This window comes from Equus caballus, chromosome 15, assembly GCF_041296265.1.
Source record: "Equus caballus isolate H_3958 breed thoroughbred chromosome 15, TB-T2T, whole genome shotgun sequence".
Lineage (NCBI taxonomy): Eukaryota > Metazoa > Chordata > Mammalia > Perissodactyla > Equidae > Equus > Equus caballus.
This window is the reverse complement of record NC_091698.1, coordinates 31,568,915-31,712,189: the sequence shown is the minus strand read 5'-3', so window position 1 is coordinate 31,712,189 and position 143,275 is coordinate 31,568,915. Positions and strand designations below refer to the sequence as shown.

General features: G+C 49.3%; 1 protein-coding gene across 11 annotated transcripts; it reads left to right on the top strand.

Moving 5' to 3' along the window:
* The first annotated feature begins 77,780 nt into the window (after window positions 1-77,780).
* Window positions 77,781-136,863, top strand: PAX8 (paired box 8). Of its 11 annotated transcripts, none has more exons than XM_023618752.2 (12): window positions 77,796-77,914; window positions 78,266-78,373; window positions 110,411-110,576; window positions 112,564-112,761; window positions 114,365-114,453; window positions 114,767-114,892; window positions 115,160-115,335; window positions 119,770-119,890; window positions 120,418-120,545; window positions 127,406-127,507; window positions 134,170-134,256; window positions 135,680-136,863. In XM_023618752.2, exons 2-11 carry the CDS (start codon window positions 78,349-78,351, stop codon window positions 134,254-134,256), a joined length of 1,218 nt encoding a protein of 405 aa, XP_023474520.1. In that variant the 5' UTR covers window positions 77,796-77,914; window positions 78,266-78,348; the 3' UTR covers window positions 135,680-136,863. The 11 variants fall into 11 exon arrangements, with proteins under 11 accessions (XP_023474522.1, XP_023474520.1, XP_023474518.1 ...); XM_023618750.2 differs by having other exon boundaries at window positions 120,339-120,545; XM_023618751.2 differs by having other exon boundaries at window positions 112,561-112,761.
* Window positions 136,864-143,275: the final 6,412 nt, after the last annotated feature.

Sequence of the window (143,275 nt, the reverse complement as noted above, 5' to 3'; positions counted from 1 at the left end):
CTGACACTGAGTGGCCAGGCCTGTGCTGGGTGGGAGGTTGAACAAGAGGGCTACCAAGTGTGAGAATCCATAGGATGAAAAGGAAAATGACGTTTACTGAGGACTTGCTCTAGGTCAGTCTCTGTGCTCCAAGGCTGAGATTTAGAGTGCAAATAACTCACGTAATGACCTAAAGTTCATGAGAGTTGGAGCTGGGGTCTGAATTCAGGGCTTTCTGCCACTTAAGCCCATGTTTGGAAGACCCTTCTTCTTCTGCAGGAGCCAGGCCTGCTCCAGTCACCTATGTATATGTCCAGCCCACATCCCTTCTTAGGATCAGGAAACAGGTAGGAAATCCTACAATTTGCTGCAGAGACTTTTCTCCTACAGATTTGTGAAGGCTTAAGGTAGAAATCTCTCTAAGATAGCAGTTGCTTAGGGAGTGGCTGGAACACAGCAGTATTCTCAGATTCTAGGGTCCCCCTATCACCAAGCATCTTGGGGCCTCTTATTATGTGGATCAAAACTCTGGCTGATGGGCTCCCTTTTGAAGCCTGTAGAACAGATTCCTTTTCTATGCGTGAAGCATGAAGTTCCCCCTCAGAGGCAAATCAATGCCCAAGTATGAAATGTCCTATTTTCTCCTCTCACTTTTGCTGCCTTACTCATCTGCAGCCATTTGGCTGAGGTGTCAAAGCCCAGTTCCTTTTCAAAGAGAGTAATTCTGAGCCTGCCAAGGAGGCCGAGAGGCCCAGGGTGAACTGGAGCACCACCGAGAGTTCCAGACACCAAGCTGGCACAGCAATAGGTCTCTGTCTCCCACCAAGACTTTGGACTTCTAGAGGGTTACTTGAGTGAATGCGCTCTTATTTTCCTGAGGGACTTTCAGTGGTTCCCAGAAAAACAACAAGCCACAAATGTAACAGTCCTCAGAACTTTCTGACCATTGGTGCATTGCTGAGTTCTCAGCTGCTGCTCCCTTCCCTCTCCCTGCACACCGGCACACACACACAAACAGGCACACACACATGCACATGCACGCACGCACCTTCTCCACAAGGGCTTTGCGTCAACTAATTTGAGCAGTTCCTGGCTCTAGCTAACAGAGCACAGACAGCAGGGCTTCTTTTCACGAAAGTCTTTCTCAAATGCAAGAAGTAAATATTAGGGGACAGGCGCCACCAGGAGCACCTTGTGGACCTAAGAGAGGTAGATAGACATACAACCTCTATTTGCAGACACCGGTCTATCAAGAGACTCAGCTCCAAGGGTCAATGTCACTTGCATAGTCTGTCAAGAAAGAAAATGATCTACCATCTCAGAACTGGAGCAGGAGGGTAGAGGGAGCAATGTATTTCTTGTCTTCTGATTTCTGGGAGTTTGAAAGCAAGATTTAGTTTTCTCAAAATAAACTATATTTCCAAATCCTTCCACATCTGAAACACTTTCTAAGAAGAGGCCGCCTTTGACTATCAACACATATTCGTGAGAGTCAGAAATGGCAAGTTGGATCATTTCATCCAGCAGGAAGACACTTCATTGCCAACCTCCATAACGTCATCTCCAGAGGATCTAAATAGTTCCCCTAGAGCAACCAAAGAACCCGAATAGCCGACTGTGGGTCTCCAGCTGTATGGTCTTGGAAAGCTCATCTGAAATCTCTGAATGTCACCCTCCTGCTTTATAAAATGAAGGTGTGATCACCAAGATGCTTCCACTTTTAAATTATATGATTCATCTCGACTATGAATTGATCTAGACCAAGGGTTGGCAAACTAGTTTGCTGGTCAAATTCAGCTTGCTGCCTATGTTTGTAAATAAAGTTTTATTAGAACACAGCCTTGTCCATTTGTACATATTATCTATGGCTCTTTTTCCGCTACCATGGTGAAGTTGAGTACTTGCAACTGAGTTGTCTGTAAAGCCAAAAATATTTGCTATCTGCTCTTTTACAGAAGAAGTTTGCCAACTCCTGGTCTAGACCATTAGGAACCAAGGTAACTTGAGTTAGATAATGAGAAACCTGGTATTCTGTAGGGAGCGCACAGCAATGCATTCATAGGCCAAGAATCTATTTATATTTTCAGCCTGTGCCACCTCTTGGGATCACACAGCAGGCAGCAAACTTATGGAACGTGTTAAGTAGAACTTTTTTGTCATTGTACTAAAACTGCTGCTTCTAAGCTTCAGTGAGTGCCTCGTTGGCAGGCACACCTGTCTCTTCCCTCTCCGTTCCCTCAACTGTCCTGCAAACCTCCATCGCATCCCTGCTTACTCTTCCTCTTTCCAGACTTTGTTGTTTTTTTTAAGGCTGTCCTCAAACAGGAGCCTCTCCCTCCCCTTGAGTGTTTTAATCGCTCTTCTCTGGACCATGTCCAGGTTCATTATGTCTCACAAGAGCCTGTGGCCAGAACTGCGCATTTTCAGGAGCAAACTGTGTTTTCAAGCAAGGAAGGAGGTTTTGGCTATGGGGCTCAGGGGTTGAGGGCCAAGCTTTGTGGTCAGACCTGGGTTGGGATCCTAACTCTCATACCTTCTAGTTACGTGGCCTTTGTCAGCAACAGTCAGGCCACCTCCGTAACCTCTAAGGTGACTGTGTGTAGTGGTGAGCATGTGAGACATGAGGTTCGGCACAGAAGCTGCAGGAAGACACCCTGAAGTTGTATAGTTGACTGATGATGCCCTGTGTGTGAATTCCTGTCTTCAGAGAACTCACCTGTGATTTGAACTTGTGTGTGTGTGTGTGTGTGTGTGTGTGTGTGTGTGTAGAGAGAGAGACACAGCTGAAATCACAGACTGACTTCTCTGAAGATGTCTCTCTCTCTTTCTATGTTTATTAATATAGTTGTATTAGGTGTGTATAAACACACACAGATTTATATAATGTATGTATATAATATATTACCTTATATAAACACATATTTATTTCTATAATATATTTTAAAACAAAATTTATCTTGTTTCCCAACTGAGCAGTAGGCTCTTTCTGGGGACTCAGTCTTGCCCATCTTTCTGCACACCCGGGGGCTAGCATGGCATGTGACATAGACTGCCTCGGTGAAGGGACCCTAAAGGCCCCACCATGCCGCCTAGAAAAACAAATTCTAGTCGAATTTAAAGCTACAAATGAGGAGCTGAAATTGCTTGTAATTATAAATACTTGTGAATTCATGTTTTGAATGGTTCTCAGAACGCTTGTTTAAGAAGTTATTTAGCAAACCTTTATTGAACACCCAATATGAGCCAATCCCTTTAAATACGACATGTCCTTTGCACTCCTAAGTGTTGGTTTACAACTCATTGGCCATTTGACAGGGCAGCTGGGAGGGCAGGGGGTGAAGAGAAATGTAATCCTGGAGGACCCCAAGCCATTGTCACCTGGAGACAATGCATCTCTGCGATGGTAAGGAAAGCCCGTGAGAACATATTTCCATTCACACACACCTAATGTATACCCCAACGTTTAGGAAATACAGAATATGCCAGCTCTCTCTGGGCTCCGATCTTGGTGCCGAGCATCCTGTGAGTACAGTTGGACTGATTTTCCCTGGACTGGTTACCTGAGGCAGCCTTGCAAGTAGCTCCTCTGCCCCTTTGCTGCTAGGGCCACAGCAACAGATGTCCGACATGAGAGACTCTTGTCGCTAATCTCAGAATTGGCTGTCTCAAACACAGACAGCCCCAGGAACGTCAGCTGAGAGCTGAGAGGGGCCCAAAGGAGCCCGAAGTGTCTCCCCACCTCAACCTGGATTTGCCCTGGGTAACTTGGAGTGTTTTAAAAAGCAGAAAGGTTTCCAAAGGCCTCTGCTTGTGGCTCCCATTACCCCTCAGCAGACCTCTATCTCTAATAGGGATCACACATTAATGACAGAGACAAGTCCTCAGGAAGATTAAAGGCCTTGTATAATTAAAAAGATAAGAGAGGGCCTGGGAGAAGGAAATTGGGATTCAATTAACACAAGCACTCTCCCCCCCGCGCTCCCCCGCTATCGAATGTTCCACTCAGAAGTGCCCTCTCTACTTGCCGAGAGTGAAAGGCTGAAGGGCTCTTATTTATGGCCTGGTTGGAGTTGGGCCTGGGGCCTTCCTTGGCTGGGGAGTTTGTTTACTTAGAGCTCCAGAGGGGAGGGGAAAAGCAACACAAATCCTGCAGGAGGAGGCAACAAGGTGCTTTTGACTCCTTTTCTTTCCTCGTCTCAGCTCCTCTGATCTTCTTGACAGGGGAAGAAAAATACTCAATAGAAGGTCTATTTCCTTCCTCCTTCAGCCTGAGGCTGACACAACAGGCTAAGGGTCACTGCTGAGAAAGCTCTGTGGGGTTATTTGTGTTGGGAAACCAGGCCACTTCCCCCTTTCCGTCTTTCTCAGGTTTCCGTGGAGGCAGAGGGAAGATAAGGTTGGAGAAGCAGCTGCTCAACGGGTCTGTGGGACTGGACACATGGGGTGCCCCAGCCCCAGGGAACCCCACTTCTGGTTATCTTCTGAGGAGTTCTAAAGTGGAGGGTGAGCAGAGTTCACTGGGGTCTGGGTCCCTGATATAAGCCAAAGGCGATAAAGTAGAAACAGCTTGGTGGGCTCCAGCAAAGGACAGAAGCTGGCGGCAGGTCTGTGGAAGTTGGTCCCAAGGTGCCCTAATTTGCAAACATTTTACTTCGCAGCTAACTGGCTAACTGGTGGTAAAGCAGATCTATGCCCCAGGACCTTGCGGAAATAGAATATGGAAGTCCATCGGGATGGATGGGCTGTGTTTTGAGAGACTCTGCCCCTGCTGGAGGATGGTGAAGCCCATGCTGTTGCACTTTCTCCCAGCCTCTCTTTTCACAAGGGCTCATGGGACCCTCAGTCAGAGTCTCCCCACCATGAAGCAGCTCCTGGTTAGTTTGTGGGGTCCTCAAGTTTGTGCCACCAAGCCAGTGGGGTCCATGAGTCTTAAGGAGGATGGCCTTTAGGGAACCAACCCAGGATATCTGGAACAAAGAAGACAGAAAACAGTACAACAGCTGGAAGGAGTGGAGAAGTTTGCAGATAATGCATAATAATCAGGATATTAGATCTTGTTCCATGCCCAGTTGATCATGCGGAAGCTCTATTCAAGGCTGTACATTAACCTCACTTAATATGCCACAGACACTTCAAGCTCAAGATGTCTAAAGCCAAACTCCACATTTTAACCACTCAATATCTTTTCCTCCTATGTCCCGTATTCTAGCAAAGGCCTCAGCTAGGACTTTCTGAGCCTTAGCTGTTTAATGAACAAAATGGAAGAAACAATGACAGCTCTGTCTCCCTCAGAGTTGGCAGGATTAAATGGAAAGCCCAGGAACAAATACATTTTGGAAAATATAAAATGCGAAGCAGATCGCCAAAGCTAGAGGCCTTGACTCTCTTCTCTCTCACTATCCACATCAGTCACCTCCTTACTGACTCTAAGAGTAGGGGCTCCATCTCACATGAGGAGAGGATGCAATAGCACACGAAAACTGCGAAAACTGCAATGGGCTGCACCTGCGAGAGGATGCCTAACCAACGCAGCCCAGCAGGGAAAGAGCGCCAGACGCCTCCCCAGGTGCAATCCACAGCTATTTCCACAGAACCCCAGTAGAAATTGAAACTGAATTTTTAGTTTGGAACAAGAGGTTGACAATGATAGCAGGAATTTTCAGCTAGATGGAAGAGAGAGCAGCTGCATAGCAGGCTTGAGGGAGAGCTATTCGGAGCAAGCAGCGATGTGGTTACAGAGTGATGATCTTGGAGATAATCAGCTATATCCCTCATTTCCTCAGTACTGAGAATCATTTAAACTGAGAAAGGGTGTGGATGTCAGCCTCCAAGATGATCTCCTGGAATTCATGCCCTTGTGGAGCCCCCTCCCAGCTGATTAGGGCTGACCTATGTAATCAATAGGATATTGAGGAAATCACAATTTGTTACTTCTGAACCTAGATCGTAAAGCACATTGTGACTTCTGCCTTGGATCACTCACTCTGCAGGAAGCCAGCTGACATGTTACGAGGACATTCAAACAGTCCTACGGAGAAGCCCACATGGCAAGGAATTGCAGGCTCCTGCCAACAGCCAGCAAGGAACTGATGCCTCCTGCCAAGAGCCACATGAGTGAACCAACGTGGGAGCAGATTCTCCAGCCCCAGTCCAGCCTTCAGATGACTGCAACCCCAGGTAATGTCTTGAGAGACTGAACCAGAACCTACCAGTTTTACCTCTCCCAAATTTCTGACCCATGAAAACGGTGGGATAATAAATATTTGTTACCTGAATTTACTAAGTTTTGGAGTTATTTGCTAGACAGTAATAGATAACTAAAACAGAGGGTATATATCACCAAATTATGTTCTGTATTTTCACAATGTATCCACAGTCGTTATCTCATTTTATTTTTATACTTACTTGTTCTCTCTGGCTCAAAGGTAGAGAAGCTGTGGCTTGGAGAGGTTAAGTAACCTTTCCAAGTTCACATTATGTGTGGTGGCAGAAACAAGTGAAGAAGCCAAGCATTCTACCTTCTAGTTTCTTCTCTCTATACAATCCATTTGCTGAAATCACATTATGTGGGCATCTCCATCCTTAGCTGTTGTCTGGGGCGTGTTCTGTTCTGCAAGAATTCCTTGCTAGATGATCTAGGACACTGATGTAGGGGCAGCATCACAGGTGGATTAAGCAGTTACCTCAACTTTAGCACAACCTGAGTATTCCCAGCTGTCATTTGACAAGCCTCAATTGAGTGCCTGCTGTATGACAAGTGTCAAAGAAGCCACGTCTACAGGATGCATTTCCTAGAGGCACAGTTCAATAGGGAGCCAGGGGGTGAAAAAAAAGAGAAAAGAAGAAATAAGAAAGCTATAACATTTGAGCTTGAAATGTCACAGGGAACCAAGGAAGTCATCTGATGGATTACCCTGTCATCTCCAAGCCAAAAGAAAAAAATTTTAGATCCATCAATTTGTTCCTGCCCTTTTAATCCAAACAATATTTTACAGCATCAGAACACAAAGAAATTATTTTCTTAGACATTCAACAATGTGTGTGGTTTGCTGAGCACTTCACCAGAAAGCAGCAAGTGAGAACTGCAGGTTGTTCTAAGGTCTGCACATCTTATTGATCCAAGTTATATGTAAAAATATTCTGTAACATATATGAGAGCCTACGTGGTGCCATATGTTCATTTATTCATTCACTCACTTACTCATTCATGGGGAGCCGACTGTCTACATGGCTCTGCCCTAGACAGTGAACATGAACAGACACCTGTGTACACATATTCTCATTGCCCGGGTTGAGGACAACTCATGCCTGTTCTGGACCTGCTCCTCCCTCTGACTGGCTTCCTGGTTGGTAAACATGTTCTCTAGCATCCTCCTCAGGCCACACTCTAGCCTTACACCATCTGCCTCTTGGATCAAATATTTGGCTCTTGGGCTCAGATCCTGTTGAGATAGAGCCTTATCTGCAAAGTAGTCTGAAAAACTCCCTCCCTGATATGAAAAGATGATTGGCAGCATTAGATATACACTGCAGAAGTTTTGAGAAGGCAAGTACTTTAGGTGGGCTTCACCGCAACAGCTTCCAAGTGAGTGCATGATGGGGTATTTACCAGTTCACAAACAAGTCCTCCTTTTCTCATTCCCAGGTCTTTACTCACACTACTCTGCCTCCTTCCAGCAGCGCTTCCTGACCTCCTCAGTGTGATCTCTCCCTTTCCCATCATATTTGGTTCCTCTCTTTCAGTGATCTGCTTTGTGTTTGCATTACTATGTGAGCATCTACCTCTCCCATTAGATTGTGAGTCATTATTAGGCATGATTGTATCTGTAACCCTATATAATATCTAGCACAAGGAATAATGAATCTTTATTAGAATGACTATCATTATGCACCCTCATTTTACAGATGATGAAATGAAGGCACAGAGAAATGGAATAGCTTGCTCAGAGTCACACAGCTAAGAAGTGGCAGAACTGAGATTTGAACCCATATCATGTGACTGCAGAGCCAGTGCTCTTAACATCTTCATGAGACTGGAAGGTATTGCTTGCTAGTGATTCCATATCTGTCTGTTTGTAATTTCTGTCTAATTCTATTTTTTGTAGGGGGTCCAAGTCAATAGATGCAAACTCTTTTCTACATCCTTTCAAATGTTTTACGACAGCAAAGAGTGTGTTTCCTCTGAATTTTCTCTTCTATAAGTTAAATATATCTATTCTCTCAAGTGTTCCATAAGATGAGCTGTTTCTAACTTCCTCATCATCTTGGTCACCCTCTGTTGAATGTCCTTGAGTTTGTAGTAATTCTCATGGAAGGTAAAACCTAGAATTAAACGAAATACTTCAGGTGTGGTTCAACCAGCATGGAGTAAAATGAGATAATGGTTCCCTGTTTTATGTAGAGCAGATGGCAAACAATTAGGCTTAGGGAAAAGTCACTTATAAGGGGACAGGGGTAGTACTGAGTCAGAAAAGACAGGAAACAATGACTCAGTAAAGCGTTAGGGAGGCTACAACAAGGGTACACACTAGTAAAAGTTTGAAGTTCCATGAAAACCAAGAGAAGAGGGAATTTAAAGAAGCAAGAGGGTGGCTCACAACGTGAGGTTTTGCAGAAGGATTAAGGAGATAAGAACTGAGAAGATGGACAAATCAGACGGCTTGGAGAGAGTAATTGGGAAGAAATACAGGAGTTATGGAAAGAGCAGGCAATGAAACAGCAGGGTGACTTCTTGTCCCTTCCTTGCTACAAAAGGAAAAGGAGGAGGACAGTCGCTGGTGGGAGTGGGGCAGGCAGCAGGATCAAGTAAATGTTGTTTGTATGCTAGAGAGGTGAGAACAAGGGTGTTTTTCAATGAAGAGGAAAGAGTGAATGAAGTAGGAAAGACTGAAGTTGCTGGAACCAATGTAAGATGGAGGGAGCAGGAAAGATAGAAGGTAAAGGAAGCAGTTTGCAGATAGAGATAGAAATATCTGAAAGTCTGAAGGTGCAGAGTAGGGAGGCTGATAATAACCCTTACTAAATGCTTTATGGTATGCAAAACTTTTTCCTGTTCATTATCTCACTGGATTGCATACCAATCCTGAGAGGAAGGTAATACTTTTCCAGTTTACATGTAAGACAACAGAGATTCATATAAATAAGTGACTCTCCCAAGACCCAAGATTTTCTGACTTCTAGTCCTTTTTTCCTGACCCAATAACTGCAGCCCATTGCCCTGTACACCAGAGAGTTCAGTAAGGTGTGAATCAAGGCCGTGTCCTAAAATGGAAGCAAGAGAAGTGGGTTGTTGAGAGGGGTTAGAGGCTAAGGACAGCTGAGAAGATTGAGCACACAACTGTAGAAAAAAGGTCAATGAGAAATGAATAGAAAGTTTGTTTGGTAGCATCAAGAGCAGCAAGGGAGAGAGCCTAAGTTTGCACTGGTTCAAAGGAGCCCAACTCCAATCTTCTCTTGTATCCTGAAAAACAATAATCTATCCATTAATTCAACTAAGCTTAGTGAGTCCCACTGTGTCAAAGAACCAATAAGGTGGCTCAGGGCAGGAGTTTTGCATGGCCGGAGACAGGGTAGAAGGTACAAGATGTACATAAATAAGGACAGTGGCAGGATTTGACCAAAGAGTGAAGTGCCTATGCAGAGACCCATAGGAAATGCTGGGGACTCCATGGAAGTGGGTAGTCTGAGAAGGTCCCTGTGGAGTGTTGAGCCCAGAATTCTACATATGTACAAGTGTGGTAAAAGTAGTTAGAGAAACTGAGAAACTTTGATGCTAATGAATGTGTTTGGATAAAGTTAAGTCCTGTTACTAGAAGGTCTGGAAAAACCTTACAGAAGGGCTGGAAGAGGAAGCCTTCTGACTTGGAGAAGGGGCATGATAAGTCAACAGAACAATGAAATTGTCCATGAGAAGTCAAGCCAGGAGGCAACCAGAACATCATTCTAGAAGCCTAAACCAGAATCCTGGCAATAAAACTGGAAAAAGATGTTATGAAAGGAAGAATGGATAGAATTTGATTACTGAGTGAGACAAAATGAATGAAGGAGAAGAAGAGATCCAATATGATTGTTGATCATCAACAAAATGGTGGCAACATTGATAGATAAAGAAAAATGGAAAGGGTCACAATTTATGAGAAGTGAGTTTGAGAGAGTACAGGGGCATCACAGTGAACCTGTGTATAGACAGCTGGAGATGTAGACTAAAGTTCTTGACAATGGTTGAGCCTAAGTGATGAAGATTCAGAGATCATCTACATGGAGAATGCATGTGACTCTTTGAGTGTGGGTTACAAGGGAGAGGAGCAGAAGGTCATGATCTGAGTTTTGGGTCACACCAGGGAGAAGATAATGAGCCACAAAACTATCTACTAGAGTGGTAAGCAGAAGCATTTCAATTAAAAGGGGGACAATAATGAGAGATTCTGAAGAAAGGGGCAGAAGGCATCAAAACTTAGAAATGGTATGGAGGTCCTTGGTCTTCTTGGTGCAAGTGCCTGGGATTGCGGGCAGACAGAGTCATATTTGTGTGTGTGAAGGGTGTTCTAGGGCAAGCAGGTCCAGACTTGGAGTGGAGGTCTGGAAGAGGAAGGACTCTGAATTATTCCAGTGGGGAATACTTTTCAAGAAGGAGAATTATAAAGTATCAGAAAGTCCTTAAAGTTGATACTAAAGATTCACTAACAGCCACTAAGGAGAGCCTCAGAAATATGGAATTCTTTCAGACAACTGCCAAATACCCTTTGCTCCCAGAATGCTGTTCTCAAGGTACGGCCAAGGTAGGACCAAGTACCAGGAGACAAAGGCCACATCTTTGAGGTTACTAAAACCTGGCCTGGATCTCCAGATGCCACCTTGGCATGTGAGCAGATATCTAACCAGTCTCACCATTGTCCCCAAATCAATATACCTTTGGAGGACCTTGACACTAGCCAGAACTTTACAGCAGATGCATGAGGGGAAACCATTAGAAAATATCTCTGTCTATGTGCAAATAACACTTAAAAGCTGCTTGCATTTTTAAGAGTTGAGAGAGTTTGGCAGTTGCCTGGAAGAATGCCCAATCCCAGTTCAGCTAGAAATCTAGGCTCAGTTAGTGACAATGTTTTCTGAACCCCAAATCGAACTGTGTAACCTACCTACATGTGTGCATATGAGGATGATGGGACAACATATTTGAAACTGGCCCAGCACATACTGGTAGAGTCCCATTTGTGTAGTAATAAGGGAGTTTGAGTGAGTCCTGGAAACCTCCCTTACTTGAGCATGACTCAGACTCCCAGAGCCAACTTCCAATGTCAGACCACCTCACCAACTAGTGGTGTTACGAGAATAAAATGGGCCAATCTACTAAAATGGACCAAATGATATAGAAGCACTTTATAAACTCTCAAGTGCCATATTTTATTATTATATTGCCAACAAATGGTAAGAAAGCCTTTCTTTAAGTTAGACCCCAGAGCCTGGAGTTTAAGTGTTGGACGATGACTTTCCCTGCATGACGTTTCTCCTCATCTGCCATTCCCGACTCAGTAATACACAGCAAGTCTCCCTCTGCCAGTTACCCTCAATCATTTCTAACAGAGAAACTTCACAGCCCCATGCCCTCTGAAATGAGTTTGGAACGAAGTCAGTAGGTTTGGGGAAGAGAGTTTGGTGAACTGAAACTAATAATTCATTTCAGGGCCTACCTTTCATTTTTTTGTGGGATAATTCCAAGACTTGACTTGCTTTGGACTGGAGCTATTAGAAAATACCCACATGGCCTTAGTTTGGGAGCACCAAACAGCCTCTGGGCCCATCGTAATGCCAAGCACTTTCACATCCCTTAAAAGGCAAAATTTAATCTTAACTTTAACCCGGCTTCTGAGGTTGAAATTACCATTCCCATTTAACAGATGAGGAGACTGGGGCTCAGAAAAAAGCTTAAATGCGCCCAAAGTCACACAAATGTCAGAGCTGGGAATTTAGACCTTTTCTTCAAGTCCAGCGTTCTTTTCACTATAGCACCCTGTAAAGAAAGGTCTCTGTGAGTCAGATGGATTATTTTGGGCTCCTTCTCACAGTGTTTTGACTCAAGAGCTTTGCTGAATCCTGTAATCCATCATCAGGGCTGAGATAGACAAATTATCCAGTGGAACAGACTACGGAACCCAGAGACAGATCCACGTGTGTATGGACGCAGCCGGCATTGGAGATAAAAGAGGAAAGAATAGACTATTCAGCAAATCTTGCTGGGACAATTTAAAAGTCTGATAATACCAGCTTTCGGGAAAGAAGTAGAACAAGCAACCTCTCCTTGCTGGTGGGAGTATAAATTGATACAGCCACATTGGAAAACAATTCAGCATCATCTAATACATTTAAAGATATGCATACCCTGTGACCCAGAAGTTACACTCCTGGGTATGCACCACAAAAAATACTTGGCCCATGCAGCAAGAGATGTTGGCAAGGATGTCCACAGAAACATTGCTGCTGTAGAAAAATATACTGGAAGCAAATGAGCAAAACAAATGTTCATTAACAGGAAAATGGATAAATGGTTTGTGATATAGTCCTACAGTGGAATAGCATACAGCCATGAAAAGAAAGTACAAATGCAAATATCAACACGCCAGAATGTCACAAACATGACTGAACAAAATGAGAAAAGACTCAGCTGCAAAAGAACATATATACATATTGCATGACACCACTTATATAAAAGTCCAAAGTATGAAATAACAAGCAACCAATTATTTTGAATACATATATTTGAGGCCAACTAGGAAAAAAAGGTGAAAGGAATAATGAACCTGGAATTCAGGGTAGTGGTCATCCCTGCTGGAAAGAAGGAGCCCGGGGCCTTCAATGGTTCTACAGGTGATACTCTAACTCTCAAGTTGTGTAGTGTCTATATTGGTGTTCGTTATGTCCGTCTTCACACCTTATATCTGCTATATGGGCTGTTTTTCAAGTATGAGATTGGTAGAGGACCCAGACAAGGAAAATTAATATTTATAATTCAGAGTGAGCTGTCACCTAGCACTCTGGGCACACCTCAATCCATTACTAGCACTCTAAGCTCCTCTAATTGAAGTCTGTATGGCCAACGTCTCGCACAGAACCTAGAAAGATGTATAATAATAACTTGATGAGAGAAAATGGTGGAGGATTTTTTGAATGGATGGGTGAGTAGGCAGATGGATGACCAAAAGAGGTGGCCAACTCAAAGCCTAAATAATATGAAAGTATTTAATAGAAGCCCTAGGGCAAATGAGGGAAGGAAATAGAAGGCTAAGACTCGAGATCTCTCTCTCTCCTCTCTCCTAAATGCACTGGATCAGATAAAATTAGAATCATCTAATTTAACATAAGCCTAATTGAATCCTTCTTTATTAAATGGAAAGAAGACTATATGTGTATGTTAATTTTGCACAACCCTCCCACCACCACTCCTCCCTCACCAGTCAGCTTGGAGGATCGCCTCTTCTTTCTCGACCCCCTGGGTCTTGCCCTGACCACTGTTCCCCAATCCATACTGATTCAATCTTTTGAATGCGCTTTGATTACATACACTGTTTACTGATTTGCAAGCTTGATGCCCTTCTAGGCCCCTCTAGGCTGTAAGCTTGATGAAGGGAAATGTGTCTTATTCATTTGTTAATCCTGCACCTATTATAGTACATGGCAGATCACAGGTGCTACACATATACTTCTTTTGAAACTAACAGCCACTGAGATGCAGACAATTAAAAGCAGTGAATCTAAAGTCAATGACTCAAAAACTCAAGTATTAATGAGTAGCAGAGTAGGGATCTCAAAATCAGAAGAAAGGGCAAAAATACAAAGTAGACTCTAGGCTGATTATAGCTAAGACATAAAAAAGCAATTTAAACCAAGCCCTGAGGTCTTGCTGAGTCCCCTGCTAAGCCAAGCAAGTCTGATGCACATAAGACACCTGGCAGGCCACACACAGCCCAGGGGACAAAGTGGATCCATAAAGTTTGGGCTGGGATATCTTTGGAAGATTGAATAAAAGTCAGCTTTGTGAAAATAGGGCATTCCAGATGAAAATTCCTTTTGCTATTTATCCTTGGAAAATGCATCAGTGGGCCCTGGAAAGGACACGGCCAGAAGAGGTACAGAATGCAGGGAGGTAAGTGAGGAGGGTGGAGAAGTCACCCACAGAAAAGTGTGAACCCTGGATGGAATTAACCACACCTCTAATCATTCAGGCCACTGTCTGCGTTGATTCTATACTAATTCTGGTGCAGTGGCCAAAACTCAGTTGAAATTATTCTAGCAGATGCTACTGGAAACTCCTCTTCCAGAAATCTACCAAGTTGCTTTATTTTATTTATACATTAAATGCTTTGATGCATACAACTGTAGAAGCATAACTCGAAGAAGAGACCATGTTAGAACTCATACTTAATTCTGATGATTTCTTTCCTTCTTCCTTTTTGGAATATGCTCAAATCATGGCTAGTTTAGCCTGACTGGTGAAAGCTATTATTGTTCAGCTACTGTATGAAACGCCTCACAACAGGAACAGCAATGAAGCAGTTACAACTTGTTGGCCACTCACTATGTGCTGGCACTATCTTAATCCGTGGATGTGCACTATCCTTGTAATAGTCATAATAGTGCCCTCAGGTCGGGATTACTACCCATTGTCTATATGCAAAAACTGAGCCTTGAGAGTAAAATAGCCTGTACTAAATAATTGAGGAGAAGTTGGTCTCCAGGACCATTTGATTTAATCTCCTAGTTGATATTCATAAAGAGACGTCTCTAAGGAACACCGGGTTCTCTATAAGTATAGTCAGATATTTCTATCCACTTCGAGGACAAAGAACAGCCACCGTTAAACCATGGGAAACTTGTGGGCAGGAATTAGCACAGAGCTGGGCATAATGCAACTCAATATTTCTGCTGAGCGAATTCTGTTTGGAGACCACAGAGAGCATCAGGGCTTTGAGACTGTCAGCCAATGAAGACTTCCCACTGCCAGTGGTTTTTCTTCTTTTCTTTTCTTCTTCTTTCTCTTCTTCCTCTTTCTCTTCCTTTCTCACCTGCCCGCCTGCCTTCCACTAAATAAGCATTTACAAGCGCCTAGTATGTACAAGCTTTGTGCTAGAAGCCGGAATACAGAGATAAAGTAGACATGGACTCACACTCAGGGACCTTGGCAAATAGACGTGGGAACACAGGACAGCACAGTGCTCGAGAGAGGCTGCTCAAACTCCAGGGAAGAGTCGACAGACAGAGGCAAATCCATCGCCTTCTCTCTGTGTTCACCAGTAGACTACAGGGCCGTGTTTCCCAACGGGAGAGGACTTGGGCGAAACTGGCCAGCACGTGAGGGCAAGTCTGCAAATGAAGCAAACCACAGGCCATGTAGAGGAAGGACAGTGCAACCACATGAAGGAAGAGCCATGGAGCCAGGGGTGGAGGGGAAGAGAGGGGCCAGGGGAGAGGCAGACAGTCTCTCAGGCCCCAGGAAGAGAGCAAATCAGCAAAACTCCTTCCTGACCCGTCGCACCCCCACTCCTACACTCAGCCCCACTGTCATCTCCCAAGGACTTTGACTTTTCTCCGTCCTTAATCTTGTAAATAAGAATGGAAAATGTAAATCGTGTCAGCACTGGAGAGCAGGACAGAGCTGGAGCCTGCCTGTCGCGTGGAGAGGAAGACCCATTCCAATATTTATTTATTATTATTATTTCGAGGAGAGGAAAAAAAAAAGTCAGAAATATTTCCAAAATGTCAACACTATTAAGGAAATCTGAACACCTTAATCCATTTAAATGTCAGCTAGAACCAGGCGCAGGTTTTCAGGAGGGGAGAATGAGGAAGTAAGGAGGGGCAGAGGGAATTCATGCCAGATTCCACATAATCTATCAAAGTTTCTTTCTTTTCTTAATATATTAAATATTAAATGCTTCTTTGCATCTGAGTGAGAGAGGAGAGAGAAAGGGACCAGGGTGGAACTCATAAATGCCTAGATAATTGGTTTTGAGGGGGTTTTTTTCTTCTTTCTTTCTTTCTTCTTGGCGGATTCTCAATTTCCCTATAAAAGAGAAAATTCATTTCCAGCCGCTAATGTAATGTCAGCGTGCTGTTTACTAAGCATGGATGATGTATAGGGGGACACTACTTTCAGAGGACTACTTAATGATGCATAGAATTAAATCCTGAGCTCCTCAGCTGAGCCTCCTCCCTCCCTCCTGGTTCCCAGGCTCCCAGTGCATCCTGGGAGAAGCAGGGTTGGCATAACCTGTCTCCCTGGTTGCTAGAATTCTGGGGTCTCTGCCGAGGAAGCTTGAAAATAACCCCTTAGCCTCAGCAGACACATTTGCCCAGGGTGTAGCCTGAGAGGAACTCCTGGGCAGTCAGAGGCTGATGGACAAGAGGAGATATGGCTACTCAGTGCTGAGGAGGACAGGAGGAGGGCATTAACGGACACCCGTGTGGGGATTGCGGGGTGGGAAGGGGGCAGGGCGAAGTAGGAGAGCCTTGGTAGGAAAAGGGCTGACTGGGAAGAGCTGGAGGTGGGGCTTCTCTGAGCTAGCCCTCTGCCCTCTGGAAACCACAGCATTCAGATGTCAAGGAAAATAGATGTGGGCAGTTGAGCTGCGTCCCGGGGGCCTGAGAGACTGTTAATGCCAAAGCAGCACCTTAGTCCTTCTCCTGCACCAGCCCGGCATTTGTGTGGGCTCCTGCAGCTCTCACAAGGGGGCTGGGCAGCCTGAGGTGACCTGGCCTCCCCTGAGGGGCAGCACCCCACAATTGAGACTGCCCAGCTTCCTGCCCTGGGGAAGTGACTTAGCCATGCCACCTGAGAAGATCACTAACTCTGGGTTGGCTGGCTTGGCCACCGGGAAATTTGGAGAGAAGGTGGGAAGGTAGACAGTGGGACCAGTGGTGGGCTGAGGGGAGTAGGGGTGTGTGGAGGGGGTCACCAGACACTCAGTCCCTTCCGAATCTCCTCTAGGGTTGCTTTGACCCCCACCATCCTACTGAAGCTGATCCCCCCTCCACCTAAGAAAGTCGACTGGCCTCATTTTCTTTGTCTTCCTGAGCATTTAATATCATCAACCACTCCCTCTTTCTGGAAGCCCTCAACTCCTTTGGCGTCCTCGACACTGATCTACTTCTGAGCTCACTGCCCTCTACCCCTTGTGGGTGTCTTTTGTTCCTCCAGTCTGCACAGTGTAGACTTTCTACGAGTGTCTTTCTTGATGGCTCACTCCTTCTCTGTAGATTTTCACTCCCTGTATAGGTTTCTCTCTTTCTTGACTCCAAGCTGCTATCTCTAATCTAACCACTCTCATGGGCTCCCAGGGCATATACATTCACAACCATCTCTAGGGCACCCCAGTGTAGGTGCCCTGCTCTTGTGGCACATTCAGTATCATTCCCTACAGTCAACGCCCTTCCCCACCATCCCATTTCTGCGTGCCACTGCCATTTTCCCAGGCTCTCAGATTAGAAAAGTTAGAGTCATTGTTTTCTCTTTTCTCATTTATCAAAGTTTTGACATGTCCCCTGGCTTCACTCTTTCCTACGCATCCCCTAACCCAGCATCACCCCGATCCCGCTCTTCTGCCTGGACTCCTGCTAAGGTTGCCCAGCTTTCCCTGCCCCTAGTCTAACCATCCCAATCCATCCTGAATTCTGAGGCCTAACTCATGTTTACAAAACACCGTTTCCACTAAGTCATTTTACAGAGGTTGGTCACCACCTCGTCAACTGTGTCCAGACCACACAGGACTGAGCAGACCCCACTTCAAAGGAGAATCAAGGCCTGAGAGGGCACCATCAAATGCCAGCCAAAATCGGGAGGAGACCCCAGACCACAGCCTCCTTGGGGAGGAACAGTTGAAGAAATTGAAAGTTTCCAAACCAGAAGAAGGGAGGCTAAAAATTTGAGCTTAATTTGAAAATCTAAAGAGTTACTCTGCAGCTGATTCACACAGAGGGATATGTCTGGAATCAATAGACACAAGAAATAATGAGCTAGATCTTAGAAGAAGTTTCCAACAGTCAGAGACATCTAAAGATGAAATTATCTGCTCCTGTCTCCATCTATGTTCCAACAAAGGCTGATGATTACATGTAAAGATATTATAGAAGAGAACCACTTGTGGGATTGGTGAGGCAGGAAGAGTTTTCCTAGAGGGGCTTTAAGACACCCCTGCCAGAGTTTCCATGCTGTTCTACCTGACTTCAAGGCCCTCCTTCATCTGACCTCACCTCTGTATCACCTCTGTATCTTTCCCAGCATCCCCAGTGTGTGTTCAGGCAGGCCAGATTCTTCATTGTCCATACGTGCTCGGTGCAAGTTTTTGCCAATCTGGCTTCCCTATGAAGAGTGGCTCTCGCTGATCCTTCAGATCCACCTCCTGTAGGAAGCCTGCTCAGGTTTCTCTGCTCTCTCCCATCTTTGCTCATAGCCACTCAACCACATGATCTTGTGCTGTACTCCCTCTCCCCAGCCTCAAATTTTTCTAAGTGTGAATCACTCTGACTTCCTATACTATACAAATGGTGAGGCTTCTTTTGCACTTTCACAGTATCTAACACAGACCCTGGACACACTGGCCATTAACAAATATTTGATCCGTTGATTGATTAAACACTATTACATACATGCTTTCATTGCCCACCTTAAGTCTTGTTCTGTTAGCCTCACCAGACAAAAAAACGTCATGCAAAGAAAGGTTTTGTGTATGGCTCTCCATCACATGCTGAATAAAATGCCAACTCCTAAGCATGATACTCAGAGCCCGTCACATCCTGATCATAAGCTACCTTTTCAAAATGCTCCCGTATCACTCACAACCAGCCCGCACTCCTTGCTCCACCAAATCAGAATCCCTCTGTTTCCTAGCCTGGAATATGCCCTTCTCATCTTTGTTCATCTGGAAAATTCCTATTCACTCTTCAAAAGGCAGCTCAGAAATCACCTTCTCGGTGAAGCTTTTTCTGATGACCTCTAAGGCAGCTCCTTTGCTCCTTCCTCTGTGCTCCCATGACACTTTGGGCAGATCTCCATTATATCGCTCACCATATTTTATTGTAGCTAATTGTGTACACATCTGCCTTCCCCACTATGATGTGCTCACCCTTCAAGGGCAAGGACAATGTCTTACCCATCTCTCATCCCTCTAGTACCCAGCAGAGTGTGAGGCATATAGTAAGTATTTAATTAAAAGGGAAGGGACAGAAGGAAAGAGAAGGATGGAGAAAGGGATAGAGGAAAAGGCAGAAAGAAAAGAGGAAAAATCATGGGCAGTGGCATGTTAGGAAAGGGATCTGATGAGATATATTTGCCAGGCACACAGGTAATAAACAACCAAGAAGAAGGCACCCATGAGACTTCATGGGTCTGAAAAAAGAGATCTTTGCCTTCTCTCAGGAACATCCACTCTGGTATATGGATACAACTTCCTTATATTATAGTCCATGCTAATCAAAGCAAATCTCTCTCTCCCTTCTGGGACCCTGATGTCCGTTGTGCATAAGAGAGAGGAGAGTACGGAGATCTTGAGTGACAAGACCACTTGATGCAGGCATACAGGAGGATGTGTTGCCCGGGAGCTGTGGTTTATTCAGCCTGTGGAGTGGGAAGGCGGTCCTGGGCCTCACAGTGGTATCAGGATAAGTTGGAGTAACTCTCTTTGGTGCCAGTTCTCAGCAGTCAGTCCTCTGGAAAGCTCTGGCCCTGGGCTCCCTGCCTAGTCAGTGCTGCTAACTGGAAAAACAGGGTGTCCTAGCTGGGCCAGAGCCATATTTGAGTACAATCTGGTAGATGGATCTGAAAAATACCTCTCTCCCAAGAATCTATCTGGATCCATACTTGTAGCAGAGCTGAGATAGTTCCCAGAAAAATCTTGAACTGAATCTGTAGAAGTTTGTACATAAACAGATATATCTGGTAAGCTGTCTGGCGGAGGCTTCTTTACAGGAAGGAGTGATGGGGTCCTTGTGAAATAATTCACCATTAGGAAGAAGGTCTTTCAAGGTGGGCGAGACTCAGCAGCAAAGCCAAGTGTTAGAGGATTCATGGTGGTATTGTGTGTGGCATTTGAGTTACTTAGGGACTTGTATCCTGAAGACACAAGGAGAAGAAAAGACTGTGTGTTTGTAAATTGCAAGAGCTGTTTTAGTAAATTCTCATTCTTTGGGGTACAGTAACCCTGCTTTGAGATCGCCCCCAATTGAGCACAGAGGGTACAATGTTCTCACTTCATAAAAGCATCAGTGGTTGAGCTGGTGAGCAGTGGCTTCGGATGACAAAGCCCCCAGTCATGGCATTTCTTGGAAGAGCAAAGACTCTTGCTCACCAGTGGAGGTGACAGCTCAAAATAACAGAAGCCAGCACCATAGTAGCCCTAAAATGCCTGCAAAAACTACCCCTTGGATAGTCCAAAACGTTTGAGAGGAGGGAAAGACTGCATGAGCAAGTTGAAACTCAAAGACAGCAAGGTTCAAAATTATTATTAAGGTGTCATCACCCAAACTCACAGACTGACAAGACTCAAGCCATTGAGAATACACTGTTTAATTGTTGCTCTTGTCATTGTTGGTTTACCTTTTTTGTTTGTTTGAATACAGAAGGTCATTGTTCAAGCCAGGAGACAAGAAAATAAAATAACCCTGGGAGATTCAAGCCATGACACCTACATCAGGCTCTGCGTGTGGGGCAAAGATGAGAGGTTCCACCCAGGAGCCCTGGCTTTAGCCCTGAGGGTCAAGTGCACTGAGGTGAGATGGTAAGAGTGGAAGGCAGAGCTCCAAGCCTTCCTCAACAGTGTCAGAAGAGTTCTTCCTCCTTTAGAGGCCCCTTGGCATCAATAGAAAGAGATTTCAAAGAATCTGTAAGAAGGCAGATACCTGGTCATCCGTTGGTCCAGCCAAGAGATCTGGTTAGCACCAATTTTGTATGTCTGAGCACCTCTTCCTGTAGTTTAGGCACAGCTGGTATTTCTTTGTCTTTGGACTATTTTCTGAAGCCCTTGACTTTTCCCCATCAAATATGAATCGCTTCAGATTATATCTTCTAGATTTTACCTTTTAACATACTGCTCTTTATGTCATATCCTGATTTCTCTCCCTTCTCATCTCCTCCACAATCCAACCCACCTCCATTTCCAGACGGCTTGTCTTGAAAAAATTGGACTGGCCCAAGGAGAAAGTGAAGACCATGTAAAATCTGCCCTTCCAGTTGTGTTTCCCTCTATTCAGCGTTCCTCTCTCCAGTGCCTTCAAACCCGGCCCACACTCAGGCCCAACTCTTCCCTCAGCCCCACTACTTCCTGCCTGTCTCAGAATCCAATTCCTGGGTCCAGTAAACTCTTCTGGGTCTAAATGTTAATGGTTAATGTGAGTAAATGGGTTACATTTCCCTGGGGCCTTTTGAAGTCACAATGGCAGATTTCCACTCAAATCCTTCATGTTAGAAGCTTCCTGAGACACCCACACCTCAGTTCTGTGGAAAGTACCATGATTAAACTGCTAGGAGATATGTGCCCTGAGTGACACAACCCCACCTACCCCACACCTGTCACAATTCTGTCCTGGTCAGTCTCAGGTTCCCATCAACCTCTCAGACTCATGCTCCTGGGGGTTCTCCACATTGAGACCAGTCGCCAGCCCCATAGGAGACTGTCTCAAACCTGTAGTGTCCGATTGTTCCAGTTACGTCAACACCAAAGAAACTTACTAATCTCTCTCTCTCTTTCTAATATTTACTTATTCATGCTTATCTGCCTCTAAAACAATTCCATGGATTTTCTTTCACAGTTAAAGATAAAAAGACTTTAAAAGACCTATCTTGGGCCTGTGAAGAAATAAGGGAAATTTCGTCCCTGTAGATGAATTTGGAGACAATTATAAATGACTGCAATTAGATATTTGGGGTGAAAAGTGTTTCCCAGCTGTTACTCTCATAGGCAAGAGTGAAAACAGGCCCTTCACAAAGGGAGAGGGCAGGGGGAATGGCGGGGGCAAACTGAGAAAAGTGAGGAGTTGAATAAACCTTGTCAGACTAGGAAATGAGACCTAGGGATGGGAAACACTACTCCAACCCTCCTTTGGCCATAAAGACTCGCTCACACGCCCTCCCACAATGGCACTTCCCACACAACATGTGTAAACAACAGACGGGGCTAGGGAGCTCAGTGATGAGCAGAGGAGGAAGGGGAGAGATCAGTCTGAACTCCAAGGATCTCAGTCCAGAGGCGTCCTGCTGAGGTGTCCTTCTCCCAGGTTGAGATCTGGGGAAAGTGTGCCTCAGTTTCCCCACCTAAAAACAATAACAACCAAACTAACAGCCACTGAGCCTTCTCTATATGACGGACACTGCAAAATTGTTTACACGCATTCACTTCCTTACTCCTCACAACAACCCTATGAGGTGAGTCATTTTGTAGATTTCACTATGCAGATGGAAAAACTAAGGAGAGATTGCATATCCAGCCAGAGGTTATACAAGGCATCTGTGATCCAAACCCAAGTCTGCCTATTTATCTATACCGCTTGTCTGGAGGCTTCTATAGAGGCCCTTTCATCTTGCTGTTCCCTTGGAATGCAGGCATCATCCTGGGCTTTCTCTCCTCCATGGTTCACTGTCCTGATCAGCAGGCTGAGGGCAGAAGGAGGGTGAGTGAGTTTCCCTGGGTACTAGTTTGGTCAACTGGAAAGTTAGCCAATGATAGCCACAGGGACAGCGCCTCCCAGTTTGTAAGTTTTCCTTATATATTCTCTCTTTTGGCTTTCACAGCCGACTTAATATATAAACAGAGCAAGTTTTCCTCATCTGAAAAATGGGCATGAATTTGTCTGCCTTTCAGGGTTGGTATGAAGATTAAACGATGACAGGAGAGCCCCCTGGAACAACACCAGGCACAGAATTTACTCTTTCAACCAATGTAAGTTCCCTTCCCAACTCTCTCTCCAAAGTGATAGCACGAATAAACAGCGAGGAGTGTAGTCTTACAACTGTAATTCCACCCGGCCAGGCTTCCTTTCTGGAAGCAAGACTGTCTTGGCATCCTCTGCCTCTTCTCTGGCCTACTTTTCTCCTTCCCGTTTCTTCTCCTCCTTCCCTACCTCAAATGCTCCAAAGCAGGAAGTCCTAAATGGATTTACAGTATGGTATGGTGTTTTCAGGCTGGAATCTAAAAGAAGACCCATGTTTTGAACAGGTAAGGATGCTTTGGGGTGACAGGATGGATGCAGAGGTCTTTAGGGAGGGAAGGGTTCGGCTCACGGAGAGGAGTTATGGTACATGGCAGTGAGAGACAGATAGGTGAGTGCACACAAGTCAGTCACACATGAGCAGTGTGCACACATGCATGCGTATGCACATACCAGCCAGGGGCCTGGGTGGAGCACACATCTCAGCCAATGATCCTCTGCTCACTCTAGGAAAGAACTGTTCAGACAACCTGCTCCCCAAGAAACATTCATTCTTTTTCAGGGGATGGGTAAAATATGTATAAGCATATATAATTGTTTATGTGGCCAAGTGTGCCTGAGGACCAGCCCCCTTGGCCCGCTCTGCAGCCCCCTCAGCTGTCCTGAGGCACATACACAGTTCCTTAGGACTTGACAGAATACGCTTTGGAAAACATAGCCTTAAACCAGAGAAGGAAGAAATGCAGGGTTTTGAGATTGGAAGACAGAGGGAGCCTGGTTGACCCCGGATCACACAATGTGGGTAGTTGCCAATGCAGCTCTAAGGGGCAGGTTGCCAGCGTTTCTAGTGACTTGGTGGAGTCCCTGTACCAGTGCTGGGCTATCACATCCACATTCCTCACTTTGTGAAAGACTAATAAATCCCTGCTTTATTTAAGCCACTGCTGTTTGGATTTCCTGTTACATGCAGGTCAGCTCGGGCCCTAACTGATCCATCATGTTATCCATTCCTCTCCTGGCCTCCTGCATCCCAGGCTGACCTCTCACTCTGATGCTTGCTCTTGTTGCTGGTCCAAATCATAACTTGACATCTCTTCTTCTCTTCCTCCACATAAATCATTCAAGATGCCTTCTCTGCCGGATTCATTGCAGTAAGTATCCCCAGGTCTCAGATCCACACTTGGCACACTGTAGGCACTCAATGAATGTTTCTTAAGCAGACAAATGAATTATCTCACCAGCCCTGCCTTGCTCCCATTATCCTATGGCTGTCCAACCTCCATCTCAAAGCCTGACCCCTTGGCCCTCCCCTCTCTCATATTTCTTATTGTCCAAAGAAGATCTCTATTTGGTTGACCTTCCAACCCCTACAACAAAATTTGTCTAAAGCAGAACTTGTTATCTTTCCTTCCAAACCAGAGCCCCTTCCCGCCTTCCCCATTATTGCTAGCAGCACAATTACCCTTAGGACCGCACAGTCATCGCTCTTCATTTTTGTCTTTTCTTGGCATTTACTCCCTCTTTGGATCCTGCCTGTTCCTTCTCAGCAAGGTCTCCCAGACCCCGAGTTCTCCGTTCTCACAGCCCACTCCTGATCCAGGCGCACACGCTGTGCCGGGAGCCCCGGAGGTCTCCCTCATGCTTTACACCAGTCAAGCAGAGCTATTGCCAGTTCCCTGGCACAGATGTGCTCCAAAGTGAGTGTTGGTGAGTGCACAGTCACAAAGAGCATTCAGCGAGTGTGTGATGAGGCAATGAATGAATGATTCCCACTCTGGCTTCTCCTTGAAGAGAATGGTCAACTGTGTCCTGTCTCAAGGTTAACGCAGCAACTCTGAGGACTGACTAGAGACTCTTCTGAATTCTTCAAGTTTGTTTCATCCTCAAAACCAATCCGGAAGCTTTTTCCCTCTCCCCTAACTTCACACCCTCCACTCTCTCCCTTTCTCCTGATTCTGGACCACTGCCCTTCACTGAGTGGCATCCACATGACAGGTGGGGCAGGGTCCCTGACTGTAAACACTGGTGATCTCAACAGCCTGCCTGTGGGAGCAGGTGGTTCGATCCATCCACCCACCAGCAGGCTTCTTCTGCCTCCATGGTCCCCAGCTTCTTTCTTCACTTCTGTCTAGAAAACACTTCGCAGCTTCCTCTTCCTTCAATGCTTACCCTATGGTGCTATCTTCCAAATAAATAGATAAATAACAAAAAGAAAGAAAGAAAAAATAATTTCTTCACATAAGCAAGGCCAGGTCATTTTCCTCATCACCCAACCCCATTGCAAACTCCATCCCCAAACCTACCGAAAAGTGCTCTTCACATGAAGAATGGGAGAGAGGATTTTTGCCCACCTTAGCATGTTCACTGGGTATAACTGGATGCCTAGGACGAGTCTCCGGGCTCCCTGCACCCACTACTGCTCAGAGTCTACCTGTGTTGACTGATTTATGCAGGGCTAGGAAGCTTTCTGAGAAAACAGTCTGGGATTTGGACATACACAGGCATGTCTGGTAACACTAATGGGGTCTTCATGGAAGTCAGATTGCAGTGAGGAACTTCAGGACACAGATCCCAGGGGAAAAGTGAGCCACCATTCTGAATCAGTCTGGACACAGGACCTGAGCAGCAGATGGGAATAGCTTTGCACAGAATGAGGCCAACCCTACTTGGGCCCCCTCGGCCCGGCCATGCTAGTGGCCTAGATGCTCTTCTGCAGACAAAGGGCTGAGTGTGTGCACAGTTAAGAGAGCTGTAACATCTTGGGGTGCAAGCAACTCTGCTTCAGCACCCTGTAAAGGAGTCGCAGAGAAAGAAAGGAACCTTTCCCTCTCCCATTTTGCAGATGCTCAGCTAATGGCCATCCAGAGAAAGTGGTGGTGGCCACCTTTCAAGAGGCAGAGTGACGATGGGGACATGGCCAAGAAGCAAGAACTGAGTGACATCAGCAGATAAGGAGAGCAGAGATACCTGAGAGCATCGTGACACCCCAGGCACTGTGGGAGATGGATGGGAGAAGCCATGGGGGAGTCAGGGGCAGGGAAGGGGGAATGACAGACTCAAGTCTCAGGAGGGACCTCTCCAGTACTAGGAGCCAGGCACACAGATCACTATGACCTCGCTGTACCCACAGGCGGTGAGGTGAAGGAGCATTCAGATTACATAAGGAATCCTTCAGGTCAAGGTACATCAAACAAGTCCAAAGAATGAAGTAGAGAAAAAAGAAAAACAAGACGATGGGCTCTCAAAGCACGGAGCACATTTGAGAAGGCTGAGTACAGACAGTGCCCGGACAGAGGCTCAGTTTGGTCAAGGTTGGATGGGAGAGGGAGGGCGCAGGGGGAAGCCAGGCCCTGGTGTCCACTCAGCCCTCCCCGAGTCAGTGCTGTCCTTGGAGTGGTGGGGAGTTCCAAAACAGTGGAAGCCTTAGAGGTCAGCAACTCTCATTCCTCTTTTTCATGGATAGGAAACTGGGTTTTTCACAAAAGAAAGTAATTAAAAGTAGCATTTGGATAGCTCATCACACAAGGCTCACATACACACTAACCCGCATAATTCCCACAACATCCTCATGAGATGTGGCTCTCCTTGCTGTAAAAGCAAATAAATAAAGGTTCAGCGACATTAAATAATACCCCAGGTGTCTCAGCTCCCCCTGCACACCTCACTCTGCTAAAGGGGAAGAGGATTGGGGTTGCGGGAGTTGAGTGACAGCTTGGTGAAACACTGTGAGCCAGCCATTCAGTAAATACAATGCATAAGAAAACATGTGTGATATTAAAAAATATCATCAAATACAAGTTGGGCAAGTTTTTGAGAACTGGGAAGTCCCAGAAAATAGTGGGAAAATGTAAGACTCAGGAAATATGTGAGCTAGTGTTTGGTGTACATCAGAGTTCATTAAAAATACAGTTGTGTGGACCTCATCCATAAAACACTGAATTGGAGTTTCTATAACCAGCAAGCTGCCCAAGTGATTCTGCTGTATGTGAAAGCTTGAGAACTAATGATCTGGGTTGTAGTTTACCTTAATTTACAATTATCAGGACAAATTATTAACTAGTTTGTAAAAACCCACATTTACTGATTGCCATCATGTTTCTTTGGTAATAATAGTGAGACTTCATGAGCACTAACTCTCTGCCACATCTGTATTTTCTGATCTAATTTTCATAAGAACTCTGCAGGGTCAGTATTATTGTCCTCGCTTTGTGAAAGTAGGACCTAAAGCTCAGAGAGAGATTGACAGGTTGAAGCAGCCTTGCAAACATGTAGCGAAGCTGGGCTCTGACCCAGACCTGCCGGTCTCCCAGCCTGTGTTCCCTCTGTTGTACCCACAACATCCCTCCTCCTTTGTATGAAGCTGGACCCAGGGCTGGGCTGCGGGGATCAGGAAGGTCCTCCTGGTGCAACTACAAAAATGATGAGCACATTCTCAGCACAGGTGCGGACACTTCTCATCGCAGCGGCAAATAGAGACTTTTGAAAAGAAGCTGCTGAGCAAAGATGAGGAGTGTCTACGGCCTCAATAAATGGTAGAAGAAACAGGAAGCTTGTCTATGAAAGAATTATGAGAGATTAGAGAGGGAGTTCGAGGTGAAGAAGATAAGAGCGGATGGCGAAAGGGAGGCCAGCTTGAGGAATGTTAGTTTGGATCTGGAATCTGTGGAGAGTGAGGGAGTGAGGTGCTGTGGTTGAAGGTGCTGTGAAAGGGAAGTTGGGTAGAAGGGAGAGGAAGGAAACTTCCAGATGGAGCAGAGGGGTTCAAGGATGAGGCTGCTGTGAAAGGGAGGGGGTAGTATGAGAGCAAGAGAGAGGAGAGAGAGAGAGGAAGAAAAGGTGTGAGGGGAAGAGGGAGAGAGAGGAGAAAGGTGGGAGGCAAGGAGTGAGCCCATTATTTCTAAGACAAACAATCGAACTTATAACTAACAAACCTTTAGAGACACACTCTGATCCCACAGTTCTCAAAATTTTGACCTCAGAACCTTTTTAGACTCTAAAGAATTATCAAGCAGCCCAAGAGCATTTGTTTGTGTGTGTTCTAGGTATCTATATTTATTGTATTATAAATCAAAACTGAGACATTTTTAAAACATGCATTTATTAATCCATTTTAAAGTAAATTAATAAACTCATATTAATGTAGATAATATATTTTTATGGAAAATAATTATATTTCAAAAACTGGTGAGCTGAGTATAGTTATTATACATGTTTGCACATCTCTTTAATGTCTGGCTTAATCAAAGACAGCTGGATTCTCATACCTGCTTTTGCATTCAAAGTGTTGTAACATATTGTTTGGGTTGAGGCGTATCAAACAAACGCTAGCTTTACACAAATATGTAGGCAGAAAAAGGAGGAGTGTATCAATCACCTTTTCAGATAATTGTGGACATTCTTCTTTGATACTACCTCAAAATTCAACAGATGGTAGGTTCTTAAAGATTAGCGGCAATGTGGAATCTGAAACCACATCAGTGAAGTTTTTGTACCCTCTCACTTTCAAGTGTGTTACTCTACCTTGCACCTTGCGTGGCTATTGCACCCCTGTATGATTTGTCACATCTTGTACTGGTCATTTGGAAAATGTTGGCTCTCTGAGGTATGCAGTCTTCCAAATATACAATAGAAACCCCACTGTACACTTATGAGTAAATGAGAAAGGCGAAGGCAAAGGATTTTGAAATAGTGCTGACCTCATGGACCCCCTGAAAGGGTCTCAGGGAGTCCAGGGGTCCCAGACCACCCTTTGAGAATTACTGCTGTTGTGTAATAAAAAATATCCTGAACTGGGAATCAGACATCCCAGGTACTAGGTCAGACTCTGCTTTTCATTAGTTTGGGCACATCCCTGGGTTTCTCTGAGCCTCTTCAGCCAAGCTGGATGACTCACCATTTCTTTAAAATTCCCCATGAATCTCTCCCTCCTCCCATGCCTGTCTTTGTTTTGTCTGAACTGTACTCTTCTCTGCGCAGGTCTCCAATTGCCAACGGTCAGTTGCACCCCTTCTTGGAGGCCCAGCCACTGAGCCACGCCCTCCGTGATATATTCCTGATTTCCCCTCAGTCAACGGCACCTCCCCTCCTTAGGCCCTCTGTTACCTTTATTTGGACCTCTCTTGGGGATCTTATCTCACTCCACTCTGAGTGAAAATGACCAGAGTGCTTGTCTCGCACCCCCACCACCTCTACTCCCACCACCCCCTCCCAACAGCACTGTGAGTCCTTGGGGAGCAGAGACCACCCCATCTTATTCATGTTTGCATCTCCTTCAGCTACTAGCCTGGTGCCTGACATGGCGTAGGCGTCCTGTGGAAGTGAAATTAATTGGTGAGCATGTTTCACAAAGATCTATCTGTAAGGCTGAATGGATATTTATGGGAGAAGAGGCTGGGAAGAGGTGACTGGGAGGTGAAGGGAGAAGAATGACGATAAATGGAAATAATGAGAAAACTGATAGAAGGAGACGGGGAGGAGAGGTCAAAGTATGTGCCTATAGGTCACAGAGCAAGATGAAGAGATAGGATGTGATCAGGGTGTGGTAAGAAGGATTTTTTAGGATGGATTTAGAGGATGGGGGCAGGGAGATGCTTGAGAAATGGCATTCCATTGGATTAAGAAACTAAAGGACACTTCGGATGAAAATCCTGAGATGCTAGTGAGCAGAGAAGGTTGAGTCCTGGGTCGACACTGGGGTGGTTGCTTGAGTGAGTGAGGGCTGTGAACAGGGGTGACAGGGAGCTGGTCCATGTGGCCATGTTTCCCATTCTCCCCTAACAATGCCTAGGATGCTACCGACACCCAGGCGCCCAGAATCCCCTGTCAGCTCCCACCATCTGGTGAGAAGTGAGCCCACATGAGGCAGAAGTGGAAAAGAGCAAGACACTGAAAACCTCTATTTTTTCTCTTCAAATATTTGCAGAGAGGGAGTGCAGCACGGGCTTAGGGAATGCGGTGCTTATTGCTCACACTACATTAAAATTCAGATTGGCTCGTGCAATATCCCCGGCATAACCGCTCTGTGCTGATATTTTTATAACTCTTAATATCAAACAAATTGCCTCTTCACTGAGACAGTTTAATGTGACGGGGGCAGTGCCCGCCAGCTTCCTCATGCCGGCCCCATAAAGATCACCGTTCTGTTACTGGGGACAGAGGAGCCATGAATTTCTTATCAAAAATATGGCTGGATTATGCAGAGTAAATCTTGGACCACATTAAAGGGATCATGGTGTTTTAATTTCTTTTCTCTCCCCCCACACTCCCCACCGCGCCTTTTCTTCCTAATAAAATGAAGTGGGGCGCCTCCAGATTCAATCAGCTATGAATCATCTTTTTTGGCGGAGGTCCCTGTTTTTGGCATATCCATGCCTCGCCCCCAGGCATCAATGGATACCTTCCACCCCTCCTCACCCTCAGTAGATGTTGCCTTTCTCTTCATGATATGAGAGAAAAAGAGATTTGGATGGATTTTCCTAGCAAGTCCCCGCCATACTGTCAACTTCAGGGTCAACAAAGTCCTCTTGTTTGGGCAGATTTAGCCTCAGTGGCAGCTGGACAGTAGAGAAAAAACTACGGATGACATTACACTCTGCTTCCCAAGGTTTTTTCCATCAAAGACCTCCTTTACTACCCAGCCACGAACTCCTACGTGATTAGAAAAAACAAAACTGTGTTTATTAAACAGTTGGCTCTCCCTTTCATTTATAAATCAAAGACCTAGAAAAATGTCAGTCGGAGCAATCCATTTCAGATAATAAGTATTCCCAAATTGAGTCGTTATAAATTAACCCAAAGCAAAGAAATTTGACATTTATTAGCCTGAGACACGTTATTGTAGGTAATCCAAATATTTTCCAAATCTTGAAAATAGTTCACGGACTCCTCCCTCCTCCCAATATGGCCTCAGAGAGCGGCTCAAGACATGAAGTTTATAACAAGTGATGTAAGGTGTCCTCAAAGGTCCCAACAAGTAGATTGACTGGAAGGGTCACATCTCACACTGGTAGAGATCTCAGGACATGCGTGGACGTTTTCATTTGTTTACAATGAAAATGCTGATGGCAGCCTGAATCCAAAGAACAAATGACCAAATTGTCTTGCCATTGTCTTCTGGCTTTCCTGAGACCCACACGCTCCAGAGTGACAGAGAGACATACGGGTGGGCACCCCTCACAAAGCCTTGTCTCCCAAGGACAGAAGCCAACCTCCACCTTAAAAGTGCCTTGTCACTTGGGTTACCTGTGTGGGGTCACCGAATTTTGAAGTTTTTTCTCCAACATCCTTATATCTAAAACTCCCCTTTTTTTTTTTCTCTGCTCATATGCAAGTAGACACTTTTCATACTGGGCTCTTAGGAGGACCCCGCCACTTTCAAGTTTTATATTTTAGCACGCTTTGAAATTAGTATCATCCTATAACATACTTAACATCAATCAGAGGTAAACTTGGCCCTTTATTATAATTTGGTTCACATTTTATTTGCAAATGTCTTACAAACATTTAAGCTGAATAATCCTTTTTCTTCAAATACCCTATCTTTTTGTTCTTATAGCAGCTGAAGCCTTATCTACCTCTCTTGCTTTCAGAACATTCTCAGATTACCCTGGTTTGCAGATTCAGGTGGTCTCTGGAAACCCATAAAGTTCTAGAAGGGCTGATCCAGTCTAGGCTCTCAGGTCAGGCCCGCTGTAGTTCTCAACTTTTAAAATATTCACATCTTATTCTTTAAAGCTAGGAAAGAGCGGAAATCACTGCTTTCCTCACCAACTATGATAAAAATAGGATGATTTGGATAATACTAAAGTTAGCATGTCTTTATAATAGCAAAAACTTGGAATAATTAAAATGAAGAAAGCTACGTGCATTGTTAAAAAACAATCATACATAGAACACACAAACATACAATAAAACACTGTTTCCATTCAAAATTATCTTAGAAGAATATTTAATATCATAAAAGGATATGCACAATATAATGTTGAGTAGATAAAACAAGTCAAAAAATGTGTACAATATGACTGTCTTATTGAATATATGTATTTTTAAACTAGGATAAATGCAAACTATAGAATAACAGGTGATTTTTATTTTCTTGTTTGTGCTTATCTCTATTTTCTTAATGTTTGACAGAAAAATAAATGTATTGTTTTTAAAATAAGGCAAAAAATATTCTGAAAAACTGGTTCCAATGCACATCCCGTTGGAGTCGAAAATGGATCCTTGAGCTTGCAAGATATTGTTGTATTCATGCAATCCCGTCCTCCACAAGTAAGACTTCGGGCTTGCGGTAAGCCAGCCCTAAAGTGTTGCAGGAAGACCAACAGACCTACCACCTGCCTTCAGGGAGCTTAGAGTCTGCTACCCAGACAACCAGAGGAGTTGAACCGCAGCCTTAGAGGTGAGGCCTGGGGGCTGGCCTCTGCCAAGGGCTTCCACTGCCTCCAGTCCCCTGAGTGGTGCCTGTGACCAGGACACGGACCCTGTTGAGGTCCCATGGGATCAGGTACCGGCTGAAGTAGCCTGGGCCTCAGAAGGGGTCTGGGGCTGCTCCCCTACCTGCACCCACATATCCACCCACAGCAGGCAGCCCGTCCCACCGCCCTTCAGACATCCACCTGCTCTCTCGCTCTTCCGTCCCCTCCCCTGCCCATCCCACTCCGTCCTGTCCGGTTTCTTCCCGGCCACCTCCAGAGGGACCTGCTGCTCCGCCCCAAATCTGTTGCTTGTGCTTCGCTAGAGTTTCTGTCCTTTTCAGCGCCACATCCTGGGGAAGAAAGAAAGGCGCCCCAGGGCTGGAAGTTCTTCTCGGAGGGAGGGAGTTCCCTGGAGTCTGCAGCAGATGGGGGAGGCCCCAGTGGGGCGCACGTGGATGAATTTCTGGGAGGAAACCAAGTACCATCCGCTCTCACTCGCTGCCATCCAGTGTTTTCTTCCCCCAGTGAGTCTCTTAATTTTGCTCATTTATCTTAAAGAGCTCCGTAAGCGCCGTGGGCTCTGGTGGGGGGGCCGCACGGGGGCTCCGACACCCGACCCCCACGCCTGCCTCCCAGAGGAGCCATCCAGCGCGGACCAAATCTCATTTTCCTACAAATAGTTTGTCAGAAGCAGCAGGGCAAGTAATAAATCACGGAGAGCGAGAGCGGAGAGCGAAGGAGGGAGAGGCTGGGCGAGGGGAGGGCGGGGCGAGGGGGCGGAGGGAGGGCTGGAGGCGCAGATGGAGGGAGCCTGGCAGGGAGGGTGGGACAGGGAGGGGTGGGGAGAGGGGCATGGGGGAAGAAAAACAAACAGAAAAGGAGGGAAGGAGATAAAGAGACAAAGAAAAGAAAGCGAGGGAGGATGAGAAAGGGAGAAGGAGTAAGGGAAGTCAGGAGAATCCAGGGGAGAGGAGGACGGAGGACACAGAGAGAGAAGGAAGAGGGAGAGAGAGAGTGAACAGAGGAAAGGAAAACGCTGAAAGAGATGGCAAGGGATGAATCAGGAAGCAGAGAGAGATGAAGAAAATGAATCAAAAGGGGGAGTGAGATGTCTGGTTAAGAGGCAGACCAGAAAAAGCGTGGTGGGTAGAGACGCATCCTGCCTTCCTTGGCCACATTCTGTTCCCTGGCTGTTGGGGAGCCTGCAGTCTGACTCCTGGTGCACCGCCTCCCCACGGCTGTCCCCTCTGCCTACTCCAGGTGGACAGATGCAGGATGGAGGTCAAGTGGGGTCATCCTGGTCCAGCATGTTAGCCAGCATGGGGAGAAAGTCTCTAGTCACTGCATTTCCTGTGTATGTGTGTTACAGAGACAGAGGAGGGAACCTGCATCCCAGCTATTAGGATGAAGCTGTGTCGCCTTAAGCAAGCCACTTCACTAGTCGGTACCTAGGTTTCCTAATCTAGAAAATGGGAACCACAATCGCTATTTCCAGGCCTGGGAGGACTGAAAAAAGTAACCTATATGGAAAAGCATCTAGCACACAGTGCAGCCTGTTGATTAGAAAAAGGGGCTCCCTTGAGTGTCTGTGGGCAGTGAACTTGGCCTAGGGGCCCAGGGCAGGGCCTTCAGAATCTGTGCACTGCCTCGCCACCCCCACAGCCTGTGATCCCCAGCCAGGCACTCTGATCCTTCAGCTGTCAACGCAAGCACACTCCAGTGCTTTCTGCTTTGCCTTTGGCCTCCCCCAGGAAGCTTTGAACGCCAGTGAGATCATCATTGTCAAGCTCTGTGGACTTCTGGTGCAAGGGCAGCCCGATAAGGAAGATCACGGAGGTGCCCACCCTCCACTACCCCCCAGCCTCCTGCTCCACCCTCATGACCTCTGTTTCCTGCTTGGCTCAGGAACTGTGGGCTCAGGGCAAGGTTGAGTTTCTGCTTCTCCTCCCGTTCACCCCCTCTTCCTCCCTGGGTGCTGGGATGGAGCCCACACTTTATGGGAGAACTCGGGTACCTTACAGGTGGGAGGAGGGACTTGGTACCTGTGGGGGCCCAAGTTGTGAAAGCTGGGCTCTTGTCTGTGTGGGTCACAGAACTACCCCCAACACCTAGCACAACACTGGCACACAGTGTGCTGGTAAAACGAACGAAATCATTTAATATCATGAATATGTATTCACTCATTCATGCTTTACACCAGTAAAGAAGCTGTTATTGCATTTTATGGAAAAGGCAACTAAGACACAAAATCACCAAGCCTGGAAGTGGCAAGGCTGGATGTGAACCCAGAGCAGTCTGTCTCCAAAGCACATGTCCCTGCCCCTGCAGCCCAGGGCTGGGCATCCCGCCCATCAGCATTACTCTTCACACAGTCTGTGTTGATCTAAGGCCTCCTGATACCCGAGTCTTAGAGCTGGCAGAGAGACCAGCCTGCGCTGCCCGTCCTGCCTTCTCCTTACCCTCTGGATTCTGACTGGGAACCTCACAGGGTACTCCATCTGAGGTGAATCATTCACTTCTGGGCTCTGTCCCATGGCTTTGTCCTCTGGCTCTGGGCATCAGACTATGCTGCTCTCAGACAGACCCTCAGCCCCCAGGCCTCTGCCCTGCTTGGGGCTTAGAGGATGAGGTGGCATACCTCAGAACCTTTCTCACCTCAGCTCTTAGGACCCCGGCCACACCTGCTCTGCTCCCCTGCCCTCTGACCCTCCAGCAAGGTGGGTATCCTCTGGGGACCCCGTGTCCAACCCTGAAAACGAGCAGAGCCCGGGGGAAAGACGACCAGCTTCTGCTCTCCTGCCACTTACCAGCTCGATGACCTTGGACAATTCCTTTCACCTCTCCAGGCCTCAGGTTCTTCAACTGGAAAAGAGGGGTTGAAAAAAGATCCATGCCTAACTCCCAGGGCTGTCATGAGAATCAGTTAAGGCAGAAGGGGGAAAGCACTTTACAAGTGAGAAGCCCTCTTATTCTCTACCTGCTCTGATGGCAGATCTGGGCACTCCTTCCCGATGTCCCTGCTCTCCCAGCCCGATTACACATGATCTCTGATTCCGGGGTCTGAGCCCTGGGGACCGCAGATGCCTGCCAGCCTCCCCTCGTGAGGAACCATGGCAGGACATCACTTCAAACCCAGATGAAGCCTCCCGAGCGAATCGACTTAACGAGGGCAGAATAAAGCAGTGGCTAAAAGGTCTGCAGGAGTAAAAGGTCAAGTTTTTAAATCCCAGCTCTACCACTTTTTAACAGTTTTAACCTTTTACCTCTCTAAGCCTCAGCTTCCCCATCTATAAAATGGGATAATAATAATAATGCCCGTCTTACAAGGTAGATAATGTATATGGAGCAGTAGGCACGTATTAAGCGCACAACAAATGGTTAGTTATTATTTCCCTTATTTTTGTCTTGACTTCTAAGCAATAAATCAGTTGCCAAACTTTGTAGCTTCTCTCGTCTTTCTCAGTTGTCCCGGTGCCAGTACTTAGTTCACTCCTTGTCCTCTCGTCCTTCAGCTGTGGCCACAGCCTCTCCTCCCAGCCTCCAAACCACCCACTCAGCTCTGGTCTGGCTTCATGCCCAAGGTGAAAAGCCACCTTGCGTTCCCAGGGTACCAAACAAGAGGAGGAGGGAAGACAGAAGCCCTTTACAATGGTGGGATGCTGAGCAAGGTGAGCGAGGTCAGGTGACCTGCCCAAGGTCATAGGGATGCTACTGTCAGAGTAGCTTCCAGACTTCTGGATTCCTGGGGCCCATCGTTTGGATTATTGCCACCCAAAACCCTGATGGGGTGTTGAATTCCTCACAGCCCAGGACTGGCTCACCATCGTGCAGCACCCTTCACCTCAAAGCCCTTGGCAAGGTGCCCACGAGGCCCCCACTTTATCCCAGCTCATCTTCTCAGCCTCCGTCACTCACCCTTACTCTCAGCTTCCTCTACTGTCTCATCCAGCCTTTCACCTGCCTCCCACACAATTTGTTCACGACTCATTCACCCATGTGCTGGGCCTTACGCTGGGTTTCGGGGACTCAGGAGCATCTGCCACATAGTCTCTGCCCTCCAGGAGCCTCAGTGTGGGCGCCATGTGCCCAGTCAACCTCCCGTCCTTACCTTCCAGCCCAAGCTGGCTCCTTCAGTCCCTGAAGCCCGCCCTCCTCCATGAAGCTCTCCCAGATTGCCAGACTGATGGAAGCCTGCTTCTGAAATTGTCCCAGATGGCACTGTTCCTCTCTGGAAACTCTATATGCATGAGGTATTTTTATCTCCTTTATAAAAATTGGCCTTCTCTCTCTGCTGATACAATATATATGGCTAACATCTTAAAGTCTGTTTTTAAAATACACACTATCTTGTCTGTGTTTCCTGAATATAGAAGTCCACCTCGCTGTCTGATTGCATTTTAAACCCCTGGAGGTGGCCAGGAGGCAGCCAGGCCTGCATCACGGAGAGAAGGGAGGGGAAAGGCAACCACAAAGTGGACTTCAGAGCCTCAAAGATGCCATCAGAAAGAGAAGATAAAGCGCTGTGGATGTCAGAGGAGGAAAAGACCATTTCTGGATGTGGAGAATCTGGGGAGAAATCATCCTTCAATGCTGCTCCCCTTCAAGGTGCCCATTTCGAGGATCAGCTTAAACGCCATGCCCCCCATGATAGCTTCTCTCATTCTCAATTGCATTTGAGCTTCTCCTGCTAAGGAAACACCCCCCTCCACGTGGACCCTTGTGACACTTCATGGATTCTGTGTGTGAGAGTTTGGGACAGTTACATCTGTGCACAATTTTTCTTGCTTTCTGCTACTCAGTGGTACAGATTCTTCACAAAGAGAAGCCAGAATCTACCAACCCTTGTATCCCTCCTCCCTCCACAATGATCCCCCTGACTTAATGCCTGGTACTTAGTAGGTGCTCAATAAATGTTTGTGGAAGAGAAGAAAGGAGGAAGGGAAACAAAGGAAGAAAGAAGAGAGAAGGAGGAAGAAAAACTGGATGGAGGGAAAGAGAAAAGGAAGGATGGAAGGGAGCGGTGAAGGGAAGGATTACAGAAACGTCTCAGGTGGAAACGGTACTCTATACAACGCGGGACGCTCCTCTCCATGCTCCTGCAGTGTGTGTCTCGTCTCCCTCCCAAGTGTCAACAAGGGGGCCTAGGAAGCAGATTTGATTTTCCATTGTTGCCCTGGGGATAGAACCCCGTCTCCTCAGCACCCTGTGTGGAAACCAACACTTTATGGATAGCACTGAATATGTGCTTCTGATGAGAAGTAACAGCTGCAAACTCATTTGGATGATTAAGATTGCTCAGATCAACAACCTTGAGAAGGCTCCAGTAAGATAGAAGAAATCCATCAGCATGTTACTCCCTTTAGGGACAGGAGGTTACCAAGCAGAGGGGAGTGCCAGCAGCCAGGGTCCTCTGGCCAAGACACAAGTAGAGCTTCCAGGTGAGAACCTATCTGCCAGATGGCAGACACGCAGGGATGGCTGGAATGTCTGGGGGCTTTGAGCCTCGAGCAGGGGGTAGTAAAAATAGAGTCTGCTGAAGTGTGAACCAAATGGAAATGTATTCCCACGTTTCTCTTCCTTTTTCTGAGAAGTGGGGGACCTCAGATTCCCATGTTCATTTCTCCCTAGGAGAGTAGGAATTTGCCCCAGAACGCAGAGGTGAGCCAGGCCCAGGGAAGGGCAGCAGGCTGAGCCCTGGATGCTAGAGCCAGAGCTGCGTGAGCTGGCAGCATGCCTTGGACCAGTTGCTTATGCAACCTTGTCCTCATCTCTAAAACATTTTCCCAGTCAAGGTGGTTCCTTGTTCCATCTTCAGTCTTTACAGACTCTTGTCTTGAGCTAAGAAGCTTCAGTGGGATTTGGAAATTTTTTTTTCTTTTTTCAGAAAAACTGTAAGCTGCAGCTCTCATTACTTCAATTTAAAACTAATTTCTCTCCCACTCCACATACTTCTGGTCTTTTCTCAAGCATTGCCAACCAAATGAGAGTCTACTTTGCTCTAAAACTCACTCAGCCCTCCGTGTCAAGAACCTGGCTACTCTTTGTCCCACACTTTCAAAACATCTTCACTCATTAATTCATTTGGCAAATCTTTTATTGAGTATATACTGTAAGCAAGGTTACAGGAGAAACAAAGATGAGTAACACAGCCCTATTTTTAAGAAGCTTCTTTACAGGAGAAAGAATTTAAGCAAATAAGTAAATTATTATATGTCCAGTATCATGTATTCCAGACAAAATAATACCTTAGAATGTCAGAGTTGATCAGAGTCTTAGAGGTCATCCAGCCTTTAAAATATCCAGTTCCTCATATATTGACCTTACGAATCCAATCACAGCATCATCTTTGCACCCAGCATTTGGAAGGCCTGAGTTCTGTAATTATAAGAAAGAGATTGGAGCCTCTTTACTGAATCTTCTAGAAGAAATGCTTGCCCTTCCTGGTGCTTCCACATCTCTCTCTGCCCTGGTGGCCTTTTTAATTCAGACTTTAACCTCTCTAGGCCTCACTTCCTTCCTCTGTTAAATGAGAGGGTTGCATTACATGACTTCTGAGACCCTTCCAGCTCTAACATTTTATGATCTATGATTAAGGCTGAGATGACATTGCTCAACCCGCTGTCCAGAGGGTGACCCGCCAACTTTCATAAAAGCGTTCATCATTAACCTATGTTAATTGGTCAATAAAACCATCACAATTTTATAGCATGAAACTTGGCATCTGCTGAGACCAATGCTACTGAGGAGCCAAGTGGAAGTTCAGACTCAGAAATGGAAAGAGCTAACTGGTAACTGCCAGAGTCATATTAGTCAAAGCGGCATAGAATCAAACTTACTTTGGCTGAAATAAGAACAGCTGATGAAGAAACGGAGTGACATATACAGCAATCTCAGGGTTGGAAGAACACAGGCAATCAGATGAGGGAGGTGGGCTTTCTGAGGGAGGGACCGGTACCAGAAGAGAAACAGAGGACTTGCTCCGTCGCAGAAGCATGGTGCTGTGTCCCTGCTCTGGGGTCCCTAAAAGACCACCTTCATCACCACTGGGGTCAGGCAGCCTGCGATCGGTGAATAGAGGCTGAGTCTGCCTTCCAGGCTCATCTGACAACTGTCTCCCACCCTCCCTCAAGGGGCAAAATAGCCTCAGTACCTGCCCCACTTCTTACATTTGGGAACCACCCCTCATTCTTGGCTCTTCACTTGCCCCTTCAACTTGACAGAATTCTGTTGCTCTCTTAGGATCACATTCAAGATTTTCCTGTGGTGTGCCACCCTGTTCAAAATAAAATGAGAGTTGTCAAGTGTTACCACCTACTCTGTGCCAGATGATTTGTGTCCTTTATCTCATTAAATCCTAACTACAACCCTGTGAGATTAGAATTTTCCTCGCCACTTGATAGTAAAGGAAACCGAGGCTTAGAGAGCTGAAGTAATTCGCCATGGTCATGAGGTCATGATAGTGGAGCCAGGATTCAAACCCAGGTCTGCTGCTTCCAAAGCTTTCTGCATGTAGACCTCCACCCCATTCAGCACCCTGGCCAGGTCTACTCTGACCCGTCCCCTTCAAGAAAGAGAGAGAGTTAGTTACATTGTAAATTATCAATGACTTCACCCTGTCCAAGGGGAGAGACAAGTGGTGAGAGGGAAGTGGAGTTTGAAAGCTGTAGGATGCATTTGAGTGGCGAGGCAAAGCGCCCAGACAAAAACCACTAGGGGATAGATGATGAGTTTGGAGGTCATGGAGGTTGGGAGCCAGAAGCAGTACAGGTGAGATCAGGCAGCTCAGGAAACCAAATGCAGGACATGGGAACCTGCCATGAGAGGTGGCTTTTAGCACAAACCAAATCCTGCCAGGGAGAGGGAAATTCATTACAGATGCTGCATGTGGCTGGACAGGAGGAGATCTTGAAGGTCAGCCATCCAGCTTTCGTCATCCTGTGCCATCTCTGCCAAGAGGCCTTCCAGCCTAGTAGAGAAAGCCAAAGCCACTCCGTTTATGTATAACATCAGATAGAGACACTATATAGTAACTTCCGGGTCAAAAAAAAAAAAGAAAACGTATACACGTAGACCTACGATCTATGCACCTGCTATCTTCTCAGATGAAGACTGCAAAAATGTTACAATGTTCAAAAGTCAGCCCTCAAATATTACAGGTAGGCCTGCTTTAAGAAAACTTGCTGAACAAATGTGTGAACACATCAGACTTGGTTCCGAAAGAAGGGGTTCTTCAGGTTATCTGTAGGTCTTGACTTGCCCAACTTCAGCTTAGAGATGAGTTTTCCAGAACATGTCTATTGTGTAGAGTGATAGTGACCTGCAAATATACAACCCTGCAAGGCACTGCAGGCATTCCCCCTGTGATAATCTGCCCATGTTACTGGAGGTGTGCTTTTCAAATTAACAGAGAGCTTCTTGTTCTTACTATTGTGGCAGCGCTAACCAGAAAGATTCCAGAAACATATGGTGGAAGTTAAACAAGGATATGACTGGTTATTATGTAGATATTTAATTAACACTCATATTAGTTTAAGACACTATAACACAGTGTTAGATGTTTATTCTCAATGCTTGATTAACAATAAATAACATTGCTAAGTTTTAATGAGGGATAATAAGATGGTCTTCCCCAAATACTCACACAGAACAAAGTTCCTAATATGTGAGAAACGTTAATGGGCCACACTCTCCAAGCTATGCGGACTGAACCCCCCAAGAAAGTTCCTTTGCATTGTGTGATATTGTTCAAACCACTTACCCTCTCTGAGCCTCAGTTTCCTCCTCTGTAACTCCTGAATGAGGCTTACCTCCTAAGTCCCACCGTCCCCACAGTCTCCCTCTTGCCTCATTTCAGCAGCCCTGACCTTCTTGGGGAGCCCCATGCCCACTGGGCTCCCTCCCGCCCCACCGCCTCGGCACCTGCTGCTCACTCTGCCCTGCTTACTTTTTCTCAGTTCTCAGCCCACTTGGCTCCCGTCGTCCCTCAGATCTCAGTTCAAGCATCATTTCCTTAGGGAAGCCTCGCTGCACAAACGACCAGGTTAAATCCTTCCGTTAAAGACCACGTTTCCCCACATTTATCCCTGACACAGATTTACATGCATTTGTGTGATTATTTCATTCATATTCATCTCCTCCACTGGACTATAAGCTCCTGAGAAGAGAGACTATCTGTTTATACTCATCACTGTACCCTAAGAACCAGAACATAGTGGGAGCTCAATTAATATGAGTTGGGTGAAGGAATAAAATTAATCAATCAATTGATATAAAATAAGATGACACTCACCTAATAATGATAATAGTAAAAGAACAGCTTACTCCCACCGCCGGTATGCCCTCCCCAACACACGACCCTTGCCTTCAGGAACTTGCAATCTCAAATTATAAGCACCTGACCTTCCACATATTTCATGCCTTCCTCCAGCTGCCCGGCCCCGCCACGGATCTCCCCAGCCAGGACGCCCTGAGTGACCAGCTCCTTAATGTCAGCCATGGATACCTGTCCGCCTCTCGCTTTTTCTCCACCACTTCCCTTCTTTTCCCGAGTGAGCATCTGGTAGTCCTCCCTCTTTGCCTCTCCCCTTCAGGATCTAGTGCAGAAGACCCTAAAACATTTTGCTCGTTGAGTCAGCTATGGTTTAGCATCTTTAAAGAAATCTCTGTGTTTCCTGCCTGCCTCTCACATCTGCCTTTCTCTCCTTTCATCCCTCCCTTTCTTATGCCCTTCTCCCCCTAGTCACTCTATTTGTGAGCCAAAAATCGACCTTAATCATGACTGATAAATGCAAGAGCATTGCTCAAGTGATCCATCTGAATCAACGAGAAGGAGAGTGGAATTAGATGTCATAAAGAAACAGTGCCACCAACCTCAAAAGTCCTTGAGCATTCCCACATCCTTCTCCAGAGTCCCCATGCAAGTTGACCCCCTCAGCTTCCCCCAATCAGTTCTGTTTCTTCAAGAGGTCAGCATTCAGGGTAAATGCAAACACAGCATAGTATTCAACTTTCAGATGCATTGTGTAATGACTAATGGAGCAATAATGTGATATGATGATTCATTTCATTGTGATGTGCAGGATCTTAGCTACACTGTCAATGGATGATGTGGGAATTCTAAGGATTTATAGTATTGTTTCTATGCAAAAGGTCTGGGCTCTTGAGCTCCTTTGTAACTCTCGTCTTCCCTTCTGAGACATTGGAAACAATCTGGTAATCCTGAAGAAGATTCATTGGAGGTCAGGCCACCCAAATTTTAAAAGAGTGCTAATAATGTCAGGTCTTGGTCTGGGATCTAGACAGAGCTCCCAAATATTTGACCTGGAGCGAGCTCCCAGCAGCACAGGCCCCAGGATCCATGACAAATGAGGCTCATGTGAAGCCAGCAGCAACAGTGGCAACAGCAGTAATACTTCCCAGAACTCTGTCTCCACCACCCTGAGGATATGCCTTGTGCCTAGGTCCTCCACATGCCTGTCTCTCTGGTAGAGCTGGCTTCCCCTCTCTTATCATCTCTTTTTATCATCCAGCCCTCAAGGCACCCTTTGCAAATACTGCCCAACAACCCATAAGGTAGAAGTGACTGTTCCCACTTTAGAGATCAGGAGACTCAAGTCAAATGACAGAGGCTGGATGGAGGAGCTGAGGTCTGCGCATGGCTGGCAGTCCTCTTCTCTCTAAGCCCCTCCACCTCTCGTCCATTCCAGTCCTGGGGGCTGACATGCACATGTCTGGGTTCCTTATCTGAGGGGGTACTTTACACAGAATCCAGAGTGGACAAAGCTCAAAGGGTGAGTATGGCATGCATAAAGAAGGGAACCCATGGAGAGCCCTAGAGAAAAACTACCTAGGGGCCAGTCAGAGGGGCGACAGGCTATAACCAGGGAGCAGAGTAATGGGTCTGGAGCCAGAAGTCAGGAGAAGGTGGGCAGAAAGGAGCAGGTGTCTCCAGGTGAAAGACTCAGGATGGAGGCTGAGAAGGTTGGAGTTCCAGCAACACATACCTATTCATTCATATCACAGATTTCAGGGCAACTGGGACACCAAAGGAGACAGACTCCACAGCCCCTGCCAGGAAAGGGGCAGCCTTTCTGGGCATGCAGGCACATGCACCTTCAGACAGTAGGTGGGGATCTGAGGTGTTATAAAATGATGGATAAAGAAAATGTGGTACAATGGAATATTATTCAGCTAAAAAAAAAAGACTGAAATCTCACTTATTTGTGGAATCTTTAAAAAAAAATATTCAAGCTCATAGATACAGAGAACAGACTGGTGATTGCCAGAGGTAGGGGTTGGGGTGGTGAAATGGGTGAAGGGGTTCAAAAGGTACAAACCTCCAGTTATAAAATCACTAAATCATGGAGGAGTAATGCACAGCATGGTAGCTATAGTTAATAATACTGTATTGCGTATTTGAAAGTTGCTAGGAGAGTAGATCTTAAAAGTGCTCATGATGAGAAAAAAATTGTAACTATGTGTGGTGGTGGATGTTAACTAGACATTATCGTGATCATTTGGCAATATATACAAATATGAAATCATTAGGTTGTTCACCTGAAACTAATATAATATGTCAATTAGACCTCAAAAAAAATAAATAAATAAATGGTGGCTCTGAGATGTTCTCTAAATGACCCCGGGTCCAATGTTAAGTGCATCAGGGAGGTCCACTTGTTAAACGTCCCTGAGAAGAACACAGGAATTTAAGATGACTAAACAACCAGCCACCCCCAGCCATCCTGGACTGCAAGTTTGTGCAGTCTTCCCAAAGCAGGCTTTCCAGAAGTAGGACAGTGGGGCTAACCCTGGCCGATATTTTATCAGCCTAACTTGGTTTCTGATGAGCAGCGAACCACTGATTATTGCCACTGATGGCTGCTGTGGCCTATTTGTAGCGGTCTCCAGGGAAGAAGATCTACAACCTTCTTCCCAAACTCATTTCAGCTTCTAAACTTCTTCCAATCTGAAACTTCTCCTCTGACCCCAATCCCACACACCCCCTTAGGAGGGGGTCACCATCCCCCATAGTCCCTTTTGTGGGCTGGTGAGCCATTTTCACTTTTCACGATCCTGCTTTTTGTTTTTCCACAGGATGCCCAGGTCCACCTTCTTTTCCCTGAAAAGAGGGAACCTCTGGCTGAAGACCAAGGCATGGGAGCACAGTGATGACCCAAGGCAGACTCCTAGGTGGGCATCCAGGCTCTGCCACTTATAAGCTGGGTCAACTTGGTCTTGTGGCTTGACCACGCTGAGCCTCAAGTTCCTGATCTGTATAAGGTGCATAGGAACAGTCTCCATCATGTAGGGTTCTAAGGACTGAAGAAAATCAAGCATACTGTTCCAGGCACAAGGTGGTTGTGACCATTACTGCATCATCCTCAGCCCCCCTCCACACACTATAATAATCTCCTCCACATGCTCCTTGCTTCACAATTGTCTGAGGACTTTCAGGAGCCTGTTCATGGACTCCACTCAGCTCCCCACTTGGCTGGTGCTTATATGGTCACATTAAAGTCTTATAATAACTGTGTGTGGCTGGTTATTACAGTCCTCATTCTACCATCTTTAATCTCTTTATCTTAAATACGCATGCCATATAGCATGTTTTGAAGCAAATAAATGACAAGTAGATTTAAATCTTGTTAACAACTATCCATTATGGCCTACCACACTAAGCAAAGGCACTGTTGGGAAATGAGAATGAAATAATAGACACAGGTCCTGTCCCGGGGAGCTTATAGGTAATTTGGCAGAGGCACTAGACACTCAGACACCAGCCACACACACACGCATGAGCACGCGCATGCACACCCTTCCAGGCCCCACAGCAGGTGGGCCAGGCCAGGTTATTGAAGGAAGCAGGCTCCCCAGCAAAGCTCCCACCCTCTGGTCGTCTGAGGTCTCTGTGAGTTCTGTGGCTTCTGCCCCCTGAAGATTTACCTGACAGACAGCAGAGTTTCCTTCACCAAGAGCAAGAGGTGGGGTGGGGGGCAGGAAGGGGGAAGGAGGAAGGACCAGATGTCAACTGGACACCTTCTCTGTGCTAGTCCCTGTGCTGTATGAGCTTTGCAATCATTTCATTTAATCCTAGAGCAACTCTGCAAAGCACTGTAGTGGACACTGCCCTGTGTCGCCTGGACTCCCCCTTCCAGACTGGAGGACTCATTTCCCAGCTCTCAGACCTCTCTGGAGCTGCGCTTGCCTGAAGAGAGCCAACTCACCAAGGTCAAGCCCCACATCCAATGAGTGATCGGTCTGGGGCCTAAAAGGGCCTGGCCCACCCACCCCAACTAGGGACAACTCTGCAGGGCTCTCCCAGTTTCAGAGCTCTGTGTGCAATACATTGCTGTTCAACTTCTCCCTCTGCCCAGTCCTGCTCCCTTCCCTTCCTCCACCGGTGCAGATCCCAGAAGCACTCCCAGTAAATTTCCCACACACTAATCTCTGTATGAAGAAATAGAGGCTCAGAGAGGTTAAGAAACTTTCCCCAGGTCGCACAGCTTTTAAGACAGAGCCGGCCTCAAAGCCAAGTTAGCATAACAATAAGATACTGTTATTTTCAGTGCATAAGATGAAACCCTCATCAGTCCTTGAACTGTAAAACTCCCTGAAAGAAGCAGGATGCCTACTTCATGCCAGGAAAAGTCCGAATGAGGTCAGGTCTTAAGGGTTAAAACAGATTTTAACCCTTTTTCCCTTCTCCCAATGAGAAGCTGTCCCTGACTGTCTATATGGGGAGGCTCACGTAGCTGACAAGTGCAGGAGGACCTGGCTGGCTGGCCTCAGGAAAAGTGCAGGATCCGAGCACTAGCACTTACTATTTGTGTGACTTTGAACAAGCTGCTCCCCATTTTCAAGCTTCGGTTTTCTCATCTGTAAAATGGAAATAATAGCTCTGCCCCAATATTGTTTTTAGGATTAAATGACATGATAAATATTTTTAAACTATTTTGAAATGCACAAAATCTTCCTGTTCAGTAGGAATGCAGAGCCTAGACTGTGATGATAAAAGGGTGTTTACCCAGAAACCCAAGGCCGATCCCATCAGCTTCACAGTTTGCCGGGCCCACCTTGAGACTCCAGGGTTTCATAAGAGACTACTGATGCTCTCAGGGGAACCACAGACTAACGCTCACTGTCTACCCTGGACAGCATGGGACACTGGGACAAGCGGGGCATTGAGCGTCAGGAGACCTGGATTGCAGTCCTAATTTTGTCAAAAATTAGCTCTGTTAACTTCACAAAGCTACCTCCCCTCTCTGGATCTGGTTTCTTCGTTTTCAAAATGAAGATGTTGTACCATATGCTCCTCAGGGCTCCTTCCATCTCAGGCATGTAGAATTCTAGGGTCCCTAGTGCCTTCTAGGGAAAGTGTTCTTCTTCCTTCTCTATCCTGCCCCTCGTGCCCACCAAGCTGCTGCCTCCACCCTTCCACCCTGGGGGGGATGAGGTCCTCGCAGGCCAAGGCAGGAGCCAGAGATGGCAGGAAAGGAGGGAGAAGACTGTCAGCAAACCCAGAGTCACCCAGAGTCCCTGGAACCCTTGGGCAACAATGTGCCAATGCTGGTAGCTCTCTTTTGGTGGGTGTATGAGTGCTGCTTACCTACACGCCAGAGCCTCACCAGGAGGGTGTGAGTGTGCACCCATGCTGGTGGCTCCCATGTGCCGGCTGGTGGTTCATTTATAACAAGCCTCACATCACACCCAATTGTTTCACCCCACAGAGCATCTTAGGAGCTGCATCCTGATCTTACAATCAGTCACAGCAAACACAATTAGGGAAGAAGATGGACTGGGAAAAAAAGCTGAGGGAATGCACGCCAAAGCTAAATAGACCACAGGTGAGCAGAAAGTCAGTTTACAAAGTTAATGACCAGCACATTCTGCCCAACAGGATGAGGTGAAGCAGGAAGATGAAGCAACAAGAAAGTGGAGCAGCTATAAGTCTGGCCTCATGGGGGTCTGGTGCACCTGTCTTACAAAGCCCCACTCTGAGAGAGATGTGTTTCCCTGAAAAGGAGGGCGGATGACTTGGTTTGCAGGGACGGAAAATGTTTCCACACAAAACTTCTTCACCAACACATTGCAGTTTATAGACAGATGGCTTTCACTTGACAAAGGCTTTCAAAGTGATGCTAAGGTTTTGGGAAGAAACGTGGATTATTGATGATGCTGAGAAAAACTGAAAGAGCTTTAATTCCACTCATTCTTCATTCACTCATTGACTCAAAAGTACTTGATAGGGGCTGGCCCCCTGGTCAAGTGGTTAAGTTCGCGCACTCTGCTTCGGCGGCCTGGGGTTTCACTGGTTCAGATCCTGGGCATGGACGTGGCACGGCTTATCAGGTCATGCTGAGGTGGCATGCCACATAGCACAACCAGGACATACAACAGAATATACAGCTATGTACTGGGGGGCTTTGGGGAGAAGAAGGAGAAGAAAAAAAGACGAAGAAGATCAGCAACAGATGTTAGCTTAGGTGCCAATCTTTAAAAAAAAAAAAGTATTTGATAAGTACCTGCTACAAGCAATTTACTTGACTGTCTGCCAAAATCGTAGAAAGCCCATGTGATTTCAAATTGCTCTTTTAGGAAATTAAGTAGAAAATGATAATGAGCAACTATTTATAATCAATTTCTATTACCTAACCATTTGTGAATTTACGTGGTGCAGGCATTGTGACAATGGGACCATCAGACACTTTGTGTTATCCATACTGCTCCTGTCCACCAGCAGAGGTGATGTCTATACATGACTGTACAGCTGTCAGAGGAGCATGTCCTATAAGGAAACCCAAATGATTTGCTAGTGTTGGGTTTAAGCCTCTAGTCCAGAGATGGTCAAGGGTTCATTGTAAGTGGCAACTCCATTGACTGGGATGCTGTATTAAGATGTCCTCTGGAGCCAGTGTGGATCACTGAGAAAGTGTGCCTTGGGATCTGGGAGCAATTGGCGTGTTTGGCATCCTGGATTTTTCATCTTGAAGGCTGCGTCTCAGCATCCTCCGGGTCTACTGATCAGAAGGGTTCTCCAGCTGTTCATTGTCTCCTAAGAATGTATTCATGCTGAGATCTGGGCTCTTTTTCCATGGTGAAGATTGGAGCTGGAGAGATAAGCTGCACGGTCTGAGCAAAGTCTCAAAACACTGGAGCCCAGACTGTCTGCCGCTTCCCTCCTCGTTCAATGGAGCCAGCCAAGGGAGCAAGCTCTTCCCTTCCAGCAGAGAGCAAGGGTCAGGCTGGGCGCGCGATGAACAAGCCCTGGAGAACCATTCCGCTGGGACTTGAAAAGCCTGTCCCCCACATTTGGCCAGGAGCTGACTGCAGAAGTTGCAGCTCCTTATGAGTTGGCTCCAAAGACAGCTGTGCTCCTCACCTCATGTCTGTGTAATTAACCAGCAGTTGTTCTCGCTTTGTGGAACACGGACCAGGCAACCCCTGCGAGGTCCTGTGGGGACATTGCAAGTCTGATTGGCAGACAATTGGCAGGCAAGCGAAGCTTCTGCAATGCTTGACTGAAGGGACTGAGGACAAGCCAATTTTTTCTTACCCACCTCAAATCATCCTTATCGTCCACCTCTCCCCCTCTCCCTCCAGATCCTCCCAGTGTAACCATGCTGGCCCTGCTGGACATTGACCCCCACCATTCCCCTGAGGTAGTCCAGCTCAACCCTGACTTCCACTGCTGGATGGGAATTTGGATTAAACTCCTAAAACCACTGAATTCCAGTGTGTCTAAGCTAGAAGAAACCTTAACTCTCTTCAAGACAATCTCACCATTATAGGGAAGAGGAGCCTTACCCTTGGTGTACCCAAGGACACACAGCTGGCTTGGGCAGGGCTGAGCCCATTCCTAGGGCTGGTCATGGCCAAATTCCACTACATGTGATCCTCCCCAAAACCCTGTAAGGCATTCAATCCATAATGATCTGGAGCCTCACGATGTTTCTGGATAAGCCTCACTTCGTTTTTTTAACTCTCATTTCTGTACCTGCAGCACCAAACTTATTTATATTCTAGGTCTGTTTTTTTCAGATACCTAAGGACCCCTCAGAGGCGACCTGGTAGAACCCTTTTGCCTTCCTCTTTCCTAAACCTATGCTGTCATCTGTGTCCTTGCCTGTGGCCATTACACTCCACGTGTGGATCTACTCTGGGAGGCAAGTGGGTGCCTGCTCCTCTGGGAGGAAGGAAGCACGTCTCAGCCAGGCAGCCACAGGGGAAACGGCTCTGGGGGCCGCCCCTCAGACACGAGGCCACTGGGAAGATTGGGTTCCCTGGTGGACTCTCAAGGGGTGAGCAGAGGAGCTTAGACATCTGACACCTCTGTCTTCATCAGTCTCCGCTGTCCACATTCATGGGTGTGACGAGAATGCCTTCCTCCTCAGGTGGCTCAGTCTACATCAGAGGAGGGGTGTTGGAACCTAGTTCTTCTCAAGGGTGAAGCGAAACCTACCTCTCGCTAAATTCCACAGTGCTAACTAAACCTATGTGATAGTCTTTCCAATGTTTCAGCATGGACCCCAGATCCCCAGGACCAAACATCTTCTCTTCTCTAGTCCAAGCATCTCCAGGTCCCAGTGCTTGTGAGACCTAATCGCCTGACCATGCCAGGCACACGCACACACCTCCCAGAGGTCAAACCCCGAGTACGGTGCTCAGGAGGGACCTGGATAGGGGAGAACTGAACTGTCACCTCCATGTCCCAGCAGTGACGACTACCCCAGGGGCCGGAGGTGAGGCCAACAATCTGGGCAGCCATGTCCGCAGGACCTCTTCCCAGTCCTCCGAGAATTGGGGCCCTGTCTCCATCAGCACTGCTCCTACCTGCCCTCGGCCAGGACGCCCTGCCCCGTCTTCTCACAGCCTCGTCTATACTGTTTTCCAAGTCCTCCTCAAGTCCCTCCCCTTCTGCGCGGTCTGCTCTACCTACTTCTCTGCACAGGGATTGGTGGTGGACGTCTTCTCCTAAACGTGGTCTGTAACATAAGGAGATGGAGTGGGGCAATCACTAAGGTCTCCCCCAGCTCGTATATTCTGTTACTCAACTGCCTCCTTGGGTCACTTAATCGCAGCTTCTGGTTTATTTTCCTCCTCAAGGGCATGATCAGGCCTGGCCCAGTGCTATTGCCTAATAAACACTTGCTCATTGAATTGGCTTGATGCATACCGAGGAATAGAATGGCCCAGGGAAGGTAGGTGTTAATGGAGAATGGGCAGATCACTCAGAAACGGGCAGAGGAGGGGATCTTTTCCCAGGAAAGTGACTCAGGTGGGTACAGGGGAGGTGGGAGCAGGCTGGAAGGGACAGACAACATTCAAAGGGAAAGAAGAGGGAGATGTTATCATGGTCATGCCTCTTGTTTGGGATTCAGGGTGTGGGTATAGGTCAAAAAGAGAAAGATTGAAAGACAACGGGGTATAATTGTCATTAGGTCAGGAGCTTCAAGTTCAGGATGTGCAAGTCACCCACATCCATGCCCTGAGCCTCAGTTCTCTTATCTTCAAAATGAGAGACGCAGAACCAGAGCCACAAAGCATGAGCCAAACTTGTTAGGAATGCAGAGGCCCAGGCCCACCCATCCCCTTCCATCCCCTTATTTTACAGACAGTGTTTAGGAGAAGCCATCCCCAGGTGACACTGTGCTCACTGAGGTGTGAGAAGCGCTGTCCTGAACAACCTCTCTGATTCCAAAGCCGAGATGGTCAGACCATGAACGGCAGACCAGCACAGTGCTCGACTCTGCTGCACCACAACACCTGGGAAGCTTTTAAAGTCTCACATCCACGAGGGACCTTCCCGGGATGACAGCTTATTCTGTATCCTGATTGGGGCAGTGGATGTGCAGATGTATGTATCTGTCAACACTCATGAACTGTATCCTTTGAATGGGTGTTTTTCAGTATACTCAAATTATGTCAATAAAGTCGATTTAGAAAGAAAACTCTCCCTAACCTGAATCCTTTACTTGCAGTAAAGCTGTAATAAAGGATACTGTATCCAAGGGCATCAAGAATATCTTACAACATAGACCATTTCTCCCCTAAAGAAGGGCTATACTCAAGCATTAACGTGAGGTGGCACGTTTCCTAAAGATACAAATCAGTGTTTCTTTACCTGTGTGTTACAATATTGTCACCTGTCTCTCTCTCTTTCACATACCCACAGTTCCAATGCCACAGACCACACCAACTAGGTCAAAATTTCTGGTAATTTTTGAACCCTTCCCGGTAATTCTAGTGGGCAGAGGGTTGAGAACCACTCAAAAGCCTCTTGCAAGTGTCAGCCACCAATTCTTGTGGCTTTATCGGGATCCCCCTGAGTGCCCAGCACTGTGCAGAGGACCACAAAGGGAGAGATGGAGAAACAGCAAATGACACCCTATGTCCCTGAGTAATTTACCGTAATAATTGAGGCAGGGCCATTCCCACTACTAGAGGAGCCCATGTCACCCACAAGAGTGGCAGGTCACAGATACTCACCTCTTCTTGGCTTCCATCCTACCCCTGCTTTTATAGATGAGTAAGTGGAGACTCAGAGAGGTTAAGCAGATTCCCCAAGGTCACACAGCTAGTAAGGAAGCAGGAAGGCCTTGAACCCACACCTGCTGTCTCCAGAGCATACACTCTTTCCAGAGGGCCACATGCTTTCCATCAGGCCGCAGGCTGAGCTCTCCCCTCCCTTGTTGATTTGCCAGAACCAATCAATTATAAACTATGTGGTGCTCTGACTCTGGACATGCGAACAGAAAAATGAGCCAGAACAGTGGTGGTGTATGTTGGGGGGGTGGGTGTCCCTGGGTGACATCAAATCAGCATGCAATCACAGGGAAATGTGGCCAATTGGAGGGTACAGGTGCCCGGTGCCTCCTCAGAAAGAGGAACCACCATGCGCGAGGGGAATAATTCAACTCCAGGAGGCGAGGGCATGGCAAGCCCCTCTGCCCCTCCTCCTTTGCCAGGGCAACGTAGGATGTCAGACAACACTGTGGCCGCCTCATTATTGAGCTGCTCAGCCATTGTCCCCTGGACAATGGTTTCCGGCCCTGGCTTTGTGTGGGGCTGCCAGCCAAAGTTATTAACCACAGGAGCTGCCTTTGAGGGACGTCCACGGGAGGGGTGAAAGGTCACCTGGAGCAGAGAGGGGAGCGGAAGTGGGAGGGAGAGGCAGCACAAAAGAGAGGGATGAGCCCCTGTCCCCCTCCCCCTCCCCCTGAAGGAACCCCAAACAGAGCTGGGCCCAGAGGGAGGCAGGGGGGCGGGTGTCAAGCGGAAGTTCCTGCTGCTGCTGCAGAACAGAGAGGAGCCCGGGATGGCTGACTCTCCTGATAGGTCACAGAGGTGTCAGAGGGGGACACAGGCTGCATGTGGAGAGGACTGAGCTGGGGAGACCGGAAACAGGAGGAGGCTAAGCATGGGCTTCCTCACTCACTCCAAAAACAGGTGTCTGCTACCCAAGACCTCTGATATCCATGCCACCTGCCTGTCCCCCAGCCCTCAGGGAAGCAAACGAGATGGACCAGAATGTACCAGCCCTGGTAGGGAGGGCTGCCATGGTTTTGGGTTGCCTGGGCAGGCGGCCGTGGGAAATAGGCATAGATAGAGCTGGAGAGGTGTTATTGGTAATCCAGTGACAATCTGCCTTTGAATCGAACAGGAAAACTGATGCTCAGGCATGGAGAAGCACAAACCCTGTGGCAGAACTGGAACTTCGTGCACTGTCCACTCCCTGCCCTGGGGAGAAACTGGGCCTCTGGCATTCAGTTGAGCCTCCACCCTCACCCCAGACTCCCCCTGTTCCCTGGGTTCCTGTGGCAGTCCCAGTTTCCCGGATAATGCCCAAAGGTCTGAGCCTCCATAAGACACCAGGCACCAGAGAAGACAGGCTTGTCCTGCCTCTCAAATGAGAGAAAGGCAGATAGCGCTGCTCCCAGAGCTGCCACCACCTGTGCCCAGCGCACCGCCTGCTCTCCCAGCCCAGCAGAAGGTGCCCAGATGAGAATTCACCACCCAGAGTAGGAATGGAAGACCTGGAGCTTCAGATCATGAGGCCCAAAGAGGTCTGTTGCTCGTCCAAGGTGAGAGGGGTCTGGGCCAGAACACCAGTCTCCTACCTCACAGCCTCTCCTGCAGCCTTGCACAGGGACCGCACAGGAGGCAATCAACTGAATTATAAGAGAAGTGTTAACAACCATCCATAAGTTTGGATATGTAAGAGGTTTTCACAGGAAAGCATAAAGAATTCCACTCAACTTTTACATTTAAGGTTATACGTCTTTTAGAACTAAAAAGAATGTTTCGGTTCTGTGATACAGTTGCTTAGAGGAGAGAAGAAAAAGAAAACATCTAAGAGTGTGAGGGCTCCATGTGGAGCTGGCAGAGAACAGGAGCAGCCGGTTGGGGTTGGGCGAGGAAAGGTCCGGTAAGGCTCCATCCCGTCTCCTGTCTCCTCTTCCTCATCCCAGATCCTGTTTCCGCTCCCCTCAATCAGACTCATCTCCCTCCTATCCTCCATCTCGCAGTGAGCTCCCAGCATAGCCCCCTCCTGGTCGGGGCCTCCTGGTCAGCATTTCTCAGCCGTCCTCCTCCCAGCTCCTGCTCCCCACATGCCCGACACTGATTCCAGATTGATACATGTGTCCTCCCTCCCCTCAGGCCATGGCCTGGCAGCTTGTCGCCCTGCTCCCTCCCCCATCCACCCAACCCCAACGAAGCCCGGCACAGATGATCCCAGCACAGATCATCCTGGCTCTCCCCACCCTCACCACTTGGCCAAAATGCATTTCCAGTTGCCCTCCTGATCTCTTTGCCCTCTCTTCCTGCCCTGCTCTTGGGGCTCCTCCCGGTGGAGTGAAGGCTGCCCATGTACCCCATAGCCGCCCCTGTAGCAGCCAGCACGGTTGACCTTAGTGGGATAAACAGCCGGGGAAGGCCTTTGCTTTAACAGACCCAGAGTGAGCAGATCAAACGAAAGTAAACACGGTGTCTCTCTCTCCCTCTCTCTCTCTCTCTCCCTCACACGGACTCATACATACACGCACACATTCACATGCTCCCACACGGCTGCACCACAACCCTACAAATGTTCCCTACATTCCCATGGTCATTCTGGCCAATCTCCTTGTCTCTCCAAAGCCAAGGACGCTACCCCTCTGGGCTCTGCCCTAAATTCCCTGTCCTGAAGCCCCAAGATACTGCAACTCTGACCCAAAGCAGGCAGCTCCCCCACACAGCTGCAGAAACCAGAGGCTTCCGTGACCCCTCAGCGGGCTCCGGCCTTCCGGCGCCCTGACTCCATGGGCACCGATGTCATGGGGTGAACTGCACATGGGGACAGGGCTCAGTCCCACTACCGCCCCGGGCCCACGTGGGCCCTCTCCTCACCAAGGCCCCAGAAGCCCAAACTTTCCAGAGTTTGGCAACAGATTAAAATCTAAGCCAACGACAACCGGAGGAGGTGGGGGGAGTGGAAAGCAAATGAAATGTTGAAAAAAAAAAATTAAGCAATACTTGCATTCTCATTAGTAGGAACATGCGAGATGAAGCACGTTATGTTATTAGGCATTCTCTCGATTCAGTAAACACAAGCTGAATAAATTTATAAATATCAGCATTAAGTGAGATTTAACGGGGAGCTGTTTATCTTCTGCCTGTCAGGCAGGAGGCGACGCTCTCCATGTGTCACTCGCCAGCCGTGCAGTCTCTTGTCGCCTGCCCAGGTAAGCTGGGGCAGAGCCCAGGTCTGGGGGCAGGAGGGGCTGGCACAGAGGGTTTGCCTCTCCGTGTGGGCTGCTGAGCCACCCGTGCAGTGTTGGGAGCTTGCTCTCTGGCTCCACATCCCGGCTCCTCCAGCAGTGCTGCAAGTGTCTGGGTGACTTGAGGACGCTCTTTAACCTCTCTGAGTTAAAGCTCCTTAACTGCAACATGAAGAAATCAGCACCTACCTCACAAGGCCATGGGGAGGATCAAATGAGTTACTGTTCAGCAAGTACCTGGCATCTAGTAGGTCCACAAGCAAACAGATTCGCTGCTTACTTCATCTCCAGCACAAAGGTAGAGAAAATGGAGGGTCCACATAGCCACCCAGCACTGCCAGCCTAGATGGGAAGAAAACAGGTAGCAGGCAAGGGGAGAGACAAGGAAGCCGCAAGGGAGGATGTGGTCGCGGAGAGGCTGGATATGTATCCTGGCTCTGCTGTGACCACACCTGGGATTTTGTGTTGGTGACTCCAGCTCTCTGAACCTCCATTTCCTCCTATTGTATCCTGAAAGTCCCTCTAATGCCAGAGCCTAGGTGACAATTTCCCAGTGAGGCCATGTGCAATGAGAATCAAGTGTCAGAGAGCAAAGACACCAAGGCCAGGAAGACTTCTTATAACAGGCGAGACCCAAATATTGGGGAGATTGGGTCCCCCCATCCCTCTGTGATGCTTCCCCTTGTCTGGATCCCACTTCAACCTAGAACCTGTTCATGGGCTCATTGAACAAACAGCCCACACTCCAAAGGCCTTCCCAGACCACGCAGTGTCTCCTGGAGCTGTCAGCCCCCAGTCTGAGCCTGGACTGCATCACTGTCTGGGCACCCATCACCCCTCCACTCACATACACCTATGAATAAAATAAATTAAATAAAACATAAGATAAAACAAAAGCCGCACTCCTAGGCTGTCTCGCTCTGTACAAACTGCTATGTCAAGATGAGGCATCGTAACAGGCCCCTAATAAAGAGGTGTGGAATATGTGACTGACACAATTTTCAAAAATCCAGTGAGGCTTCTCTTATTGAAAAAGGCCATAAGGTCCCAGAAGAGTCCTTGAGAACAGAACATATACTTCGGTTACATACAAACACAGGAGATACCCAAAGTTTACATTCCCCAGTATGTGACAGCCCCTGAACACTCCTTCTTTCCCCCCTCCCTCTGCTGAGCCCTCTAGACCCCAAGGACCCACCCAAGTCAACATCCCTAAAGTTATCCTGAGATGCTGTGTTGCCAGGCGGCATTTACACGGTGCTGTGGGACATCACAGGACGGAAATGTGCTAGGGGACTGCCCTCCCCACCAACACACTGCAGGCAGGTGAGTTGTAGGAGGCCCGCTATGCCCGTCCCAGGAATGACCATCTGAGCCTGACATGATCCTTTCTAAAGAGAAAGTAAATAAAAGCAGATTGCACGTAAGAGGACCACACAAGGGGCCATGGGGAAGACCCTCAATGTCTCAGAATGTCTGGAATGAAAAGATTGAAGCAGTCCATCTCTACAGTCCACTCCAGGGCTGAATCTTAAATGTCACCATCAGGATGCATCTGACTGTGCAGGGAATGTAGGTTCTGGGGAGCCGAGTTGCTGAGAAGCAGCATCAGCTTCTTATTTACAGATCCTTGAGAGCAAGTGTGTTGGGTTTACGGCTGAGATAAGCACCCAGGCAAATGCCATCATTCAACCACATTTAGAGGAAGCTAGCTGTGAGTGAGGCTCTCTACCAAAGGCTCTGAAAGGAATGCAGCATTAATGTGGAAATCATATATTCCAAAACAAACACCTATGTGAGAGAGGACATCCCTGGGCCTCCTTGGGTCTGAAATAAGGCCTAGAGTGATCTGTATTTCTAAGTTGTCTGCTACAAACATTTGTGCTATTGTTGCTTTGAGAGTCTCAGCCCACAGACTCAGGTGTAGACCAGACTTCCCCAAGCCTCAACAGCTTAAGTCTAAAGCTGGGGTCATAATAATGGCAATAAGGCACATCTCAATGGATGGTTCCACCCACATTTGTGGGAGCCTGTCCATGTCCAAAGTGGCACAGTATTTCTGGAAGTATCACAACAATTTCACAAAATCTGATATGGATCCATGAAAAATAAAGAATGGGAGGGTGGTGGTGTTATTACAAGCAATAGGCAAGCCAACAAGAGAAACAAGTTGTTTCTTTGATCAGGAGATGTGTGGTGTGTGCCTATGTGTGTGTGTGTAAAGAGGACATGTTGTACTTAGGATATATTACCTTTGAGGCTCTTCCATGACTTCCAAGTGGCAATCCTTGCCCTGAGCTAGGGAGATAGTTGGGTCAGAGAGATATATTTGTTATCTACTTAGAAGAGAGCACTGAAGCGTGGTGGTTGGTAGAAGGCCAGAGGAGAGAGTGTGTTGAAAGAAGAGCATACGACCAAGGCCCCAGCATTAAAACGCACCTTGAATTTCAGATGGGGAGAGAAGGAAAAGTCAGAGAAAAAGGTATACATGGAACAATCTGGAAGATGGAAGGTGCCATAGATGTGCACATTGACCTGGATGTCAGGGTAGCAGAGGGCTTCAGGGAGGAAGAAAAAGGTACCCATGACAAATACTGCAGGGCAGTCACAGGATAGGGACTGAGAAAAGCCATTGAATTTGGCATTGGTAGCCTTCAAGGGAACCATGTGAGTAGCACGGTGTGGAAAGAAACCTGGTTCCAAGAAGCCAAGGGATGAGTTGGCAGCAAGAACGTTTAGGCAGTGTTGCGAGTTAAGTTGCATCCCCCAAGAAGATATGTTGAAGTCCCAGTCCCTAGAACCTGTGAATGTGACCTTATTTGGAAATAGGATATTTGCAAATGTAATCAAGTTAAGATGAGGTCATTATTATGGGCCTTTAATCCAATATGATGGGTGTTCTTAAGGGAGAGGAGAATGCCATGTGAAGACACAGACATACAGATGGAAGATGGCCATGTGAAGATAAAGACAGAGATTGGGGTTATGCTGCCATAAGCCAGAGATAACTTGGAGTGACCAGAAGCTGAAAGAGGCAGAGAAGGATCCTCCCCTCAAGGCTTTGGAGGAAGCATGGCCCTGCCAACATTTTCATTTCAGACTTCTGGCCTCCAGAATCACGAGAGAGTAAATTTCTGTTGCCTTAAATGACCCAATTTGTGGTACTTCGCTATGGTGGCCCTTGAAGACTAATACAGGCAGATTTCTTATAAAGAATAACTTTATAAGAAATTTGTTCTTGAAGAGATGGAATTAAACACTTTTAGTAAAAGGAATGTCTATTTTTCATGGAAATACTCGAGTATATTCATAGACTAAGAGAAAGGATTCCATAGGAAGAGAGAAGTTGAAGATTCAAAACAATGGAAGAATTTATGTCAATAATATCTCAAAAAAAAATCACTAAAAATAATGCAGCATGGAAGAGGCAGAAAGAGTTTGAAATGATATCCAAGAGACACAATTGGCCTTAAAAGGAGGGAGATACTTTGTCTTCTGAGACTAAGGGTCTTAGCTTCAATCCTATAGAAAGCAGAGCCTGAGGGAAGGATTGAAGTGCTGACACTTCCTATGGGGGAAAGGTGTAAGCCCAGGACAGTAAAGGTTAGGATGAAATGGAAGCAAGGCAAGGGAAGCTGTGAAGCTCTGTGATGAAACACATTACTGTACTAGTGGCATTTCCACAACTAGCCATGAAGACACACAGAGGTTCATTCCTGAGATGTGTTTGCTTGGCATGCTGGGCTTCTCTTTAAGAGTCACCAGGAGAAATCATACCTTGAAGCATCCACTGAAAGGGGGAGAGGACTTTTCCTGACCATTCTCCTCCTGTCTCTTATTTCCCACCAATCAAGATTTACCCAACAGTGAGCAATGCCCCTGAACTTTCAGATTGCTTCACCCAGTCTTTGGCCATCAAAACACCAAATCTCATGGTATGATCAAGAAGTGGAGGGATGACTCAGAACGGAATGGGCACCAAACAAGAGAGAGAAAGGAGGCAGCTGAAGGAATCCAAGAAAGCATACAAAGTTTGTGCCTAATATACCAGGGGAAAAGGGAGAATGGATCAGTGGAGATATAGAGACATTTTTAAAATAGAGTGAAGAAAAGTAGAGGAAATTGACATTGAACGGTTATTGAAAACAGAGCTCAAGTAGACCATGGGAAAGGAAGGGATGGGGAACACAGTTGGGACCCCAAAAGCTTTGAGGACCTAGAATAAATCAAAGACGAGTAAAAGAAGCCTTATTATAAATGCTATATTATGCAATCTTAGATTTTCAGAGCGGGACATTAGAAATCACTTTGCTTGACTCTGTCACTTTAAAGATGAGGCAACAAAGGCCTGGAGAGGTAACTTTCATAAATTTACAACGCTTGTTAGTGGAGTCCTCTCTCAGTACTTAGTATTTTGTGATTTGTGTGTGTGTTTTTAGGAACAGTTTTAAACAAGATGGTTAACCCTCTGTCTTCTCAGGTACTCACACCCTTGGGAAGCCATGTAAGTCATGAGGCTGCAATCTAGACACTTCTCCACCTGGTGGCACCTCCCTGAATCACAGGCAGAGTCCAGTCAGTGGAAAGAAACAGCAGAGGACACTTACTGTCTGGGGATCCCAGAAGGACATTTTAAGTGTTCAGACCTCCTTCACAGACCCGGACCAGCTTCTCATGGACTTGTTTCTTCCTTCGCCTCTGTCCTCAGGGACTCATCGTGTTTGTTGCCCCTCCCCCCATCCCCACCCTCACTCTTGGTTCTCCACTTTGTAGCTCCCTTTCCTGTAAAAGGAAATAGGAATCGTGGGAAAGTAACAAACAAAACTTGTGAACTTTGGCCAGTGCTGGTCCTGGCCTCTAATTCTTCGAAGACTTCCAAGATGATGAATGGAAGGACTACCTGCACACACGCATGCACAAGTGTGAAATGGAGGGACCGAGACTCTGTAGTTGATGGGCCTTCCCCCTCTTTTTCTTTGACTCTGAAAGGTGAGTCTCACCAACCTCAATTGCTGCCTACCCACACTGCCTCCATTCTTTCTGACTTGACTCTAGGAAAGGCCATGTGACCTTTCCTCCAGGATAACCCCTTGTCTCAGACAGAATGTCCAGCCAAAGCAGAATAAAGAATCTACTGGACTCAGAGAAGCATTTTTGATGTCTCCAGACTAGCTTCTGGGAGGATCCCCCCTGGAAATTTTTATCACAGTCACACTAAAATGCCAAGAATGAATTGATAGGTGCACACACGAAATCTCAGTGTCAGTGCTAGGGGCAAGTTTAAAGCTCAAAGAAGTCAATTTAGGACAAAAAGAAAGAAGAAAAAATTCTACTTTCTGCTCTAGTGGTGAAAATACTCTCTGAGCAGTATGCTGACAAAACACTCATATGGCCAAGAGTAGAATTTCTCAGAACAGATAGGAGAATGCGTCTAGAGTTAGTTATCTCTTGCTATGTAACAGTAACAAATTACCACCAACTTAGCAGCTTAGAACAGCAAACATTTATTATCTCGAACAGTTGCTGAGGGTCAGGAATCCAGGAGCTCCACAGCTGGGTGGTTCTGGCTCAGGGCTTCTCGTGAGGTTACAGTCAAGCTGTCAACCAGGTCTGCAGTCATCTGAAGGCCTGGCTTGGGCTGGAGGATCCACATCCAAGAGGTGGTCCCACACATAGCTCTTGACTGCAGCCTCAGGTCATCACTGGCAGTTGGCAGGAAGCCTCAGTTCCTTGTCACTTGGGCTTCTCCATGGCAATGCCTGAGTGTCCTCATGACATGGCAGCTGGCTTCCGCCAGAACATGTGACCCAAGAGAGAGCAGGACATAAGCCTTGTCTTATAATATAGCATTGAAAGTGACATATCACTTCTGCATTACTTCAGTGGCCATACAAACCAGCCCGAATGTAGGGTGGGAGGGGACTACACAGGGTGTGACTATCAGGAGGGAGGAATCATTTGGGGACCATCTTTGAGGATGGCTACATTTTAGGTGGTAAACTTGTCACTCCATTATATGGACTAAAACTAAAACTAGAATTACTAGTGAATACTGTTGGTCGGTGGTTCATCAGAATTAACTGGAAGGCTTACTAAAACACAGATTGCTGAAACTCACCTCCAGAGTTTCTGATTCAGTAGGTCTTGAGCGAGGCCCAAGAATCTGCATTTCAAACAAGCTTCCAGATGATGCTGTTGGCCTAGGGACCACAATTGGTATAGATAAATTCACCAAAATTTAGAGTTTGAAGGTACCTTAAAGGTCTTCTGCTTCAATGATTCCCAAATCCAATTGCCCATCAGCATCACCTGAGGGAAATTCTAGACATTAGTGCAAATTCTACCTTCCTCCAATTTAAGATTCTGCTTCAGCAGGTCTTCCATGGAGTCTGCGATTTTTTTAAACTCTCCCAGGTGACAGTAGGATCGATCAAGTTTGGGAATCCCCAATCCCAAAGGTCTCCTCCTTGCAGCGTCCCCATCATCCAGCCTCTTCTTGAAGTCAACTCTTATCTGTAAGCAGTTAATTCTTTCTCAAAGTAATGCCCATTCCATTGCTAGGCAGATCAATGCCCCAAACTTGTCACTTAGACTTAACTAGAGTGGACTTATCTGCAACCTCCACACATTGCTCACCAAAAGCATGGATTCTCTCTCCCCTTGGTCACTTTGTAATTACAACTCCCACTTCACCATCAGTCTTCTCTTCTTAGGAAAAATATGCTCTATCGTCTTAGTTCATCCTCAGTGGGAGTGGTTTAAAGTACCTTTACGGTCTTCTGGTCCCCTCTACCTCTGTTTCTCAGTCTTCTTAGGTAGTCCTTAGAAGTGAACTCATAACCTAGGTGTGGGGTGACTCAGAAGGAACAGAGACAGAATATGACCACCTTTATCTTGGATGTGCTATTACTAAAACCACCTAAGATTATAACAACCTTTCCGTCAGCCCTGCACCTCCTTCAAATTGTACCTGCCCTCAAGATGTATCCTCTGAGGGGCACGCGCTCTGCTTTTTGGGTAACAGCAAGCTAATCCAATGGCCCAGCATTTGCTAATAAGTCTGACGGGCTTTTGGATCAATATTGTCACATTCTTCTCAACAAAAATATTTGTGTTTTAATACATCTCTAGAGTCACAGTGCCTTAATTAGAGGAGAGACTTGTTGGGGGTCATTTCGAGCAAGATGTTCTTCCTAGTGTCCTTTCAGGAAGATTCCACTTTCCTGGGCAAAGCCTGGAAACTCGAGGGTCTTGTCCAGGCTCTACTTGCCTTCCAGATGGTCCTCCCCGACCCCTCAGTCTCTGGAATCAGAGCGTCTGGGTCCAAATCCTGACCCCAACACTCAGTAGTTAGGTGACCTTGGGTGTGTCACTTAGTCTATCAGAGACTCACTTTGCTCATCTATGAAACAGATCAACACTAACCTCATCTATTTCTCATGTGGATGATATGAAATAATGTTACTGGGAAGTACTCTGGGGTGTTAGTTGCTGCCACTGTTCATGGCAGTCTCCCCACATCCCCCAATTCAGCAGAGCACCCATGGTAAGAGAGATGGAGAAGAGAGAGCTCACCCCACTCTGGGATGCATGGCTGAGAATGCTAATGGCAGACTTTGATCTTCCATGTGCTTCACCATCTGGCAGGGAAGTGAATGAGCTACTGAAAACACACCTCTAAAAGAAGTCCTGAGCTCACCCTGCCCTCTCCTGGACCTACAATAGCGTTAACTGACTGTCTGCCTGGGCTGGCTCCAGAGGGTAAAGGAATCCCTCGGGCTCCCAGTTCCAGAGGCTCCAAATGATAAAGAGAGTGGAAATGTTGCCTCCTTTCCTCCAGAATCCTGCAGGAGGGGCTGATGTCATGACAGCCCTGGGTCTACATGCAGGAAGAATATGTAACTATGGGGAAACAAGCCAGTGACTAAGGGGTTCTGAAGCCCTTCACATTCGGGCATGTCTTTCCTCCTCTGTCTTTAACTTGGAAGGCTGAGTCTAATTCTGAGCCCATTCGTTCACTATTTATTGGTTGTCTGCTCTGTATCAGACACTCTGCATGGAGGAAATCACAGTAACCTCCAGTACCCAGCCCCACAGTGCCTGTCTCCTAGTTCAAGGAAATGAAAAGGGATTTGCATAAAGGAAGAGCTGAACTAGTTCATGGAAGTCAAGAGGGTGGGTCTTCAGAACAATCTAGGGAAGGGGTAAAAACGTAAGCAGAGCCTTCCCTGCATTTCCTCTTCCTAACCTGTAGGGATTGGGCCTGCCATTAAAGGAGGGGCGACTCTGCTCTTGGTTCCCTGGCCTTGAGACATTGGGCAGCTGGAGTGTGGGTCTTGGCCTGGAGATGGAGGAGACTTGAGTGAGTGGGTTCTGAGCAGGCTGAGGAGAGGTTATAGACAAAACTTCAGGTCTGCTGCGGAAGCAAAGAACCATGCAGAGAGGCCACTGTGGGGCCAGAAGCAAAGACTTTGATCTAGAGTCTCCCAGGTCCCTGTCTGATCTTCTCACCACAGCACGCTGCACCCAGAAGGAAAGGAGTTCAGTCTTCCCAAGATGGACGCCTCCTTCCCCCCCCCCACCCCCCCCCCCCGAGTGGGAAAAAGCCAGCCTGGGAGACTAGCCCGCGTGGGTTTACACCATCTATATGCCCTTGGTGAATTTGCCTGATTTTTCTAAGCATCAGAATCTTCTTTTTAATACTAATAAGTAAGGGTCAGGCATGGACTGGGAGTTCCCGTCCTGCTTTCCTCTGAACTCCAGCCCACCTCGAGAAGCCTTCCTGCAGGTTCTAACCATCTTCCCCATATCAGTTCTTCGTGTCATCTCCAATACAGTTTCTCCGACCAGCTCTTAGTTCCACCGGCACAGGAATTGTGACTTCTCCTGAAATACCACAGGAACTCAGTCCGGCAAGCAGAGGTGACTGGAAAACGCCTGCCTCCCTCGCGGATTCAGATGCGTACCGGAGGACCAGTCCTGAAGGTCAAAGATGCACAGGACCCCGCCCTGGCTTCAAGCACCGGCGGAGACGCGGTCTGTAAACGCGCGTCGTAGCTGGAGGCTGGGGACCACGCCCGTGCCCGCCTCCAGAATGCCGCCGGCGCTTCTGCTCGCGCCCGGTGCCGAGCCAGGCGGGGACAGGGGCCGAGACCTGGCAGCTCCCGCCCGCCGCGCGGAGGCCTGGGGGCGGCGCGCTCGGCTCAGCTGGGCCGGCCCAGGACGCGGCGCCACGAAGCTCTGTTAACCTTCTGGCGCGTTCTGAGACTGACGCTGCAAGAAAGGGAAGGATGCCATGCAAACGAAGGCCGCCGGTGTAGCGGAAGGCTACGTCTTTTTAATTAAAGGAAGGCACCTGGAGACGAAGCCGTTGGGAGGAGGGAACTAGAGCGAGTCGGCCGCGCCCCAGAGCGGGGAAGGGGAGAGACACGCACCCCCCATGAGGCTCGCCCCTTCCTCGCTGGTTGCGCATTCTCACACACCCTCTTCCTCCTGCCCACACAGAGGAGCAGGCAGCCTGGCGAGGCCTGGGCGTCTGGAGGAGGAGAGGGTCCCTTGTGTCCTTTGGAGTAGCTCTGACGTTGCACCGCTGACCTATCATCACGGGGACCCAACGCTCAGACCCCGGAATGGAAGGCATCTGGAGGAAGTGACGGACCCAGGCGACCAGGCAAGCGAGAAATAGAGTCAGGCACCCAGGACTGCCGGCGTCAGGACCTTTCTGCTGCCTGGCTGGAAATTCCAAGCAGCAGAGAGGATAACATCTAGGGGAGCCTTTTAGAGCCCACACTATTTCTTCTTCATCATTATCATCATCATCATCATCATCGTCGTCATTGTCGTCCCTAAAATCTGCAGAGCCCTTAAGAAGCCCCGTGTCGTGTGCTTTATCTCATCTCATTTAATCCTTACACAACCCACGAAGTGTAGGTGTTCTGATTATGCCCATCTCACAGGGGAAGCAACTGAGCCCCAAGAGAACTAAATCACTTGTGAAGGACCTCCAGTGCCTGCAGAGCCTCCAAGACTATTAAACTCCGACGTTCAAGGTCTCAGGGCCTTTTCTTTAGGGATGAGGGCACCCAGAATCGTGGAAACAGCATACCCACAGCACTTTGGACAGCACCTAACACACCGTTGGTGCAGGTGCTCAATAATTGCAATGCTCCTCCTCCCTTGCCCAGACCTCCCTTCGCATGGCAGGGGAAGGGGGGAGTGTGTTTCCCCTGGAGGATGACTCTAGAGAGACAAAGCACGGTACACAAATCATCTGCTGCGCCCTCAGAGCCAGGGTTATAGGCAAGGGCTTCTTGGGTGCCTGGGTCCTGGCCTCCAGACCATCGTCTTTCCTACAGGGTAAGATGGAGAAGGGTGAGTGCTGTTTACTGTCTCTTCCTCTCTCTTCGTGGAAAGGTACACTGAGGATTGGGGCAAAGCAGAACTGGGATCTCTGAACCCATAACAAACATCTAGGATGCAAGGTGGTCCTGGTTCGCCTCGAGCTCCTTGATTCAGATTCACCTCTTTTTTGCACTCACTACATTCCAGGCACTCAAGAATCTTGGAGTGTACCGGGCTGAGGAATATTCTCTGTTCACTTGCCTGTTAAAATCAAGGTTGCTGTGGCCACCAAGCTGAATGCTCCCTCATCATGTCATTTCCCTTAGAGTCACCTATAACGAAAAAAATGACCCAAACAGGACAGGATCCCTTACGATCACTCAATGGCCTGTGGAGTAAAACCTACCAGTGAGTTTTGCCTGAGTGTCACCAGGGTGCAAAGTCCTGTGTGGCTCCTCACTCCTAGAAGGACAGTAACAAATACAGTCTTGTTGTACAGGCCAGTGTTTTACAGACATCCTTTCATTTCATTCATCTACAATTACAGATGATAGGCATCATCATCCCCATTTTATAGATTAGGGAACTAAGGCTCAGAGAGGTTAAGTGGCTTGCCCAAGGCCAGTGGGCTTAGAAGTGAAAAAGCTGGGCCCAACTCCCTGGCAGCTCGGTCTGACTCTCCAGAAGCCCACCTGGCCCTGCCCTGTCTGAGTTTGGCAGGGTTCACCCAGAGTTCAGTAGTGCCAAATCCTTGTCTAATGGCCTTCTGAGGATCGGTTCTGTGAAGGAAGATCTCCCTCCAACAGTGGACTTCGTGAGAATTCCTGGGCCCAGTCATGACAGGAGGAAAACCTTTGGATTGCTAAAAAAAATCAAAGTTAGTGATTAATAGTCTTCACCACCCAAAGCAAATGTTGGAGGACAATGGTTAATGCCAAAGTGTCACCAAGAGTCAAACAGTAATGGTCTCTTCAGTGTCTGCCTCCTCATGGGGCCCTTATTGCTTCCTTCTCCCATCTCTTTCTCCCCGGATCTCAGAGCAGGCCAGAGTAAGTGGGTCTCACAGCAGAGAGCCCTCCTTCCCCAGGACCACTGGGACGATACCCTGCCCAGTTTGGGACCCCTGTAAATCAGGGCCCCAAAAGGTGTGGCAGTGATGGAATGGGGTGTGGCTTGGCAAAGGGACCAGCATGTTTAACACAATGACCTGATTGTGTGGTTTGTTCCAACTCAGCAGCACTCAAATGATCACATGTTCCCTGGGCAGCAGGTGCTGTGAACTTGGCCCAAAGATTTGGAGCCCTTGGTGGCAGGACTGAGTGCCAAAGAGGAGGAGGGTGGTCTGGCTGTCCCTCACTGCCCCTGGGATCTGAGAGAGGCCATTCCTTGTATGCCTCTCACTGACCCTGGCTGGGGCCTGAGTCCAGCTCCCACCCCGATTCTACTCAGAGGGCCCTCTGCTGCCCAGAACAAAGAAGAGAGAGGCAGGCCACATCCACAGGTAAAAAGTTGAGGGCTGCTGAGTTTCTGCTTCTACCACTGGCTGCCCAGAACCAATGAGGGGCATGCACAGCTGAGACTCTGGTCCAGCATTTGTCTTGTTAACTGCTCTGTGCCCGGTGCCTAGCACCACACCGTCACAATGAGATCATTGTGTTATCCTTGCTGCTCGCATTCATTCCATCAATCACTAACGCAAGCGCAAATGTTTACTGAGCTCCTCCTGTGCTCCAGGCACCGTTCTAGACACAGAGGCCACAGACGTGAGCAAGACTGACGAGAACTCCCTGCCCTCAGGCCACTTTCCAGCTACTGAGAGGAGACAGGTGATAAACAAATAAGCAAGTGACATATATAACATTCAGATGGTGGAGAGAAATCAAGCAGATTAACAAGATAAAGAGTGAGGGAGAGGGTTGCAATAGGGGACTGAAGAAGGGTTCGTTGAGGAGGTGATTTGAGCCAAGACTTAGAGGTGAAGAGGTGACATCAGGCCAACCAGCAAGGAAGAGCAACTTAAAGGTCAGGAGTGAGAGTAAGCCTGGCAGAGTTGAAGAGAGCAAGGAGGCCAGTGTGGCTGGAGCAGAATAAAAGAGGGGGAGAGTAGGCGACACACAAGGGAAGTCATGGGGTGGCCTGTGCTGATAGAGTGGGACTTGGGAGGAATTGTAAGAATCGTCTCATGTTTTCTGAGTGAGCAAGGGAGCTGCTGAATATGAATTGGAATATATTAGAATATCATGCCTGCTCTATGTATTATATGTTACATAGTATTATATTGTATATTATATACAGTATTTTATATTATTATATAGTAGATAAATAGCTATACATAGTAATACACATATGTACCGACAAGTGTATTAAATGAGATAAGGGCTATGGTAGCATTTATTCACTATAAGGAGTTAGATCAATCGACAGTGTTATTACAGCTGATGAGTTTTCAAAGTGCTTTCACACACTGGATCACAAGAGCCAATCCAATGAGATTAAAAAGGAAGATGTCCTTAAGCATTTGCATTGAAAATGAGAAGACACAGGTGCGGGGATGTTGCCTGGTTTCTGCTCAGGGCGCAACTGTAGGACATATTCCTCTGGACGATTCCTTGAGAGCCAGTACACTTTCCACCTTCCACATACTCTTTCTTTATAGAGATGGGGACACCAAGGCCCAGGTAAGCTCAGTGACCTCCCTAAGTTCCCACAGCCTCAGTCCCAAGCCTGGGACCTAACCTCCTGACTCCAGGCCAGTGCTCCTTTACCACTGCCCTATACAGAGGCAGATCACCCTTGTAGAACTTTTCACCCCCTCCTTCATCCTGTTCAGTGTCTCTCTGTCGTTCAGCCACGGGGGTGCTATAAGTGTCCAGATTGTGCTGGGATGTGAAATCTAAAACCCTGGCCAACTTTAGGCACATGTCTCCTCCCCATCCCCTTAGCCTGTCCATGGCAGTCTGGGGGCAGGACCAATATCGCCCGCCTCTCTTGCCTGATCTGACCGTCATCAGACAGAAACTTCCCCTGGGTCATCGGGAGGTTTCAGAGTGAGAAAAGCCAGATCTGCCTGCAGCGGCTACCACATTTTTGGGACCCAAGCTCTGGGCCCTCCAGAGGACACACGAGGATAGGATAGGGCTGGCATTTACATTGGATCTGGTCTTCACAGAGCTTCAGGCTCTCACCGCTAGACCAAGGACAAAATCGAGAGTCAACAACTGACTGTGACAACATTTCCACCACCGCATCCTTGTGATCACTTCTCTCCACCCTCAATACTCTCATCATCCCTCAGGAACTATGGCAACACAGCCTCCCCCAGCCTGCAACCTGGTCTCCTCCACTCCATTCTCCACACTGCAGCCAGGAAGAACTTTCTAAAACATAAGTCTGGCCATTCCTTTCCCCTGCTAAAATCCATTTAAACACTGTCTTTGCTTTTCAGCATAAAGTCCAAATTCCTTAGCATGCCTATAAGGACTTTTATGATCTAACCCTACACACTTTCCCACTTCCATCTCTCAGCTCTCACCAGACCTGCACACACACACACAAATACACACACCCTATAATTGCACTTTATTTCCCGCTGCACTGAATTCAGTTCCCTAAATGTACCTGGCACCCCCGGCCTCTGCATCTTCACATGTAAAGGCATTTTTTTCTGTCCATACGAGAATACTCTATCTTCGCTTCCTCCCATCCTCTATTTGCCTGGTTGGTTCCACCTCTTCCTCTTGGACTCTGCTAGAGTCTTCTGAACAGCCAAGACTCTGTGAGATGCCCTGCTCTCTGCTCCCCATACCTCCCAGTCCAGCCCCATCACAGCATGTAGCACACCTCCCTGTAGGAACCGATTTGTTCCCTGAGTACATGATTCTTGGTTTGCTCACCACTCTGTGCCCAGGTCCTAGCAGAGTGCCCAGCGCTTAGTAGATGCTAAATAAATATTTGTGTAACTAAATACATGGAAAGGAAGGGAGGGAGAAAGAAAGGGCTATCCTGCGGAGGTAACCCTGGCATTATATTCATCATCATTATTGCTTCAAATTCATCATCCCTCACATTTCTCCATTTCTTAGCAGTTTACAAATCATGTTCATACCACTCTACTGATAGGATGTGAATATTATATGCATTTTTTGCTAAATATGAAGGACCAGAGAACCAGAGTAGATAAGTGACTTTCCCAAGATCACACAGCTCAGGGCACAGCTGTGTCACAACCTCAGGTCTGTCTTACTTTGAGTTCACACCACTTCAGGCTCCGGAATGGAGAGACTGAGTCTCAAGCATGGGTGTCCAGCTGTCTCTTGAATCCTGAAGGAGAGACCATAACACAGAACTCAGTCACCCAATTTGACCTGTGAAGGTGGCCTTGGGACCCCAGGGGGCTGAGCTCCTCCTCTCTTTCTTCCCTGGTTAGTTCTGAGCAGTCAAGAATGCTCTCAGGATGAAGAGCGTTCCCAAGTCGGATGCCCACCCTGAGCTTCTGTACACCTTGGTCACTGCCTAGAGAACGGCAATGAGCCTGGATTAGGAAACCTCACAGATACCAGCTTCTTACTCTGCCCAACCTGCTTACTTTCAACCTTTAAAGGGATAGTCAAGCAATGAGAAAAGAAGCCAAGTGAGGCTGGTGGGAAGTCAAGTGGTCCATGCCCATTTTGTAGGTGCCCACCCTGTGCTCCCACAATTCCATTTCTCTTTTCCAATTTCTCCAGGAAAATATTCACACGTGTGCACAAGGAGTTCATTGCAGAACAAATTTGATAGGAAAGAAGATGCAAGGTATATATTCATCAAATGGGGGACAGTTACTTAGACTACATTCTATCTGTATTTTGGACTATGATGGAAAAGTTAAAAGGAAGAAGGTAGAGCTATATGTCCTGATGTGGAAAGATGTTCAAGACATTGTCAAGTGAATAAAAGCAACTTGCAGAGCAAGACTTATGTACAGCATGCTGCTATGTGTGCTAAAATGCACACTCCTAAAAATGAAGGCCATGATTTCTCCAGTAACAGACACAAGGTATGAATAGAAAAGGTCTGGAAGGACAAGTGTCAAACAGATAACAAGGTTCCCTCAGGCTAAGAAAGGGAAGGCAAGAAGGGAGGCATCTGTCATCACTGTTTGAATTATTTATGATATATTATATATATAAGCTATCAATAAATACACGAAGGAAGAGGAAGGAAGGAAAGAGAGAGGGAGAAAATTAAATAAGACAGGCTTCTCAGTGAATCAGAAAGTGGCAGCGAGGTCAGACATCACCCACTACGAAGCTGAGCCTGAAGAATCACAGGTCCAGAATGGCATGCCTCCCAGGAATGGTGTCTCATATTCTGGACTCCACCCGCAAAGCCACAGGAACACTCTGGGAGGAGAGTTCTCAGGCTGAAGAACTTGGCAGCCCCTTCGGGCGGTGGAGCAGGGTCTGGCCCGTGAGTGCAGTCTTGGGCGCTCTGGAGGACAGAGGCCTGAGCCCCAGTGGGTGCGCAACCAGAGACGGGGGTGGGAGGAAGCAGCTCGCATAAGCCCAGAGACTTGGTGCTCCAGTTGTCTCAGGACCAAGTTCAGTTCTCCTTCTTCCCAGTCCCCTCACCCTCTTATCACCTTTGGTACCTCTGAGTGTCTCTTGGTGTCCTGAGTATGGTGACAGTGACACCACCCCAAGGTCTATGAGCAACACTTCTCCATCATCTTTATTGTGGCTAGTTTTACTTTCACACTAACATTTATTGAGCACCCACTGTGCCCCAAGCACTTAATCTGACTGAATCATCTCAATATAATACAAGAGAAGTACCCTTATTAGTCTCACTTCTCAGACTCAAAGACTTCAGCTCAGAGAAGTTGGGTGATTGGCACAAGGTCACACAGCCAGTTAAGGAATGTGCCAGGATTCCAGCTTTGGCTGCCAGTTTCCCAGCCTCTCAGTTATGATTCCTACATGGTCTCTGCATTCTGCAAGGGCAAGTACCAGGATTCAAGGGAGAAAAGATCCTTTTCCAGGACTCTGGACTCTCTCCTCTCAAGTGAGCCAGAGGGAAGTGATCCTACTTGGACAAATGAAGTCTCAGAGCAGATGGGATCAAAGTCTAGAAAGTGATAGGGAATGTGGACGAGACAAACAGAAATCATCAGGGCCACAGCACATTCCATGAGGTTCAAAGGAGAGGAGTTTAGGACAAATGAAAGATGATGTGCCTAAAATGGAAAATTTTAAAACAAAATTTGGAAAAACGCATAGGTTTAGGGTCTGAGGATCTAATGTAAAGCATGGTGACTAAAATTGATAACACTGCATTATATCATTGAAATTTGCTAGGAGAGTAGAACTGAAATGTTCACACTAAAAAAAAAGATAAATATGTGAGGTGATGAAAGTGTTAATTAACCAGCTGGTAGGAATCATTTCACAGTGTATGCATTTATCAAATCACCACGATGTATACCTTAAATATCTTACCATTTTACTTGTGGATTGTCCCTCAATAAAGCTGAAAAAAAAGAAAAAGGAGAATGTATAGGTGGATGATTTGCTCATTCTTGCCACAAACGTGTTGTGTGTGTGCACTTTGCACGTGTTCTATGTGTGCGTCTTGCCAAGAGCGCGGGAATTCATCAGGGAGAAGTGGGACTTGCTGTGACCTCAACCTTTGATTTCTTTGCATTCTTTCATTTACCTGTCCTCTCTCAGGGCCTAGGAAGTGTAAGTCTCATTACCAGGGGTCGAGCTTCTTCCCAATAGGCCACTGGTGGCCCCTGAAACTGACAAACAAGACTCTTTCTAGTTTATTCCAATAACTTTCTTGGAGCTTTTACAGCTGTCCGTGCCCTGGAAACACCCCCTCGAGTAGTGGAGAGAATACTAGCTCGTGTCTTAGATGAGCCTGAATTCAGATCCTGGCTCTACCGCTTAGCAGTGGGGTGACCCAGAGCAACCTCAATACCCCAGTTGCCTCAAAACTCGGTTTCATTGGGTGTTGTGGAAAATAAATGGGGTTATATGTAATAAGGCACTCAACCATCCCTAGCATTTAGTAATACTTAGCAAATAATAGTAGAGGTAGCTGTTGTTATTAGAAGGAAATGCCATGCTTAGCATTCCCTCAAGATGATGGTGAGTCCGTCCTAGTATGGGAGCTATAGAACAGTCAGGATGGCCCCATCCCTGGGGCACTGGAGCATGGAGACAGAAATGGGAGCCCAAAACCCTAAACCCTCTGGGCTGCTCCTCCAAACGCAGGGAAGGCAGAGGCTGCACAGTCTGCAGCATCATGCAAGAGGTCCAGCTGGCAGGAGAGTCTTGGGGCGAGCCGAGGCCCAAGGTGAAGCAAAGCACCCAGGATGGCTCTGCTAGGAACGCTAGAAGCCTTCCCGGGGGCAGGCAGTGAAGGCTGGGGGCAAAAGGCAGGTTACATCTCCTGAACCTTCTCTATCGCTCAACTTCTCCCCTTTTCCCCCTCCCCAACCACCAGGGTCTCTGATCCTTTCATCAGGGCCCTGGGCACTGCCAAGGGTTAGGGGAGGCCATGCTCTGGTCTGTGGTTTGTGCAAACAGCCGGAACCTCTGGCCACGGAAAACAAAGCCAAGCCTGAGTCTGATGAAGAGTCGTGGGTTTTTTCCTCGGTGCCTCCCCAGGGACAGCTGTCAGGAAGGCAGCCCCCTCCAGTGCCCTGGCATTGGCCTGAGAGGATTCTTGTGCCCTGACTCCTGCTGTTCTGGAATGGACCGCAGGGGCCTGGCCAAGGGGAGGGCATTCCTGCTGAGTGAGCTGCTCTCCTCTCCTGTGGCAGGAAAGTTTTCTGGCCTTGGGGGTCTGACCTCACCTTGGCAACTCCCTGGGTTCCAGAACCTTCCTTCCTGATGGGAAGCGGGTAGGTGCTGCTGGGGAGTGGGAGGAACCAGGCTGGGGTGAGCAGAATTTTGAACACCTAAGGTAAGGCCTGGGTCACTAGTGCTTATTTGAACACTGAGTCATCCACCTACCAGCTGAGTAATTGAGACGTGTTCCTTTTTCTCATCTGCAAAATGGGTTGCAAAAGAGCCTAGCTCATTATTTGTAACTTTTTAAAAACTATTAAAACTAGAAAAAAGAAACGGACCTGTATTATCCCCTCTATACATTGCTTCTTTCCCCTCCATCTGTCACCTTCCTCTCTGCTTCCCCGGTACAGCTCTTTCCCACCCAACCCGGGAAACACCGGATCTCCTCCTGGTACCCCAGGTGGCAGCCACCAAGGGGCTGTAGAGAGACAGGTGCCCAGGACCCATCTCCAATGCAAAATCAATTGGACGCATGCCACAGGTGGCTTTTTCCAAACTGCTTTCCACAACCAGTGGCCCTTTGCTTTCACCTGCCAGGACCTGTATTTCTATTTCTGTGTTTTGAAAGCCTGGGGGAGGAGGGAGGAGCACGGGGTAATTAATGATTGATTCTCTGCAACAGCCACCAGGAGGCCTGGGGGCAGGCTGTCGGCCATTTCCTGAGGTGTGGGGACAGGGTAGAAATCCCATGTGGCTGAGGCACCATTGGGCAAGTCTATGAGGGGCAAGGGTGGAGCGAAAACTGCCTATGTTCTGAGCACTTCTTGCCCTCTGCCAAACAGTGAAGTCAGAGAGGCTGGAAGCTCTGCCGTGGCGCTGGCTCTCCCCTTCTGCCATTGGCTCTGCTGCCCTCTTTCTGGGTCACAGGGTATTCATTGCTCCCGGCACAGACACCCCTGCCCCCACAGTGGCCCCCACACCCACCCTAAACCCACAGGGCATACTCGCTGGCCCTTTCCCGTCCTAAGGCTCACTTATCCATCACCCAGGGGCTCAGAAGGCTGTTTGAAAAACTCACAGTGCTTTTGGGAAAGGATTAAAGGAATTGACTTCTACAGCATAATTTTAAAGGAGTTTTAACTCCGCTCTTCTTGGAAGCATTGCCCTGCCTTTGTTGTCTAATAATAATTAACTTTTGTACAGAGCTGTCGTTTTCAAAGGGCTTTCACAAAATTCACCATTCTGTTCATCCTCACAACAAAGCTATGAGATGGCCTTCCCCTCCCCACCTGCACCCACATCCTACAGAAAAGGAAACCCAGGCTCCGGGAAAGAAAATGGTCTCATTTCACATAGCCATGGCTGCAGCACTCACCTTCTAATTCAAAGTAGGGAGCCGCTATTCCCTCCTCAAAGGATGCACTTCTGTCCCAGGAATTGTTTACCGTGTAGGGGAAGGTTGCATGGCAGCTAGGCAAGGAGGGTTGTTGGCGGCAGGGATCTTCCCCCAAGGCTGGCCTCTCATCACTCTGCACAGAGAAACTTCTGAGACTTCATGTCAAAAGGGAGGAGGTAGTCCCCGGCTGCCTCTCCTGGGGTACATGGGCGTGAGGGAGAGAGACCCATGGACCACGCTGGAGTTCAAGGGGCCAAGTAGCCTGAGCCAGAAGCTGGTAGGATTCCACTTGTGCAATTAAACACCTAGCCCGGTAGTCAGTATAAACTCTGAGCTGCTTATAAAAGACCCCAAACCACCCTCCTTCCCAATTCTATCAGCTAGGATGACCAACTTACCCTGGTTTGCCTGAGACAGTTCAGTTTTAGCGCCAAAAATCCCACATCTAGGGACACCCTCCTTCTTGTCCCTGACAAACCCTACCACCAACCCAAAGGATTTCAGCTGAATCCTGGAAAGAAACGTCATCTTCTGAAGGCACAGCAGCTCAACTTAGAATTTAAAAAATCAGAATACTCAACTGGAGTGAGGCAGCTACCCGGGATGTGTATTAAACTCTTTGAATGTTAAACCCTGAAAGAATACTCATTTCCACAGAGAAATAGTCAGATCTGTGGCCAGATCTGTCAAATTTTTAAAGGCAAGCAGAGTTATTCTCTTTTCTCTATTTATTTTCATATTGGCAAGTAATTAAATTTTCTGGGAAAAACCTTGAGTTAAAAAAAAAAAATGTAACTGGGCTTAAACCACAGGTTGCCAGCTGATAATCTCAGCATGAAAGCATCTTGGGCATCAAATCTGAGAAGAAGGGCTGGAGGAGAAGGCGTTGGTTTTAAAAAGTGTGTTCTGAATTTCCCATTGATCTGAGAGTCTCTTAGTCATGATGCCGAATTCACTTTGAAATTTTAAGTCACATCAAAGGAAGGCTTGAGATTTGCAATCCTAACTAAAAGAATCATGGATTTTCAAAGTTCGAGAGAAAAAATTGTGATAAAAGTCATCGTTTCAACCTCTTCATTTTGCAGAGGAGGAGACCGACCCCAAAGAGTTGGGGTACTGATTAATAACCACTTTCCTGGCCTTGGTTGGAGAGAATTAGAAAGTAGCAAGAACCCCAGGCCTGATTCCCCACTGTAATTAGAAAGCTGGGCCAGACCACGAGGTCATGGGGCTCACTGTGCTCTTACGGCTGGTTGGCCTCTTGGCTCTAGGACTTCTCTGAGGAGCACCCCCTGGTCATCTGCTATGTCACCTGCAGTCTGCGGAGGGGGTGCTCTCAAGGTGTTTGGGTGTGTTTTTTGCACATAAGCCTTCATATTAAAATAATTTTTAAAAAATGAGCTCACAAATGGGACAGGAATGTTTTGACAACTTGCCATTTTGGCCCTTTGAGAACTATTGCCACAAATGAGGAGGGGGGTTTGTTTTGCTGAGAAGGAGAAAAGCCTTGGTGAGAATGGATGCATGAGTTTCCACGGTTATCGGTGCTCGCAGGCCCTCGGCTTGGGTAGGCCCTCGGAGGTTTGCAGAACTGTTTGGATGAGGGCTCACCCTGGGGTACTGCTGCCTGGTGGGAGGACAGCACGGATGGTCAGAGTCTCTGCCACGGCCTCCACACGCCGCGACTCCCCTACAACAGCAGGACAGGGGCCAGAGTGGCGAACTGGCCTGTGGGGTTGGTGGGACTCACTCCAAGGTCTACCTCCATCTTCTCTCTCCAGGGACTCCGACCAGAGAAGTGGAATATCTGGAACTTTGGAAATCACAGAGCAATTTTTAATAACAATTTTGGAGAAAGCTTTAAAACAATCAAGCACCTATTGTTTTTCTTCAAAGACATTTACAAATGTGGAGGATCCACTTAGGGACATACGTATTCTTTTTCTTTTCACAAAACGATTCATTCCTGCTAAATTGAGAAACAAGAAAGTCCAGGCGAGAGGAGGGATTAACCTGAAAAGTAAAACCTTTTTTAATTAAGAAAAATTGTGTACATTCACGCACACACACATACACACATGTCCCCTGAATAACCCCACTTCCTCTGCCCCTTCCCCTCCCTCTCACCTACACCTCTGGCCACTGTATCCCAGAGCAGCTCCTCCAGGCAGCACAGCCCCTTCAAACCAGGGAGCATCGCTGTCTCTCAGCTGTGATCCTGAGTCCAGAAGTCTGGCTTGAGATTGGGGGAGCATCCGGGCCTTGCCCCACTGGCCTGCAGGTGCTCCAGACATGCGTTCCCACACACAATCCTCCCTGAGCCTCTCTTCCCTGACAGAAGAGAAGACCTGTGAGGAAGGAGGGGGGAGTTTTTGCCACCACTAACATCTTCGGTTTTCCACCCAAAAGACCCCTTCTTCTCCACACTCACGCCCCCCACTTCCCCGCGGCTGCTGATTCCTGCAGACAAGTCTAGATAGAGGTCAGCTCATCCTATCCTATTCTAACACCCCTCCTTGTTGAGGTGAAATCTAGGCCCTCACTCTGGTCCTCTGAACTCGTCTCCCAAGTTCAAAACCCTCAAGGAACAGGAAAGAGGGCTGATGGCTGCCTGTTTGGGAGGAGAGAGGAGTCCCTGTGGAACAGGCTATGTGATGACTTTCATTAACCTAACAATGTGAGGGTGTGGACCCTGTCTGGGCCATGTGGAGGGAATGGGTTTGGGACTGTTCCGGGTTCTGCCCTGGAAGAGGTCCACAGCAGTGGTGAGAAGGTGGCCCATCCAGCCTCCAGCCCCATGAGCAAGCTTCCACCTTAAGAACCAGGCATAAAAACAAAAGTTCCCTAGTGTAAAAGAAAAAGCCGCTTTCTCATGAGCACACCAGGAGAGGGGGGACACAGGGTGTCCTAGGGCGGCCACTTCTCTCACTTCTGGTGGTGGGTGACTCCAGGAGGACCCAGAGACCCTCATCCTCAGGCCCCGAGGCCTCCACCTCCCACTCCTCGAATATTTCCAGGCCTGCTGAGTGAGGACTCAGCTGCCTCCCTCTCCTTTCTCCGCTGGAAACAGAAGCTCCAGCGAGTGTTTCTAACTCCTGAGTCCACTCAGCCATGTCCCCCTTGCAAAAGCCTCCCCTTCCTGCACCCCCCTGCACCGAGCCAGCCAATCCGAGGCCTGCGAGCCTCTCCAGACCCATCTCTCAGTGCCCTGGCGGGATAAAACCGGTCGGCGATGCCGGGTGGATGGGAACAAACTTCGCAACCAGGAGAGACTCGGGGCCCAGGGCACCCTCGCGGGCGGACCCAGGCAGTGAGGGCCTGCGGCCAGCCGGCCAGGTATGCTGCCCAGGGGTTGGCTCACAGCTGACTGCGGGAGGGGGTGATTCGAGAAGGGAGAGGGTCCCAGGAAGCCTGGCAGCCTTTTCTCTCCCAAGTTGAAGCTGGCTGAGGCTGGGGCGGCAGAGGAAGAGGGCACACGGGCTGGAGTCTGGGGCTTCCTTGGCGGACCCCCAATCCCGTATCCTCCGGACAGGCATGTGTTAGTTAGGCCAGGCTGAGGTTGGCCACACTTCGCCTAAAAATCGTCCGGCTCCTGCCACGCGACGAAAGTCTAAAGGATAGGGCCTAGGGAGGAGGTCTAAAGCGACGGACATGGAATCTTATGCCCCTTCCCCTGGGTCTATGCAGGGCAGCGACGTGGCGGCGGGCGCGGCAGGGACCTGCGTGAGAAAGCCCTGAGTCCTCGGCGGGCTGCGAGCGACTCCCCGGCGATGCCTCACAACTCCATCAGATCCGGTAAGAAGGCGGCGTGGCCAGGACCCCCGAGCCCCCGCGTCGCCGTGCGTCCGTGCGCGCGCTCGGGTCGGTGGGGCTGGGGAGCGTACGCTCCGGGCTCCCGGGGCCCACCTACGTGGGGACGCAGCTGGGGGCGCCTCGGGCCTGGCTGTCCACTGCGGCTGCCTCGCCGCTCCCGGGCCCTGGGGTCCCCCTCGGCCCGGCAGAGCCGCCCTCCCCAGGCCTTGGTTTCTGCAGACCACACGGAGCGGTGAGCAGCTCTCCGTGGGGATCAAAGGGGTGTCCTTCGCGCCCTACCCCCGTTTTGCATGGCCCATTAGAGTGGGCATCCTGCGCGCTCTCAGGCCCTGGGCCGCGCCGGTGCTGGACTTGCGGTTCCCCTACCCGCGACCTCCAAGCCCTCGTCCCCGGGGGCGCGCAGCTCTTGCCCGTGGCTCCCCGGGCGGGACCGTGAGCCCCGCGCACCTCTCAACCCAACGGGAAAGGAGCCCGTGGTCCGGGGGCCTGGGAGCCGTGAGTGCACTCAGGTGCTTCCGGACTCCTCCTTGCCGAGTACTGGGCAGGCGGGGAGCCGCGCGCGGGGCATCCGGCCTGTGAGGACTGAGCTGCCTCCGGGGCCGAAACCCCTCCTCGGGGCGCCCGGGCCCAGGGCCTTCAAAGCGCTTGGGGTCCCTGGCTGCGGCGCCTGATCCTCCCCACTTCCTGGCCCGTGCCGGCTAGCCTGTGCTGGGAAGGAGCCCTAGGGTCAGCGCCGGTCGGCGAGGTGGGCATGGCCGCCCTGGCGCACAGCAAGTGTGGATAGCAGGCAGAGGCGCGGCCCGGCCCGCGGTGATGGATGGAGTCGGGCCGGCTGCGGGGAAGGCGATTTATGGGGCCAGGGCGCAGCGCTATCGATTTGGGCAGGCGAAGTGAGAGGAAATCAATATTTCAGATGAATTCTCGGCGAATATGAAGTCCCGCTCGGCAAACCGGACATTTGTTATAATAAGGAGGGTCGGATCGGGCGCGGCGCGCGGCTGAGATCTCAATTTAGCCCAGAGCGCCGCGGGTCCGAGCTGCGCCGCGCAGTCTCGGGTCCAGGGGGCCGAGGCGCCACTGTACGAGGTGCAGGGAAGCCCCCAGGGCTCCAGAAGGTTTCTCATGCCGGTTCTCCCTAGGACCAGAGACAGAGTCAGCAGTACGCTCCCTCCCCACCCCGTTCCCCTGCGTGAGTGGGGTCACAGCCGTCCCGGCTGCCCTCTGCGGGTGCGGGGCCGCTTCAGGGGCGCGGAGCAGAGACCTCGCGGCCCTTCCTGGGAGCGGCGGGGTTGGCGAGCAGGGGACCAAGCGGAACTGCCTGGCACCCCCTATCCAACTGCGTTTGGGCACCGCGCAAGCTCCTTGACCACTTTCTGAGGCCAGGACCAGGTTTTAGCCTCTTAGTCTTTAGCCAGCAAAGGGTACAATAACAGACGTCGGCCGGCCTGGGGATCCGGACCGTCTCCGTGGCCGAGCGAGCGGTGTCTGGTGCCGGATCCCACGGCAGGCTGGTCCCGGCCGCTTCCGCTCCGTTCCCCGGTTCGATCTTTCCCCTCTCACCCACCCCGACCTTCCGCTGACCTTCTGGCAGTGGTAGGAGTGGGTGCTCTCGGACCTCGCATTTGCCGTGCTGGACCAGACCCTTTCCCTCTGTCGCTGCTCAACAAATAAGACGAGGTCACGGCCCCTCGGGGTGGCTTGATTTTGTTTTCGCTACTTATTTTCATTCCAGAAGCACTCATTAGAATAAATGGGAATAAAAGAAGGAAGAGAAAAAGACACGATTTATTTTTACTTTATTTTTAATCAGCAACAGGCCCAGATGGTAAGGCGCCGTTTTCCCTTTAGTTCAGATGCGAATCGCGCTTGGGTTTGGGGATGGGGCCGTCCACCCCCGGCAGGGCCAGGGGCAGAGGTATTTTTCCGTCTAGGGGAGGTAGAGGGGCTTTTTCTAGACCCTTCCCAAAGCAAATAAATACAGCCGAAGCCCGGAAGCATGAGACTTTCTCCTTTAGTCTAATTTAATGTTAATAAAGCAGAAGAAAATTGCCTAAAACACAGCTCAGACGGGTCAAAGCTGTGCCCTGATTCTTTTCTAATTCCTCTCTCGGCAAACCTGGAGGAGAGACCCCGTGCCTTTCTGATCGATTTACTTGACGCTGTTACCTATATTTGGAGCTAAAATCATAAGCTGACCCTCCTGTTTTTATAAGCCCATTTCTCTCTTAGGTTTTAGCAGTTTCCCCCCTTCCCCCAGGCATTTCCATTTCCGAGTTCGGCTTTGCCGGGAGAGCACCCACTGAAGTTTTCTCCGGAGCGGGATCCCGGGGCGCGGGCGGCCCGGGGGCTTTTCGCGCGAGAGAGGCCGAGCGCACCGTTTCTAATAACCCGAGACCATCAAAAAAGTTTCCTGCGCGGCCTCTGCCGCCGGCCGCCGCAGCTCACCCTCGGCTCACTCTTGGCGGATCTGGCTTTGCCGAGAGATCTTCCTTTTTCTCTACAACTTTATTCTGAAAGGATATGGAGAGCGAATAAGGAATTATTCTAACGTGCGCTGGTCAGCACTGGGCTGACCCTTCCGTAAAATGCGCTGGGAATTTTGCAGCATCAGGGAACAAAGATTCTCTGAAACCAAAACATTTTTTTTAAATATTCAAGCTATTGAGAAACGATAAATATTGAGAAACCACATAAATATGAAATGTCAATAATACTGTATCATTGAGAGAGTTTAGTAAAAGCAAGTAGGTTGTCATTAAAAGTTATGTGCAATAACTTGCTGAAACCCAGCTCCTGAAAATAGATTATTCAAGTGGTAAAATGAGGTTTAAGATCAAGGAGGAACATGCCTCTAGCTTCCTAGATCTCAGATGTAAAGCCGCCCTCCCTCCTCCTGGTTTTAGAAAGTAGGAAAGGGCGCCAAATGCAGTTGGGAAGGGTCTCTTTTCTTCCCAGGTTTCTCGCCTGGGTTGAAAATAAGGTCTTCTCAGGATGGGACACAGTCTGGAAGAACATAAAGAGGTATTGGGGTTCCTCAATTCATCTTTGTTTCAAGATGGTCCATCCTGCCACCCTCCTCAGTGCAAGTTAATTAGGAGATAATTTAGCTACCTTGTGAATTAGTTTTAAGATAAGTATCTTTTCAAGCTTTGTCACTTTAATTGCCCCACTGATTGATAAGAAGTAATTATTTCTAATTGACACTTTTTTGATGTCTATTGGAAGCATTTATTTGGGAGGATTTTTGGGGGTGGAAGGAAAGTTAATTAATTTTATCCGTCTATACCCAAAAGGACTCTGCCTAATTTTGCTGAAGAGGACAAAGGAAGTGGAGGAAAACACAAAAATCAATCTCATGGAATTTTGATTATTAAGAGATATTTTGGTTCAAAGGAGAGCATCTACTATTATAACAATATGTCAAAACTTTCTATTTATGGCCTCAAATCTCTAATTTTTGTGCGGTACTTGTTTGATGGGTATACATTTTCCCGTGGAAACTCAGAGTCCCTTTATCTGCTGACTTCTTTTCGGGGTAGGTTACTCTGCTTTGTAATTAATTTTTGTAAAAAGTAAGATCAATAGAACTCAATATACTCAGAATAAATGGGATCATTTTCGTAAGAGCTAATTGTAAGAAAGATTTACTAATGGTCATCCTTGTTCTGTAATTATTGATAGAGCTGGGTATAAAGGTGAAACTTTACTTACGAGTGACATGCCTTTTCATACCTAAACCTCGGAGTAAACAGTTTAATCATTCACATCCTCCAGAATATTTTACTGTGAAAGAGAGAAGGAAGGGAAAGAATAAAGAGAAAAAGAAAGACTCTGAAAGGAGGTGATGGGGGAGGGGGAGGAGAGAAAGGGAGAAGGTGGCTGGAGAGAATAAAAATGAAAGAACTTATTTCAGAAAGGAAGGTAGCCAGGTACATGGAACCTTTGCCATTCAATATAAGAAAATCGAAATTCTCCTTCAAAACACACCCTTTGGAACACAATCTCTACCACAGCCCCTACACAACCCCTAACCAGCACCAGAAACTCCCCACTTTCCTGTGCATAAAAAGAAGCAAGATCTTAGGGAGCTGGCTGGTGTGGATCTTGGGTGTCTAGGTGTCAAAGTCTGAATTTGGAGTCCACAAAAAGAAAGCAAGATAATATGCATTGTGCTCTGAGACTTAGAAAGAGATTTGAGTCTTGTTTATTTTTATTATTAAAGCCCTTGTGATCTTCATCCCTAGTTGTGTACCCACAATCTTTTCATAGATAGACTCGTGACTCATTGACATAGGAAAACATTTGCACACTAGCCCAAAGCGGAGACACACTCGCGCACACTCCTGCACGCCTCAAATGAGAGAAGCACCATCAGACAAGATGCGCTCCTGTCGGGTTAATTTCAGCTGGTGCCTTTTTCAATCATTTATGTCTAAAATCTTGTCTCCTTTTAATGATGTTTCTCCCAGATTACGTGGAGCTGAAAGAATGAGGAAACGTTTTAAATGAAAAAAGAAATTTAAGACGCACAAACAGCAGATAATATCGCATACCAACCTCACTATTAGTGAAACTGAAAAAATATATAAATAATGCAAAAAAAAATCAGCAAGGGAGAGTTTAGTAATGGAAAATTCCCCCGCAATTAAATGAAACAGTAATTTAGTGGAGATATGCCTGAATGAATTAGCATTTATTAATTGGTTCTCATAAAAACAATTTGTGCGTGTGTGTTTGGGGAGGAGTGTTTAAGGTATATATTTTTCATAGGAAAAGTTCCTCAAATATTCACATCAAATTATGTAGCAATCACATTCTATTTTGTGAAAAATCCCAATTCTCTCACCGGCGAATTTCACCTGCGCACAAAGAACGTGGGGATAAGAGAGAGGAACCCCTTTCAGATCAGAAGAATGATGCCAGTCCTCTCTTGGGACATTTCCAAGTGTGAAACCAATGGGGGACACGTTGGCAGAGTCTGCTATGCTTAGGAACATCCAAACCCGGTCCTGAGCGGACTCCCAAGCGACCCCTCTCCTCTGGGGCACAACTGACTGAGGCAGAGGAGTCTGCCTTGTGGCTCTGCCCCCTTCTCCCCCAGCCTGCCCCAGCATCCTAGCCGGCTCAGGCAGGAAGCGCAGTTTGTAATCTCAGCGAGGAGCTTGCTAGGGTTGACTGGTGCATGGATGTGTTTACTTTCTCTCGCCACAGTTGGTCTGTCTTCAGTTCTAAGCATTTTAAAGCTGCTCTACTTATCAATCCAAGAGGTGCCGAGTTCTCAGTTGCGCTGAGAAAGCTTTGAGCTCTGTGGTTCTGAGGACACAAGGAGCTGAAAGATAAAAGAAACAATTTTGTTTAAGGAAAAAAAGATGATTTTAAAAGGAGGAGGCAGAGGAATGAGCCCCCATTCTGGACTGTGTTTGCTTTTATTTTAGTGGGAACGTGGGGAAAGGCAGAGTCACTGGCCCCCACCAGCCCCGACTCCCTTCAGAGACAGAACTTGAGGGTGTAAAATACCCTCTAAAAGGGGAGAATGCACCCCCACACTCAGTTTTTGGGGGAGTGATTCTTTCTGGGTCCAGACGGAAACACCTCAGCCCAGGTGTTTTTGGAGAGGGAGCTCAAAGGCATTCTGCCTAAGAAATGTGTGTAATGACTGCTTCCAACAGAGGTTCTAGATTCTTCTCTTTGGAGGAAGGACTATAAAGAACAAGAATCCAGGCATCTCCTGCTTCCTGAAAACTTCGCCCCCCCAGGCCAATCCCAGTTCATCCAGTCCATGGTCAGTGACCCCAGGATGGAGTCTCTGGGTCAGATGGGGTGGGCAGAGGCTTCTGCCTTTCCTTATTTATCTGTGGTCATGACACTTCCAAATAGACCTTCGAGGGTTCATAATCATTTCCTCAGGTCCAGAGTTAGGGCTGACAAGCCATTTAGGTTTCTGAAAGCCCCTCTGGATCCCTCCCTCGGCCAGGTAGAAACACGATGAGCAAATATCTCTCACATGGGCCACAGACCAGAAAAGTCTTCACAGGAAGATCTCTGTTCTAACCCACAAGTCGTGTCACTGAGTCTGGGCTTTGCCTGGACTGGGGCTCCTTCCTCAGGAATGGGCCTGGGTGGAAACCAGAGTCTCCTTACTGAGGCATGCCCCAGATCAAAGGGAGGGAAGTTCAGGAGGCCGCCATGGGTATTTGGGTCCTGTCTCTGTGTTTATTCTTGGGGATATTCTGTAGTCCTGAATGGCATAGAAGATGCCAAGTGTCACCAAGGCTCAGCACAGCCAGCCCACAGCCCCGCAGCTCTGCCAATGCCATTTTTATAGCCAAAGAGAGAGAACCCACACACAAGAGCTGAACAGACCCTGGCACTCAGGGAGCCCTCAGTAAACAGAGGCTGTAGTTATTATCTCTGAGGGTTGTTTCATCCATCGTTTCATTTAATTCTCAGGACTCTGGCAGGCAGATATTGTTATTGACATTTTTACAGAAGAGAAGGGAATTGATGCTCAGAGAGGTTGATCTGACCCCAGCCCCCCTTTCCACTGCCTACCTTCCCAAGTCCAGCTCATCAAAACTCCTTGCAGCATAGATGGTTCACACTTGCACCTCCATTGGGAACTCAAGCCAGAACCCTTGGTGAGAAGGCACAAGGGCCTGTACTAAGAGAAACAGGCAGGACTATCAGTCTATCAGCTTGCTTTCCTTTTCAGTACCCCTAACTCTCCAGCTCAATTAAAATAGATCCTTTTTCAGGGAACTTCTCAGTCTTCGCATCTGCAAAGTGGGAGAAGTGGTCCCTATCTGGATGTTCCTCCTAAAAGTCACTGTAAGGAGGAAGGAGATGATCAGCCACTAGGAAAGGCAGAGAAAGGGGGTGTTCTTTGAGCACATTCCCCCAAGGCTGCCATGTTTCCACGAGCACCCAAAAAAGCAGCTATTGTCAGGCACCTCAATAAATCGTAGACCAGCAAGGAATTTACAAGGAAGTTGGCACCTGCAAACCACACTTGGCCTCCCTGCCTGCATCCATTTCAGAAGCTGAGTGAGTGGGTGTGATGGAAACAGCTTCAGAGTTACTGGGAAGACCCACCCACAAAGGCAGGGGCCGTCACGGGTGCCTGTCAACGGGCAGCAAGTTTAGGTTCAGGTTCCTTCCTTCTGCTGCTTCCTCGGGGTTCCTCTCACTTAAGAGTTTAAAAACAAGTCGTCTGCTCCTTCAGAGCCTCCACCAAGGTTCAACTTGTAACATTACCTGGAAAAGGATTTAATTTTGATGTTTTCACGTTTTGGTGTGGAGAGTGGCCACCCACCTCCTGGGCTGGTTGCATTTCTTGGATGAAAACTCATCTTTGGTTTAAGCAGAGAGAGAGATTGAGAAAGATAAAACATTTCTTCCCTCCTTCTTTTAACTCTTTTCCTTCCTCTCCAGTCTTCAGCCACAATGCTCATCAGTTTCGTCTTTTGCACTTGTTCTTCTAAGTGGCCTTGGAGTGACCTGAGTAGTTAATGCTAATTAGTCCACAGGGACATATTGTCGCCGTCAGACCAGCACAGCAGAGAGGTCAGGGAGCTGGTTGGGTGACACATCTAAGAGGGAAAACAGCTTAATCTGCTGCCATCACGTGAACTACGTGTTTGCACACATGCAGGGCCCTCTGTGTGTGTTGCGTTTTTGATTCCTCAGCTTCTCGAGGGGGACGGCAGAATTTATTCCTAGGATAAGCTCAGAGGCTGTGAGGCGTCAAGAGGGTGAGGAAGTTTTGAAGTCACTGTGAAGCCAGGGCCATGTGGCAGCCTCCCCATCTCTTCAGGCAGAAGGAGGGGGCTACGCCTTGGAGGGTTTGCCCTTGATCCAGACATTGCTGCTTCCTCCCTATGTGACCGTAGGCAAGTCAGTAGTCTCTCTGGGCTTGAATTTCCTCATCTGCGTAAAATACAGGAATGTTGCAGGGCTTCCAGGAAGTACTGAAAGTAAAACCAGTAGCCTCACCTGGCGCAAAGCAGCTACCCAAGAAATGTTTTCCTGTTCCACACAGTGGTCACCAGGGAGGAGAGTCTCCAAAAATTCTCCTGGGCAGATGCAAAAACATGACATTGTCTTAGTATTTCCTATGAAACTCTTCCATGAGTGATTTGAAATACAGCGTTGAAACTTTGTTCCAGCTAAAATTTAAGACAGACCTTTTAATATTCCACATGGAAAAGATAATAGGCCTGCTGCCTGGGGGTGTTGGGTTAAACGAAAGGGTACCTGGGAAGTGCTGACTGAAAGCCCTATGGCCCTGAACAGCTGCTACCACAGCCCACTCTGGAAAAGGATCCTTATTTCATTTTACCGGAAAACACAGTGATAGAGGAAGCAGTAGGCTTGTGATAGAATGGGCTGTCCATGGACTTTATGGTGGAATCCAGAACATTCCAGGGTTTTAGTAGAATTGGTTTTAGAGGAAAGACGAGTCGAAGTGGGAGTGCTGTGTGTGTAGCTAAGACAGGGCCACAGGAAGATGTGTCTTGGGTACTTGGTATTAATTGACGCAGAACTATACATTTATTTAAAAAAAAATAAAAACCCACTAATCTGTCTTCTCTCTCCCTCTCCGTTCCCGTCTTATATTTTCCTACCTTGTATAATAATAATCCAGCTTTGGCATGATAGCAAACCCTGGTTGACATTTAAAAGTCTATGATTAGCTGAGCACAAATCACTGACTCCAAGTCTGGTTTGCTCCTTCACTCGAACACTGAGATAGTTTTGAGTCCCGTCAAAACGGAGGCAGCAGGAGGGGGACACCTGCTCTGACATCTGGCTGTAACTTCAAGGTGGGAACCAGGAGGAGGAAAGAGCCTGGGAGGGAGGGTGTTGGGCAGGAGAGGTACTGGGGACAGGTAGTAACCAGCTGGAATCTGAGGGTCAGAGGTTTAAGTCAATCTAACAAGCCATCGTGGAGTGCTGCCCACCATGTGCAGGGCACCATGCCAGAGACGGCGGCATTCGCTGCCCAGGTAGTTGGGGTAAATGACGGGGGTGAGAGGCACCTTCTCGGGGCAGGGAGCTAGAGTCTCATGATTCCCTTTCAAGGGGACAGACCCACAGCACCAGGAGGGGAAATAATCAGACAAAGCAACTCAGTGGTGGGACAAGGACTGAAAACTAACAACGCGGTTGGTGGGAGCACCAAAGGTCATCTATCTCGAACAGCCCACCCCAGTACAACCAAGTCGTTGCCGATAGCAGAAAAACCTCATCTGACCTTCTTGAGTCTGATCGATCCCTGGAACACTCGTTGTTCCAGAAAGGCGGCATGTGAGGCTGTGTAGGATCAGCCAGCTCCATGAGGGTCCTCAGTGGGGCTGCAGAAGGGGGCTACTGGCCAGCTCATGGCAAAACGTTGCAGAGCTGTAGGTGCAAATGCCGTGGAGTCACGCCCGCTTTTGCCAAAACACAACACTTTCTGAGCACTTCCGATGCCTACTGCAGTGCCTTCAGAAATTTGCAGACTTGGTAAGACGTCCCCCTCTAGGCCTCCTGTCTTCTTGACAGTGTGACAAGACCCTGTATTCTGTGACAATAGGACAGCACCCCATCCCGGGAAGATCCTGTGTCCTCCACACCCCCCTCTCCTGCTGGCCGCAGCGCTGTCTGCACAGGTGCCCCTACCTGGGACCCACCTGCCCCAGGCCTTGGGCTCACCCTTTCGGGATGGGACCAGCTCTCAAGAGTCCCTCAGGCAGTGACACAGTTGCTGTCCTGATTGCTTTCTCACAGTTGCTGTCCTCGGGGCCTGGCTGGGTCCTGCTGGCTGGAAGGCGTCCATCTCCCCAGGAGATCTGAGGCCAGGAACACATCATGCCCATGCCACTCACCATCCCCACACCCCTGGAAGTCACTCTCTGTACCACAGTGTAGACACAATTGTGCACAGCCTTCTATTGTCTGAGGCCGTTTTGCATGTGTTCGTCCATCGGCCCCACGTAGATGGTGCCTGTCTTGAGGCCAGGGGGGCTGTCTTTCCCCTTGGGTGAGGACAAAAGGGAGCACTTATGAGGCTGGGCCTTGGAGGTCAGACACATCTGGTTTTGAATCCCTGTTCAGCTGCCTACACCTGCGTGATGGGGAGCCCTTTACCTCACAGTTACGTGGACTCACAGTTCCCACCTCGGTAGGCTGCTGTGGGGGCCACTGACCTCCTCAGTCACATGCTGTCCACATCCCAGCTATCCTGGGCCAACCCAGCTCAAGCGCCACCTCCCCCTACAGCCTTCTGAGATTCCTTTCTGTCTTCCAAGCTCCCCAAGGCCCCCAGCACTTCACTTTCATGGCATATTTTGCAGTCTACTTTGTGTAGGAATATCTATCTCTATGGCTCTTACCTTCCAGACTTGAGCTCCTTGAACACACAGGAGGACGTATGCCTGGTACATCACAGGAGTTTCATAGGTTTTTATTGCACCAAATAGTCTACCTAGACCCAGAGGTGTTCAAAGCCAAAAGGACTCACAGATGAGGCCCTGTTGCCACATTTTACCAACGAGGAAAACTGAGACCCAGAGAGGTGTGCCTTGCCCCAGACTCCACAGGCTTTGTGGCAGAGCAGGGGCCTCACGCTCGTCACCAGGGATCTCTCCAGGACAATGTGCTGCCTTTCAGAGCCTGGCTCAGGGCAGAGTGAGGCCTGATCCAAGCCCAGGGAGCACTGGCCGTGGCCTGTTCTGAGTGAGCCTGACCCAGGGGAATGAGAGGAAGGGCCCCCATAGCTGCTGATGGGGCTGGGGAAGCCCAGTGAGAGCTGCCAAGATACACGGACATGCAAATGCACACACGTACTCAAACACACGCTCGCATGTATGCACATGCAACATACATACTCCCTTACACACAGATGTACAGAGACACACATTTATGTAGTTACACACCTCCACACAGCCAAGGCTGGGACTAGGGGGAGGCACAAAGTCACCAAGGGTGCAAAATTTAAGGAAGCTCTCACTCTTGGTCTCATGTAAAAGCAGGGTCAGCACTGAGAGTGAGGGTCTCCTTAAATTTTGTACTCTGGATGCCTGGCTGTCCTCGCCCTAGTCCCCTATATGACCCACATGCCCCATGCTCAGTTACACCCACACTCATGCATGTGTGGGAGACGTACTCACACACATGTACTTACACACATACCTGCAATACTCACCCTCTCACACACATTAACACACTAGGAAGAAGCCTTTACAAGGTACACGTGTGTGTAGAACACTGTCCTAGGTCTGTGGGTGAAAGAAAAGGAAGGTCAAAGAAGCCCCTGCTCTCAGAGACCCCAAGAGCCACGGCCATGAAATTACCAGTGCACCTGATAAGTCCCAACTGAGTCCGCAGTTGCTGAGACGACCCCAATAATGGATGTGGTGGGGAGAAGGAGGTCTCAGACATCTGGGGAATCCACTCTGTGCTGTGGATCAACTCAGATCAGTTTAGGCATGCGGCCACCAACCTGTGACCTTGCTGTCCTTCAACCTATGATTTGAGATCTGAGCAGAACTCTGGTGTCCAGCCCTAACCCTGTCCCCAGGCCTTCATTTAAGTTATGTGACATCAGTGGCCATGGGGCCCTGCAGAGACCTTGGTTTCAGATGAGACCCATGGACAGTCAGTTATTTGCACAGATCACTTGTCTGGCCAGTATCAGAGCCGCCAGCACCACTCAGTCTCTGGGGTTCATGGTGACTCTTCCAAGGAGGTGACAACAAGGAGGTGGGCAACAGCAGCAGGATTTGCCTATTGTAGGATCTATTGGTCCCCAAGGATGATGCCACTGAAGGCAGGTGGCTAAGGGCTGTCACTGGCGGGCTCCTCTGCTCAGACCATGAGAATATCCCCTCTCACCTTCTGCCCTCGCTCAGAATTCCCAGGCGGCCCTGCCCCCTAAGCCCATTGTGAACACGCATGCTCTGTTCACTAAAACCTGCAGGGGAAGTGCAATCTCACGGATGTGCAAAGCCTTGCTTGTTACAGCAGCTGCACGAACTGATTATTACAAACAGTATGGTGTCATCGTGAATATTTCATAAATTTGTTCAACAAACACTTGTATAACTTTCCTTTTTTTTTCTTTCTTTTTTTTTTTAAAGATTTTATTTTTTTTCCTATTTCTCCCCAAAGCCGCCCAGTAGATAGTTGTATATTCTTCGTTGTGGGTCCTTCTAGTTGTGGCATGTGGGATGCTGCCTCAGCGTGGTTTGATGAGCAGTGCCACGTCCGCGCCCAGGATTCGAACCAACGAAACACTGGGCCGCCTGCAGCGGAGCGCGCGAACTTAACCACTCGGCCACGGGGCCAGCCCCTTGTATAACTTTCATAAATCAGTGATTCTCAAACGGTGCTTCCCAGCAGACTGGGCAGACTTGCTCACTGATATAATGAAATTGAGCAATAGAGGCAGGAAAAAGTACATTTGTGGGTAAAATATCTTCGAGTTAAAGGTGTAAGGTTTTTTATTTAATGGCCGCTACCTCACATTTTCCTTAGGACCTAGGATCTGATTTAGGGGCGCATTTTAATTTTCGCTATATTGAGCTGTTTTGTGGTGTTCTTGGCAGAACACTGTGGGTGACCTCACAGGTGGCCCGTCTCCTGCCAAGTGTCAGAACAGCTAGTGTTGATGTGGTTGGAATTGCCTGGCATCCACATAGCAGCCACAGCCCCCCAATTCTGTGAAACGACAAAATCCATATGCCTGCATCAGAAGGCATCCCCAGCATTTCCATCACAAGAATTGACATTGTCACCATCTAAAGAAAGGAGCCAAGTCCCTGCACCCCCTCCTCTCATCTTTACTTTTCCCAACAAAACTCCCTCCTTTCCAGGCACATGATATAGCACGTGTGTATCAGTCATTTAAGGAACCCAATCGCTTTGTGGCATTGTAAGAACAAACACAGAAAGGGTGGGCTGGATCCAGGCCTCCTGTTACCCGCTTCCCTGGGCATGCCTCCACTTGCCTGTCACACCGGGTACAAGTTGCCTCTTTGTCTCGTTCTCAGCTTCCCTGGTACAAACCTAGAGCCAGGACACCTCTCCTTGAGATTTCTTCTGAAGATCCTGTCACCCCTGAACTTTCCATCCCAACTACCCAATTTAGTCAGCTCGAGCTGTTATAACAAAATGCCACAGACTGGGTGACTTAAACTACAAGCATTTATTTCTCACAGTTCTGGAGGCTGGAAGTCGAAGATCAGAGTGCCAGTATGGCCAGGTCCGGTTAGGGCTCTCTTCTTGGATTGCAGACGGCTGCCCTCACGCTCTATCCCCCATGGCCTTTCCTCAGTGCATGTGCTGGAGAGAGAAAGAGAGATCTAGTGTGTCTTCCTGTTCTTAAAGGGCACTAATCCCATCATGGGGGCCCCACCCTCATGACCTCTTCTAACCCCAATTACCTCCCAATGGCCCCATCTCCAACTACCATCACCCTGGGGGTTGGGACTTCAACATAGGAATATTCAGCCCATAACGCCACCCGTTGACATTATGATTTATTTTTCTCCTTCTTGGCACATAGACCACTTGGTCCACTCCCCAGAGATGCTTCTAGCCCTCTACAGCCCTGTGATGAACTGTCTCCTCTCTTCCTGGCCTGTTTCTCTCCTGAGTGGGTGCTCAGTCTGGACCCTGTGCCTGGATCACCTCAGGTTTTACTCCAGCTCCTAACAAAGCACCTGGTGTCCCTTCACTCTCTGATTCTGACTCTCTGGCATCCCTGCACTTGTCTGGCAGTGCCTGTGCCAGTCTCTCACTGAGTCTTCCCCCTCCCAATGCTCAATTACCCCCAGTTCTTGTGACATGCTCTGACCCAACCATGTGTCCCCAGGCCACACAATCCTTGAGTTCTACTCTAATATTCAGTTCAGTAAGTAAACATCTACTGAGCTCTTTGGTATGGCAGGCATGGAGTTAGGCTTTGGGCTTACAGAACTCAAGGACCGTGCCTCTGCCTTCATGCTGACATTCGAGAGAGAGAGGAAGGCAGACTGGACGTTTAGCCACAAGTAAAGCAAGAAAGGAAAGGCTTCAGTGCAGATAGACGCGAAACGCTGAGCTGCGGATGAGTAGGGGTGAGAGGGGCAGAATTCTACCAGGGAACTCTAAGGAGGGACCAGCAGGAGCAGAAACATGGAGTCTTAAGAGTGTGTGCAGGTGCCAGGGACCAGAGTCAGCTCCGGGTGAAGGGGACAGCAATGGAAAGACAGGTGGAGTTCATTCAAACTGTGGGGTCTTTGACAAGAGAAGGCTAAGGTGTTAATTCTAGGCCCGCCATCAGGAAGCCTGGGTCACATGCACTCAGTGCACATGTTTGCGGGCATTTTACTCACCTGTGCATGAAACTTCCATCCTCACTTGGCTTGACTTCACACTTTCATCATTGTCTCTTTTCATATTGCTTTTAGCTCTCTTGCCAGAGCCACATACCTACTTTGCCCTCTTTGGGCTTTGTGGTGTGTTTATTAAGTGAAACAGCTTGGCAATGATCTGTGATAGCTGGATGATTGGTATTATCAAATTGTTCCGATTTCTCTCCTTTCCCAGCCCTGTTCCAGAGAATCCTAGCCTGGTGATTTTCCAAAATAATCTTAGAGTCCTACTTGTACTTCCTTTTAATCCAATCATTAACAGGTATACAAACCGAGAAGATTCCATCTGACCTCTCTGACCGGACTTCCCTCTATTTCCGTATGCAAACCTATGCTTCAGCCGACTAGTCATTGTTTCCAAAACACACCGTGTACATTCCCACCTCTGTGCCTTTGCCTATTCAATGGCAGCTGCCTGGAATGCCATCCACACTCCCACCCACTCGACAAAGTTCTGCTTAAGTCCCACCTCCTTAACCAGACCCTCTCTGACACCCTCACCTTTGGGGACCATCCAGTCTAACTTCCCACTATACCTACTCCGCCTACCTCACTTGGCACTCGTACCCCTTACCAGCAAACATCACTCATCTTCTGGCACTGAGGTCCTTCCTGTGAGCTAGGCAGGAGTGAGAACTCCTTAGGTTCTCTCTATATTCCCAGCACTTTACCCAAAATTCTTTGTGCAGTGAGGGCTCCACAAATGTCCGTGATGGTAATCTTCACATAATTCTCCAATAACATGTTTTATTGTTTTTCCAGTTGACCTAACTTGTACGTTCAAGTTTGTAAATGAAGTTTTCCCCATACGAAGCACACTTGATCTGTTCACATGATATTGTTGTAATTACCCCTCTATTTTCTTTATAAGAAGTGGCGCACTGTGGGACTGAGGAAACAAGGAATGCAGCCTTTGAGGGAGTCTGATATATGGGACACTTCCTTAGTCCCGTGGGCATCTTGCTGGCCCGGGCTCAGATGCAGGGTGACGAGGCTGGGCAGCAGTGACCACTGGAAGTAGCGAATTCTGCCAGGCCTGGGCAAGCCTGACCCAACAGAGGACGTTCCTGGTGGATGCTGGGTGTTGGCCTGGCAGGGTGGCTGGTCAGATTTAGAGCCCATCTCTGAGGACCAGTGGTTACAAGATTCTGCAGGTTGGGAAGAAAACTCCCCAAACAATAGCTGGCACGTAGTAGTTCTATACTAGGTGCTTAATAAATATTTGGTAAATGAAAGCATCCTTTTTCAACTTGCTCTATACAAATGTTTGTCAAGTGTGGTCTCTAGTTTAACCTAAGAAGTTCTTGGGGCTCTGTTAGCAAATGTGGGGCCCCGGAATCTGTATTCTTCACATGCTCCCAGTGATTTTACTGTAGATAAGCATTTAGGAACCACAGATCTAGAGGCCACCAGAGGTCCAGCAGCCCACCTTGAGGCCCAACCAGAGGTCTTTCCTGCGTGGAGTTGCTCATGACACCCCACTGGGGAGACAGCCCTCGCCCCTGCCCCGTACCCCCACCTCCCAGAGATTTCCCATCTGGCTGCGAGAGGGAGTGGATCAGACTCAGGTGCAGTCTCAGATCTGCTCTTAACTGACTGTGCACAAGCCATTTACTCTTCCAAGATGGCGCCTTCATCTATGAAATGGGCTTAAAGTGCCAGCCCCACCTCCTTCACGAGGTTGCTGAGAAAACCTATCCCGGATGCAACTAAGGCCCAATTGATATTTGTCGATTTGAATTGAATTTAAGAATCACTTACCTGACAGCACTTTGAAAGGGCTCTGCAAATATTAGGTGAGTTCATACCAACCTTTAGACTGGATCCAGAAAGTTCTTGAAAGGAGGAGAAGCCTGGAAGTCCTGGTGGACTCGAAGGAAACCCAGCCTAGCTGGGCAAGAGTGATGGACACCTACACAGAGGCTTTGCTGTGCTGTTAACACCCTTGCATTAAATAAGAATTTGCCACAGGATGGAAAGATCAGGAATGGAGATCACAATGGCGGCTCTGTAGGGAGCACAGTGATGCCAGGAAAAGTAGATGTACTTAAAGAGGGTTCCATTTTCGAAAGTGTTTGCTCTTTGCCTGACTGACTGAGCCTGACTTATACTGAAAAGTCACTTGGACGGGAAGCTGGAGGGGCACACAGATACCCCAGGCGAGTAGCCCAAGGGGATTTCTCCGAGGCTGCTGTGTCCAATTCAGAGTTAGAACCCTGTTGATCTATGCATTAGTTGGCTAGAGGTGCCGTAACAAACTACCACAAACTGGGGTCTTAAACAACAGAAACGTATTGTCTCACAGTTCTGGCAGCTGCAAGTCCGAGATCAAGGTGCTGGCTGGTTGGCTCCTTCTGAGGGCTGTGAGGGAGAATCTGTTTTCCAGGCCTCTCCCCTAGCCTCTGGTGGTGTGCTGGCCATTCTGGGTGTTCCTTGGCTTGTGGCAACATAATTCCAATCTTCACACGGCATTCTCCCTTTGTCTCTCTCTGTGTCCAAATTCCCCCTTTTTATAATGACCCACGTATCCTTTTATAAGGATCAGAGCCCACCCTAATGACCTCACCTTCACTTGATCACCTGCAAAGACTCTATTTCCAAATAAGGTCACATGCTGAGGTACCGGGGGCTAGGACTCCCACCTACGAGTTTGGAGGGGACATAATTCAACCCATAACAATCTGAGTGTTGTACGTTCTTGGTCTAGCTCAGACCCCGACCCAGCCCTGATTCGATTCTCAGCTGCTTTAGGTCTAAGTGACACCAGCTATAGAAGCCCTGGTTTGGGACTGACAGAGAGAGGAGGAGAAGCCAATATGCATTCTCCAGAGCCTTTCCTGTTATGCCCACCCCAGTGCCCCCAGAAAGGAGGGGACTCTGCTTCTCAAACACAGAACCCACAGAAGAGAACCACACGTCTGGCTCTACTACATAAGAAGATAAAAATGACAAGAAAACAAGCTGATAAGAGGACTGCAAATCTGTCAGGGTATGTCTTGGTTCGAGCACATTCTGCCCAATCCCCATCATCTTCTTCCTTCACGGTCTGCCAAGATGGCCCCAGCCAAGATGCGCTGTGATCCCAAAGAGACTCCTGGGATGTGGAATGAGCAGGGACTTAGATCAGAAAACATGAGTTTTGTGACATTAGACAGGTTGCCTCCGCTTCCTGACCAGGGACCCTCTCAGAATTGCCCTACAACTCTGGCACTCTATAGGATACCTCACGTCTACCTCAATAGTCTGTTAGCCAGAGCCTCTCACTCTGCCATTGGGCAGGGTATGCAGCAGCCCGGGGGGGCCATTCTGTGTGCTTTCCCTCATCTTCTTACGGGTGGCCTCAGGGGAAGTTGTACAAGGTCTCCCCACAGAGCTTTCTCTGCACACTCTTCAGAGGGTCTCTGGCCTCTGTTCCCAGGCCTGAGGGCAGTCCCAGAGTTGTTGCTATTAGGACCCGGAAGACAGTAAAGATGATCTCCTCTCAAGCCAGATCAAGAAACTGAGGCACAGACAGGCAGGTCGCAGAGAGGGCAGAACCCAGGTCTCCCAGTTCTCGGCAGCTTGTGTTTCCTCCCCTGAAACCGCCACCTACAGGCTTCGTCTGTTCCCCTCCATCCATTCCAGTTTCCTTATGCAGCAGTGAGTGTGGCTTTTAGCGTGTCTAATCCGTCTTGCTATGGTGCCAGGTTCTGGGGAACCGACTGTTGACAGGTGTAGAAACCGTAGATATGCGGTTTTGTCACAGATTTTGCTCCATGTGTCAGACTCAAAAAAGCGGTTCTTCTTCATTTATTCCTACCTGTTTCACTCCTTAAGATGGCCGGGCCCCGCTTCTGCCTTCTCTGTCCCCAGCCCTGAGGGTTCTGCACCTCACACACACATGCACAGTCACACACACATAGATACGCCCAGACGTGCACACACACCTATAGACACAAAGAGACACAGAGACACACACACACACCCCTTTCTAATTGTGCCTCAAATTCAGGCCAAAGCCCACCCATTCCAGCCACCTCCTTGCTGAGCTAGTCAGCCACCTCTCACTTTAGTTAAGATTTCAGAAGAACAGAACCCAGTTAGAATCTTAGAGGTCATTGACTTCAACCCTCTGGGTGAGGCAGGATTCCCCTCTTCTCTATTCCTGTGATTTCACTGTTGTTCACCAGGCCCTCAAGCCCTGGCCTCTCAGTCACCCAGGTGGTTAGCCCACCGTCAGCTGCTGTTTCCTTCCCGTCCTCCCCTTTCCCTACCTTCATGTTATCCCTTCCCCTCCAGGGGCCCTCCTGGATGGCTCTCTCTTTCCTCCCCTACTTATCTCTGGATAATTTTTAAATCAGTGTCCACAAAACCCACATTTATAAGGTTATAACTTTGAGCTAGAGAACCTAGCAGACGTTATAGCGTATGTCATTGGAACATGGATTATTTATGATCCACCCTCATCCCCACCACACACACCCACACACACGGATACACACACACACACACACACACATGCACCATAGGTATTCCACAGGGTTGTGGAAAGAATCAAAGGAGATAGTACTTGTGAATGGATTCAGAAACTTGAAGGTTCTATAACATGTCAGGAGTTATTAACTTGCAAGTTTCTCAAGGGCAAGGACTGTGTCTTCTGCTTAGAATCCATCTCCCCACATTCACAGGGCCTGGAATATTATTAGACATAGAGTGGGTGCTCATTGAATTGAAATCTAATGAACTGAAAATTGCTTTAATACAGACCCATTTTTTAAAAAGCAACATTAATATCCACAGGCCTGTGACCCAAGAGGGAGTCAAAGGTACAGCACGGTGACCTGTGCAGACACTGGGCTTCTGAGCACGTGTTCACTGGTGCTGTCATACCTGCCTCGCTCACCTCCACTCTCTCCCAGGTGCAGAGGCCCTGCCCCTTCTACCGCAGCCCCAGCTGTGTAATGCCAGGAGTCTGGAGGCACCTAGGAAGCTCAGGGGAAAAGAGCCGAGAAGAGTGACCTCTAGGAAACCTCCAGCCAGCACGGGGAAGTTCCTTTTGCAGCCTCCAAGTGGAAGTTCATGTTTAATCAATTAATTAATGCTTTCAGTAAATATTTATTGACCATCTACTGAGCAGATATAAACTCTGGACAATCGCCAGAGGAGCTTTTTTAAAACTATACAGATTCAGGAACAGCATACCAAGAGATTCTGGCTGAACTGAGCGGAGGTGCGAAGTTTCTGAAGGCCTCAGATGATGCTAGTGTGCAGCCAGGGCAGGAGCTGTGTGGCCCAGGCCGGAAACACTGCTTGGCGTGCTTCCTCCCAAGGCACCTAGGGGGAAGGCAGAGCATTCACCCCAAGAAAGGCCAATAATGAGACTCGGGTGGAGGGCTGTGGATGGGGGCAGTCAGTGGGGGAGAAGGTGAGGGATGGTGAAGGTTCCAGAGAGCTGGTCCAGGGAGGCTTCTGTCCTTGGGGACATGAAGGCCAGAGTGGGCAGTGAGGCTTAGCCATTCCCAACGCCACACCCACAGACAGGAGGCTTCACCTCTTCAGGAACAGGAGGGAGTGTGTCTCCAGTTTGGGAAACAGGGATGGAGGAGAAGCAGTGCCCAATCTTAGTCACGGGGGAAAGTGCCCCTTCACTATTTGGCCTTCTGATACCATTTATCCATCTGAGAAGGTTTGCAGAGGCCTCCAGAAATCTCTGAGCCAGCCCCAAAGGGGAATCTAGCCAGGGAACCCTTGGTCTTGGTGACCCTTCAGGACTCAGAACAGCCCAAATTTTCCCACTTGCCTCCAGCTCTCCAGCCCCTGTGTTCCCGAGGCATCCAGCCTAGCTTCAGGATGAGGCAGGGCCTCAAGTCCTGCAGGACTTTTCTTCGGGAGCTTAGACGTCTTAACATTTGCAGCAGCTGCATCCCTGGAAATCCTCGCTCTGGGGCCCTTCCTAGGAGGGAGGTGACAGAGTTAATCTAAGGGCTGGGGGAGGCGGAGAAAGGCCTTGAAACCACACAGTGAAGCCAACCAGATTAATAGAGGAAGAGAGAGGGGGTAGACCATTAGGAAGACAAAGAGAAAATCATGCTGGAGCAATAGAGAGGGAAATCTAATATCAACTAGGGAAAAATAAATGGAGATTAGGGCAAACAAATTAGCTTTAATGGGTTCAATGCTAATACAAGAATAACAGCCGAGCTGCGAATGCCTTTGAGGGGAAGATGGGATAAAGAACCTGAGCAGTCATGCAGGCAATCAAGACGACGCAGAGAGGGGGGATGGTCCGAAGAGCAGGAGGGGAGGGAGAGAGAAGGGAAACTCAGGGTGAAGGAGTGGGAAAGAGTGGCAGGAGCATCTGCTGTCTTTACCGGGAATGGAGGGGACGGGGTCAGGGAAGGGGAGGAGTTGGGGCCATCAGCGGAGGATGGAGTTAAGAGAAAGCAAGGTGGTTGGAAGAGACTGAGGACCGAGGAATAAATACCAGGAGCAGGGAAGATGGGACAGAAAGCGGGTGGGGATAGTTGGAAATAAAGAGAGTGCAGGAGAGCAAACCAACACGGAAGAGTGGCGCCAAATATAAGAGAATTAGCTTCCTTCTCTGACTAAAGAAATCATAGAAAAGGGAAAATTAGACCCCAACAAAATGAAAACCTGGAGAGGCTTTGGAAGTGGGTTTTGGAAAGTACCTATGCTTGGCAGGTGACGTGACGTGAAGATGCTCTCAGGGAAGGGTCTGACCGCCCTGGAATAACCATGTGCTGCCAGGGCCGGTGCCGGTAGACAGGGCCTGAGCAGTGCCTGGGAGCCCGCAGCTTGAGTCCAGCCTGCCCTTTGTAATGATGCAGCCCTGGGCAGGTCACACGCAGTCTCGCCTCCTCATCTCCTCATCTGTAAAACGGGGATAACGTGCTATCTACCTCCAAAGGCTGACGTGAGAACTAAATGAAAAGATGCATTTAGAGTGCTCAGCCCAGCTCAAGAGTAAGTACTTCTCACCATGTCCGCACCGGCTGTCAGTGTTATTCCCAAGCATTGACTCGTGGGCAAGGGGTTGAACACTGAAAATAGCCCTTGCTCCCTTCCTCTTTCCCCTCTTTCCTCTTCTTTTAAATCCAACATTGGTAAACTACCAGCCAAGTTTGGTTCTTTCCTGGCTGGAGGCTAATCCAGGGGAAATCTGTTTATCCACTCTTGGTCTCTCTCCCTCCGCCTTACCAGCCCTCTCGCCCCTGTTGGTGATGAAAGAAGTGCCAAACTCTGCCACCCTCTGGGCTGATCTAAAGCAAGTGCATCCAAGGAAGCCAGCCTTCTTATCCTATTGTTCCAAGGGCCTCTAGGAAATCCTCGTATTTGCCAAGACTTCAGAGTATAGGAGGCTGGGAGCTGGAGTTTGTCCTCATGACCTCACAACCCAGGCTCCTCTTGGGCTATATTAAAATGCATCCTAATCAACAAGAACAGGTCCAGGAATCAATGAATAACCACCTAGACAGGGGCTCCAGGAGGGGAAAGAAGGAGCTGGGATTATTTCCTGCCCCTCAGGACATTCCAGAATTCCTCCCTTTGCTCATCACTAAAGATTTTGGAAGAGCGAGAGCAGAAAAGAATCCAGGCAAGAAGAGGGGCAGATGAGGTGAGAGAGCTTTGTCACTTGCTGAGAAATAAGTTCATTAAATTGAAACCATTCCCATAAAACTATAAACTCCAAGACAGCAGAGACCCATCTGTCTTGATCCCCGTATATCCCAGAGCATGGAGCAGTGCCTGGCATGGAAGCGTGATAGTCAAGGTAGTAATAGAGAAGGTTTGTGGAGTGCCTACTGAGTGCTATGCATGCATAGATCACACAAGGAGAAGAGCCAGAGAGAGGTGAAGTTCATGGCAAGGCCATAGGTCAGTCAGAGGTGGAGCAGGGGTTTGAATACAAGCAGCCTGTCTCCAGAGCCTGCTTTCCTAACGTCCACCCTATACAACTTCAGTGGACGAAAACAGATGAATCAATGAGCATCACCCACTCATCAGGGCAGGAGGCCAGATTTAAAAGCTGCTTATTTGTTTGCACTTCTACGAGGGACTGATAAATGGGCCACCTGGTAGGTGGGAGAAGGCTGCACGATGGTAGAGGGGCTTCCTCTTGTCTCATGGGGTTCATGTCAACATTGCTTCAGCAGCAGCAGATGATCCAGATTCCAGCTCTCCCAGAACTGGCCTCATGTGCCCCTCGTGTACCAGCAGCAGCCAGGAGGTGCCATCACCTAAGAGGCCCCAGCCCAAGCTCCATGGGCCCCTCCTCCAAGTGTCAAGGTTCAGATAACTCCAACCTCTTCCCTTTGCTTCCCCAGCCCTAGGAGCAGTGGCTTCTTCCTACGCCTACTAGCTCAGGGTTATCTCAATCTTCTTTGTGCTCTGACAGTCCTCCAACACCCAGATAGGCAAGTTAAAGCCCCTCTGTTGAAATACCTAGGAACAGGTTTCTGTTTTCTGACTGGACCCTGACTGATATGCTACTTAACGCCAGAGGAGGTCTGAGGAAGCAGGATTCCAGGACTGGCTTGGTTGTGTCCTTGGTCTTGAACACAGAACACAATGCCGAGCTCCTTGGCAGTGAGAACTGGGGATCAAGTTTCTTTCTCACTGACTGGACCCTGGCAGACACAGTGGGGCAGTACTGCCCGGCAGCTATGAGTCAGAAACTTCTCCTCAAGTGGGCCTCTGAGTCTTGGATGTGCATGTTTGCAGGAGGGGGAGCTTTTGTTCTTCCCCTCCAGGCACGCTGGAATCTCCCCAGAGCTGTCAGTCCTGTGAGGGCCGATCTGTGTAGGTCCGCCTTCATCATTCTCTATAGAGCCTCTACAGCCAGGGTTAGAAGGAAAAGGCTTCTCAACTCAGAATCCAAAGACCCACGGCGGTGAGAGTCTCCTCATGGGTGTAAAATGGCGACAGTAGTGCTCATCTCAGAGTGCTCCTGCAGAACCAACGAGGCAGCATGTGAACCACCTGCTCCTCGCAAAGGGTGAGCCCATGAGTGCTCACACATTTAATATTGACGTCGAAGGTTTGATGTAAAAACCACAGGAAGGCCTCTGCACTCATCCCATGGCTCCTGCAGAAGGGCAACCCTCTCGTCCTGAGCTGTGATATCTGGACCTCCTTTTTTAAACAATTCATGTCTAAGAGTTTATGTCTTTGGAAGACAGATTTCTGCTTAAGGCAAAGAATGTGTGGGCTTCACTAAGCTTGTTTTGCGCTTGCTTTCTTTCCTCCCTCCCTCCCTCTCTCCCTTCCTCCCTTCTTTCCTTCCTTCCCTCCTTTCGTTCTTCCTTCTTTCCTTCCCTCCTTCCTTCCAATAATTAATTCAACCAGCATTTGTTAGGTAACTGCTGACCACCAAGCATTATACTACTAGATATTAGGGTTTCACAGATAAAGAAGCCACATCATCCCTCAAGGAACACACAATCTGTGCAGCAGGATACAGCCAATATAAATAGACACATATTCTGCTACATGCAGTGGTAGAAATTATGCCCTGATGTGTTTAAAAGAAAGGACTAGAGACAGCAGGCAGGAAAGGCACAGAAGACTTCCTGTAGGAGGTGGCTTCCTGAACGGACTCAAGGTATGAGTACGAATCCTTCAGGAGTTGGTAAGGAAAGGGCATTCCAGGCAGGGAGGACAGCATGAACAAGGACACAGGGGAGGGTTTGGATACTACTAAAGAACAGCAAGCCATTCTGTGTTGCTGGGTCATGAGACTCAAGACTCAGGTAGGAAGCGAGGCTGCAGAGGTAAGCCAGGGTCAGCTCACGTGGACATTGTCCTTCAGATTTCGTGCCTTGGACCTCATCATGTAGGATATGGTGTTGTGCCCTGGAAGGTTTCTTCAACATGGGAGGGACGTGGTCAGACTTGAGTTTGGGATGTGCTGCTCTCCCGCAAAGGGTTGCATGTGCAACACCGGATGCAGAGACCAGCTGACTAGTTAACCGGTACTCACCTTCCTTTCAGATTATACCTTATGTAGATTTTCTTTGGTCACCAGGAACTAATTCCATCTCTCATCCTTCACCTCATTATTCTTTAATACCACACCCTGTGTGTCCTTCTTAGCACTTATCCAAGCAACAATTACACATTTATTTGTGTCTTTACTTTTGTGTGTGTGTGTGAGGAAGATTGGCCCTGAGCTAACATCCGTTGCCAATCCTCCTCTTTTTGCTTGAGGAAGATTGGCCCTGAGTTAACATCTGTGCCCATCTTCCTCTATTTTATGTGGGATGCTGCCACAGCATGGTTTGATGAGCAGTGTGTAGGTCCGCGCCCAGGATCCGAACCTGCAAACCCGAGGCCGCCAAAGTGGAGCATGCAAATTCAACCACTACACCACCAGGCCAGCCCTGTGTATTTACTTTTTAAGTAGCTACCTATTCCTAGACTGGAAGCTGCATGAAAGCAGAGGCGAATGTTATGTAATCAGTTCTAGTAAAATGCTTGGCACGTGGTAATTGCTCAATAAATATATGTTGAATGCAGAGATGAGCTCAAGGATGTGTGAATGCTAGAGATGGCTAGGAAGGTCCTGGTTAACTAAATATCTAGGAGGCAAAAATGCCATGGTTTGGTGAGTAGTCCATATGGAGAAAATGAAAGAAGCTAAAGGCCATAAGTTAATTCATGTCACATATGTTTGTTGAACACCTAGTATAATTTAGTAATGAATAGAACAGATGTGGTCCTGCCCTCATGGAGCTTTCGGTCTGGTGGGGGAAGACAGTCACTACTCATACTTATAATCATGCAAATAAACGTATAATTAAGATTTGAATGAAAGCTATGTAAGAAAGGCTGAGGATGCTGAGAACATCTAAACAGAGGCCCTAACCTACTCTGTAGGATAAAGCAAAGCCACCTGGAGGAAGTGACTTTGTGTTGAACTATATAGGATTGGTAGAGTTACCTAGATAAGAAGAGAAGACAAGAGTCCCAGGCAGAGGGAACTGCATGTACAAATGCCTCGAGGCAGGAGGATGCACTGATAGCTCTAAGGTCATGCAGAAGGCCAGCGAGGGAACAGTGTGGAGGGTGTGGTGGAAGGTGGCATGAGATGAAGCTGAGGGGCAGGCTCTATGCTTGCATGGCAGCTGGTGACATTACCAACCAAGACAACACTAGAGCAGGAGCCTCTTTATGGGCAAAGAGGAGATTTCTGATAGGAAGTTGAATATAAAAGTGAGAGGAAAAATCTGGACTGGAGATAGCTGGGATGCCCGTGATGCCATCAGCACATGGGTAGCAGGTAAAACAATAAAAGTGGGTGGGATCACCAAGGATGACCATGTAGATTGAGTGCAGCACTGGGATTTAAGAGAAGTCTGGAAAAAAATAGATACAATGGGACAAATGAGGGAAGAGAGGCCCATTAAAGAGAAACAACAAGCGTGCCTGAAGGTATAAGGAAGCAGGAGACAGCATTGTCATGGAAACCTCTTCTAGAGGGAGGACACAGCATCCTCCACCAGCCATATCCATCGGGCACCCAGGCTTTGAGCACACGCTAAGCCTGAGGCATATAGTGAGGGGACCACTGAAGAGGAAGGGAGCAAATGACAAAAATAGAAGCATGCGGCTGGCCCCGTGGCCAAATGGTTAAGTTCGCTCACTCTGCTTCGGCGGCCCAGGGTTTCGCCGGTTCAGATCCTGGGCGCAGACGTGTCACCGCTCATCAAGCCATGCTGAGGCAGCATCCCACATACCACAACTAGAAGGACCCACAACTAAAAATACACAGCTATGTACCCAGGGTCATTGGGAGAAAAAGGAAAAATAAAATCTTAAAAAATAAATTGGAGTGGCAAGCGTGACTGCTTTTTGAGAAATCTGATTGAAAATAATAGAAAGATAAAGTTTCATAGTCAAGGGGGGGGTTTATGTTTTGGGGTTTTTTTTTCTGTTTTTGTTCTTTTGGTTTTGTTTCTTTCTTTCATTATGTGGACAGGGGCTGGAGAGGCAGCCTAGATGGATTTAATTGTATTTGTATGTCCGGGGGAAGGAGATAGTAGAAAGGGAGAGGTAAATAATATAAAAGAAATGGGAGGGTAATTTATGGAGTATGGGTCCAGAACAGGCAGAAGATGAGGGGTCAATGAGAAATGAAGAAGTATACGCAGCAGGTTGGCCTCGCTGCTATCTCTCGTCTCTAGGTACCCTCAGGAGGGGATGCGCAAGGCACAGAGATACCAAGGTCACGCAGCCAGTTGAGGGAAAAGCCAGATGCAGAATGCCGCTTCTCAGCATGCCAGCCCCTTTGTCCTAGTCCAACGGCCTCATGTGCCCAGATAACCCACAACCTCATGGATGCTGGAGGAATCCAGTATGCAGACTTGGGGTGGAAGGTGAAATAAGAGGTTGGAACACTGAGTTTCCATGATGTGGAACATTTTCTTTAGAGTGGTTTGAGGCAGAGGCCCTGGCCTTTATTCCAGAAAGGCACCAAGCCAAGGGGAGCAGCTGGGAGGTTACAGTGGAAGATCACAGGCCTGCAAGTGAGCATGCTGGGGAGGACAACACCACCAGGCTGAGAATGACAGAGACTGGTTAGCACTGGCAAGGCCATTCCTTCGTGGAGGGGGACTAGGCATGGCATGATTTAAAAGGCATCCCAAAGCAGCCGCTCCACCTCCCACGATGGTCCTGCCAAGGCCCAGAGTCTCACCTTGACACTCTTTGGCGCTAAAGCAAAACCCCAGGGAGTTAAATGGAAATATTCCCAGAACAATACATTGAACCATTGTCACTTGAGGACTGGGCAGAGGCATAAGGAATCAGACAGAAGGTAAAAGAGGAAAGCGTCCAAGTACGGGACTTGGTCCTGCGGTGGGGAGTCCACTCAACAACCATCGCAACAGGCCCTCACCTTTGTAAAGCATTTTTCTGCCGCATGGATTTACTGAAGCATTAATTAAACTTTTGTGGCAGGTGCTAGGTAGACAAAGACAGGGCCACTGCCCTCGAGGAGAACTTGTAAAATAATCTAAACAGATAAAGTTACTGTTCAACGCATCAGTGCTACGACAGAGACTTGAGCAAAGGATTGTGGGGGCACAGGAAAATTATCCCCACATCTTGAGGGTTGGGGTATTGGTGCATGAAATAAGGGTGTGAGGCAATGAGCCCCTCCCTTTCCCTTCTACCATCCCTATCCTCAGTGCCCTGTAGTGGAGGAAGAAATTACCAAAGAAAGTCCTAAGACCTCCCCAAATGGTCACTTTTCCAAAGAGTACAGTTCTGGACAGCAGCCTTCACCTACAGTCCCGGAGAGCTCCAAATCCCCTTACAGAAGAATAAGTCCTCTCTGGCCCCAGGACAGTTGGCATTCCCCTGTCTGAGGACATTCACACTCAGACCCTGTTGTGTCCAGCCAAGCAGTCTTGTCTTCCTCCTCCACACCCACCACTCCCCGCCCATGACCCTCCAGACCATACAAAGGGCCTTTGCTTAGGAAGCTTCAAACTTCTTTCTGGTTCATACCTTCTCCCCAGCCCGGCTAGGGGCTCCCACTCATGTCTGGCTTCCGGCCTTAAAGCCCATCCGAGCCATAGCCACATGGAAAGGTGGTCAGCACTGTGGGCAGCCCAGACCTCCCCAGTGCAGGAAGGAAGGCTGCACCACCTCTGAGTGTTTGGTGGTGACTCACCCAAAGGAGTCAACTCCCCCACACCGGACACAGGAAGGACAAAAGTCCTTCCGTTACAGGGACTCAGGTCCAAACCTCAAACCATAGGGGCCATCTCCACCTGCAGCCACAGGCTCTTTCCAAACTCTTTTTGCTGCCTGTCCTACAGCCATGGTAAAGGTCTTTCAATTTCTTGAGAGCACCGAGACCTTGTATGTAGATTTTTTTTCCTGTGTTTCCTTTGGAAACTTCTTTACCTGGTTACCTCCTAGTCATTCCTCCCTGCAACTTCCTTTGGCCACTTATGGGCTCTCCTGGCATGTGGACTTACCTCTTTCAAGAAATTTCTCCCTTAACATGCTGATTCCCCATTTAGCTGGTTGCATCCCCTCAGATTTTCATTCCTTGAGGTTTCTTGTCTTGCTCAAGGTGGTATCCTCAGTGCTTCGTACCTGACTCGTGGTAGGGACTTGGTGTATGTGTGTTGAGATAAAAAGAAATGATTACTGTAATATACAAATGGTAAGAACATTATTCTTGGAAGAAGGTGGGGCTGGAGTAGAAGGTGTACAAGTAGTTAGTTATTCTCTTAAATTTTCTTTCTTTTTTTTTTTTTAAAGATCGGCACCTGAGCTAACAACTGTTGCCAATCTTTTTTTTTTTTTTCCTGCTTTATCTCCCCAAATCCCCCTGGTACATAGTTGTATATTCTTAGTTGTATGTCCTTCTAGTTGTGTCATGTGGGAGGCCACCTCAAAGTGGCCTGACGAGAAGTGCCATGACCGCGCCCAGGATCCGAACCGGTGAAACCCTGGGCCACCACAGCGGAGCACATGGACTTAACCCCTCGGCCACAGGGCCAGCCCCCTCTTAAATTTTCTTACTGGCCATTGCCCAGCTTAAACCAATGGTTCTCAATGTGACGCCAGACTAGTAGCATCAGCACCATCTGGAAACTTCTCAAAAACACAAATTCTTGGCTCCATCCCAGACCCACTGATTCAGACACCCAGGGCAGTGGGCTCAACAGCCTGTGTTTTAACAAGCCCCCCAAGAGATTCTGATGCACGCTCAAGTTGGAGAACCACCGCCCCAGTCCTAGGGCAAAGCGTGGGCCATTACATTCAACCACGTGAACATTAAAAATTAGAAAAACTTGACACTTATATCAGCATTTTCAGCTAACCAAATGCTTCTCCATCCTCATGCCCCATCTTCTTACAGCAGTTGTTAGAGGTCAGCAGCAGACCCAGCAAGAAGTTTTGTTTAGCTCCATTTAACAGATGAAAACACTAAGGTTGAAATAAAAAACCCAACTTTCTCAAATGGTAAAATTAAAAACAGGCAGAGTCAACGCAGGAATCTGGCCCAACGCTCTTTGCACAGTAATACACAGTCACTGAGAAGCCAGTAAAATAAAACAAAGCACCAGAGATTCTCAGTTTAGGAGCCAGAGGTATGAAGACATCTTTTCTTCACAGGGACGCTGGCGGATCTAGTAAATAACCTGTCGGAGGGCTCCTGAGGATATGGGTTTCTAAGGAGGCTGATCGATCCTTCAGGAAGGTTTAGGACAATAGCCCACACAGCTGGAATGGAGAAACAGGGTAGATTTTTTTTTTAAGGCACAATACCCAATTTATGACACCCAAAGATTGTGTTTGGTTTTTTTTAAACCTGCTACTTTTATAGAGTGGAGACCCCCACCTGTAGGAAATCTCACTTCTGGACATAGAGGTCCTAGCACAAACACCTCAACCTCGGTGGATGACGTGGCAGCTTAAGTTCTGGAAAATGGGGACAAAGCTGGACTGCTCCAGGTCTTGTCTGTGTTTGGGTGGCTGTCTGGCGCCCCCTTGTGTTCAATGTCTGGACCCAAAAGAGCGGAAAGGCAACAAGGATGGACAGAGGGTCAAATGGCTACAGCCATTCTCCACAGAAGGCCTGTGGCCAGTGAGAAGCCAGCGGAATGGGCCCAGGAGTGTGCGTGGGCCCCTCTGCTGGCCATCTGGGCTGCTTTCCCAGCCCTGGTGGAAAAGCACGCACTGGGGCAAGTTGCCTAGAACAGGACAGGTGGAAGTTGTGCCCAAGCTCACCCAATTGCCTCCACCAGGAGGATGGATCATTGTGTCCCTCCTGCTGGGTGTTTGGCCGGAGGTGTTTTTCCTCCTGACTTAGTGCCCAGGCCAGAGGCTTATAGACTCTTTTTTTTTTCTTAAGAGAACTTGACTGTTCTGCTGAAGACAGCTCAGGCCCCAGAGGAGACAGAGCAAGGCAGTTCTGAATGTGCTAAGTCGGTGGGCGGTAATGGGCACTTTGTGCCCAGGAGAGGCACTTTCCACCCTCGGCCATAAATAGTCCTTAACAGACTCACACAGAGGCCTGACATTGGCTCTCCCTCCTCACCTGTCCGCTCCCCTGGACCCTACAGCCCCAGGGCTCTACCATCCCAGGCAGACCACCAAATCAAGCGCCCGGTGTGAAATGATGTCCTTCAGGCCCGGACCACGGCACCTTCAGCACAAGAGCACAGGGCCACTGCCAAGCTTCCAGGGTCTGTTCTGGCCGTAGAATACCTCAGGAAGCAGCACTGATGGGAGCCTTAATCTTTGGTTAGATCCTGGCTCCTCCTCATATCATCTGAGTCGTAAAAGTCATATACATCAAGCCACTGAAACTCTCCAGGTCCCAGTCTCTTCAATGGTAAAATGGAGATCCCAGCCCCGAAATTAGCCCAACCTGGACCTAAGGATTTTAGCCAGTTGAGTTTGTTGGTAAATCTAACAGACAAGCACTTTCTCACCTCTAAGCCTTTGCACATGCTGTTCCCACTGCCTAGAACAATTTTCTCCCTTCTCCCCTTCATTCAGCTAGCACCTCTTTATTTTCAGTCTCAGTTTAGACTTCTCCAGGAACCCTTCCGCTCTCCTGAGCCTGGGCTTGGTCCCCACCATGGGTTCACGTTACCCCCTGCATGTCCCTGGTCACTACAGTGGTCACTTGGTATGGTAACTGGCTGTTGGCTGGTCTGGGCCCTCACTCTAATAAACCCCATGAGGCAAGAGCAGGAATCACTCTGCCTTATTCACTTCAGCATCCGGGGAGCCTGGCTCAGTGCCTGGCACAGAGTGGGCACTCAATCAATGTGTGTTTGAATAGGTGGATATGCACAGAATGAAACACAGGCTGGGCCAGCACACGAGGCCAAGTCAGGAGGGCAGCTAAGGAAACATGGCAAATGTCCACGGCTTGTCCACGTTCTGCACAGCTGCACTCGGCCGACGTGTCAGTCCTGGAAGCCCTGGGAATGGGTGCCAGTGAGGTCTCTGCCAGGGCTTTTGGGGCTCCAGACCGTGCTCTGGCCATTAGAGAGAAGGAACCGCGGGGGTCACTCAGGCTGGGAGCCCACAGACTGGGCTCAGGCCCCCTCTGCCCTAGCTTAACCAGAGAAGGCCAGCTTTTATTCTTTTGTGTGTGTGTTTCTCCATGTGACGGTGCTTAAAACTCTGGTTCTATGGTTAAAAAGAAGGAGAAAGAGAAACTTAAAGACCACGATTTACTCCTCTGCCCTCCTTTTATAGATGAGGAAAGAAGACTCAGAAAAGAGAGGATTTTCCCCAAGGCCACAGAGCTCAGTATCAGAGTAGCAAGACCCTGAATCTTCAACTCTGTGTACACTTTTCAGAGGGAGGGAAGAAGGGGGTGGGGTTGTTACTTGGAGGAAAGGGTTGAGGGTCTGAGAGGAGATAGAGCAGCCCCAAAAGGCCCCCATGGTGATGTGCCTCTCTGTGGCATCGCCAACCTCCCTCCCCGACTGGAGCTAGCCTTCCTGGGAGGCGGGAAGCAGGGGTGGGTGCAGGGAGCTAGACGGCTCAATAGTGGGGGTTGAGCACCCGCACTCAAGGGCCTATCCCACCCGGCTGCCCTGCCTGGCCCTGACAGCTGTCCCTGGGCCTCTCGTCTTCTTAGGCCATGGAGGGCTGAACCAGCTGGGAGGGGCTTTTGTGAACGGCAGACCCCTGCCGGAAGTGGTGCGTCAACGCATCGTGGACCTGGCCCACCAGGGCGTGAGACCCTGCGACATCTCCCGCCAGCTCCGAGTCAGCCATGGCTGTGTCAGCAAGATCCTTGGCAGGTAAGCACGAAATTCACCACACACCACCTGCCCTGCAGACCTTGCCTTCTGCCGCCCACCTCGCAGCCTCCTTCCTTCTCGGGGCCTCCGTTCACTCCTGATGCCCAGCTTTGGTCCCAGGACCTGAAAGGGGTGTGGTGGTGCTTCTGGGCCTCCCCATCCACTGCTCTTCTGGGGTTTTCCTGCCCCTCCTTTCTCCTTTGTCCATTTCTCCTTCCTTTCATTTCTCCCTCCCCCTTTTTCTCTTTCACCCCATGTCTCAAGTTCTATAGGCTCCTCTGTTCCTAAAGCACAAGACTCTTCCCCAACAGTCCTCCTGCTGAGACCAAGGAAAATGGAGCCACTAAGGGGTGGCGGCGGGGGGGGGGGGGGGGGGGGGTGCACGTGATCAGACGTGGTTCCTGAGGTCTAACCCCTCCACTAGTATGTCTGAGTTTGTGCTCCTCACACCATAACTCCCAGAGCACCCAGAAGAGAAGCGAGGGTTGTTGATGAAATGCAGATCCCTAGCCCCAGTCCAGACCTACAGTGTCAGCCTCACTGGGAGCTAGGCCTGGATGCTGTGATTTTTACGAGTTGACCAGGCGACACTTATGAACACTAACCCCAGACCAGTGGAGGTTCATAGCCCAGGCTGAATGTTAGAGGCCCCCTGGGGAACCTTAAGTAGAAAAAGAATTGATGTCTAGGCCCCAGCCCACACCAATTAAAGCAGAACTTTAGGGGAATGGGCCCAAGTTAGGGAATAGTGGTAAGGTCCCCTCAAGTGATTCTAATTTTCTGCAGCCAGAGTTGAGAATCACTGACCCAAAGGTTCAGGAGGGACCAGGAGCCCCAATTCTGGGCTGAGGGAACCACTTAATCTAGTCTGGAGAGCAACTCCCATCAGAAATGCCCCTGCGCCAGGAGATGACGGGCTTTCATCAGCTCGAGGGATCCGTCTCCCACACCCCAACCATGAGTGGATTCAAGAGGAGTTCTGGTCCAATGATGCAAAGGGGCCTGGACTGTCATTGAACGTGGAAGGCCCTGCTTCCTGACGAAGCTGTCAGGGAGAAGTGTAGTCCTGGCTGGGGTCAGGAGCGGAGTTCCCGAGATGGGCTGTGTCCCAGAAAGGACATGAGCCCTGGAGAGTTGTGACAGATAAACAGAGCTTTAAAGAGCCAGATTTTATTTCACGGCAGAAGAGACCAGAAAATTTCCACAACTAGGAGACCAGAGAGTTTCTACATCCTATCCTGATGTAGGTCATTGGTCGGCCAAAGCAGCCAGGTGAGGGCAGAGGGGAGAGGAGGAGTGGAGACCCTGGGAGAATAGGCTCAGCTTAAGGAGCTGGACGTGGCCGGGGATCCAGGCTAGGCTGGGATCCCAGAGTCCATGAGGAGCAGCTTCAACCTGAACCATGTAACCTGGGAGAAAACCAGTGGCCAGGCGGGACGGGGGGCGGGGTATGGAGAGCAAAGGTGAATCAGCAAGACGGGGCAAAGGGCCCAGTAGCCCCCACTGGCTTCTTGGGAAGGGGTAAAATCAGGATAGCGAAGGAGAACAGTGAGTCATGCTTCAACCAAGGGAAGCTGGATGGGGAACAAGCTGTACGGAGCGGCGACTGTGAACCTGCAATTCACACGGAGCACACACGTGAAAATTTCCTTTCTTAGGAGGGAAATCTTTTGTGCCCCATAAGGTGGCTCCTGCAGGTGCTCAGACACAGGAGACTGGCCAGAGGGATGGGAGAGAGAGAAGCCAGGCATCCCGGGGTGATGTCTCCAGCAGAGGGTTCTGGTTTGACGGCAGCATAGACCCACCCACGCAAGGGAAACAGACAGCGCTGGGAATGTCAAGAGTTTGAGGCCAGCCTTGGGGGCACATTTCACCCCCAGGCCCCTCCCCAGAAGCCCCAGAGGGAAACGAGGGTCTCTGGCTAAGTCCCTGCCCAGAGACCCCACCTGCTTGTTGGGTAATTCTTTGGGGTTCTCTATTGGAGTAGGTACTACGAGACTGGCAGCATCCGGCCTGGAGTGATAGGCGGTTCTAAGCCCAAGGTGGCCACCCCCAAGGTGGTGGAGAAGATTGGAGACTACAAGAGACAGAACCCTACCATGTTTGCCTGGGAGATCCGAGACCGGCTCCTGGCTGAAGGCGTCTGCGACAATGACACTGTGCCCAGCGTCAGTTCCATCAACAGGTGAGAGAGACAGCAGGCGGGGGCTGGGGCACCTGGGCGTTGGGGGAATCATGACAGAGACCTGAAGAAGGGCCCGGCTTGGTGGACTGGCCTGGGAAGGGGCCTCCTGCTGAAGAACCAGGCAGGAAGCACCCCAGGCGCTCGCTGGTGTCACCCCTCTAGCCTCCTCTAGTCTGTGTGGCACCCCCACCCCCACCCCACCTCTGCCCGGGGCTGTACTTTCTGCAGTTTCCTTCCTCATACACCACATCCTCTTTCATTCAATAAAAGAAGCTTCTTCTTGAATTGATCCTTTCCTGAGCCACAGGACCCTAACCCGGCCCTCATTCAAGCATTCACTCATTTGTTTAGTCATTTGGTTATTCACTCACCACCTCAGTCAATCAATTATTCACTCATTCTTTCATTCATACATACCTAATTTACTCATTATGTGCTAGGCCCTGGGGACACACAGTTCTTGTCCTTGCGGAGCTTACAGTCTAGTGGGAAGACAGACACTTACTGAGTACTGATCAAGTGGCCACACAAACAACTGTAAAAATGCAGCTCTAAGTCCTGCTAGGGAGAGGAACATGAGGGTATGTGAGCTAATATAAGGTGGCCTGATTTAGGGAGATTATGAAAAGATGCCCCTGAGTAAGAAACAGTGACTAAGAGTTAACTAGGTAAAAAGGGGAGCGAAGAGCTCTGAGACAGCATATGCAAAGGCCCTGTGGCTAATAGGAGTTTTACAAGAAGCTGAAAGAAAGCCAGTAGATAGAGATGAGGGGAGCATGAGGTAGGCTGAGGTGGAGATGTCAGCAAAGGCTGCCCTTCAGGGGCCAGGGGCCAGGTTACGTGTTCTTGCCTCTGACCTATGAGCAACGGGAAGCCCTTGGCAGACTTTACGCAGGAGGCTGACTTGCATTTCAGAAAGTCTGCTCTGGCTGCAATAGGGAGAATACATTAGAAAGAGTCAGGAGCAGGGGCCAGCCCCAAGGCTGAGTGGTTAAGTTTGCTCGCTCCTCTTCAGCGGCCCAGGGTTTCGCCCGTTCAAATCCTGGGCGTGGACATGGTACCACTCATCAAGCCACCCTGAGGCAGCATCCCACCTGCCACAACTAGAAGGACCCACAACTAAAAATACACAACTATGTACCAGGGGGCTTTGGGGAGAAAAAGGAAAAATAAAATCTTTAAAAAAAAAAAAGAAAGAAAGAGTCAGGAGCAGATGGGGGGTGCTAATGAGTGACCCTGGAGGAGAGTTGGTGTGGCACATACTAAGGTGCTGGCAGTGAGATGCAGAGAGGGATCAAAGCTCGAGAGGTTTACAAGGTCAAACCCACGAACCTGATGATGGATTTGACAGAGCAGGGAGGGAGGCAGATGCTAAGCCCCACCTCTACTTCTCCCTCTAGTGACTGATGGTACCAATCATGAAATGGGCACACTGGGAAGGACCAAGTGTGAGGAGGAAGGTGATGGGTTGATGGTGGACAGGTGGAGTTTGAGGTGCCTTTAAGACACCCAAGTGGGATCTCAAAAAGGTGATTGAATCTGGGGTAGTCATAACTCTTGGTCCCTCCTCTTCTCTCTACGACCTTTCTTGTCTTCCTTACAGAATCATCCGGACCAAAGTGCAGCAACCATTCAACCTCCCCATGGACAGCTGCGTGGCCACCAAGTCCCTGAGCCCAGGACACACACTGAGTGAGTGCTGAGGGACCTGCAGGCGCACCCGGCCCCTTGCACACACCTCCATCTGTACACATACAGAGTCACACGCAAACACGCCCACACAGACACACCCACCTGGGTGGACTGAGCCATTGCACTGGGACAAAGCCTTGCTGGGGTTCCAGGGAAGCGTCACTGAAATATTTCGGGGTGGAAACACATCAGGCAGCCCTGACTCCAAGAACCCCTCCCACCAGCAGGCCCCCTGACTCCTGCGTGGTGGCAGCAGAGGCTCTGGGGGGTGTCACTCCCACATCCTGACCCTCTCTCTCTCACCTCACTGCAGTCCCCAGCTCAGCCGTGACACCCCCAGAGTCCCCCCAGTCGGATTCTCTGGGCTCCACCTACTCCATCAATGGGCTCCTGGGCATTGCTCAGCCTGGCAGTGACAGCAAGAGGAAAATGGATGACAGTGAGTGTTGGGAGAACCCGAGGGCAGGTTGGGGGTGCAGGAGGGCAGTTTGCTCAGACTCTGATGGCAACAGAGGTCCCCCTTTATGGCCCAGGACTTTGTGGGTGCTCGGAACTCCCTGCCTGCTGCACATGGCCTGTCTCTAAGATGGCCACAGCCCAAGGCCCAGGAGCCTGGTCCTTTCCCTCCCTCCGAAGCTCCTCCACTCTGGCCTGGGGGGTGGGGGATGGGTCCCCTAAAAGCTTTCTCCCTGCCTGGGGACGCCAGGTGACCAGGACAGCTGCCGGCTGAGCATCGACTCCCAGAGCAGCAGCAGCGGGCCCCGCAAGCACCTTCGCACTGACACCTTCAGCCAGCACCACCTCGAACCACTCGAGTGCCCGTTCGAGCGGCAGCCCTACCCGGAGGCCTACACCTCCCCTGGCCACACCAAAGGCGAGCAGGTGAGAAGCAGACGGTGGGAGGTGAGCAGCAGTGGGCAGGGACTGGAGCGAGGCATGGTCTCTGAAAAATCCCTAATCAGCCTGCAGTCCTGCCACCAAAGCTACTAGAAGTTGCTTCATGGGCTCCGGGCGCGTGCTTCATGCAGCTTTAAGCCCCACACATGCTTTATTTCACCAGATGCTGGCATCTTCCTCCTCCTCTCCTCAGCCTTCCCTCACCCACAGCCTCTGCGCTTAGCCCTTTCAGGGAGAGCCACACAACCACATCGCGCTATCCTCATACAGGTAGTAGCTTCCCCAGATTGCAGGTCAGGTCCCACAACTCTAAAGCTGCAGCTCAAGGCCTGTGCACCATGATCTCAACCAGCACTTCTAGCCTCACCTCCAGCCGCTCATGCCTGCACACCCCATGATCCTGCATTACTCACACTCCTGAGCATGCCACTCTCGTTCACACCTCTCTGCCCTGGCACACCATGTGCCCTCCTCACAGAGTGCCTTCCCCCCACTTCTCTGCCTGGAAAAATACCACTCAGCCATTATGACTCAGCTCAAGCATCACCTTGCCCCTGAATCCTTCCCTGCCCCTCGGACATGCTCCATCTCTCCCTCCTCTGTGCTTCTGCATGTCCGACATGCGGCTCCCGATAACTTCACACTGTGCATCGTAATCATCTGGTGGACAGAGGTGGAAAGACACAGTGGGTTTCTTCAGGACAGGACAGCATCTTTTTTATGTCCAGCGCCTAACACTGTGTCCCTCTTACAATAGATACTCAATAGAGGTATGTGGAATGAATGAGTTGAGAAATCCAGAATAATAAATTGCGAGCTACAAGGGAATTATTATTTCCAGTGCACTGGACAGGTGAAATGGTTTATCTTGGGTTTGCTTCTGTGAAAAGCTGACAGAGATATCAGAGGTCTCCTGGAGCCCAACAAAGACTCCACAACCCTGATAGAACCTCCAGGACTGCTGACCTTTTGTTCATTATCTCTCAACAGTCACAATCTTCCTCCCTTTCACCTCACCGGGTCAACCAGCTGAGGAGTTTCTTTAGGGTGGTGTCTGCTTGCCCCTCTTTGCTCACACTGTCATTTGATCCGGGAGTGAGGCAAGCCCATACGCCTTTAAGATCTGAGTACGACAATGGCGATGATGCCAATAATCAGCTGAACCATTGCCAGTGACCGTCTGGACTGCTGGGCCCGTGCCAGCGCTGCAGCTGGGCAGGCAATCTGCGTCAGCGATTTTATCAGCCTGGGCTGTGGCAACCACGAGGGGTGCAGAGAAAGCTGGCCGTCAGCAGACCTGGGGAGAGGACCTGGTTGCTCATCTGAGAGTCAGCACATGGCTCCCGGGGGGAGATGGGGCCGCAGCAGTGAGCCTGCTGTGTGAGAAGGAGCCTAGAGTCCTGGTAGCATAAAGAAACCCTGCTGCTGAGCGCCCCCCCCTGCACCCACCGGGTGGGAGAGCTATTTCCCAGTTCCATACCTGAGCCCCTCCCAAGGGACCCTGCTTGAATACAAGGAGACCCTGAGACCCTGCAGCAAGCTGGCATACGTACATGGGGACTCGCAGAAGGAGAGAGTCTTAGAGCTAGAGGGACCTTGGGGACCGCCGAGTCCAGTCTTCCCATTTGCGTGGAGATAACCCAGGGCAAGGGAGGGTGGGGAGGGCTCGGGGAAGCAAACAGCTATTGAGCTCAGGCCTGCGGGCCCTGGTTTCATTCAGGCTGGCCCACTGTTACCTGTTTTAGATATGGAGTTTTGTGAGTTCTTATTTGAAGAGTGGAAAACCATGGAACTGCCCCAGCCCCTCATGCTACAGATGTGGAGACTGAGGCTCAGCAGCTCCCATCCATGATGCATTCCCTCCCTCAGTCAGTCATGGCCTCCCTGGCTTGGTGGCGAGGGGCAGGGAGAACCCCGCCTGTGCAGGGGCTCCTTGTGTCCATGCACACCCCTGGTGACTCTGACAGCACTGCCAAAGGAACACTCTGTGTCCTCTCACGTGGGCACGGGAAGGCCCTCCGGCCTGGGGAGCTGAGAGAGAAGCACAGGTCCTCCCACCTGACCTCAGGATGGGGCAAAGACACAGCCATCTTCCCTGTAAAATCAACAAGGGGGAAAGCATTCAACAGAAACGTCATGTGGCCTCATTTCTGGTTGCTACTTCACTGCCAGCCATAGCTGGGAGTCCACACAGCTCTTGACCCTCTATTTTACAAGTGCACCCAGAAAGAGATCAACAGAATGTGAATATTGTGATAGAGACCAAGAATTTTGCAGCTTATGACCCTTCATATAATTCTAAAATAATAATATCTATGGCAGCTATTGAGTATGTGTTACCAAGCGTTCTGTGCTAAGCGCTTAATACACACATATAAAATCTCATTTAATCCTCACGTCAGCCTAGTGAAGCAGATTCTATCATCCATGTTACACAGGTGAGCAAATCAAGGCTCAGAGAGGTCACAGAGACTAAAGCCTCTTGGTTGGTCATTGCAGAGCCAGGGTTCAAACTCGTTCAGTTGTAAAGCATTGTGCCACTCTGCAGCCCACTTCAAGTTCAATCCCAGGAAGAAATCCCGTCATCACTGGGAGGTTTAAGCCATACAGTGCAACATCACCAAATGTCTGACTACATAAGTTTGGGCTGTTTTTTTCTTTCACTGAACTGCCTGGATTTGAGAAAGCTATAAGATTTTGAGTAGATATGTGGTATCAAATCAACACATCCATAAGGCATTTTAAACTTTTCTTACTCTCTCTAGAAATTAGGTATTTTGTTCAATTTCATTAAGCCAGGCTCTAAGCCACTCCACCCTGCCTCGAAGCGGCCCCCTCAGAAGGCTTGGAACCGGAGGACCATTTAGTCAGTAATTGCTGCTACACAATAATGGTGCCCTAGTGGCCTCCAGAATTGACTGCAGCTTCCAAAAGTGCCCGGCATGCAACCGGAAAGTTCCGTGGCTCCTTGGAGAGCCAGGCTCGATGGAAATCACTGAAAATGACTGCCCGTAGCAGAGCTGTTATGTAACCACAGAGCATTCCTTGAGTTCAGTTTTGTTTCTCACATAGCGCGTTTGTGACGCGTGTGACCCACATGTAGGGAAGAAGCGTGTGCTTGTGTGTGCTGTCCCATCCCCCGGTGGGAGGGAGTCCTGGTGAGGGGCAGTGGACGCTTGCCGTTAATTGAACAAGTTCTTTTTGGAGGGAGCACCTTAGGAGATAGCCCTGCTCAGGTCAGGGGAGGCCGGGTGGAGTCTAAAATGAGGTCTTAACAAAGAAAACTCTCAGATCCTTGATCAAGAGTTTTTCAAAGAAAATTAACCCCAAGCATCACCTTCAGGCTGAACCTGCACATTTATGTTTGCCTGGATATGGAGAGAGAGGGGGAAGAAACCCACTTGTTCTGTTGGGGTATCATGTCTGCCGTTTTATTGAAGGAGAGAACACCCGGGTCAGAATCAGATGCCCTTGGGTCAGGCCCTGTTTCATATATACCTGGCACATATACCTCTCTGGGCTTCAGACTCTCCACGTGTAAAACAGACATAATATTGCTCGCCCACGTCACAGGGCCGTTGGGGACAATGGATCAGGATAACACAGGCAAAGCTCTAAGAGATGCCCTTTGCAAATGTAAGAAGTGCTCATGATGGTATCTGGTTAGGGCAGCGGTTGACAGCATGGGCACTGGGACCAGACCCTTAGGTTTGAATCCTGGCTCTGCCCCACAAGGGAGTGTGAAAAGTTTCTTGAATGGAGTGAAGCACTCAGTCCTGTGGGCCAACCGCTCCAGCCCTGCATGCTGTTCTCTGTGGGCCCAGTGTGAGGTGACCAGCCCTCCAGCCAAGGTGTGGCCCTTGGAAGGAGCGCTCCATCTGGCTTGCAAGCCACCAGCTGACATTGAATTTCAGGACTGCAGAAGGGGAAGCCCTGAGCCTGGGGGCTGGGAGAGAACAGTAGGGCTGTGAGTCAGAGAAAAAGAACCAATTAGGGGGCTGGCCCGGTGGTGCAGTGGTTAAGTTCGCACGTTCCACTTTGGCGGCCTGGGGTTTGCCAGTTAGGATCCCAGGTGCAGAGCTAGGCACTGCTTGTCAAGCCATGCTGTGGTAGGCATCCCACATATAAAGTAGAGGAAGATGGACACGGATGTTAGCTCAGGGCCAGTCTTCCTCAGCAAAGAAGAGGAGGATTGGCCGCAGATGTTAGCTCAGGGCTAACCTTCCTCAAAAAAAAAAAAAGAAAAGAATCTATTAAACATGCTAGGTGGAGTCAAGAATGAGCAGGAAGAAGGGGACAATGAGGAAGGGAATGCTTCCTGGGGAGACTGGGCAGCAAAGCCCTAAGGTGGACCACCAGGTCACTAGTTACGCCTATCCGTGGGGCCTCTCTGTGCGCTGACTTCTCTTTGTTCTCCAGGGCCTGTACCCACTGCCCTTGCTCAACAGCGCCCTGGACGACGGGAAGACCACCCTGACCCCTTCCAATACACCCCTGGGGCGCAACCTCTCTACTCACCAGACCTACCCCGTGGTGGCAGGTACGATGCCCAGAATCTCCTGGGCCAAGTGGCCCAGCTGCGAGGGTGGGCTGGAGGGCAGAGTGTGGCTGGCCTTAAGGAAGAAGATGTTAGGGCCCTGAGCCTGGAGAGGAGAGGTGGGCTTTGCTGGCTGGGCCTCAAGGTGGGTCAAGAGGGTCCTTACTTCTATCCTCGGCCCTCCTCCGCCTGCTCCCCTACCGCCGGAGCACACACAGTCCTCCATCCACACCAGGAGAGGCAGAGCAGGGAGGTCGAGCTTCTCTCTCCCCTCCTCACTCAACCAGAGGAACACGGCGAATCCCCGCCCACAACGAGACTCAGAGGAGCCGGGCCTGCCTGCCCCAGAGCCCTGCCCGCACCCTCCCCGCATCTCATGGCTTGGTTTGTGCATGTTCCCACCCCATCATCTCACACCCCTCTCTCCTTGTTGTCTCCCTCCCTCTGGCAGATCCTCATTCACCCTTCGCCATAAAGCAGGAAACCCCCGAGGTGTCCAGTTCTAGCTCCACCCCTTCCTCTTTATCTAGCTCCGCCTTTTTGGATCTGCAGCAAGTCGGCTCCGGGGTCCCAGCCGGTGCCTCGGTCCCGCCCTTCAATGCCTTTCCCCATGCTGCCTCCGTGTACGGGCAGTTCACGGGCCAGGCCCTCCTCTCAGGTACGACAGGGAGGTCCCGGGCCGTGCAGCTATGGCGGGGGGCGGGAGGGGGGTCCTCAGGGCCGGCCGCCAGTCCCCTGGTTTGGGTCCAGCCCACTCTCTGGCCCCCAGCGCTATCCACCATCCTCCTGTTCCCTTATTCCTCTGGCAGCTTTTGGAGGTGCGAAGATGCGATTCTCCATGCTGGCAAGTCAGGCCGTGGGAGGGGCAGGCACTTTGGGGGTGCCTGGAAGTGGGGTGCCTGGCAGCCTTCCAGCACCTTGCCCCAAGGCCCCATGGAAAAGCCGGGACCCTTAGGTCAGGAGCCAGGCCCTATAAAGCAGTGAACCCTTGGTCTGGGTAAAACATAAAAAAGAAGGAAAAAAAGAAAACTTTGGAGGGAGAAGGGCATTGGCTGTTTTGAGCCAGTTTCTGGATCCAATTTCTGAAGAAGACAGAGGGTCAGTCCCAGTTGGGTCTCCATAGTATGGTAGGTTGTACCAGCCTAATAGCATCACCCTTGGAGGACACTCAAGCAGAGTGACTCACCAACCTGAGAGATGGGGGAGGGGGATCTCCATCAGAAACCTCATCGGCCTCCAAACATTTAAAGCTGGAAGTGCCTTTGGGGCATCTAGACTAAATCTCTCCTTATACTGATGGGAAACAGGCCCCGGAGAAGGGCCTGGCTGAGGTCCCTGAATGGGCCTGTGGTTCCTGGCAGGGTGTGGTTCCTGGTTCGGCCTGTGTGCACCCTGTGGGTCAGATCTCTGCAGAGCTGGGGCTCCTTGGCAGAAGGACATTGGCCCGTCCAGCGAGGGCCTGAGCAGCGGCTGAAAGGGTTGAGGGTGCTTGGCTTGGGCAGGAAAAGGCTTGAAGAGGGGTGAAGGTGGGGACAGAGACCCCTGAGAGTCTTCACACATCAGAAGGGCTTCCACAGAGATGAGATTATTGTAGATGTGGGCCCAAGGCCTTGAGCCAAGACCCATGGAGGAAGCCAGATGTGGGCCAGCCCTTCTGGACCAGTGGTTTTCAAACTCATTGGGCATCGCAACACTGACTTGAAATGAAAGCTGTACAGAAGCCAGGTTTCCAAATCAGACAAATGAAGAGCTGCCCTGTTTGAAGTGGGGGCTCTGCCCCGAAAGCCCTTGGACTTGAAAACCACTACACCAGAAGAAGACCTCTACCCACCCACAGGGACCACAAGGTCATCTTATTCAAAGTTATCAAAGCTTTCTTATAACTGATGCTACATTTCCTGTCTGTCAGGCACCTAGGGTTTTTTTCTCTGTGCCTCCCTGCATCTAATGTGGGAGGTTGCCTTGAAAGGGGCGAGTGCAGGGGTAAAGGGTTAATAAAGGAAGCCCAGTGTGTGGGCAGAGAGGCAGTGTTTAAGGGTCTGAAGCAAAGAAGAAAAGGTTGACGCAAGAGTTCAGAATTTCAAAAGAGGGTGAAGTCAGTGGAGATGGGTCATTTGTTTTGACCAAAATGATTAAAGGAGAAAAACCCGTGAGCTGAGTGGAATGATGTCAGCCAGAGAAAATGGCATGGGGGAGGGGAAGGAAGGGCAAGCAGAAGAGGCCCCCCTCCACTATGAGGAAGACTGGCCCAGTCACTGGGTGAGCCTGCCTACCACATGCAAAGGCAGGCCAGGGCCAGGAGGGCGGCGCTAGGCAGGTAAGGGCTGAGGTGGCACGGAAAGGTTTGGCAGGACCAGCTGAGTGGAGAGGGAAGGACAGATGGCAGTGGGAAGCAGAGGGATCAGAGCACAGCCTTGGGTGGAACAGCCAAAGGCAAACTCCCTGCCCTGAAGTCCCTGTACCTTCTCCTCTCCCTGTCAACCTTTTAGGGCTTCAAGCACCCCCCCTCCCCCCATCGACATGCAGTCAAATCACAGGTGATGCTTCCAACTTGTATCAGCTCTTAGTTTAGCGGACACACCCACTCTCCGGACCAACTGCAGAAGAGAGGTCATCCACCCTATGGGACAAAGCAACCAGCAGCAGATACCCAGTGGTCATTCAGGCAGCAGGCAGCAAATACGCAGCATTGGCATGTCCTTCGGGCAGGTGGCCCCCAGAGCCAGGTTCAGCTGATGCTGAAGGACAGGGTGTGACCCCCCTGAAGGCCGATGGCCGACTGCGGGGCCCAGCCCGAGGGTTGAACATGCAGCACAGTGGCAGGGGCCCTGAGAAGAGCAAGCAGTGCCCAGGCTTAGAGAGACTGGGTGCAGGCAGGGTCCTCAGAGCAGGAAACAGGTCAGGGCTGCAGTTCACCAGCCTGTGGCTTAAGCCCACGATGGCTGGTGTCCATGCTGAGCCCAGGGTGTGGGCCTAGATCTCCTTAAAGACTGTCCACCTTTAGCCTCTGGTCAAGCCTCTGGACCTAAATACTTACCATGTGGCTGAGTCACATGAGCGGGCTGGGAGGACACAGTGGGGAGAAGGAAGCTTAGGAGGGGAGTCCGGGGGGCTGGAAACCTATTGAGGGAGGAAGAGGTAAATTTGAAAGAAAAGAAAGGAAGCCAAGACTAACTTACTCCCAGGTAATGCTGCAGGCTAGGAGGGAGGGAGGACCAGGTGAGTTTTCACTCCAAAATCAGCTCAGCCCTCGCCTAAAGGAGCCCTCCTCTGAGTGGCTTCCTAAGGACCCTCCCTGTGGTTTCCTGCAGTACCCTTGTCTGCTCCACTGAGTCTCTCCAGGGTTATTTCCTCTCCCAGCCTAGCCCCTCTGATAGAGCAATTTCCAGGGTGACTGTCCTTCTGGATCTCAGCTTCCCCCCAATCAGCCAAGAAAGAAGAAATCTCAGGGTTTGGGGAACAGTAGGATTGCCCCTAAGATTCCTCCCAGTTCCCTTCAGATGCCCCAGTCTGGGGTCCCAACACATGGGCCAAGAACAATATCGAGGCCGTCCTTGTCCGGGCTTTTCCAGGTCGTACTCCAGCTCAGATGATGAGAAAGCTCTGAGTTTGGTTTTATCATCAAAGAGTCGTTACCTGCCTCCATCCTTTTGTGCAAAATTATATTTAGTCCTGCCAAAGAGACTTCTGGATTGCCATAAATTCTCCTTGCTATCAGAACAAGATAAGGAATTGAAAGGAGGTCACGTAGAGGGCAGACATCAAAGGGACAAATAAAATTGTCTGAAATCACCTCTACCCTCTGAATTCCTCCAAGTCATGGTGTTCTGATCTTGGTCTCTTACCAATATTTAGAATATTTACCAATATTTCTGGAGTGCTAGTGTTTTCCTATAGAACCCCACTTCACAGCCAGTCAACATGGACCTGTGCCTATGTCAACTTCTTAAAAATAGGGCCATATCAAAAGAATATTTGAATGCAGAGGAGATGGAATTACAAACCAAAAGTAAACTTATGATGAAGAGCCTTAAAAATAAGTCAGTCAGTAAAAGAGCATGGTCAGGCCGTGATGGAGTGCCTCCACCTCGTGGCTTCTGTGTTCATTTCTAAGAAGGTTTACAAGGTTCTTGGCTTTTTGGAAGAAATCACATATTTAAGGAATTGAAGCGAAGAGTTTGTGAGACTGATAGGAGAGTTGAAGGCACCAGAGTCTGGGTGAGGGCTGTTCTAAAGAATTTGATTCAGAAACCTCTGCCCCACTGGGAGAAAATTAGGTGGCTAAGGGGAGACAAAGATTAAAATCTCAGAATACAGCGTTGTGAGGCTGAAGGATTCTGTTTCTAAGAGCAATTTAGGGGCTAAATTGTGGCTTAAGAGGAGCGTGTGCCCTGCTGCTCTGCCCACTGAGATGCAAAGCTCAACAAGCAGAAAAGTCAGGTGATATTAAGGGACAGGATGAGAGCAGGAGGAAGGGGAGTGTGGGACCACAGGGCTCCAGGGCCGGAAGGAGCCCTGGAGAGTACCTAGGCCAGCCCTGGCAAATAGGTGGCCAAGAACCAAGGCTTACCTCTAAATCCCCAACCCCAATCATGGTAGACATAGATGCAGCCTCAGAATCCTACTCAACACAGTGCACCAGGAAGTCCCTACCAATTAGTCAAGGAGTAAGGTGAACCCAATATACAATCTGTCATAATCTAGCTCCTCATGAGACAGACAAGAAGATGCAATTCAGAGAAATTAAATATTTGTCCCTCAGCCACAGTCTGGCCTGGTCTAAACCTCGCTTGCTCTCTCTCGCTCTCGCTCTCTCTCTCACTCGCTCTCTCTTGCTCTCTCTCTCCCTCCCTCTCCCACTCTCTCTCCCTCTCCCACTCTCCCTCTCTCCCTCATCTCTGTCTCTCAGGGAGGAGGAAATCGGGAGGGAAGAGGAAAGGGAAAAGGCATGAGGCCTGAATTAGCCACCACCCTCTTCCATCTCTCTCCTACACATGCCCCCTGCCCACCCTCTGTACTCCTCCTACCCTCATAGACTTTGTGTGGCTCCTGCCCTCTCTTGGGCTCCAGTACCTGGCCACATGCTTCATCTGACGGCCAAGGAGGCTGAGTCTGAAAGTTGATCATATTGCAGTCTTCCTCGAAGAAAGATCAGAAGAAAGGAAGATATACCAGACCTTAGTGTATCTTCTGCATCCTTCTCCCTCTACTTTGAAAGATACTAAAGTGCCCTTTCTTGCCTGCATTTCCAAACCTGCATTTGTTTGGACCCTGCATCAAGTGAACTGAACCCACCTGTAGAATTCCACTGGGTTCCACCCTGTTTGGTCCAGCAGCAGCCACAGCTGGACATTGTACTAAAAGTCAAACAAATTAGCGAGTGTGTTCATTTTTACCAAAACATTCACACTTTTAAATAATGAGCTCTGATGGCCCATTTCAAATAGGGTTTATTCTGTACGGGTTCCCTTGAAATGTAACACTTTATAGAATGTTTCCATTGCACTAATCAATGTCCACCTGTAGCATGAAATTCTTGCTCTGAATTATGTGGATAACATCATAGTAATAGTAATTAGGTACATAAGGCTTCTCTTCTTTTTTCCCCCATTTTGCATGTGAAGAAACTGAGACTTGGGGCACACAGGCAGCTGATCTAAGGGCACTTGGAAAATTAGCAATAGAAGGAGGATAGGGACCCCAGTCCTCTGATTCCTAGACCCTTCCCTCCAGAGGAAGGGCAGAGGTCCAGGAGGCTTGGTCTTGTTTGTTGACCCCTTAGGCTTGGCTCCAGATGCCCATCCCAGCCTATGCCCCATCTTGACTTAACGCGTTGCTAATTTAGCATTTTTGCTTGTCACTGTTCCCCCACATGCTCAGAAAAGTGCCTAGAACATCGTCTTTACTCAATAAGTGTTTGTTAAATGAATGAATTGTCTTCAGGAATCTCCAGAAAGAGGAATAAGGAGGAGTTAGTCACTGTGGTCTTGACAACTTATAGGGTTCTATAGGACGTATCCTTCCCTTCTGTCATTACTAGGCACCCCCTGAAGTATGAAGGACCTTGGGGGGACTGATGGGAGGGAAGGTGGACGGGCAGTGGTGTAGAGGGCATGGACTTGACAGGGGCTCACAGAGGCCCAGGTAAGTTCTGGGAGAAAAAGCCGCCCCCAGTGTGGAAGCGGCAGAGGCATTTGGGTAAAATGGTTGTGATCTAACATAGTGGTACATAGTGGTTCTCAGTCAGGGGTGATTTTGCCTCCTGGGAACATATGGTAACATCTGGAGATATTTTTGGTTGTCACACTGAGCGGGACTGCTACTGGTGACTCGTGGGTAGAGGCCAGGGATGCTGCTGAATATCCTACAGTGCACAGGACAGCCCCTCACAAAGCCATTTTGAGAGTGAAATAGGCATCATTAATAAATACACTGGATCTGTCCCAGTGGTCGTAACTGGGGCAGACCTGAGCAAATCAGGATGTATTATCACCTTGCCAAGAATCCTTGGGTGAGTGAGACTCTGATCAGGGCCTGCAGGACGTAGGGGCAGTGGAAGAAGGGGCATGGGTGAAAGATGTGGTTGTTGGCAAATGGTGTTTAGATGGAGAAAAACTCACCAGGTCAGGCAGGGTCTCCAAAATGGGAATGTTTGACTTTTCAGTGTAGAGGAAAAGTGGAGCCAGGGAAATTGGGACTTCACTGAGCTGCCTCATGTCACCAAGGCAAGAGTATTACCCACAAATTATAGATTAACAGAGATGGGTGTCTGTTTTGCTGAATATGGTTCTTTTCAGGAATGGAATTGACAGATGTGTGGTTCATGGTCATGTGTAAATGCTAAATATCTCTCCACCCACATCTCCTTTCTAGGTTAGGGATAGCCAGTGGGTTTCATGTCCCTTGCCGCTCTAATAGGTTGTATCCACCTGGGAGCCCAGGTTGAGGAGTAGGAACCCCCTCTCTGGCTCAGTGGAAAAGGATGCAGTGATTGATTAGCAATGTCTGCCATAGGTCCAAAAAAGGATAGTGATGGGCCAACAGGCCATCCCTATGTGTCCCTTCCTAGGGCGTTGTTCTTGGTTCTTCTCAGAGCTGGGGCTGAAAGGGATGTGAGCTTTGAATCCAGTGGTTTCTAATGTATTTATCTAGGCCAGCTGCTATGCTGTGTGCCCTGGTGGGTAATGAAGACTCAGAAGACGTAGCCCCCAGCCTCCCTCCAATACCATGACATTTCTGTGGATTAGTAAGATTCGTATAAATAAAATCATTGGAGAACAGGGAACAATCCAGGACTGCAATAACAAGTGCTCCCTGCATGGGGGAACCCGTGTCCTGTAGAAGACCAGACAGAGAGAGGAACTTGGGCTCAAAGGAGGGAGGAAGTGGGTTTGGAGAATGCCTTTGGAGAGAGTGGGCATGGCATGACGGAAGACTTTCTGAGCCTCAGGAGAGCAAGACAGTAAGTACCAGAGCCCACTACGGCCCAACTGATGACCGTTTGCTGTATTTTTCCAGGGCGAGAGATGGTGGGGCCCACGCTGCCCGGATACCCACCCCACATCCCCACCAGCGGACAGGGCAGTTATGCCTCTTCTGCCATCGCAGGCATGGTGGCAGGTAAGGGGAAGGGATTGGCCTGAGAGGGAACATTGCAAAGAGGAGGTGTTGACCAAAGGTAGAGCAAGAGGGGACAAGAGATAGGGTGTGTCCCATGCATAGACTTCCCGAAGGGCATTGAAGGATGGACAGAAGGGTGCATCTTCTTGTAAATGCCTGGAGAAAAGACTTCAGTTCAGCCCTGGCTCCTTAACTCTCCCCAGCTCAGCTTCCTTCTTCCCAGATACTCCTGCATTACACACCATGATGAAAAAGGAGGGGCTGAGACAGACCAATGTTGAAATCCAAGCTCTACCACTTCTCCCATTGATTCAGTGAACCCTGATGGAGAGCATGCTAGGGGCAAGCAAAATACTGTGAGCTAAACATAAGCCTGGCCCTTAAGCAACCTCTGGTCACCTAGTTATTTAAGTCTGATGAATCTTGGTTCACCCTTTCTGTAAAGTCTGAAGATGAATGGTGTTGGTGATGAGGACGATGAAGATGGTTGAAATATATCCTCCTTCGCACCCCACATTCCCTCAACCCTGAATGGGCAAGACCCACGTTTAGAGTGTGAGATGGCTCTGGGAGTATTTCTCCATCATCATTTGGGCTGTCCAGGAATCCTGCCTGCCAGTCATTTGGGTTTCTTTGTCTACCAGCGTGATCCTCACCCAACGGTGACCCAGGGTATCAAGGTCTGGACAAGTGAGGAGGACAAGGAGAATTTCTTTGGGCTAGTCTCACTCTTTTAAGAACCATCTAGGAAGATCCCAAGGATGGATAGGGTAGAATTGAGCCATTTCCACTGCCTAGGGAGGCCTGAGGACCTGGAGCTTCTGGAAGGAGCTCTGAATCAGGGCATCTGTAACCCCCATCCCAGCTCTGGGTCAGCCTCCCTGGCTCTGACCCCAGAGACTTAGCACATTTACCCAGGCCTCCTTCTCTCCCTCCCTGGCAGGGGTTATGCTTTGCCAGCTGCCCATTCTGGGTGCCCTGTGCTGAGGCAGGTGGGCTGGACTCTCCTGGGCAGAGGGAGGGGAAGGCAAAGAGAGGGAGGGAAGGAGGCTCTGTGCTCCCTGGGAACCTGCTGAGCTGGCACTTGTTGCTGCCTGGTTACCGTGGCGATGTGCTTAATGCAGCGTTGAAAATACAGAATACTGACTCCTCTCTCCCTCCTGGCCCCGAACTCCCTCCCTCCCTCCCTTCCTCTTCTGGAGCGTGAAATGAGATTGGTCAAGATAAAAAAGGAAAAGATTCGGTTATTTTTTTAAGAGTGTGGATAATGGGGCCTCTCAATCAAAATCCCAGGCTTCAGTCTGCTCCCCCCATCCCCCTTCCAACCTCTCCACCTTCCCCTGCCGCCTGCTTAGAGGAGGAGGAAGGAACAGAAAGCACAGGGCTTTTCTCTTAATTATGAGTCATTCCCCGGGGCAGGCCCAGGGCAAGGGGTTCCTGGGGCCCAGAGTCTGGCCTGTGAGGTAGATGGAAGGCTTGGGCCTCTCATCAAAGGCCCCTGGGTTATTTCCAGAAAGACTTCATCCTGAGTGGGTGTCGTGGAAAAAAGAAATAGCACACTACAGTATCCACTGCAAGTGAATTGCAAAAGGGAGGAGCCTTGCCTTGTATGATAGATGGGCTCCCAATAAGTTACATGCAAATCAGTTTTCAGAAAATGCAGTTCTATTTAAATATATCATCTGGTTCCTAGACACTCAATAGTGCAAATGAATTCTTAAGGAATTTGTTTTGTATAAAAATTATTTGTCCATCTCTTACCAGTGGCCGCAATCTCCCAGTTGACTGAATGAGGACTCCTTCCATTAAAATCAATAAACCTGCATTGAGAAGCTACAGTATACTAGGTACATGGTAAATGCTTAAAGCAAAGCATGCCAATAACATTCTTTAGTCAATTGTGGAAGGAAGAAAGCGATTATTTATTATGCCTTTCTGTGTACCTGACCATTCATAGATATAACTTTATTTCTTATTTAATCCTCACCATAAGATTGGAAGGCTAGTATTATCCTAGTTTTACATAGATAAGGAAACAAGCTTAGAAAAGCACAGTGGTGTTCTCGGGGTTATAACCATACTAACTGGCCGAATTGTTTGAACACAAGTATTTCAAACCTAGGGCTCCTTCTGCTACTCCACACTGCCTCCCGCTATGCCAGAGGTGAAAACACAAGCTATAGGAGAGCGACACAGCAACAGGACCAGGACATGGATTTCTCTTGTTCATTCATCTTCTGTTTTGCCTTCTAATTGTTGTTCTTGTTGTTCCTGCCCCGTTAACACAGTTAATGACCCTCACACCAGTTCTGGAGCTGAACTGACAGCTCCAGATAGATGGATCCATCCATCCATCTATCCATCTTTCCATTCATTGATCTTTACAAACATATTTCAATACATCCATGCATCTTCTCATCCATTCTTACATCCTTCCATTATCCATCCTTCCATTCTTCCATTCTTCCTCCTTCATTCCTCCATCCTTCCATCCGTCTTTTATTCCATTCATCATCCATCATCCATCTATCCATCCTTCTCTCTATCCATCTACTCATCCAGCCATCCTTCCATCCATCCATCCTTCCCTACATCAGTCCTTTCATCTATCCATCTTTCTATCATCCGTCTGTCCAATATCCACCCTTTCATCCATCCTCGCATCCTTCCATCCATTCACCACTTTTTCACTTAACAAATTATTGGTTGAGGATCGACCATATGGGATGCTGGTGATGCAGCAATGAACAAGACAGGTGCCTCTCTCTATTCATGGAGCTTAAAACCTAATAATGGAGAAAAAAACATAGTAAACAAGTCAACAAATGAGTCAACAAGATAATTTCAGATACTGATAAGTGCTAGGAAGAAAATAAAATGGGATGATGTAATAAAGAGCCACAGGGAGAGGAGATAACTACTTTAGATTGAGTGATCAGGGGAGGCCTCTCTAAGAAGATGTTCAAAGTGGTCAGCCAAGTGATAAAACTGAGGCAGACCATCCCCAGCCCAAAAGAACAGCAAGTGCAAAGGCCCTAAGGCAGGAACTAATTTAGCATGATTGCACACACCAAGAAGGTGAGTATATCCAACAATAGTGAGTGAACGGGGAAAGCACCACAAAATGAGGAGATGTTGGTAGTGGCTGGGTCAAATTTTAAAATTACTTAGGCTGCTGGGAAACAGGTTGTAGACAGTTTGAGAGAAAGCACAGAGACCAGTTGGGGGAGGGACAATTGCAGTAGTTCATGCAAGAGATGACAGTGGCTTGGGCTAGAGAGATGGCAATGAAGGAGGAGAAAAGAGACACTTAGGATATATTGTGGTGGTAGAGCCAACCAAACTTGTTGGTGAATTGGACGTAGAGATTCAGAAACAGAGGAAACAGGATGACTCCTAGGTTTGTGGCTTGGGAAGCTGCGTGGATGGTGGTGGCAAGTATATAGGTGGGATACCAGGAAAGGAAGAAGTGGAGTACATGGTAGGTAGGAATCAAGAGTCCTCTTGGGCCACATTAGAGCTGAGATGCCTCCTGGATACCCAGTTTAATAAGTCACTAGGCACATGATATATGTCTGAAGTCAGGAAAGATGCCTGACTAGGGCATAAATTTCAGCCATTGTACAGAGCTGTTATTTAGTGCCAAGGGATTAAACAAGATCGCTAGAAGAGAATGTGATGGAAAATCACAGAAGGCTCACAAACCAAGTCCTGGGGTTCTTCAACATTTAGAGGTCTAGCAGAGAAGGAACCAGCAAGGAGAGTCAGTAGGAAAGGCCAGTGGGTGAGGAAACAAACCATGAGAGCGGGCATCCGGAAAGCCAAAGGCATAGAGGGAGTGATGAGCTGAATCAAAGTGGGCTAAGAGGGTGATGGGCTGGAGGACATAAAAGTGACCATTGGAATGACCGGGATAGAGGTTGCGAGGGTTTGAGGGGATCAGCACTGGCCTTACTGGAGGGCTATGAGGAGGTGAAGGCAAACACCATGGAGCAGAGAAAGGGGCTGGTAGCTGGAGAGGGATGTGGGGTAGGAAGAGGATCTTTAAAAGGGAAGATAGCAGAGCATGTTCATCGGCTGAAGGGAGTGATGTGTTAGAAGGGGAGAGATTGATGACGCAGAAAAGAGAGGGGATAAATTCTAGGGCCAAGTCCTTGGAAAGGTGAGTGGGGCTAGATGCAGAGCAGAGGATGGGTTGGCCTTTCTTGGGGACAGGGACATTTCATCTGCTATGGCTGCAGTAGGTTGACAGATCAAGTGGTGGGAAGATGCTGCACCCAGGGTGTACCTACCACCTCCTGAGCCTATCCCCTACCCCAACTTCTGTGTGACTGAAGCAGATAGGTACTCGGTAAGCGTGTGTTCAATAAATGAGTGTACGAGTGAGCAAGTGAGTACCTGGCTAAGTGACAAAATGAGAGGGCAAACTCATTATATTTTCCGCCTCTCTTCTTGTCCTTTAGAGCCGGCAGAGGGTTGGCATTGGGTGGAGTGGGATAAAGACACAGGGGCCCTTGCTGTGTAGCCAGCACAGAATCAGCTTCCTCCACGGGTACACTGAAACCAGGAGATGTGGGGTACAATAGCAGTAAACGAGGCAATGTGCCCTGTGGGATATAAGAAAGAGCACTGGAGTAGGAGCTAGGGGGCCGGGGTCTACAGCAGGCTCTGATTGAACATGTGGCCTTGGGCAAATATCTCTCCTTCCCTGGGGAGCAGTTTCTGCATTTGTGAAATAAATGGTTGGATGAGTTCATTTCTTAGTTTTCTTTTCTTTGCTCTCTTCTTTCCTCCCTCCTTTTTTTTTTTTTTTTCTTTTGAGGAAGATTAGCCCTGAGCTAATATCCGTGCCCATCTTCCTCTACTTTGTATGTGGGACTCCTACCACAGCATGGCTTGACAAGCAGTGCATAGGTCCACACCTGGGATTCGAACTAGCAAACCCCAGGCCGCCAAAGCAGAACGTGCGAACCTAACCGCTGCACCACCGGGTGGGACCCTCTCCCTCCTTTCTTTTGCATTTATTTTTTTGTGTGCCTGATCTGTGTTAGACTTGGTCACACCCTAAGCCTGTCACTGACTGCCTACAAGGAACGCATTCAGTAGCCCTCCTCTGCTTTAAGCTCCTCCTCCTCGCTTCCATTCCTCCTGCACAGATGCCTACTTCTCTGGAAAGATGGCAGCCTCCACTGACCCAAACCCAGGCTTTAAAACTGGTTAGGTGACTGATTTGAGCCTCCATTGAGCTTTATTTTAGCACCTGCTTCATGGGAAAATAATAGAAAAGCTAGCATTTCTTGCTTAGCGCCATGCAATGTGTATTTAGTTCTCACTGAAACCCCATGAGACAGAGACAGTAACTTGCCCCATTTTACAGACGAGGAAACCAAAGCTCGGAGAGGTTTAGTGACTGGTCCAAGGTCACACAACCAGGAAGTGGGGAGCCCCGGGATTTGACTCCAGTCAGGCCGGCCCCAGGCCAGGCAGTTTCAAACCTCCCTTCCAGAGTCTGGCAAGGAGAGCAGCCCCAGAAGGCACTTAGCTCACAGCGGCAAGTGAGTTTCTAAAAAGCAGTGTGGACATTCATCGGATCTCAGGGTTGGTGGCAACCTGGCTTTGTAGAGAGAATTGCCTCCTCAGTGCGTAAAGGGATTATCTGGATTTTAGAGTTCAGAGCCCCAAGGTCAGGTTCTGTTCTGCCATTTACCAGTAGCGTGATTTGCCGCAAACTGCTTAATCAAGCTGCACTCGTTTCCCCTTCTGTGAATTGGCGGTATTGACACAGGCTTCGTTGGAGGGCTGGGAGCAGAAAGGGGCGTAGTGGGTGGGAAAGCGCTCTGCCAACTCTCAGCTCCCTACCAAGTACCAGCGGTCATGGTGGTGGTCGGCTTGACGTTGTTGCTGCTATTCAAGGGAATGCTTAAATCATTTCTTTGGTAAATAATTCCTCTGGTAAAACCAAGAACCCACTCACAGGATGAAGTGATCTGATTTATTTTGTGTAAATTCGTGCACTGAGTTTCCTTAAAGTGGCAGACTTGGGATGGGACAACAAGCCCCTCAGAGCAGGTCCCAAGATGTAGAAACTCCAAGAGGTCGGTGGCCCCCAGGGCCCTCCCTCCCCTCCTCCCCTTAATCCTCAGCATCCCCCACCACACACACCCCTCCCTACAAACTCGGACCTAGGGAGGCTAACAGGTTTATACATCCTGATTACTTCTATGACCTCTGACCCCCCTTATCCCTACTGGCCCCTCCTGGAAAGCCCCTTCCTCAGAAGGTCCAGGCAGCAGTAGAAATGGTTAGAACCTGGGCCCTGGAGTCACAGCACAGCTTCCAGACCCCACCAAACCCTCTGGCTCTGTGAGCTTCTGCAGAGCTCCAAGCCTCAGTTTCTTCATCTTAAAAATGGGCATAATGATGACATATACCTCCTGGGGTTCCTGTGAGGGCTGAGCTTGTCAGGGCAGTGCCTCCAGTACCTGGCAAAAAAGGCACTGTCCAAAATGGTGCAGGCAGAGGGATCCCGAAGGTTGATGGAGGGGCCTTCTGAGCTCCACTGTCCCTGCCCTGGCTCCCCCGTCCCCCAGACCTTCTCTCCCACCCTCAGCCCTACCTTGACGCCCTCCACCTCACAGCCCTCACCTGTGTGCCTCCAACAGGAAGTGAATACTCTGGCAATGCCTACGGCCACACCCCCTACTCCTCCTACAGCGAGGCCTGGCGCTTCCCCAACTCCAGCTTGCTGAGTAAGTCTCTCTGCCTGTGGCGTGGGGTGGGGGTGCAAGGCTGGGCCAAGAGGTGTCTGAAAGCTGGGAGGCCCTGGGTTAGATGGAGGGCCTGGGGAGACTGGTGTTATTTGTAATCCAAGCAGGTCGAGGGAAGACAGCGTGCCAGGTTGTTGAGGGGAAGAGGGCAGAAACAGAGACTTCCCTGTACCGTTCTCCTACTCCCCAAGGCCATGGCTATGAAATCATTCTTTTATTTAAGATTCAGGGCTCAGGTCTTGGGAGGGCAGGAATGGACTCCAGAAAAGTCTTAGCGTGGACTCCCTGCCTTCAGGGGCTTACAGTCCAGCAGCAGCAGACACTGATGCAGGCGCCCTGCAGGAGTGCCAGCTGCCCTCCTGCCTGGGAGCCTGCTGATTGCGAAGAATGCCATCCTGTTGCCCACATTGTGAGCCTAAGTGGCTCACAAATACTCATGATTCAGCACCAAAGCCCTTACACAGGAATCCTTTGTTCCACCACGTTCCTGATATTTGGCTTGAGATGTGGACAGCATTCAGGGTCGAGGTCCAGAGAGTGAGCTGTGGTCTGCTCTTCACCCTCTCTCCCCCTGGGGCCTGGGCTGGGTAGAGAGGCTTTTAGGAAACCAAGCCCCATAAGTGGGGAATTTCAGGACTCCTACTAGAGTCTCCCTGAGTGATGACCTTGAGGGTCTCAGAGCAAACCTGAGCCAGAGAGAAGCAGTGGTGCAAGTGTGGCTGGGCACCATCACAGGCCTGGCAGGACCATCCACTCCCCAAGATCTCCCTCTCCTCGCATTACCTCCTGGCATTCCAGAAATGACCGGGAGTGTAGCTGACCTCTGCTCTGTTTGCCAGATGGGTTCAACCCCAAGCCGCCTTTCTGTTCAGTTTAGCCAGAAAGGATGAGGGCTCTGAGACATGCCGGGGGTCGGAGCACCTCCCCGAGAGCCTCCCCGCGCTGCGCATCCTGCAGGTGTGCAGAACCTCCTCTGGAGGCCCTCAAATGCGCACCCTCCTTGACCAGACAGGATTCTAATCCCCCTGGTTCCCCAGATCTCTGACCTCGCGCTGTTGGAGCAAGGCTAGGGAAGACCTCAGTGATCCCCCAGTGTGCCTGGTTCTCCTGGGTTCCAGATGTAACTGCTCTCTGTTGCCCTCTCTGTGAAACAAGGGTGTTGAAGGTCAAAGCAATGATGGGGGTGGGGCAAGAAGCAATCGTTCTCGTTCTGGCCAGAAACTCAAAGGTGAGGCCCGAGAAGGAGGAAATAGGGCCGGAGAGGAGTTAATCTTTGATGATCAGATAGGCCAGAGGGATAAATGATTAACTCGTGCTGTCTTAAAGGTTAGCAGATGCAGGGGAAGGCTATGGTGCAATTTCCCCTTCTGACCAGCAGTCTTGTTGTTTTTTTTAACGTGTTCAGGTTCCCCGTATTATTACAGCTCCACATCAAGGCCAAGCGCGCCACCCACCACTGCCACGGCCTTTGACCATCTGTAGTTGCCATGGGGACAGTGGGAGCGACTGAGCAGCAGGAGGACTCAGCCTGGGACAGGCCCCAGAGAGTCACACAAAGGAATCTTTATTTATTACATGAAAAATAACCACAAGTCCAGCATTGAGGTTCACTCCCTGTGTGGTTGATTTAACGAACCATGAAAGACAGGATGACTTTGGAGAAGGCCAAACTGTCCTCCAAGACTCCTTAATGCAGGGCAGAAGTCCCTGGGAGAGGGCCGTCCCATGCCAAAAGACACAGAACTGGAGGAGATACATGGAGAGAAGAGAAACAGCCGAGGAGCTTGAGAGAGATGGCGCACGGGTCCCATGATGGGCTTACGGGCACACAAAGGCCCCTTTGTGGCTCTGTCATCAACATGCTGTAGAGTGGGCTGTACACACTACCATGCAACCCATGAGCCACAGCAGGGTGTGAAGCCACTACCCCACAGCCACCCTGAGAGTCACCTCCCTCCTGCCCCCGAGCTGAGGCTCTGGCTGGCCAGCTTCTCGACTCAAGCTTGCTTGGCTCTTGCTGCACCTCCTTCCTGGCCACAGGCTGAGGGCTGAGTCGAGTCAACCAGAAGCTCCACCTGGTGGTCAGTGGACCTGCCTTTTGCCTGCTGCCGTGAATGTACAAGCACACCTCTGGTTCTCCTCCCATGGAGCATCCCTCTGGCAGCTGCCGGCAGCCAGACCAGCCTATTACAGCTTGAGACAGATGTTCCGAGGGTCCCCGGCTCCTGGGAGCTGAGGTGCAGCCCTGGCCTGGGCAGATCCCAGCAGAATTGCTGGAGACCCGCTTCCCTCTCCCCATGGCCCCTCCCAAGCCAAGTGTGCTTCCTGCAGCCCAAGCCCACGGCAACCCCCAGAAGCCAGCAACGGAGAGTCCCTTCCTGGCCCCCGCAGCTCCTGCCCCCAAGGCCTGCCTGTAAATACTGTAAATGAAGCTCTGTTTGGGTCAAGCTTCCCTCTTTCCACCCCTAGACTTTGGCTTCTCAGTGAATTGTCTCCCTGCCATGTTGGGCTTCTTTCCTGATGCTTCTTTCTTTTTTTTAAAGACAGGCCACCATTGCCACATGACTCAATAAACCATTACTCTTCGTCTCAGGCTTTGGGGTCAGCTGGGGAAGGAAGCATCCCTGGATGGGGCTCTCTCCAGAGAACCTCCGAGCCCAGTGGCCAATGAGCTTACTTTGGGGCCAGGAGTTACAGGACCATCTGCTGCCTGGGAGTCCGACGAAGCATTTGCTTTCTGCCCTTAATAGATATTTGACGCTGGGCAAACCACTTATCCCAAGCTTAGGTTTCTCCAACTCTGAGTAAATGTGAGGATAAAACAAGCACGTGGCACGGTGCAGGCTGATCATAGACTCCTGGCAAGTAGTTGCTATTGTTATTAACCAGAAGCCAGAGAATCATGGGGAAGGTTGGTGAAAGATCCAGGAAGAGCTATAACTGGAGCCCACATAAACAGCTCTTGTGACGCCCTTGGTGTGAAGGGAGAAGACGTTTACAGTGCTCTACTGTGTGCCGGGTGCGGTCTGGAGGGCCTCACATAAATTAAGTTGCGACTGGCTCCATTTTACATATGGGGAAACTGAGGCTCAGAAATAATGAAATAACTTACCCAAGGTAGAAAGTGGTAGGTTCTATCAAGTCCTCTTACCTTAAGTCCAGTACTTTCACCCAACACCACAGGGCCCTCATCAAGGATGCCAGAGGGTTCTAGACCCAAGGGAGGTTCTGGGGCTGCCACTCCAGGTCTAATTTCCTTTGGTTTGGTTCTAAAGATTTGGCAAGAGTGAGCAATAGAGAGGCATGGTGTGGCAGGGCCAGGAGAGAGTGAGGGAGCCTATAGGGACTTAGGACAATCCCCTTGTAAGCAATTTTAGCGAACGAGGTGGGAAATACAACAGTGACTGCAGGGGCTCTGCCCCCAACAGAGTTCTTGGCCTGCCAGGGGCTGTCTGGTGTCTGCATGGACCCTCTCCATGTGGGACCCCACAGGATCAAGGGGCAGGGCTCTGTACTTGGATGCCCAGGTGGATGTTGACAGCTGGGCAGACGACAACTGGGGTTGAGTCAGAAGGAAGAGAGGATTCCTCACCCCACCCAGGGACTTCCAGGCTGGGTGGACAGAGGCTGAGAGATGGTGCTCTTACCTCCCTGGTCCTCCCAAAGGAGAGGCCAGGGATGCTTGCTGAGTATGGCTGAGAAGAGTGGAGCCGTGGAGGGACATTCCCACAGAGAAAACCAGTCCCCATCTCTTCTGAGGGGATCTGAGATGAGGCTCATTTTTCAATAACAGGACTTTCCTTTAGCTACAAGAATGTCGACAGGTATGAATCCAAGCTTCCTCATGATCCCAAACCTCTGGGTTCCTGAGTGCCCTAAGACAACCCCCCCAACCTGGTTCTGGGGCTACAGTGAACCCCCCACCAAGAATCACTTGGAGAGGCATAGCACCCCAGGGAGTCTGCAAAGCAATCCTTTGCATTCACAGGGCAAACCCTCTCTGGGAACACTGGGTGCCCCTGGCAGGCCCTCTCCAACCCCTGAATGACAAAGGGACTTGGGCTGTGCTTTTGATGCAGGCAGCCATGGTTCAGAACTCCCTTTCTCTGAGGTGAGCTGAGCATCCCAAGACACTGCTCAGAGCGGCTGTTGGTGAGTGTGTGGTGTGGCCCGAGTGCAGCAGGTCCTGGCCAGTATCTGGCCAGATAGCCATCCCTGGTCAAATCACATGTACCCCTCTGGAGCTCGGAAAATACAGTCATCTATGTACTGGGGGTGAGAGGCAATTTGAGGTGCCCCAGCATTAGGGGTGGTACTGGGAGAAGTCAGGGTGGCACATGAGGGGGACACGATACAGAAGGGGTATAAGGAAGACACGTGGGAATGTGGGAGGCATCCGTGGGTGGCTGCGCATGAAGCAGGGCTGGTTTACTGTGGAGCAGAGTTGGGGGCCTGGTTTCTCTGAAGACATGTGGGAGGAGTGTGTGTTGGCAGCAGAATTTGGGATATGGGCATGGGTCTGAGGCATTCCCAAGGCAGGGAGGGCCCAGCCTCACCCACCCGCCCGTGGAACACTGGAACAATGCTTTTCACTGCCTGTGCGGAGAGACCTTCTCAGCTTTCCAGGCCACTCACCCTTCCTCTTCCAGTCCTCCCACCCTCCTAGTGCTGGCCAGGCCAACCCACGGTGTCTGGAGCTCACAGAGGTCCACGTGGGCCAGGCAGCCCCTGCATGACAGCAGTTTCCTACTGGGACACAGAGCATCTTGAACCTGGCCCAGGCCCACCAGGTAGGGCAGAACCAGTCTTTCTGAGGCGGGCTGGAGCTGCTGTGACTCTCCGGCCCCTACCCCACAGCCTGCAGGGGTGGGGACAAGGGGCAACCGGGAGTCCCGCCTCCAAGGCCTGGCCCCAGGGTGGTTCCAACCCCGCCCCTCACTTCTCAGATATCCTTCCCTTGCCTTGCCCTGTGAGTAGTTACTAAGGAATACGTATTTTTCCGCCCTTCATGTGCCAGGCACACACTCAACCCTCACAGCAAGCTCACGCGAGAGGAGTTAGCGGCCACAGTCCACAGATGGGGAAATAGGAGGCCAGAGAAGTTGAGGCGATCGCTAAGGTTTCCTTCCCTTCTCTTGCCTGTCCCCATCGTCCTGCTTCTCTCTCCAAAAAACACATGCTTTTCCCATGTGTATCAGCTGAAGTCTTCTTTAGGTGATTCCTGATGTCCTTGTCTCTGGGGCTGAGTGCAGGAGGAGGGGCCAGAGACCTCGGGGCCTGAGCTCCAGGGGCAGAGGGGCGCCAGTGGGGATTGGGGCTCCCTCGCGGCCCTCCTTCACCCCCTACTTAACTGCCTCCCCTGCCCTCCCTTCTCCTCAGAAGTTATAACAACCCTTCACATAGGCTCAGTTTCTTTCTTTATGAAGCTCAGTCACAGCCACTTTTCTCTCTGATTCTGAATGTTGGCCCTGTTTTGCACCTGGGGAAACTGAGAGCGACAGATGACTTTTTCAAGGTCATTCAGAGGAGCTGGGACCACAGCCTGACCCCTAATCTGAGGCCTGAAATATCTGAAGGTGACCAGGCTTCTGCAGAGACCTCAAGCGCCCATCATTCTGGCAGGGGAACAGAGTTACGTGGCCACCAGGTCACTGCCACACACTCCCAACTTGGTGAATAGTCCAGGATGAGAGGCCCAGATGTCAGCCTGCAGGTGGAGAAGGAGCAGTGGGGCCGGGCCCAGGAGTGCTGGGTTGGTCCCTGTCCCTAAGCCTCCCCTCAGGCTACCCCTTGGCAGCCTCTCTCCCATCTTTGGGGTCATAAGGCATTTCTATCTGAAAGGGAGCTGAATATTCCCCTGCCCCCTCTCCCCCGTTTGTGTCACCCACAGGGAGTGCCCGAGCCCAGGTGACCACGAGCTCTGGTGTTTCTGGTGAAAGCACCACCCCACAAAGGCCACCTCCTCCCTCTCCCCTCTTTCTCCTTCCTTTTTTCACCTCTTGTAGTTTCTCATTCCAGCCCCTCTTCTGCTCAGTCCGAAGCAATCATTCCTTTCGCCAGCCACCATTTCAGAGAACCTTCGTGTCTCCAATGGGTGGATGCGTGAAAGAGGAAGTGAACATTTGGGAAGGGCCTAAAGGTCCTGCGTTGTGCTCAGGAAAAGCCCCGAAGCACCTCTCCTTCCTCTCTCCATCTCCTTCCCTTTTGGCTTCTTGCTCTCTTACTTTCCTCTCTTCCTCTGGCTCTTTGGGGGACTCGGGACACCGACACTGAGGGGGTTATCTCCTGCTGGCAGATGCCCATCCCCACCACTCCCTCCTCACACCGCCCTCACTTCCACCATCACCCCCACCTCCACATCTCTAAGCCCCTCAAACAGAACCAGGTGCCTGGCTTCCTGGAAGAATCTGGAAGAGGCAGGCAAGGCCAGTCTCCGGCGGGTCCCCTCCAGGTCAGCCTCGTCCCCCGGACCACGTCCTTTCTCCTACTCTTTCAAGGCAGCAAAGGCTAAGACCCAGCTGTAGAGAGGCTGCTGGCGATTTGGGGCAGGGCGGCATGGCGGGAAGGGGGGCTTTGGGGAGGGGGGCGGCCAGGGCCCAGCTCCTCTGCATCTGTGCCCGGTGGCAGCCGGCCAGGCTGGGGAGCAAAGCGCTGCCTGCAGCTCTGCCAGGGAAATGTGATTTCCCCTTGAGTGAAGCGGACTGTGCAGTGTGGAAATTGGCTCTTTTCTGAGTGCGCGGTGGCTGTTCTGGAGTCGGGGCGGGCTGGGCCCGCGGGAGGCCGCGCTGGCCCCTGGAGTGAGCCGGGAGCAGCCATGTGCTGAGAACTCATTAGGGATAAATCAAACCAGTGCCAGCACGAAGCCAGCACCCTCCCCCACCCCGTACCTCCCTCCCGCCACCCTGAGACCCCCCACTCCCCCTCCTCCTCCCCCGCCATGTCAGGGAGCCCAAGCCCACACGCGTGCCCACAATCACACACATGCGGCCCCAACTCCAGGAGCCGGCCTGGAATGAGAGACGTGTTCATTTACGAATAAATTTTTGTTTCTTTGTTTTATGTTCGTTTGCTTTTTGGGGTGGGGCGGCATTGGTAACAAGCTTAACTAACAGCCCCAGGCTGATAGTTGTTCCCCACCACCCCATCTTTCCCCCACCATCCAGCCCTCCTTTTCATGCCTTGCCCCTGCTTCCTGGGCCACCCCAGAGTGGAGGCCCCGCCATGGGCCACGTTCGTTCCCCCCCACAAATCCCCAGGGAGATGAGAGCACCCAGTGGGCCCCAGCCCAGAGGGCATCCCCAAAAGGTTCCCGAGGCCCAGCCTGCCCACCCGCTCCCCAGGGGACTTCACTGCAGCAGGAAAGAAATGTCCTTAAACGGATGAGCTTGGTCTGAATGGAAACTCATTTCCCCACCAAAGGGAAAAAGGAAGAGAAAGAGAAAAGGATGAGAAAGCAGGAGGGGAGAAGGCCTGGTGAAACCAGCTCTTGGTGGTCAGGGAAAGGGCCTGTTCCGCCAGCCATCCTAGGAGCTGAATTTCTGAGATTATTGGAGCCTGTTGGTTACTGTCATCATATCCAGGCGGCCGGTCAGCACCTTTGTCATCATCCCCCCCAACCCCTCACCCCTGGGAGAAAGCAGAGAAAGCAGCCAGGGATGTTGCTAAAGACCACAGGCCTGGGGGTGGGGCTGTGACACCACCACTGTCACCTCCCATTGGTGACCCCAGGGGATATCTCAGCTGCAAAATGCATGGCTTGGGCCCAGACGATGTCCAGCCCTAACATCGTGATTCTATAGTCACCAGGTCAGTGAAAGGCATTTCAGGCCTCATCTGACTGGTTCAGGCATGAAGCCCTCTTTTTCTTGGATTCCTCAGGTAATTTTCCATCGGGCAAACACCATGTTTCCATATTTGGAATCCTGTCTCTGTTTGAGTGGGAGTGGGTAGCTCCTGGTGCCCCACCCACTCAGCGCTCTGGGGTCCTGCCTCGGCTCCCTGAGCTAAAGCCGGGCTGCTAAAGGATTCCAGGCTGGGGCAGAAGCCAGCCCCAGGCTGGAGCATGAGAAGTCTGCAGAGCCCTCACATTAACTGATTCACTCACTCATTCAGAAGTCGTTCTTGAACCACCTACTATGTGCCAGGCTCTGTGACAGGCACTTAGAAGAAAACAAGATGAACCTGATAGGATTAACCTTACCACCACCACCACCCACCACCCTCCTCCAGCCTAAAAAAATAACCTCAGAGCTTAGAAATAAGACTTTTACAAAAGTCACTATAAAGCAAGGTGGGAAAGAGATGAAGGCCATAAGAGAGGTGATACAAACTGCTGTCAGGTTTCAGGTTCTATTTGCAAATTCCCTCATGCACCCACCCAGGCCCTTCTCTGGCATCCCTACCTTCTCCAAGGAGCAGCTAGTAGGAACGCAGGCTGCAGACCCTCAACCTCAGGCCTGCGAGTCAGACCTCTCTTTCTGGGAAAGGGCTGCTCACCTGAGCCTCTGTGTCCCAGGGAGGGATGAGGAAGGCACTAGGCAAGAAGACTCAAAATGTAAGCATCTTTTCCCAAACACCCTCTCACCCCTCCAGCCACCGTCTGCCGGCCCCGCCCCAGCCTGGGTACCAGACAGGAGCCTGGAACCTGCAGGCCTAGGCTTCTCTCTGGACTCCTTCTTTGTTTCTACAGTGGGTGGAGAAGGGGGACATGGGTGCCCAGGGTCTCAAAACAGACCAGAAGCTTCCCCCTGCATGGTCTTGGCTGGTCCCCCTTCTTCCCATTTCTATACCCCCCTCACCAGGCTGGGACCAGAGCAGCTCCCGGATCTCAGGTCCAAGGAGCTGCAGGGAAAAGAGGAGGAAGAGGGCCCTGGCTGGAGAGGGTGGGAAGAGAGGCCCCGGAGAGAAGACATGGAGCTGGAGACAGCCCCCGGCTGTGAGTTCTAGGTCTTTGGGTTCTTCCTCCTCATAAGCTCCAGCTCAGGGGTGGTGACAGTGATAC

Bases quoted from the DNA above. Each gene is read 5' to 3' on its own strand.
- PAX8 (XM_070236193.1), top strand. From the start codon at position 78,349: ATGCCTCACAACTCCATCAGATCCG. The intron at 110,577-112,560 runs GTAAGCACGAAA...TCTCTATTGGAG, and splicing joins GTCAGCAAGATCCTTGGCAG to TAGGTACTACGAGACTGGCA. The intron at 127,508-129,629 runs GTAAGGGGAAGG...TTTCAAACCTAG, and splicing joins CATCGCAGGCATGGTGGCAG to GGCTCCTTCTGCTACTCCAC.